Here is a 144,179-nt window from a genome sequence, read left to right as displayed (position 1 = left end):
TCGGAAATGTCGTAGCGAGGAAGAAGGAAGGATAAATCGCAGAAACAGAGAGAGAGAAAGAGAGAAAGATAGAGAGAGAAAAAGACACACGTTGACTGTCCGAGCAAGCTCGAACGAACGAAGGAGCGAACCAACGAACGAACCAACGAACGAACCAACGAACGAACGAACGAACGAACTCTTGGACGAGGGAACGAAAAGGAAGGATCGCTTATTCGAAACGAAGAGAGAACGATTGGCCGAAGCTCGTGTACGAGCGCGACGGTGAATGCCCAAAACTCAGGTGGTGTCAATGAACTCGGCCATGTGAGGAGGAGGAGGAGGAGGAGGAGGCCCCGACGAGAGGCCTCCTTGAGTATATACCAACAAGCGGCTCTATCGGGGTCTTCTCTTTCCCATGGTACCGAAACTAATTTTCGTGAAACTTTACGATGAAACTTTTGCCGAGCGAAATTCGATAACGATTGTCTAACATATTGCAAACAACAAACTAATCTCTATCCTACAACATATACTATACTATACTGTACTATTCTAAAGGTCTAAACTTTTTAGAGATTCCCTAATTGCCTTTTATCTTTCACTTCCCTTTACGTCCTCGAACTCTTCCGAGAAATGTCAAGACCCTGTCTGTCTGTCTGCCTATCTCTCTCTCTCTCTCTCTCTCTCTCTCTCTCTCTTTTTAGCTGTTTCTCTTTAACTTCACTCGACGACCGTGACTGTGCTAACAAATCTCGGTTACGCGAATAGAAACGGAAATATTCTTTACTCGTATTAAACTTGAATCTATTTCTTTTATTTTATTTTATTTTATTTTTTTGTTAAAGAGATAAAAATAATTAATATCATTTATCAACTTATTTTTTATATAAATTTAATAATTATCTATTGCAAATTACTATAAACTCTTTATTTTTTTTTATGATGAAACAATTAATTTGTTATAAGAAGAAGGGATGGAAGAAAGGGTCGAGAACAAGGGTGATGACAAAAAGGTGCTACACCAGAGAACATCATATTCGGGGGAGGATGATATGAAAGGACAGGTGAGGGGTTCGTAGGGGGGTTTTATAGTGGGCTACCTGACGAGGATATACTTGAAGGTGAATGTTCTAGACTGACTTCCAAAGGCACCTGCTCGTTACAGCGACAGGAAAACAGCCGGTGAATAAGAAAACGTGATTCTATGCGAAATTATGAGGATAGGCGCCTACTGGATTCTCTTCTTCTCGTTTACCCTGTCTACGAAATTATGGAATAGAAAAAGAAAATGATGATGATGATGATGAAGAAAAAGAACAAGAAAAAGAAGAAGAAGAAAATCAGTGAGGTGTCGCGGGAGTGACGTAAACGTCAAAGAAATCGTAGAAGATTTTCTCCACTTCTCAACTCTTTACAAGCTTCGATATTCTTCATGAGGGGAGCATCAACTCCTTCCTCCTTTTCAAACGTCGGTCATGCGCGGGTCAGCGAATCTTCCAAGAGGATTTTGCTTTCTCTCTTACTCTTACGTTTGCCGTGCGAGGAACATCGACACGACCACGGTTATACCGAAGAAGGTAGAGGTTTTGAATCGAACAGAAGGAGTAGTAGAAGAAGAAGGAGGAAGAAGAAGAAGAAAGAGAATGAGGAGGAGGAGGAGGAGGAGGAGGGGGAGAGGATTAAAGAAGAAGAGGTGGAAGAGGTTCGAACGCCGAAAGAGAAGTTCGAACAGTTTCGTGTACACCGATTGGACGAGAGTTACGCGTACGAGGACACAGCACGTTTTCCACCGACGCACGCGACTAACACGAATCAAAGCGCGCCAAATTGGACGAACTATACTTCTTGATAAAGTCACACTACTGTGTTTTACCATAGATGAATACTATAGAATCGCATAGAAATAAAAAGAGAGAGAAAGAGAGAGAGAGAAAGAAGAGATTTATGTTTCATTATATTACTAACGATCAAAGTGCACGTGAACGTTATATATATATATATATATATATATATATATATATATATATATATATATATATACTCGACAGAGATGCAGATTAACGAGCCGATAAATAGATCAACTAAGCAAGATAGTCTTGGTCTACGTTTCATATTATAGTAGTGCGTTATTTTTCAAATTAGATAAGCCGAGGAATGACATAATAAAGATGAACATAACAACTTAGATATGACGATTAATAAAAAGAACGGGGTAGTAGTCTCTTAATGATCTTAATGTTAAAACGAGTGATTCTACTAGCTCTCCTGTATAAATGTTAAAGGATAAAAGAAGATGATGAAGATGAAGAATAAAGTTCGCGATCTCGACAAAAAAGAAAAGAAAAAAAAAAAGGACGAGTTTTAATAAAGAAATTCTTGCAGATCTTACGACTAAATTCTTCCACGTTATTCGTGATGAAAAACAATTTGAAATGTTTCTTTTTCTGATTTTTTAATAAGCTGAACTTGGTGAATAATGTTGGCAAAGAGAGTGTCATTTTAAACTGATGATATTTAAATGATTACGTTTATTATTCTTACCTTAGATCGGGACAACGATGATCCTCCTCCGGTCCGCTTCATTGACGGGTCCGGTCGAATAACTTGCTGCAATGTCTTCCCTTTCGAATGTTTATGCTCCATACCCATCTTCTCAGATTAGACGATGAAGTCTCTTCTCTTCCTCTAACCTCATCCATGATCGTTATCGATCGAGGATGATGTTGTTGTTGTTGTTGTTGTCGTTGTCGTTGACGTTGTCGTCGTCGTCGATGATTTCTCGTATTGCGATCCATCTGATGACTCGGGGGTTAGGGGGGAGGAGAGAAAATAAAAAAATTTTTAATACTGTCCGGTAGGATCGAGACCTGTACTGGCTGCCATGTCGCGACCTTGAGTTATCCTCTTCTTTTTCTTATTCTTATTCTTCTTCGCAATGCTTCCGGATTTCTTGATTCTCTCCCTCTCTCTTTCTTTCTCTGTTTCTCTCCTCGACCTACCTCTCGATTTTCTTCAGTACTGACCGGTGGGATCGAGTCCAGCCATGATTGCTTCGTTGTTTTTTTTTTCCTTTTCTGATCTATCCCAAGTTGAATCCACACGAAAGGATTTTGATCTTCTCGTTATCTTCTGAGTCAGCGATAAGGGACTTAACACTGTGTTTCAATACAGTCCGGTTGGATCCAATCCTCCTGCCATGTTGTCAAACAAAATTTATCACCAAAAATCGCTTGAATCGTTTTTTACTTTTCTTTTTATTATTTTCTTTACTCGTTAGCTTTGATTTATATCTTCTCAGTAAAGACCGGTAGGATCCAATTGAAAAGCCATATTAATCCTTGACGAGTTTGTGTGCCGATCGATTGAACGAGCACTTTTGTTTTTTTGGTTTTTTTTTTATTTATGATGGTGCTTCCTTATTTTTTTTTCTTTTTCTATCTTCTTTTTTTTCAACGGAATAAAACTTTCGCCGAAAAATCACTGTGATGAAATTAATCGTATCGACGAACGAACAACTGTATTTAAAAAAAAAAAAAAAGATTGTTCGAGTACCAACGTGTCCCACGATCGACGATATTATATCCGTTTTGAGAAACAACCGAAAAAAAAAACCAGAATTAACTAATTGAAGAATATAAAGAAAATTTTCAATTAGTAATAATAACAATAATATTAATAATAATAACAATCTATTAGTTATAAATATCGCGTTATATATTACTATATTTCGTATCGGAATAGTTGATAAATGATATTAGAGATTTGGGGGGAAAACAAAATTGAAGTGAACGGATGGTGTGTGCGTGACCGTGCCCCAGAGAGCTCTGACAGCTCGACGGCGAGTGGCCTCGCTTAAGTCTCGGCTGGCCCCCACCTGCTTGTCCGGGGCCACAGCCGATTGGTCGACGTTGTCGGCTACACCGGCAATCGGCACACCGTCCCCGAGCTTTCGGAAAATTTCCCCCTTTTACGATCCTCTATGGTCGAAATCCATTTGGTCGGGTACCATCGTGTCCTCTTCTTCTTCGTCCCCCGTCTGGTTGGTGGTAGTGTTGATGGTGTTGGTAGTGGGGGTGAGGGAAGGGGTAGAGGGAGGAAGGAATGGACGAACGTTTTCTGTTGTTGTCGTAGTCGTGGTCGGTTTTCACGTCGACCCAAAGTTAAAATACCCCACCACCACCCCCTTCCTCACACTCACACATACAGGACAGTGTGTGACTCTTTCTTAAGGATCGAGGCGGACTCACGTGGGGAAGAAAGCAGGATTCGCCGTTCTCGGATAAAAGAAATAAGGAGGGAGTGTGTGACACACCGAGTAAAGGAGAAGGAGGCGTCAACGAAACGATCCAGAAGAATATTTGGCCCTCCGATTGGTTGTTCGGATTACCATCCGGGATTGTATTGCTCTTACCGTGTACTAATTGGGGATAGGGAATGTCAAAAAAAAAAAACAAAAAATGAAAAAATTGCCTTCGACTCTCGACCCAGAGTTCGACTCATCTTCTTTTGCTTGTCTCATCTTCTCCTCTCTCCCAGCACCCCTCCCCCCAACCCACCCACCCGTCTTCCCTTTTTTCCTCTTTTTCTTCTTCTTCTTTTTCTTCATCTTCATTCCTATCTTCTTGTATTATTTGTTCTTCTCGCTTCACCATCCTTCGATGCTACTTCATGAGGATCTTTTTAACAACCGGAACGCGTGTAACTGTGCCACGCTTCCCGTGGACACGTATCCGAGACTCTCCGGGCTTTTCCGCGCGCACGCGCACGCGCGCGCTCGAACGCGAATGCAAGTTTACCTTTAAAAGAAAGAAAGAAACAGAGAACTTCGTTGATTTACGAACGCTGAATTCGCAAGACCTCACATTCATTCGAATGAGTTTAACTCTTTTATGCTTTCAGAAGTTCGCGATCTCTTCGTAGGGCAAAGCTAAAGCTTCCAAGGATTGAAATATTCACGTATGCTGCCGACTCTCGCATGAACGTGAGCGGTTTATCTGAGGATTTTATTCGTCAACGTTTTTCTTTTCTTTTAACTCAATATATTTTTCCACGTATACAAATAATTCTCGTTAAATAAAACCGATGATAAATTAGTAGGATGATTGGGAACTATGATTTTTCCAAAATTCTTCTTCTAATTTTCGATTTTTCACTTTCTTCTATCAAAAGTAGATATAGTTACACTTTTGTTTTTTTTTGTTCTTTCTCTTACGTAACTTAAGAATATTTATTATCTTACTTTTAATAAGACGATAATTAAAATCGTATTAAATTTAACGCATCCTAGTGTGACTAACGAAGTTCGGGAACTCGAGTATATATATATATATATATATATATATATGATGGTGTCTCGCGTTGAAATTTTTTTCGAGCAAGGTAACGAAGGGAATGGTTTTTTTTTCTTTTTTTTTTTTAAATTGTTATTCCATATAGTTCACGTGCTTTCGGATCGTTATCGCTTTCGAAAGTTACCAAAGAATGAAGAAAGAATTTCGCATAATTAGTGGATCGTCGATATGTTTTCTTAATTCTTAATCATTAACCAACAAATTTTTTCACTTTTATCAATCTATGATGTATATATATATATATATTGTAAATTAATTTACGATCGATAACTTGTGTAGGATATTGCAAAAATATATATGACGAAATTGTTACAAAATTAATTTCAATTAAAAAAAATTGTATTTATTTATTGTATTGTATTATATCGAAATTTACGAACATATTGTTAAGAATTGTACTTTAATAAAAAAAAAAAAATCCATAAAACTGTGCTTTCTCTTTTTTTTTATTATTTTATTATTTCTTTCTTTCTTGCTTTCTTACTTTTTAACTTTCTTCTTATTTTTTACACCCTTGAATAGAATTTTTTTAGCCAAAAAAAAAAAAAAAGTAAAAGTTTACGACCCATTCTTTAAAATAGTTTAGAAATTTTACAAGCGTTAATTATTATTTAAGTAACATCATACGTTCCAAAGAAGACCCTTAGCTTTTGTAAAATAAGAAAAAGTTCAAAGAGAGAGAAATAAATAAAAAAAAAAAAAAAAAAATAAAATTGCATTAGTTACAGATGAAGTCTCATAATTCACGCACTTCTGTTCGAATGCCATCGATCGACGCCATTGTTATCAAATCTCTTCATATTTTTTTTCTTTTTAGAAAAGTTCAAACATTTCTACCTGAGAGAGTATCATAAAACAAGTCGAAAGAATAACTTTTGACAGATTTACTTTTAATTCCTCTGTGACACGTTTGTTCGGTTCCTTTTTTTTTTATTCCTCTCTCTCTCTCTCTCTCTGCCATATTTTTTGTATGTGTTGAAATTTTGAAATAAATTTAACATTAGCCGGCGAATCGTTTGAAATCGTTTGAAAATAAAAAAAAAAAAAAATAAAATAAAAAGATTCCTAATAGAAATGCATTGAAAATATAAAATAAAAAAACACACACACACACACATTCTACATCGATGTTAACTTTAAAATAATTTCTAGTTAAATTTGTGTGTATGTTTGTGTTTGTGTTTAAATTACTAAAAATAAAATAATTCTAATCATTAATATTTAAAAATCTTAAATAAAAAAAATAATATAAATAAATAATATAATATATAACTATATATATATCTTATTATATTATTTCGTATTATTAATGCATATTAACATATTATAAAATAAATTAAGAAACAAAATGTTAATTATCCTATAACAAAATCTATAATTAAATGTAATAATAGAGATAGAAAAAATTGATCGATCGATCGATCGATCATTAGGGTATCAAATTCTGTCATCGTATGTGAAAAACGAAATATAAAAGTATGATGATGGGGTGGGGGAACTGTAGGGGGGGGGGTACAACTACGACTATCGATGATACCTCGGTTGTAAGTTGGTTCGATCTAGGCTTTATGGTTTCTATATAAATAAAGCAATCAGTATATATATATATATATATCTTTCTCTGTTGTTTCTCTCTTTTCATTGGTCGAGTAGAGATGTAGTCTTGTGAGCAACGTGCAGTTTGTAGATTGTCGCCCGTCGTTGCTCGCGGCTACGACTTCGTGTTACTGGGATAAAAGGTGAACGACTCGTTGCTACTTCCATGGCTGGTTGTCCCACCATCCTCCCAGCATCCCGCAACTTCATTTGGAGGGGTTAGAATCCTTCTGTTAAACCAAAGTATCAATCTCTGTTTCTGTTATTGATTCATGAACCATCTTCAGTGTATTCTTACCTCATTAATTTTTAGATTTAATTTTATTCGGGATTTAGGTCAAAGATCTCGTTTCTTATTGTTTCAACTTTGAAACTTTGTTTGTTTGTTTGCTAAATGTTTTCAAATAAATGTTAGGTATTTATGTACATTTTACGAGGAAGTGAAGAAACTTTTAATTTAATTTATAATCATTATTTCTTTCGTTGGAAGGGGATTATATTTTGTTAGGTTTAAAGAAATATTTTTTAAATGATGGATCGAACTATGTTCCAGTTAAGAAGATTCAAATGCTATTGAATAAAGAATCATGTAATGGATGATTTAAATTCAACAATTTATATCTTATGCTAAATAGTCTATTGAAATTTTGTATCGTTTGATTATATTAAAATTTTATAGCACGTGTTATCTTTTAATGGTAAATGATATTTTGGTTTAATGACAAAAAGTTGATATATAATTAATAGAACATTTCATTATATAAACATAGTTATCTGAGAATTGTAAGAATTTGTATACATTAAAAAAAAAAAAAAAGAAAAAAAATAATTAAACTTTAAAACGTCAAATAAAAATAAATGACTTTGTTTTGTTCAATGAATAATGTCGAAAAATTTCTATAAGAAAAAATATAAACACGTGTTCAATCAAAATCAAATTTATTCGATTAGTATAAAATATTATCGACTTTAATTTGCATTATCAATATGTTTGATAAACAATATTACTATAATGTAAGTATTAATATATTATTTTATTTTTAGTATCCATTAATTAATCAAAAAAAAAAAAAAAAAAAAAAGCAAAAAGATATGCTTTTAGTTATATTCAAATATCAGAGAGAGAAAAAAAAAACACAAAAAAGAAAAAAGTGTTTATGATAAAAAATTGAGACGTTCACTTTGTTGTTACGTGTATAAGTAAATAAATACCAACATACCGATGTTTCGATTCAGATAGATCTTTTTTTCTCTCTCTCTCTCTTTAAGCTGTGCGTCTACTATGTTGCAATGTACAAGGTGGATTGTGCAAGATCTGAAGAACCTCTGCCTACTTTATACCTACCTATCTAAAGTTTGCGCAACGGGCAGGCTTCGAAACTAACCTTCCGATGTGTATCTTTCTTTACGAGATGTTTCTAGTCAATACAAATACAACTTAAGAGTTCGAGATCACAAAAAAAAAAAAAAAAAGAAAAGAAAGAGAGACAAAACAAAACAAAAAACAGAATTCTTCTTCAGATTTTACCCAATCTATCCTAACGATTTTGAACTTTTCATTTAAGGAGGAAAAGTGGGGGATAAGCCTACACCTACCCTTACAGATATTTGTATTCAACCTTTTTGCATTCTAACCCAGCTCAGATTTAATTTCAAAACTAGGGTTCTCATTTTAAACACACACACACACAGACAAAAAAAAAAGAAAAACAAATCCTTCTTCGTGTTACTCGAATCGTGTCGTTGTCGATTCCGGAAGTTTGGAACTATACTCCGGAAGGCTTTTAAAAAGTACTCGAATAGACCATTTAACAAGTAATACGTTCCGGGTACACGACGATACTTGTCTAATTACCCGTCACTTCCTATGACACTGACTTCTTCTACGTTTAATCTGACCTATACATACGTACACACACGTATCATGTATAAGCACGCACACGAATACGCTTTTTCTTTCTCTCTATCTATTTCTTTTTTTTTCTTTTAAATCTTTCAGATCTATGAAAAGTCATCTTAGAACGACGGGAAACGTGTTAACGAGGAAATAGAAAAAAGAAAAAGAAAAAAAAGGAAAAAAGTCTTTCTCGATACTCAACAAGGACACCGTAATAAGGATGATAGAATAAGTCGAGGACGGTCAGGAGAACGCAACCCTGACGCAACACTAATACTATTACACATAACAATGTATTTTAATAGAAACTGATGAACCTTCGATATGATTGATCAACTAGGATATCGAAGATTATTCTTATTAGATAGATAAAGGTCCTCCTGCCTAGATTCATTTCAAAGACAAGAAAATTATTGTATCGTCGGAATGATTAACTTTTGTTGATATAATAGTCTCGTGTTGCTCTACTAAGGGGAACGTGGGGATGGTGGGGGGCTTGGGAAAAAGTGAAAGACACCTATGAGGAGTATGTGAATGAAGGGAGAGGGAAAATAAAAGAAAAAAATAATTAAATAAAATAGAAAAAAAATAGAAAAAGAGAAGAAGATGAAGAAGGTGGAGGAGGAGGAGGAGGAGGAGTGGGAATAGGGTGAAGGGGAGGGGGAAAGATAAAAGGAGAAGCAACGAGGAAGAGGAAAGGCGATTGCCTCCGGAGAGGGTGAACGACGTGGTGGAAAGGTGTGAAGGTGAGGGAGGACAAGAGGAAACAAGAAGGAAGACAGCTAACTTGAGAAACAGAGAGAGAGAGAGAGAGAGAGAGAGAGAGAGAGAGAGAGGATACTTCTCGAGAGTTGTCGAGGCGATTGAGCCAATGTGCGTAGCAAACTTTTGCGTCCTCTCTCTGCATCATTCTCTCACTCTCCCTGACCTAACCACACTCCTCCGCGAGGTGACTCGTGCCACGATGACTTCGTTACCCAAGATCACAGTTCGTGACGATCGATGACGTGTTATTCTAATAGAATTAATTATTATTTTATATTAGCGAAAAATTCATTAACAATTGATATTTTTATTGATGTATATATGTGTTAGAATCATTCTTGAAAGGTTTGCTGTATATTTTATTTTAGGTTTATTAAAGTTTTATGTTTATTAATTTATTTGATTCATCTATATATATATATATAATATTTCAATTTTCCTAATATAAAATTATAATATGTGCCCATAATTGTAAGAGTGTTCTGCATAAAAAAAAGAATTATAAAAAACTAAGTTTATGAGTTATTTTACACCCACGTGAAATTTTACATTATTATATATATATATATATATATATATATATATATATATATATATATATATATATATATATATATATAATAATATTAGTTAAAATATTAATTTGAAATAAAATTAATTCAATTTAATCTTTATATGATATATTATCCAAAAATAATCAAATGTATTATAATTTGATTTTAAATATCACGAAACAAAATAGAAAAAAAGATAAATAACTTATTAGACAACTTTCATAATTATATGCAAATATATTATTATCGTGAAAAAAAAGAAAGATGATTAGAAGTTTAAAAAGTTAATAAAATCTCGAAATAAATTATCTTTGAAGTAAGTAAACTATAGTATAAGAGAGTTTCAAGTTTATCATTCGATTCGCTTCGCTTCGTTCCCGTCGCCGGTTTGTTGAAACTCCCGCGAGCGGTCTCGCGGCCGTTCTCGGCACGACGCAATGTGCACAGCCAGCCTCTAGGTCGGCCGTTCACCCTATCCTGATGAGAGAGAAAGAAAGAGAAAGAAAGAAAGAAAAAGAGGGAAAGAGAAAGAGAAAGAGAAAGAGAAAGAGAAAGAGAGAGAGAGAGAGAGAGGGAGGGAGAAAGATCCGCACCCGACGCTTCTCAAACTCGATCGAATTTCGCTTATTTACATCGAACGTTTACACGAGCGTGCGAGAAAACCACCGGATTGGACCGGACCGGATCAGACCGGACCGTACGAGAGGGATATGCGTTTAATAAAAGTAATTTTTTTTGCCGAAAAATCGAATCTGTCGAAAGATCGTCGTAAACTTTTAACTTTTTTATCCAATACGATCGGTAAAACAAAAACAAAACCAAAAAAATACATTTCTCTGATTTTATCAAAATTTACGAACTCTCAATTCGACGATAAAAGAAAAAAAAATTAAACATACCAAAAAAATATATTCAATAAAAAGAACAAAAAATGTATATACATATATATATGTGTGTGTAGGGAGTCGGACAAGTCGTTGATATTTCTACTGTGAAATTCGGGTGAATGGAGGGGTGGGAGAGAAAGAGAGATATTTCATCGTGTTACCTTTATAAGTAGCAGCAACAGTTCTCTCCTCATGGATAAATAATAAATAATTCTATCGATTTAACTTGAGCCTATCCACGGCTCGGAAGTCAAACAGGTTTAGATATTCATCTCCCTGTACCGATCGATCTCGATCTCTTCTTTATCCTTTTTTTCCTCTCTCCCTCTCTCTCTCTCTCTCTCTCTCTCTCTCTTTATCTTATTACACATTTTCTTTTGTTTCTTTTTCTTTCATTCGTTTCTTCTCTTTTCCAATCGTCACTAACGATGGCGAATAATGAAGATATCCAATGCTAAGGTCTAACATAATTGCGAGAATATGGTTGAGAATGAATACATCATAAGCGTCTTGGATAATTGAAAAATGTTGTAGCAAGAATCAGAAAAAGAGAGAGATAGAGATAGATAGATAGAAAAAGACGAAAAATATGATGACGTCTAAGCATAACGAAGAAACTTTAAATAATCCTGAATCATTCACGTTGGGCGGTAACACTTCCATCCAAGTGAAGAAGACTATAGGTAAAACTAGAGGTGCTAGAGTTTAACGTGTTAGAAAGAAGAGGGGCATCTATCTACCTACCTACCTACCTACTACCACTACTATGTTACTACTGGCTTTCACGACGACTCACTTACACCATTTCGCAATCTATCTTTCTGCATGAAATTTGTTTTCATTGCTATGCTAATATCGCTAACATTTCTCCTACGTGTACAAACATTTTAACGAGTTTAGTCGAATATATTTACTAGTGACGTAAATAGAGTATGCGTGTGAGTATGTGTGTCTTCCCATTTTTTTTTTAAGTATAATAAAAAACCTTTTTCACTCGTTCATGTTTCCTATTGTTTGTTTTTATTGTTGTAATTGTCATCAAGGAACGTATTGATTTTTCATACCGAGAAAAAATTGTTCAATTGGAAATAAAAAATAATTTGATAAAATACCTTGACCTTGAGAGAATGATGAGATAAGGTAAATTAAAAAGTATTACAAAATTACAAAGTAGCATCAAAACTTAGGTGGCTCGATTACGGTCACGATCGTCGAGTTCTCGCTGGTCGATCTCTCGAAAGGAGAAGTAAGAAAAAAAAAAGAAAAAAGAAAAGAAAAGAAAAAGAAGAAGAAGAGGTCGATCGTGCTCCTAAGCTCTCCGTCTCTTTTACTCTATCCTCCCACCCCCTCTCCCTCACCATCTTCTTCTTCCTCGTCTTCTCATTCTTCTCGCAAATCGATTTGGTTGGATCAGTGACCCCCATGTCTAGGGCCCGTGTCTCGTGCCACCACAACTACTATGGAAGCTCAAATAATCCCTAAGAGTGTAACACACTCAAATTTGTTCATAATTCATTGGTAATATTATTTAAAAAAAAAAAAATAGAAAATAGATAAAAAGAAAAATAATAGGATAATGAGAAATAAAATGAAATGAAACTGAATGCAAAAGATATATTGATAAACAAGTACAAAAAGAAGATGAAATTAACCAAATTTGAAGTTGATCTGGTGTCAGTAGTCAGAACAGCAAAACTGTTGTTGGCGAATAAGTGACGATAAGTAGGTAGATGGGTAGGTAGGTAGGCAGAATAGATAGGTTGCTTGGTTGCTTGCTCGTTAGGCTAGGTGCGTTGACCCGCCCAGCATGTTCAGCGAGAAATAGAGAGAGAAAGAAAGAAAGAAAGAAAGAAAGAAAAAGAGAGAAAGATGCTAGGATAAACCAAGAACACAACGAAGCGAGACAGAATAAGAGAACGGGAAGATATCTGACTCTTAAACAAAGTCAGATAGAAATAGAGAATGAAAGAGAATAGAAGATAGTAGTAATAGTCAACTTTGAATTCGCAATCTTTACATCTGTCAATTGTGATCGTTAAATTGGCCCAATGGTAATGCTGAAAAAAATATCTAGAATGTAGAACATTGAATCTCATTATTGTTAATCAATTTTGTAAGTTTCATTGATCTTGATCGAGTTTGTAAAGTTTAACAAATCGTTCTCGTGTTATCAGGTCATCGTGTCAGTACCACAGTGTGTGTCCCCGTTGATGTTTTTATTCACTCATTTTGTTAATTGCTTTTTTTTTTTGGTTTTTTTTCTTTTAAGAGAAACTGTACAAGGTATTATACCGTTGTCAATAAAAAGAGATTAACTTTCTAAGTTGTAGTTGAAATCTAAACGAGAAAGTTGTTGGGTCGGTCTTCCGTTCTTATTTTTTTTTTCTTTTCTTTTTACTCTTCTTTCATTTATTTCGTCTATTTCAATCATAAAATTTCGAAGGTTTAATAAAATCAAGTCCATCTCAGATTGAGTTTATCTTTACAAATTATTTATGTTTTTAAAATATCAATAGCCATTTTTATCTTCGATAAAAATTAACTCGAAAGTGAACTATAATGAGAATAAAAATCATTTCTGAAGAAAATGAAAATGTCGTGGTTATACCACACATACAAACACACACACACACACACACAATGATTTAGTTTTCACGATTAAACTTTGATTTGAATTATTTGTGTCATTTTAATTCGCATAAGTAAAAGTTTATTAATCATTTAGAAAATGTAAAAGAGAAATTTATTTATCGCGAATGTTAAGAAAAACTGTTGAATATATCCGGTGAGGGAAGAAGTAGGGGAAAGGAATGAAACATTTGACGCCATTAAATGATCTCTAGCACGTTTCCTAGCTTACTTTCCCCAGCTAAGAATAGTAAGAACACACTCGAAAAAATAAACAAAACAAAAATGAAAAAAAATAGAAAGATGAAAAGAGAGAAATGAAGAGAGGGAGGCCAACTTCCACGTCGGGGAAAGTGAAATCAGTCGTAGTGCGCTCGCGCTCACCTTGTTCTTTGCTCACTTGCATCTTTTACCTGTCGCGTGAATAAAAAAAAAAAGAAAGTACAAAAAAACAGAACAATCATCGAATGTTGCCATTAATAATGGCAACAGTCCAGCAAACGTCGATTCTTCTTATTCGTGCAAACTAATCGTGTAAATCAAGAATTCGATGAGAAAGTACACGAGTTGTCGTAAATTTTAATTAATAAAACTCTTTCATACTAAGCATGCGTGTTTAACAATTAAGTTAAAATTAATATCTTTATCTTTAAAAAATAAAATTAGGGTTAAAAGTTTGAGTAAATTATCGTTGTTTCACGTATTCCAATTCTTAAACAAATTAGTAATGAATATTGTTGTATCGATAAAAATGAAAATAATCATTGAAATTAAGATGAAATGTATGTTCATAGGAGAACAATAAAATTGAAATAAAATATTAACTTTGATCAATATTTGTATTGTCATGTAACAAGATAAAAATAAAAGAATAATAAAAAGAAAAATAGGAAATTTCTATGTTAATCGTAAAAAAAAAAAAAAAAAGAAAAGGAAGTTAAGAATAAAAGGAAAGATAGAAGGACACCGCCAGCCGGTCTAGCGAAACTGGTACAGTGTCAAGGTGTTTGCAGGCAGGGCACTAACGTTTACGACTTACCAGAGGTAAAGCACGAAACGTCAGAGAATCTCGTTGGTGAACGTACAGAACACACTCGCTTGGCAGCAAATCCCTTCTCCTTCTTCTCAACGAAAGTTCACCTTAAACTCCCCTTTCCCTCACCCACCCATCTCCCCACCAGTTTAACTTTTCGTTCGGCCACAGAGTAAAGACATGGAAGTCAACAACTTCCTTGGCGACTTTCACGAGGCTTTCTTTCGCGACCGACTTTGTTGAAAGGAGAAGAGATTCCTTCTTTTTAGATAACAAGCTCGACATTTACGGACTCTAAACCACGATATCTCGACATCCGGGGTGAAAGGCAATAAGAACATCGAAAGAAGAAGATATTTTCCATGGAAACTAATGGAACTTAACTATACGGAATGTTTGATTAATTATTGGGTAAAGAAGATAATATCTTTTTACAATTAGATATTTATTTCAACGAATTAACTCGAATATCTTATCTTTTTATCAATTGCCTGTTATTAAAGTGCATTTTCTATATATAATTATATTGTAAATGAAATTACATTTAGACAAAACTTTGGTCATCATATGAACTGTATACGATATGTTAACAATTATAATTTTTTTCACATTACAATATTTATTGAAGAGTTATAATAAAGAAACTAATACAAAAATATTTCTATCGTCGTTTCAGTTTCCTAACGTGTTCGCAATATTGTGTGTGAGATGGTACTTGTACTACATTTACAACAGATGAATCTAACGATCGTAACCGATAAGTAGGTGTTAGTTCGTGACGACAAAACAACGACATAATCGATAACGATAATGACGCGATGTAAATCGGGAAATAAGAGGTACAGGTGAGGTATATTGGTAAGAAAAGAAGCTATACATATATATTGGTAAAGTTGCGTTGGCTCCCGCAACCGAACGAAATGAAATTCAGTCGAGTGTTTCGACAGGCCGGGTGTCGTTAACCTCCCGCATGTGTGTGCGTGTGCGTATGTGTGTGTGTGTGTGTGTGGCTTCGTTCGTTTAAGAGTGGCAAAACAATTGTCCGTTCTAGGACTAGCCTTATTGAAGAAGAACGCCCACTCCCATAGGACTATTTCAATTCCGTTCCGGCATCCCGTAGGTTGCAAATTGGGCGTTGGCCTCCGCGCCTTTCCTCTCGAGAGAAACATGAAGACGTTTGGAATGTCACGCGGAGCCCTTCTTCTTCATTCAGGAGAAGGGAGAGTAGGGGAGAGGAAACACCTAAGCTTTTAAACTTCATATTATTTTCCTTCTATTTTCCTCATTGTCTCACCTGTAAATTCTAATTATCAATGATGAACATTTGGGCAAACCAGGAAAGAATTCTAGAAGTGAACAAGTGTTTCAAAACTAATCTTGCAGTCATCACCATACGTTAGAAAACGTGTTACCAAAGAATGTCAACTTCATCGTTATTCGATACGAGGAAATGAAAGCTATCGATCGTTAGATACATATATCAGTCATCATAGAAAATACGAAAGCATACATATATATATATAAAGAATATTCCACGTATGTCTAGACAAGTGAATCCGAGAGTGGGTTGAAAATCTAGAAATAGATTATAAACAACATATGCAATATAATCTGTTTAAATTCAAAAGTTAATCTAAATTGCTAGAGTTGCAAACTAAAAAAAAAAAAAGAAAAATAGGATTACGTACAATCCCATTATTCTAAGCTTGAAGAAAAACAAGAGATGATCCTTTGAAAAAGAAAAAAAAAAGATTTAATTCTATAAATATCTGAGACATGGTGTGTCGTTAGAAGATTATTTGCATCTAATGGTAAAAGATCGCACGTTAAATCGCGGACATTGACCGAACATTTGATTGGTTCGATCGATTGCGTAGCACGTTGGTAACGTCGAATATCGTCGAAAGCTTTACTTTTCTTTCTTCTTTACACGTAGTGGCCGCTTATTCGAAGCAACTTTTGCTGGTGGGACCACTGTGAGAAAGAGAGGAGCTTCGGGGGGAGGGGTAGGAGGACGAGGAGGAGGAGGTTGGTAAGCGAAGGAACGAATCGACTCGCGGACGTGCGCGTGCACGTACTCTACAAATTCGAAGAGATCCACGTGGATGGCCCAACGAGTGTTCCCAAAAGAGTGTTGCAATCTTGCATCGTCTTCTTATCCTCCCCCCTCTACCTCCCTCTCCCTTTTGGAACCCACCTCGAAATCATCATCTCAGATTCTTTTTCAAAACATCCGATACAAACAAACTCACACATACACATACACAATCGAACCTTTCATTTCTTTTGTATGTTCCATCATTATCCCATGGGATAAAGAATCTCGTTAACCTAGTTTCCTAAATTACACTAGCTAAGTTTAACTATGGAAAACTGAATGACTCAACATTAGCGATACAACATAAATTCCTTTGTAACATTGTCGATATATTCATCTTATAATATTTATTCCAAGCACATCGTTAAATACACGTGAATGTTCTGTCTCTATGTATGTGTGTGTGTATGTGTGTATATGTCTGTGTGTGTGTGTGTTTAGTTAAAAGCAGGCTAGTGTTACGATGTATTTTGTATTATATATTGATTATTTCAAATGGTTACGAGATTGTTTTGTAAAGTTCATTCATACTAAAATTTAACGATGCATATATAGTTATTTAAATATGTAGGTATATAGATCACGTTTTGAAAAAAAAAAAAAGAAAAAGAAAAAAAACGTTAATTCTTGGAAAATTTTGATCTTAAAACGAAACCCCACACACAAGGATGATATCGTCGATGAAGCATGCGAAGGATCTCCGGTTTGTACGATAGGATGTATCTTGGGAGTGCAACTAGGTTTACAGCCGGATGCTTCGAGGTCGCAAGGAGGGTATGGATGAGAAGGAGGAGGATAAGGAGGAGGGGGAGGAGTAGCCGGATTTCTTTTTTCGTGCTCGAACGGCTCTCGCACGCGGCCGCGGCTAACTGTATTTTGACTTTGTGGCCTGAATTGCGGTAACACGGTAACTGGCTCCTCAGCGCGACACCCCAGAAGTAACGGGCCATATCTCGAAGGCACGGTTCAACCGTTTACGCATGTAAGTACCTACGTAAAAGGCGCTCTCTCACGATCACGAAGGAGCAACAGCAGCACCAGCAGCAACAGCAACAGCAATAGCAATAGGAAAAGCAGTAAGAGCAATAACAACACCACTGCTGAGAAGAGAATTCGCACGTGCGAAAGGTAACTCGAATGGTGAACGAGTGTAAGAGAGAAACATACGTATAGGTAAAAGGGAGAGGAGAAGAGGATGAATAAAACAAAGAAAAATAATAAAAGTTGAAAGAGGAGAAAAAGAAGAAACAAAAGGGATGAACTCGATTCGTCGGATGTTCCTTTCTCTCCCACCCTTTTTCACCTTGAAAGAAGAGAGCATCCGATGGGTTCATCGTTTTGTTGCGTCGCGACGTAAGCGCGCGACTTAGGGTACAGTTAGGTTAAGGTATAAGGTGCCGAGACCGTCTACCAAGCAGCGGATCGTCTGTAGGTCGGACGAACGGACAGACGGACGGACGGACGGACGGACGGACGAACGGACGGGGGCGCCGTACCGCGCTTATATCCTTCGCGTTCAATCCAGGAATCTTCTTGTCGCGGCTATCCCAGGACCTTGGGCCTTAACCCACTCTTGCCTCTTCGAAAGGGACTAAGCGCCGGCCGGCCTTACGGCCTACCGGCCAGTTGCCCGGCTGCCCGTAACCCGCTACCCGCACAACAACCCGCTATTCAACTGCACACTCGTACAACTCCTTGTTACATGGCTATTCCCCCTTCCCCACACCCTCGTTTTCTACCGTTCTTCATCCTTTTTCCTTTCTCTTACGCTACTTTATTCTCTTAAACGTTTAACATTATTATTATTAGAAAAATAAGATCGTTACTATTTTATTTTTTTGCACGATTAATCATTTGAGAATTAAATCGAGATCTTTGTAGTTTTAATTATTTACAAATTATAATTATTTTGTTTAAATAAAAATGATAAAAATACGAATATGTGTCTCAACGATGTAACGAAATTTACTTGAAGAATTTTTTTCTCTCTCTCTCTCTCTCTCTCTCGAAGGAATATAATAGAGAAGGACTTACCGAGGATAAGAAAAGATTCGTCATGTTAAAAAAGAACAAAAAAAAAAAAAGAGAAAAAAAATATATATATATGTATAATATATGATGTAAACCACAAAAGATTACGATCGCGTTGTCCTGAAGTTCCTTTCACTCGGAGACACGCTTCCTTTCTCGAGGAGGCGTAGACGATTTTTCGGGGCGCGTGCCGGATATACGAGAGACACGTGCCACGAGGAACGGTGGCACGCGACGAGCTGCTGCTGCTACTGCTGCTGCTGTCCCGACCTTCGAGAAAAAGATGCATCAGGTAGGTTGTGTTCTTCCTTCAGTGGCAAATCGAGGGAAACGTTAGATCATACTTAACGTTCGATTGCGTATACGATCCAAAGAATGAATAAGAAGAGGATAAAAAAAAAGAAGGAGAAGAAAAATTGGAAGAAAAAAGATGGAAGGGGGGTAAGGTGGGTTGAAAGAAGAGAGGAAGGGAAAACGTCTCTTCTTTCCCGCTTTCATCTTTCTTTCTTTCTTTTTTTCTTTTCTTTTCCCCTTCCACCACAACCCCCCACTGCACTCACTCTTTTTATTTTTTTCATCACTTTCATCTCATCCTTTCACCCCTTTCTATTTGAAGAAGTACGTCTTCCTGCTGCCATCGAACGAAGAAAGCGCAGCTGCTGCTGCTGCTGCTGTTGTTGCTGCTGCTGTTGCTTGCTGTCTCTCCGTGTAATTCGTTGCGTCTTTCTCGAAAACCCTTTTTCGAGTTTTCGTTCTTTCCAATCTGTCGACTGGGATAATACGAGTAAGAAAATGTGCGTACATGAGAAAGAAAAAGAGAGAAAGAGATAGGGTTCTTCTTCCGGGTTTCTCGTATCAAACATTGCATCTAGCCTCGAACTGGTTTTCTGGTTAAAAAAAAAAGATGCTATGGGAGGAAGGGGGGTTGAGATTGAGAAGGAAAGAAAGAGAGAGAGAGAGAGAGAGGAATATATGCGAGAAGGATGACCGATTATTCATCGAGATACTTTAAAAGATTTTCCTTTTGTCGACCATATGGCATCTTCGACCACCGGTTGGTTACTTCGGTTTCCTTGGCAATGCATTTCGCGATCGTTACTTTCTTCTTACTAAACTGTTCTGTTTCTTTTTTTTCTACGATCAGCACGAAGATCTATTTCTTCCGGTGAAAAAAAGAAAGTAAAAAAAAAAAAAATGGTCGAATTTGATCTAAAAGATCGGTTAGACGCAACGAAAGAGACCCGGAAGTCTGACCGTGACTTGCGTCCCACGCGAGAACACCGTATCGTTCAGTCTACCCGTCGTCGTTCCTCTCTCCTGGTTCTCGTCGACGCCTTGGTGAGGAAAAAGAGGAAGAAGAAAAGGAAGAAGAAGAAGAAGAAGAAGAAGAAGAAGAAGAAGCAGAAGAGAAACGCGATCGGCAGCTGGAAGTCAACAAGAATGTTCATTTCCCATTTTTTATCCAATGAAACCCACGTTTCTACTTTCATCTGTCAAAAAAAAAAAAAAGAAAAGAATACAAAAAAAATCAGATAAAATATTAATACGTATGTTTACTTTTATCAATTCATCCATATCAATATTCTAATGGAAAAATAAGCATGTGACATACATAGAATAAAAATAAAAAAACAAACACAATATGAGTCTGATTTATGGTATCGGTAGCCAAAAGAAAAAAAACACCTTTTAGGAAGATGCATGCAGATGTTCAAAAAAGGGAATCCTTCGATAGGGGGTCTACACACAAAACGATAAATGTATTTTTAATTGGCAATTAGATCCGTAGTAAATGTCCACGCGCGTGAACGGACATCAGCTGTTGACCGATACAATTCTCCTTGAGAGATGTCTCTTTAGAGAAACTAGAAACTCTTGGTTACTTTTGCATACTACTCGAGCGTGTAGGTAACCTATGGTCAATGGGGAACAGGGGGGCAGGAGGGGGCAGGGGGAAATTGTAAAAGGTTAGCCGGTGTCGAACTAAAAATACCGGTTTAAAAGCAACGAGATGGTCACCTTGTGATGCCTTTATTATAATCCATGCATTCTATTATAATCCTTCTGGACATAGGTTTTTCCGATTGATAGGCGTCGTGTTGAACATTTTACGATCAATTGTGAATTGACCACGCGAAGTGGTTTGAAAAAGGACAACAACAACGGGAAAAGATTTGAATAGTAATATAGAAAAAAGGTGGGCGCGAGCCAACAAACCCTCTTGACACAAAAATCGGACAGTTGAAGGATGAATCGTAGTGACCGAGGAACATTTTTCATCCCCTTAATTCGACGTACACAATTCGTACTTTATACTATTCATACGAAAAAGCGTATTTCTTCGTTCGAACATATATCGTCCATCGTCCAGAGTAACGCGTTTCGTCGATACGCGTTTTTACTCAACGTGAAAAATATGCAGCTGCACTCACCCCCTCCCACCCCCGGAAAAATGATATCGGATCTGTTCTCTCTCTCTCTCTTTCTTTCTCTCTCTCTCTCTCTCTCTCTCTCTTTTCGTACGTACATATAATACGTACGTACCAAGAATCTGTTATACGTATGCGTCTCTATGTATCCTAACAACTTCGAAGAGGAAGAAGAAATATCGTCGGACGAACAATGGGAGCGTGCGTTGCTTAGGTGGTGATAACAGAATCTTTCTACTTCGTATCGCCTTGTTGTTGAATCGCCCTAAGGGACACACCTCCGCGCGCATGTCGTTTCGAGCAAGACCTTCCGGAACGACGTTGTTCATCGGTTAAGGAACGTTCGAGCTATGCATGGTGAAAAAGATAGAGACAGAGAGAGAGAACGAGAGAGAGAGAAACGAACAAAGATAGGAGTAAAAAAAAAAAAAGAAAGAAAGAATAAGAAATCAACAAAGAAAGGTTCCTCTTTTTATCTTTTTCTTTCTATTTTATACGGATAGAAAACGATATACCTACATGGATGAGTAAAAGGTGGGAAAAAGAGAAGTAAATAGAATAGAAATTGTTGTTTCGCTTCGTTTTACATCTATTTCACTCCTTTCTCTTATTTTCTTTATTCTCTCTTTCTATCTGTCTTCTTTCTCTTTATCGGTTACAAACACACACACACACACATACATAAATGTACATACATACACTCGCTACTTTCTTTCTTTCTTTCTTTCTTTCTTTCTTCAGGCACAGCGTGGCTGACTCGCGTTGACTGCCGATGATGTTTCGAGAACAGTTATGTGGGAGTCTGGGTCACGAGGCGGGGCTTCTATGGGGACACCGTCTACTGTCCCATAGAACCACAGTTCCATTGGCCAAGAAACGTTCTCGAGGCACGGCCGGAATAATTATGTAACCCGCGCACCGCCAACATCCCGACGCATTCGTGATCGCGCGAATAGTGGACAACGTGGTGAAGGTGAGAAAGCAACGTGGGTAAAAGAAAGAGAGAAAGAGAGAAAGAGAGAGAGAGAGAGAGATAGTAGAAGAAGAAAGAAAGAGGAAAAGGATAGTAACGTGTTCGAGACTCTTTAAATTTTAAAACAAATTATCTGCCCTTTTTTTATTTCCTTCTTATTTTTTTTCAGGGAAATCTTCGAGTTATCATTTCGTTCCTATCAACTACGAATTAATTTTATTTATTTTTTTTTTATTCATAACAAACTTTAAATATTTAAGCTAAAGGATACTGATAAAATTTAATCGATAATCATAATATGTATGTAATAAAATAATTCAATAAATCATTTCATTTATGTTAAGAACATCGATTGTCAATCATTGAACCAAAGGTGCTTACGTTGTATCATACGAATTTTATAGACACCTTAAGCAAATATCGATTACAGGATTTCATCATGGGGAGATTGTTGCATCGGATATCCATTTGAATAATTAACGAATTCATTTTTATAATTAAAAAAAAAAAATATCTGCAAATACTTACATACTTTACTGTTGATTAGTATGATTTCAATGATGCGGATGCATTTCCAATAGTTTTCCTGATACCATAAAAAAATGGGATGATGGTAATCGTCTTTCTAAATTAATACAAAAAAAAATTAAAAATAGTAATTTTTAAAGGTGGCCATACATGTAACATACTATTTACTACAAGTGGTAAAAAGTTGGAATAGAATCTAATTTCATCATTGTAATTAAAGGTAAATTAATATATCTTTTTTAGGCGTGCAATAGTTTCCTTCTAGTGAATAATTTGTTTTAATTATATCTTCATCGTATTTCGTATTAAATTCAACTTTCATCAAACACACACATTCATACACATATATACAACAGGAAACAACGATTTACAACATGCATATATACACACATGTATGTATGTGTATATAATTTGTGTATTATACATTGTATATTATAATAATGCAATGATATGTTTTATTTTTTCAAATTTTCAAGCATTAAGAGAATACATCACGAATATACGTACCTAATCTTCTAATTGAGTTTAATGTTTTATCTTCTTTTCATATCCGTTGAGGTAAAACTGTCTCTATTTATTTACAACTTAAAGAAGAGTGAAAGAAAGAGTGTGTGTGCGAGAGAGAGAAAGCGAGGAATAATGAATAAGAATATAAGAACATTCAACCGTAGGTACGACCTATACGTAACTATGTATGTGTATGTGTAGTAACAGAGTATATCCGAAGTCGGAAACAAAACAAAGGCTGCCGAACGTTCGACACTCTTAAGGATAAATACTAACGTATGTCAATCATCTTCCGTCTTTCGACACGTCAACATCGGCAAAATTTAATACACGTTAAATTATTCAATAATTTTATTACTAACGTTATAATAATCAATTTAATATCATAGGAAGATTTTTATTATTAATTATAGTATAAAAATTGATAGACTTGTTAGATTATACTACATTGAGTTTATTGTAATAGGTATTATTTTATTTAAACAACTTTAAAGATTATTATATTAACAATTTTTAGTAATATTATATACTTTTTTTATGAAATTTTATGCAAGTAGTTACACTTATGCAATTGATATTGATTGTGTTTGTATATTATAATATAAAGCAAGTTTTTTATTATTAATTATAGTATAAAAATTGATAGACTTGTTAGATTATAATACATCGAGTTTATTGTTTTATTTAAACAATTTTAAAGATCACGTTATATACTATTTTATGGAATTTTATGCAAGTAGTGTGACATTTATGCAATTGAAATTGATTCAGTTTTTATATTATAATATAAAACAAGCACTATCAAAGAAATACTTGCATACTTTGATACATTTAATAAATATTTAATAACTTTTACATTTTCATTAAGTCAATTCTCATATATTATTATATGATCTTTTTATATTTAACATTGATTATTTATGATAATATATCTTTTTATGTTTTCATTTTATAAGAACACTAATCACATATGCATTTTTCCAATCGTTTTTTGACGTGTAGTGCGGTCAGTAAACACGTCCCGGTTCCGGTCGCGTTCGTGTTCGCGATAAAAAAACTTTTCTATGGTTTTTTCATCTACTCTCATCGTCATCCTAAGGGTAGGAGACCCATCTGGCATTCATCACTGAAGATTAAAAGTAAATAGAATTATTTTATTAAATCTTTTTTGATGATAATTTCAATGATTTTTTATTACGATCATGATATTAATTGTTCTTTTCCTTTTTCTGTTTCAGAATATCATTGCAATCGTGCGTGTAGGCAATGAAGTGATCGTGTGTTTGCATCGTTTAACAAAATCGTTAATTAGAGTCAGTGTTTTTTCGCCGTGTGTATAAATTTCGATTTTTTCGGGCTAAGAAACTCCGAAAGTTTCTTATATTCGGTTTAAACGTATGCTCATCGTCATCTTAAGGGTAGGATACCCATCGTGCATTCATCTTTGAAGATAAAAGGTAAATTAATCTTTATATTAAACATTGTTTTAATTATTAATTATAATTTTGAAATGATAACAATGATTTTAATCATTTTGTATTTTTCTCTTGTTTCAGTGATAGTATTTGATATTACTGCGTTCGAAGCAGTTGTAAAATTAGAGTCAATGTTTGTACGAATTATTAAAAAATAAAATATAATCGCGAATTAGAGTCAGTGTCGCGATCGTGATATAAACAAGTTTTTCATTTTCGTTTTGAACCGTCTACGCATCGTCATCTTAAGGGTAGGAGACCCATCGTGCATTTATCGATACAGATTTAAAGTGAGTATATTTTTGTATTAAATAATTCCTTAAAAATTATAATAATTTTCTGTAATAGTAATGATATTAATAGTATTGTTTTTTATTTCTGTTTCAGATTGCAATCGTGCGCGAAGCAATGTACGGGAGTGTTTATGGTGTTATCATCAAACTGCGTGCAAAGCAGTTTTTGAATTAGTTGTAGAATCAGTGATCGGACGAGTAATAAATTAAAATCAAACGCGAATTAGAGTCAGTGTTGTTCGTCGTATAATAAAATTTCGGTTTCGCGATAAGAAACTCATCTATAGTTTCTTATTTTCGTTTATACCGCGTTTTTAGATTCACGCGAGGTGCATCACCATGGTGCCATTGAGCTGCATTCTATTGAAATGCATTGTAAGTATACATTATTTAAAATATTTTATTTGATTTTATTTGAAATGATTTTTGATTATATTATTGATAACTTATCGTTACGTTTTATTTTATATTACAGATAAGACAATGGATTTTCTTTCTTATCAAAGATGTGGAATGAATTCTTCGATGGATCTTTGATGGATCTTCGGCGGATCGGCAGACTGCAATACTTGCTTCGAAGTAGGAGTGTTTTGGAGCCATCGCAGAACTTCTAATGCTAACTGTTCATATTTCGTGTATGTGTCATTTTCATTTTAAAATGTCACATGTATGGAATATAACAGTCGGTAACGAGTGAGTAGAAAAATTGAAAATCCCTCCGGTGCTCAATCATGCCAAGGATGAAAGATCCTAATTGTCACGAGCTACTGGTTATAATGATTTAAATTAATTATTGACGAACACATGAATAATTCCATTTGTTTGGAATTACTCATAAAAACTGTATATTCTATTATAAATTCTATTAATGGAGGATAGGTTTTCTTGTCTCATGGGTTAAATTAAATTAATTACATTTTTTTTTTAACACTTCTACTTTTTTTACATTTTGTGGTATTAATTTATTCGCGAATAAATCTTTCCCATTTCTTTCCCATCACTTAAATAATGCTCTCCCCTTTAAAACCTTTCACTTTTCGTGTTACTTGAAAATTTTCGCTACCCTATCAAGAAACATTTCACTTTAAAATGATTAAATAATAACAATGCATTGTATGCACTCGTATTATATCGTTGCAATTAAAGATAAATCAATTAATATTTTACCTATGATTTCTAAAAAAAAAAAAAAGAAAAATGTTTAAACAATTACAATATTGTATGAACTTATTGTACAACGTTTACGATGAGATATTTGAATCATTTTATTTAATCATTTTATTCTTGAATGTATTATCAACATTTAAAAAAAAAGAAAGAAATGAAGATTAGTTTAGATAGAAATTGTGTCGTTCGCATAATGAATAGAAATGAAGTAGAATTCGTTTAGTTTGTTCTCGGTAGCATAAGAACGGCAATGTTCCACCGGTGAGATTATGATTAATCGCGTTCGCGCGTACCGCGGCGAGTATTATACGCTTGTCTTACGTCATACCGGGAAATTGATTCCATCTCTTCATGGCGAAAGAGTTCAGGGAACTGTGGAAGGTTCTTCCGTGGCGCATCTCGGATTCGCTCGAGCATTCTCGTTTCTTTGATATATATATAGACATGTATATATGTATGCACCTACGTACCGTGATGCGACGTAATGTTCACGTGAGAAAGGTATACGTTCATGTGTTGGTTGATTCCTATTGAGCTCGTCAGGTGTACACCAGAAAATTTCCATTAATTTGCTCTTATTCTAACATATTATTTATTATTTTTATTTACTATTCGACTATATTTAAATACTCGTACATTTCTTGCAATTGTTTATTTAACACTTGTATTATATCTAACACGTCATTTAATTAATGTATTTCTACGTAATGATAAAATGTATCGATAAAACAATTTAAAAACTAATAATTTTGAGTAGGTTTGATGACGAAGCAAAAAAAAAATATGTTATGTTTTGATATTTGTCGAAAGAAAAAGCCTATTGCCCTGGTAACAGATAAAAAGAATTCTCTTCTTCTTCTTCTTCTTCTTCTCTTTCGTTCGAAACAAATTTGCAAGTCAAATAATTAGCGAAAAACCGGGTGGTACGGTTTAGCAAGGTGAAAGAAAGAGAAAAAGATGAGTTAGTGTATGTATATGTAGATAAACTCGTAACTTTGGGACTGTGACGAAAATGAAGTCGTATCCTTTAGGTTTAAAGTAAAAGATTGGACTGGACTGGACTGGACGACAACGACGACGACGACGACGACGACGACGACGACGACGACGACGACGACGACGACGACGACGAACGATACACGCCGGTTCTTTCGGTGACTTTTCGACCTAAATTCTTTAACGACCAGTACCGTTGACGTCATAGAGTCCTTGACCGTAACCGCCAATCACCTATACTTGGCTACCTTCCTGGAATTATCGGTGACCCCGCACGGAATTCGATTCAACTCGCACCTTTCTCTTGCTCATGCTAGCGAACTAACCCAACGTTTCTCTACGATTCTATTTTATGTATCTGTCTATGCATGCATGCGTGTGCATATGTGTGTTGCACTTAAACATATATATATATATATATATATATATATGCATGTTGAATTTTCTTCGAGACCGCGCCTTACGCTTTCCCGTTCTTTTCGATTTCTATTCGTTTAGTTTGTCATAGAAAGTCAAATGAACTAACTTGCATCAACCAAGACGAAGAATCTATGAGAATTCACGGTTACGTTCTCATGACAAGAGAGTTATTTGTGGTCATTGAATTTTTCTCGATCGAGTATTATTTAATAGAAATAACAAGGATGGGAAACGCGAAGGAGGTAGGTTCATCTTTAATGACGTCGTTAACCCCGAATGTTTTATTACCCAACGAGACTGGCGCATTCCGCGCGTTTCGCTACTTCGAAAGGAAAATACTCGACTCGGTTCGGTTCTGATCGGTTTGGTTCGGTTTAGCGAGGTAAGCTTCATCCGCTTTAAATTTTATTCCATCCTTCTAATAGACATTTTGCTTAACATTATCCATCGTCTTCCTAAAATCGTTAAATCGTCTAATCGAAGTATTAGAATTGAGTTTAAATGTTTTTCATCTATTCCAACTTGTTTTAGAATTGGCATTATAAGGATAGATAAAATAAGTGTTATTATTGATTTCTAAGTAGAAAATATTGTGAAACTTGAAGAATTTGCAATATTGAAAGATTCTCACGAAAGGAAACTTACGACCTACGTATAATGATTATGGCATATGTCTTAACCATGGCTCCGGATATTTACTTTTTAAACTCGCATATAGTCACCGAACGATCACCAAAAGAATCTACCAAAACCGGTTCCGATTGTATAGCTATTTTGGGAGCTTCGTAAACTCGTAAAAGTCTTTTGCCAAGAACGAACAGACTCACACGGTAGCAATTCTTGCATGGAGTAAGCCAATCGTAGAGAAGAACAACCCCTATTTAAGTTTACCCTTCGACCAAACTAAAATCCAGAATCTCAGTGTTTCAATCACTTCAACATCTTCAACTCGAATAATATAGCATTCAATTAGGTTATACAAGATTTTTGATTATGCATTTCATATATTTATAGAATAAATTTACAAATTTATTAAAAAGTTAATACACATATCTATATATATATTTTTTTTTTTCTCGTAAATATGAAGCATACACCAAATACTATGAAAATGCATGGGGAACATAGTTAAAGCCACGATAGCGTAACACGAGACACGGGGGTAATCGAATACGTGCTCGCGCGTGTACAAAGAGACCTATGAGGGATAAGAGAAGGATGAGGGAGGGAGGGAGGGATGGGGAGGGGGGAAGGGAAGAAGAGCGAGTGCAAAAAAAAAGAGAAACACAGCGGTCCCGGGGTAGCTCGTATGGACCCGTAACCAACGTATGATGCAACGATCGGTGAAAAGTATACCGGGCAATCTCTCGATCGGACGGGATTGGACGGCACACATCCGCGAGATATACTTCGAAATGGGACCTTTCTGGTAAAAAAAAAAAAAAAAAAAAAAAAGTGCACGGAGGGGTCAGCCATACAGGATGCTGCGTCAATTCACGTTTTTTATGTCATTTTTTATTTGCACTCTACCCATCACCAATATACTACTTTTTCTCTTTTTTTTTTTTTTTCTATTTCATTCCCTTCGTCTATCTGTTTTTTTTTGTTTTTTTTTTTCTTTTTCTTCTCTCTCTCTCTCTCTCTCTCTCTCTTTAAGTCTGCCAACAGAAAATGCATAACGGTATACGATTATACATCGTAGCAAAGAACTACAAGAGTGCCGAGCAAAGAAACGACAAGCCCAGGGCTCGGTGAACGTGCACGGCATCGACCAACGAAATTCACTCGGGCCTGACATCAACGTCCGTTTTCGAAAACTCCCGCCGCCCTCTTTATATCTCTTTCTCTTTTTATTCATTTTTTTTCGTTCCACCTATAACAACGCACACTTTTCTCTCTTTTTATCTTTTTTTTTCTTTCTTTTTTTTTTTCTCTATTACTAAGATTATTTGTACACAGCTGTAAGTCCACTGTACCATTCTGTTTAGATTATTTGCTAAAATTTCATTAGATAATCCGTGATTTATCATTTAATCATGTTTCATTTTTTCAATTTTTATTCCCAACGAAGATTTAATTTTTCTTTTTTTTTTTTCCTTTTTTTTCATGTTACCTGTTTAAAGCTACGATAAATTATATGAATTTGTGCTTATCTTTCATTCGCATTTTGTTATTCATATCGAAAAGAAACCCAATTTTTTTTTGTTCTTTACCAAAGAACGAAATAAATAAAGAAATAAATAAATAAAGAAAGAAAGATAAAGAGAGGAGCTTTAGTTTGAAATTCACAATTTGTACACCGTGCGAGTATAGTGCGCCCGTGCGCGCGCGCTTTCGGTCCGACAAGCGAATGGAAAAAGAGGAAACGATTGAGACGAAGAAGAAGAAGAAGAAGAAAAGTAGTAGGTGGAGTATAGAAAGAGATGAAGCGAGGATTGGGAGGGAGAGAGGGTGGTTCGTGTCGATGCGCACGAAGTGAACGTGAGGCGAAAGCCGAGAGACGCGCGCGGTCCTTTTCCTTGCATCTCATTAGGACACTCTCCTGAGAGGCAGGACCTCTCTTTCGCTTATCACGATGGATGGATTTTACGATCGGGAAGTTGAAATGGGGTGGGGTGGGACCCGGGGCTTCCTGTTCGCGGCTACCTAATTGGACGACTTGCTTCCTGGTACGATTAACTCACACCCTCTCTCTCTCTCACTCTCTTTCTCCCTCTATCTTTCTTTCTTACTCTCTCTTTCTCTACATTGATCCAATAAATTTTGTATCATCAATAAAAAAGTTCTCGGGTCTTTTTTTGTTTGATCTATCTCATTTTATTGTACATTCAACGTCAATATTATATTCTTTATTATTTTTTATCATAGACTCAGAATTCTTTGTTTTTTTTTTGTTTTTTTTTTTATATTTATTGGTTAATAATAATTTTAATTGATTAAATGTTCATGTCTCGTGATACCCGGAAATCAATATTGATTATGCCAATAATGAATACAAATCTTCAAATAAATCATTTTTTTTTTTTGGTTTAACATTCATTTGGTTACATAACTGAATATTGATTAATCTATAGGGGTTTTTCTTTTTTTTCCTTTTTTTTTTTTTTTGGTTAATCTTGTTTCATAGCATACGCATTGTCTTCTCTCTCTCTTTCTTTCTTTCTTTCTTTCTCTTTCTTTCTTTCACTCGACCTCGTCTCTTTTCTCTTCGCCGACCTTCCTTTCCACGGCTTCCCTCTTCTCTTCTTCACTACTCACCTCTCTTCTCCTCTCCTCTCCTCTCCGCGCACGTCGCAGCACGGAAGTTTAACGCCGGCGTGTTGTAGCTTGTGTTAGCCGCGCATCCGTGAAAGTGAAACGGAGAAAATCAGGTTTCGAAGACAAGCGTTCGACGAAGCCTCCCTCCTGGAGAGAACGTATGTGTGTATGTATGTGTGTGTGTGTACGAGACGGCGAGAATCGCGCCGCGATCCTCCTCCTCCTCCCACTGCCCCTTCCAACCCCTTCTTACCACTACTCTTCCACCTACTCCACCTTTTCATGCACATCTTTCTCTACCACTTCCTCGTCCTTCACTTTACGGTCTTCCAAACTTTCGTGACTTTCTACTTCCGGTCGAAACTAAACTAATTCGATAGGTGCAACTTCATTTTCTTATTTTTATTTTTTTATAATTACATTCGTTCGAGTAATTAGTCACGAGTAATGTGATAATGTAATTGATAACAAAATATATATATAGATATATGTGTTCACAATTAGGTATGAAAGTGGTCTAAATTATTTGAACACTTAAGAATTACATTTGAATTCTATGTATAATAATATTAAAATAACAAACATTATCTAATGGTTTTTTAACATTGAATTAATTTAGTTTAAAATAATGTAGTGTGAGTATTTGAAAACTTAAGAATTATATGAGCGGTTCAGTGCACACATCGATTAAAACTGCACTTTTTGAAATATCTTAAATTTAAGTGTCAAAGCACTTGGTATAGTCATAACTTTTAATATTTATAATAACTTTCTTGAATAATAAAGATGAACACCATTAAACGGCAAAATTTTGTTGACCATTGAATAACAAGTAATTTATTTCAGTAAATTATTTCATCGCATTTTTCAACTTTTTGGTTTTTATAGAGTTAATCAATGTGTGCACTGAACGGCTCATCATATATGAACAATAAATGAATTCTATATAAATATTGAAATAACAAACATTATCTTGACAATATTGTTAAAATTATATATAATTAATTTAATGTCAAATAATGTGGCGTGAAATAATTGATAAACTTATTTTTCTTTTTTTTTTTTTTTGTAAATTTTCACTTTTAGACCACATTCACTTATTATGGTCACATTGTACGTATTTGCAAAAATGGACAGGTCACGTTGAACTCACCGATGATATCACCACGTGATAAAATGGACAAAATTATATTGAACAAGATATAGTTCTCTTCTTTTTTTATCTTACCAACGTCACAAGTAAAAATAAAAGTTTAAAAGTATATCGTAGGTAAAAAAGAAAAGAAAAAAATAATTTCATGGTTCTCTTCCATCGTTCAAGCCCACGCACGCGTCTCTTACCTCATAACCGTTTCAAACGAATAAACTTAAGTCTATAAAAGTATTGTGAAAGGGAGGAGAATGGGGAAGAATTATTATTATTATTAATATTATTATTATTATTATTCATAAATTAGGAAGATTTATTTGATCGTTCAAATTTTTCCCTAGTTAAGAATATCGGCAAAATTCGAAGGTGTACGATACACGAAAGAAGAACAAAAAAAATCCTTAAGTGACAATGCGTGAAATGTAATTGATTATCAAGGACACGCCATCAATTTTTATATATGTTTCGAGTATAAGAAAGAATGAGACAGATGCGTGATCAATTTTTATCGAACGATTAATCTCGATAAGTCAGTCATTCATAAGCATCACCGATTATGCGAGATGAGAACTCGAATTCGCATCAGCTGATTTTGTTTCGTACAACAACGTTGATCATGGCCTTCTTCCTCCGTCCCTTTCTGTTCACAGTTCTCAGTTCTTTACCATCTATATATATATATATACTCCTAGTTAGTCCATCTTATTTTTTTTCCTCATTATCATTTATCTGTCCGTTAAACTATGGACCATTCATCTATTTTTTTTATAATATACATTATGTGTGCAATTTATTTTCTTTGCAAGACTTTAATCTTAAATCATTATTTTTTTTATTTTATTGTAAGTCTATGTCATCTTTTTTCTTTTCTTTTTTTTTTTTGTTTTTTTTTTTCTTTTCACTTTTTGATCCCCGACCATATATTTCATATGATTATATTTTCTTCGATCGTTCCAATGATTCTTTTTAGCAATATATACATTTTAATTTATAAATACCAATATATCATGGATAACATTTAGAAAAGACTCTTAAATCCTGACACGTAAAAATAAAAAACCAAATTGTTTAATATTTTTGGTCTATAGAATATTTTAAATATCAGTCAAGTAACTTATTTATAAATCATCAGTTAGTTTATACGAATAATCTAATAATATTCTTGGTTAGACATTTATAAAAAGAGAGAACATAAATGATTGGCGAATATAGTGAGAAAACGTCTTTGTGTGGTAAATGATAATAATCGACGTCGAGTAATCAGGACAGACGAGAATATAGTGATACGATAGCACGCAAAACTAGTTTCCTATATATATATATATATATATATATATATATATATATATATATATATATATATATATATATACACACATGATCGTAGCTTTGACTAGAACCGAGAGAACACGGAAAAGAAAGAAAGAGAAAAAAAGAAATACAGAAAAGGGTTACATAAAGATAAACAGTTTATTCCATAGATGAGATTGCAATAAATAAAAAAAAAACAACAACAAAAAAATGGGAGGATGTTTATTTCTTTTTTGAGAATATCTGTCGTATTGTAAGAATGAGAATAAAGCTATTGTCAATGAGAGAAACGATTAGAGTAATTTCATTCTTCCCTTTTTCTTTTTCTCTTTCTCTCTCTCTCTCTCTCTCTCTGTACCTTTCCGTGTGCAGCGCTCGGGCGTGCGCGCGCGCGCGAGCGAGCGAGCAGTTGCTTCCGTAAACAGAGCCCAATTTGCAATAAGATTTACCGCTCTCGCACGCGTGCGTCTCTCTCGATGCATTCGAAGAACTTGTATATCTCAGTGTGTATGTCGATTCCACGGATGCTGTGTATAGCCGTTTTGTGTTCGTAATAGGTATATCTCTTTCTCTCCCAGTCTTTTCCCACATAGGCCGTTCCTGGGATGATGGGGGTGGGGTGGGGTACCACAGTCGTCCTTCTTTCGGCGAAGAATCGTGCGAATCGACGATCTGCTGGCGGTGTCTTGTTGGTAGTAAAGGGACAACAGAGTCCACCAGGGAGAGGAAGCCGAGGTAAAAACAGAGAAAAGAAAAAGAACGGTGGGCGGGAGAGGAGGGATAAGAGGAGGAGGAGGAGGAGGAGGAGGAGGAGGAGGAGGAGGAGGAGGAGGAGGAGGAGGAGGAGGAGGAGGAGGAGGAAGGAGCAGGGTGAGGGATGAGGGATGAGGGAGGAGGGAGGAGGGAGGAGGGGGGGTAAGGAGGAGGCAGTTTTGCCGGTGTAAACCGAACGAGGCATAGAGGAAGAATCGGTAGGCGATACTTCGTGGCGGGGGAGGAGAAGAAGAAGAAGAAGAAGAAGAAGAAGAAGAAGAAGGTGAAAGAGAAGGAGGAGGGGGAGGAAGAACGGGAGGGGAAGTTGGTTAGGTATCGCGGATGGCGATGGCGATGGCAGAGTCAATGTCCTAACGCTCGCACTGGGTCACGGCGAGTTGCGGCCAACGACCCAAGCCCCCAGAGCACAGCTCCTCTTTGCACAGAGCAAGCGAGATAGGGACACGGGACAGAAGGAAGGCGGCGGGTAAAGGGAAAGAAAAGGAGTGAGCGAGTGTGAGTGAGTGAGTGAGTGAGTGTAAGTGAGTGAGAGAGTGAACGAACAAGCAAGAGATAGTAAGAGAGAGAGAGAGAGGAGATAAAGAGTGTGTTCTCTGGTTCCTCCTCGTCGCGGTGTATACTGGGTGCTCGATGCGAGAAGCTTCTACTTTGCAGCTTTCTCGGCTAAATCTATAAGAGACGTGTATAATAGTAGAGTATAGTTATTAAACATCATCTCCCTTTTTCCCATCTTATTTTGACGAATAATCGAACTCCTAGCACTCACTCTTCTCCATCCGCCTACATGTCTACGAGTTAGCCCTCTCTACCTCCTTGCCTCCCCCGCGGTACAAGTTGTACCTTCCTATACCTATTCTTCTTTTTATACTGAGAAACTTCTATCTTTCTCTCGAGTTCATCGATTTCCTTCCCCCTTTTCTTCCCTCTTGTTACTACTACTACTACTAGTAGTCGTAGTCATCGTAGTGGACTGACGTTTAAGAGATCGTCCAGAGGAATAATAAAATAGAACATTTTGCTAAGAGTTTAGGTATAATACATCTCTGTATATCGAATGAAAGAAAAAGGAGATCTCGTTGAATGATATTATTTAGGATTGTATTTTAATGTTATAAAATAACGTCGTAGGTTTTCGTGCGTGTTAAAACATCAACTTGGATATCGAGAATTCGCGTATTTCCGTAAACTCACTGAGAAATTTTTCCTCTCTTTTCATCTCTCTCTTTCTTTCTCCCTCTTGTTATGGCGTACGTAGAGGAGATGGAAGAGAGGAGTAGGAAGAGGGGGAGGTATGGTGGAACCGACGTTGCACGTTCGTTGTACCTCCTCTTTCTCTTCTTCTTCTTCTTCTTTCTTCTTCTTTCTTCTTCTTCTTCTTCTTCTTCTTCGTGCCGGCGAGACCCGGAGCGAGACTAATAGATTGCATTCTCTATCTCCACATTCTCCGTCTCTCGAGTAAATGCATCTATCCGTCTATCTATTTATCTACCTATCTATTTATCTATCTATCCCTTTCTTCTCTTATCCCCTACTCCCCCTTTCCCCATCCCATCCAATCCCATCCCATCCCCCTTTCTCCACCACCGCCACCTCCTCCTCCTCTTTCTTCTTTCTTCTTTCTTCTTCTTCTTCTTCTTCTGTCTCCTCTCAGCCTTTTCCTCCTTGCGTCTTCCTTTATCGCACGGATGCTTCTTCTTCTTCTTCTTAAAGTCTTTTCTTCCTTTAAGCTTTTAAAAAGAATCGACGAACCGATGGAAACACGAGATACCATATATACACCTAACCAACGTGATCTTTCGGAAACTGGAGAAAAATCGATGTCGAGACGCCTAGTCAGAGGAGGTCTTTTATCCTATTTGCAAGTGAGGTTACATAGCAAAAGGATAGATACATCGAGTTTGTGAATTATTTTTTTGATTCATTCTTTTACTATCGATAAAATCATTTTTGTCCTTTCTCTCTCTCTCTCTCTCTCTCTCTCTCTCTCTCTCTTCTCTTTTTTAAAGATCATATCAATCATTTTTCAATAAAGTATTCATCGTAGAAAATTCATGTGTATTGTTCAAGACAATACTTTGTGCAAAGTTCAGATTTAGTGTGTTGAACTTGAGGTAGGTTTATGATTTGAATTAACCGAGTATAATCTATTATATAATGTATAAGAAAAAAAAAAGATGTCAACAGGTAGTAGTAGTAGTAGTAGTATTTTAAGAGCTAGTTAAAGGGATATTAGACGAAACGTGATTACCTGTTTACGCGAAATTGACTGAACAGAGTCGACGTGTTAACGCCTTCTAGTGAGTAACTTACTACGTGACGAAGCAGAGATCGTTAAACGTTAAAGCCTTCGCACGCCCTTCACAATAATGTGTAACAGATCGACGTATTAGCTACGGGGATCAATTAACCAATTGGTTTCGATTTCTTAACTACTCGTTCTTATTGAGAATTAACTTTTCGTCAGGTTTAAGATAATCATTCGTAGAAATATTTTATCGTCATATAGTTATTTTCATTAATTTTCATTCATTTAACCAGGTTTCAGTTGCTTTTATGAATAGAATATAAAAAAAAAAATAGATGATTTTTAGGTCACAGGATATTTACAATTAATTTAAAAGATACTAGGAAGTATCTCATGTATGATAATTTTTTATTAACAGATACGACATTGATCTAAAAATTGATACTTTGATAAGAATTTGTGATTTTTCTTTATCGTTCATAAATGAAATAATAAAAAATACTTTTTAAATATCTTATATAATTATTATTATTATAAAAATATTTCATACCTTACAAATGAATGAAGTATATGAATAAAACAATGGGGATAATCTTTGAGCTCATATCGAAGAACTTATACGAGTCGAAGTTGTTGAGTACGTGTCGATCGTCGCGTTCCATTTTCGGCAAGTCGCGTGACACCGCTGATCGATTCTTCGTAAAGCCTTCCGTTAAGGTATGGAAGCAAAGAATAAGAATAAGAATAAGAATAATAAGAATAAGAATAAGAATAAAAAAAAAGAAAAAGATAAAAAGGAAAGGTAGAGGAAGAAAGGAGGTTGCGTAGTCGAGGTACCAAATCATCTTCGTTTCTCTCTCGTTCTGGGTTACCTTTCGATTAGCAGACGACGACTGAATACCTTTAACCACTGGGTAGGGATAGGAAGGGAAGGGACAGGAAGGGAAGAGAAGGGAGCAAAAGAAAGCGCTAGCCGAGGGTTACTAAGTCGAAAATGTATTCGTAAAGCGGGATCTTCTCGCGTGTCCCGTTATAACGTTGTCCAAGTATAGTTTGGCGCGAATGACCGAAGCCCATTTTCTTTTTTTTTTCTTTTTCTTTTTTTTTTTTTTTTTCTTTTCGTCTGCCCTCATTCCTTCGTCTTTCTTATAGATTATCCCGCTATACGTGTACCTTTGTCCTTAGCCTTCTACCACCAGTTCTTTTCGTCTCAATATTTCTCTAGCTCCCTTCTATCCTAACGGATGTTCTCGTTTACACTGTCACCCATTGTGTTTTACCACTGTTTTTCCACGCGTTTCCTATATTTTCTTACCTATTACTATTTTTTCTACTTCTTTTTTTTTTTTTTTTTTTATTGACAACACTATATCATTACATCAACGGGATTGGAAAACGATATGTTGTACATATTGGAGTTTCCAACTAACTGTCAGCTGCTTGATAAAACAAAATGATCGTATATTTATCTTGTGTGTTCCAATTTTCGAGAAAGACAGAGATGAAAAAAAAAATAATAGATAAATGAACGCGAAACATTTACAAAAGTTATGTTTGATCTTTTCAATGGAAACTACGAGTACAAAGAATGGGAAATGAAAGATTTCTAAAGCGTGGAAAACTATTTCCCAGAGTATTTCCGGCAACAGGAAGGTATGAATGTGTGTGTGTGTGTGTGTGTGTGTTGACCTTAGTATTATATAGAAGCACGTTAGAGAATTAGTTCAGTAACAGGCACCAGGAGGTCTCGTCTCTCGTAAAGGTGTATAGGTGCGAAGATTACAAAAAGTGGGAGGACGTTGTGGTTGGGGGTAGGAGGTGGTGCAAGGGGGGTGGGTGAGAGAAAATAAAGAGACAAAGAAAGAGTAGTAGGAATATATGAGGTGGGGACAGTAGGAGGTGGGAAAGATGTTTTGAAATAGAAGTAGAACTAGGAAGAAGGAAAGAACTACTACTAGGAACAACATGGAACGGCACCTTCAAGCATGCAGGCAGGCACGAAATCTTGGATGCACCGTCGGTATACTCTTTCTCTTTTCCTCTCTCTCTCTCTCTCGGCTTGTACTTTCACTTCCCTTCCTCCTCCTCCTCCTCCTCCTCCTCCTCCTCCTTCTCCTCCCATCATCCTCTTCCATCCCTCTTTCTCTTCTCTCTCTCTCTCTCTCTCTTTCATAGAACTACTTTTCCTTTCAAGCCCTTGACTGAGGTACCCGACCATGCCCATCTTGAATTTAAAGATACACCTTTGAAGACATATATATATATATACATATATACATATATATATATGTATAAACAGTATAGTAAAGAATGAGATTGAGAAAGAGGAAAGAGAAAGGTTTAACTCGGTAGGATACAAAATACATTTATATGTTAGTTCGTCATCGTCATAGTCATCGTCATCGTCGTCATCATCATCATCATCATCATCATCATCATCCTCCTTTTCTGAAGGGCCGTCTTTACTTACTATACGTAGACTGCCCACGTCGTCGCGTGGGATAAATAGTTTGCTCGTCCATCCGTACCTATATTGCTCCCTCGATCAGTGAACGGAAGAGCGAGAGAAAGAGATATACACCATGGAGTTGTAGTTGGTGGTGGTAGTTGGGTGATAAGGGAAGGGGGAGGGATAGAAGGAGGATAGTGCTCGTCGTGACCTCCGCCTTGAGAGAGGAGCTCCGTGAACAGGACGGAAGAGGGAAAAGGAGAGTAGAAAGAGAGATCAGACACACGGTAGGGTGTAAGACGGAAGGGAGGTAAAGAACAGAGAGAGAGAGAGAGAGAGAGAAAGAGAAAGAGAAAAAGAGAAAGAGTTAGATAGAGAAAGAGAGAGAGAGAGAGAGAAAGATGAAGAGAAGGTGTTTCGCGCGTGTGGCAACGCTTTCGTGCGAAAGAAGAAGCCGAAGAGAAGAACCGTGGGTTAGGGGAAACGGGAGGTGTGGAGTGGAGAAAGAGGTGAGGGTGAGGAGGAGGTGGAGGGAGGAGGGTAGGCAACGATAGCGAGGTTGCGATAGCAGTAAGAGGAAGAGGGAGGGAGGGAGGAAGTCTTGACTCGAACGGCGAGTGACGCGAACGAGAAGGAGCCAGGCCAGGAAAGGGTTCGAGAGGGAACGAAAGCGAGCTGCTGCTGCTGCTGCTGCTGCTGGGGGGGAGGGTTTGGGGTAGGGGTTGGGACGAAGAGAAGGGAGGGTAGGGAGGGAGAGGTAGTCCAGTCGAGATGATGCAGTTGTGCGTTTGCAAGGAAGGCGGAAGGAGGAACCGCGGAGGGAACCGGTCCCGGTCACTGGGCCACCAGCCGGCCGTCGAACCCGCCACACTGCCCCCTGCCACCACCTCCTCCTCCTCCACCCTTCTCTACACAACCTCCTCCTCCTCCTCCTCTTTCGTCTTCTTCATCTTCGTCTTCTTCTTCTTCTTCTTCTTCTTCTTCTTCTTCTTCTTCATTCTCTTTCTCATCGTCATCCTCATCCTTCTCGCGAACGCTTCCCACCGTGTGCCAACCTTCCTCTCGCCACTTCTTCTCCCCCTCCCCCTTCCTCCCACCCTTCCTTCTTCTCAACCTTCTCAACAACTCTCTACCTTGAAGTTCTTTAAACAATGTCAACTAGCGTGTACCCAACCGATACTATGCTGCTACTACCCATCGTAGTAGAGATGCTCGACAGTGTTCCTCCTCCCGCGATCAATACAAACCAGGTCTTCTCCTCTTTTGGAAATTGGTCCTTCGAGAACTAAAGGGTCTAGAGAAAATATTTGTTTTTAGATAGATAGATAGATAGATAGATAGATAGATAGATAGATAGATAGATAGATAGATAGATAGATAGATAATATATATATAATGTCGGTTAATATAAGTTATATTTTGGATATTAATGAAAGTGTTTTTGGAAAATGTACGTATTATTATTTAATATCGGTTTTGTTTTGAGATTAATAATAAAATTGTAAGTTGTATGATAAACTGAAGGAATGATCGAAGAATTATACAGTTTTTGAAACATTTTTATAAGATTGCAAATTATTTACGTACGGATACTCATCACCACCATTGTGTACTCGTTCTGTCGAACGTTTCATTGCAAAAGATTATTCACATGCTCAATTTACTTGCTTGCTTGCTTGTCGTTTAATCAACACGGTAGTCAGTCGTTGCTCGTGCAAAGAGAGAATGCTGAGGTTTGTTTTGGATCGGGGCTTTCGATCGTGAGAGAACGCGCACGCTGGCTGGATGGCTGGATGGTTCACCGCAAACGGAAGCGGACCTCTCTTACACCGTAATCTCCTCAAGATACGCCAAACATTTTCTCTTAATTAAGAAAGGACGTGCCTGTAATTAAGTTTCCTTTCCATGATGCTTTACACGCTTATGATTTGCACCACCTTTTTTTTTCTTTTGAATTTTTTTTTCAACTCTAACCAAATTGACGAATGAAAATTGAATAAAAATCGAATTGTTTTTCTTTGTTTTAATTATTTTTTTTTTTTCATCTTTCTCAATTAGACTTTTTTTTCTTTTAAATTAATTTGATGTTTTACGTATGAGAAAAAAATTATTACAGGAGATTAAGGTAATTATTTAATGTACGAGATTGTGTTTGGTATTTTGTTATTTATAAATATTAATATTTATGTTTTTTTTTGTTTTTTTTTTTTTTTGATGAAACATTATTATAAATATTTTTGTTATAATAAGATTTAGGATCAATATGTGATTTTAATAATTTTAATAAGCGCGGGAAATGAGAATCTACGTTATCGACATAAGAGAAAAACAAACCTGTTACGATACTAAAAAAATACAATTATTAATATGCTGATAATACAGTATACCAAGGGGACAAATTTGAAAAGGTTACTTATAAAAGGTACAATATCGACAGAACAGTATATTTATTAAACACACAAATGATAGAGAACTATTTTATTAGCAGTCGATACAACTCTGTCGATAAGAATTCTTATAAGACAAAAATTCTACAAATGGAATGATGTTGAAACATTTAAAAATGTTTTTTCCAACTATGATATTTATCGGTTTATGATATTTATATTTAAATATTATTAGTTTTAATCGAATCTATCATTTTATCAAATCAAAACTTGTTCATTTATCAAATATATATAGTGTTCAGATCAAACATTTGCAGTATAAACATTTTTCACAAATTTTATTTCTCGTAAAAGGATATTAATTAAAATTATTTATTAAAAAATACTGTGTGGATTATTTTTTTTTCTTTTATTTAATATGAAAGTATAATAATATAAAGTATAATAATCTACTTTTTTTTTATAAATTATCAATATTATCTCGATATAAAATTCATCTTTTAATCCATGGATCATTGATTTAATTAAATACAAAATTAAGTAGATTAAATGCTACAAACTGTATACCATAAAACAATTTATAAAAATTATAAAAACATAAGAGATGGTGTATAAGAGATGAATGTACTCAAAAAAAGTTGTCCAAAAATATTTGATATATAGAAAAAAAAAAAATATATATATATATAGCAAATAAAGAAGCCTAAGCACAAGTGTTCAGACCATTTCTTTGAACGTTCGGTGTGCACATAGGTTCAACGACAGTTACCGGTTCAGGGCATGGAGAATATGGTTGGCAGGGTTGACAAGGTTGGGAGGGTTGGCAGGGTGGTGGTGGGCAAGGTTGATAACAAGGATCAGGTGGACACGTACCACAAGGTGGAGTAATGCAGGGTACAGGAGCAGGTTCACAGGGTATAGTGCATGATTGGTATGGTGGTATGCATATAGGTTTGCAATCAACTTCGCATACGTATTGCATTTCTAAAGGTGGATCGTTTCGTACGGTGAGACATTTTCCTTGAATCAGGTAACAATAGGACAATGCCAATACAGGATTTCCGCTGTATGATAGGTGGTGGGGATACGGCAAATGACCTCTTATGTCGATATGTGTGTACTTTAAAGGCGAACAACTGCAGGCTCCGTGCTGTAATCGATATTGAAAAGAAAAATAGATAAAGAGAAACTAAATGCAGTCTTTAAAAATTGTTTGATAAAAAGCAAAAGCTTTCAAATGTGTCATTAATGCCTGCACCAAAACCGATTATTATCATTTTAAACAAACAAACAAAAATGCCCCATTAATGTAAAGATCAGTTTAAAAGCAATACGTTGAGCACCGAAACCTAAAATAAAGCGGGCTTTAAGATTCTGGAAAAGAAAAACACAATATTGAGGAATAGGAATAGTTCGGAAAGATAAGTAATCCTTGATAGGTCCTGAAAATACAATAGTAATCCTGTTATCAGTTTTTGTCATCTTTCTCGTCGTTCCATGATTGCATAATTTTGTCCAGAAGAAAGTATTTAGCCAGTGCCAAAATTGGTGAGCCAACTGGTTGAAATGGAAGATCACCTGCACTACCAGCTATATCCAAATGGCAGTATTTAAGTGGATTTTTGGATTCAACACCGTTCTAAAAATAATATATGGACCGTGTTCGGTCATAGATATAAGTATGATGACAGATATATATATATATATAGAAAAATCATTTTTGATTATGATTAAGATTAGTTGAATACCTTGTCCAAGCCAGAAGCCATAATTAGAAAGGCCGAAGGTCCTTGATGACCTCTCTCGGTTCTAGCACTCGATCTGTTTATCGCTTGCAACACGTCATCCCCTTCCATGCGTCCTTCGTGAAAACGGAAATCCTCTCTGCGTATTCTGGATATCTCAAATGGGTCGCCCATTGTTTCACCTGAAGCTTGAAGCTTCTCAGCGTTACTGACCAATCTGGCAACAGCGTTGTCCAAAGCAATCTTTATTATAATAGAAAAAAAATCGTGTTACATTATCACAAATAATAATTTATCTAATGAACAGTGCACAGTAAAAGACAAAAAAAAAATATATTTACAGAATATCCACTACCAGCCGATAAATGAGCATGACCGGTTAATGTAGCCACTGTAAAGATATGAGGATTCACTGAACAAAGTGCCATTTCTTTGATATGATAAAGCGCATCTGCCATAATCATTCGTCCTTCGGCGTCCGTGTTACCAACTCGTACTCTAGCACCAGATTTCGCAGTTATAACTTCATCAGAAACGTATGAATTTTCACCAACGCTGTTTCTGACCATGCACAGGGCGACTACCACCTTTACCGTTGGTGGTTGTAAAAGATTTACCACCTGACGAATATTATTATCTTTGCATGAAATTTTTCATCGATAAACTTTTAGTAACAATTATATTATTATAATAATAACTTTTTTAAATTTTTTAAATATTATTAAAATATTGCAAACCTGCATAAATCCTGCACATGCAGCAGCACCGCATTTGTCTCTCGACATTCCGTTCATGTTACCTTGACATTTAATGTCTGCCCCACCAGTATCGTAAGTGACACCTTTGCCAACGAGCATTACAGTTTCTAGGACACATGCTGGATTCGGTGGTTCGTAAGTTAGGAAGATGATCCTACCAGCGTGACGTGGTATTACCGAAGCTGCCCGATTAACGCACGCGAAAAGTGGATACTCTTGTAGCAAGGTATCCTGATCGGATATCACCTGCATTGTCACGTTCGAACCACAAAACAATTCGGCCACGTATTCCTCAACCCTTGGCGGTGCCATTCTCTCTGGATCAGCTCCACCTATTTGTAAAATTCATCAATTTATTTGATTATTCACGTACCAACAATATTATCCCCAATATTCTTCTTCTTTTTGTTTTTTCTTTTACTTTTCCAAACGATCGAACAAATCAAATTTTTGTTATCAATGTTTCTTCCCTCCTTCCCCACACCCCACACCTTCGAACATATGAATGAACGAGAGTAAGAAAACAAAAGGGAGGAAAATTACACTCGAACAAAATTGTTCGTTCGGTTTTTTTTGCTCGGCATCGGTTAAATCTTCCGATTGGATGCGCACTTTCGTTCGAATGAATTTTTTTCTCTCTTTCTCGTTACCTTTTGTATACTTCGTTCTCGTGCGAAAGGGCAAATATTTTTTTTTTTAGATTAGACGTCGAATCATATACGATTCTGAAATATACCAAACGTATTTTACACGTTTGTATTTTATTTTCTACTTTTCTTTTCTCTTTTTTTTTGTCACAACGTACGCAAATAAAAGAGAGAGAGAAAAAAGTTACTAGACGTTTAGAAAATTTTCATTTAATTTTGTATCGATCAACATGTATATTTATTTGTAACAAATTTAAAATCATTCGTAGATCGATTAATCTATCGATCGTTAGTGCAAAGGTTTAGATAAAAACATTGAAAAAAAAAAAAAGAAACGTTTACATTTAGGTATTATTTTCATCTTTAAGTGAAAAGATAAAAACCATTAGATTTGTTATTTTTATTCTTGACTCTGTCAGAGAGGGTTTGATTTAAATTCTGCTTTTTGAAATCCCGCGAGATAAAGTTAAGGTTTACTTTACGAAATTGCATTATTTTTTCCTCTCACACGCTCTTATCAAATAACAGAAAAAAATACAATAAGAAAGGTTAACGTTAACCTATCCGAAAAGGAAAGAAAGAAAGAAAAAAAAAAACCACTTGCAATCTCAATCCTTCTTACTATAGACAATTTTTTTCAACGTAGATTCGATTGGAAAAAAAAAAAAAACAAACAAAAACAAAAAAACTCAATTAAGTGGCTAAATCTATGATCATTTTTTTACGAAGGATAACTTAGAATATTTTTGTCAAAGCTTATATACTCTATCTATCGAAGTTTTTACATATAGTAGTAGTTCGAGAATGAAACAAAATGAAATGTATATTTCATTTGAAAGAAAATGGAATCTCTCAATACACAAAAAACAAAAAAAAGAAAAAAGAATAAGATGATTGATTTCATAACGAAACACACAACATCGAACACTTCGTATGAATAATAAAAAGAATAAGAAAAACAAAAAAAAAAACACAACTAAAAGTAGTATAAGAAAAAGAAAACTCGATCGTACGAAAGAAAATTGTCTTCTAGTAATCGAAAAAAAGGGATGAATCTTTTCCTGTCTTTCGTATATCTGTTGAAATTTCTACTACGAAAAAAGGGAATCAAAAAAGACATCTATATATGTATATATATATATACATCTTCTATTTCTTAAAGAAAAAATAGAAAAGTTAGTTGGGGGAAATTCGTAAGAAAGAAGAAGTCCATCTGACGAAAGAAGGGATTTAGTAGTTGATGCATTTGCTCTTGGCTATGTGATCGGATGAACTTTGTTTCACCCACCGATGGTAAAAGAAAAAGGTTAAGTAGAAAGAGAAAGAAAGAAAGAAAGAAAGAAATAGAGGACTTACCGATATCCCTTGCGACGAATCTGCCACTTTCCAAGGCTGAGGCTAGCTTCACTATACCCTGGAGCTTTTTACTGCAAATCGGACTCCATACTGCCAGTTGACAGGCCTTGTAGCAACGTTCGGGACATATCTCTCTCACCTCGAGGGGCTGCAAAATGTAGGTGTTACTCGTAGTAAAAGAACACAAAGAAATAAGAAAAAGTGATTGAGTGAGAAAGAGAAAAAAGCAAAGAGAGAGAGAGAGAGGGAGAGAGAGAAAAAAAGAAGAGTTTTAAATGGCGTTCCGATTACGCGCAGTTGGGATTCCAAAAGCGTCTTCCGGTATTTGGAAAACGATGCATCCTATTCGTCCTCGTTTAGAACTAGAGTGGGGGGAGGATAAGGGAGTGAAGAGGTGGTTGGAAGGAAAGGAGAAGAGAGAGATAGTGGCCTAGGGATAAAAAAAAAGGCTACGAACCCGACGAGGGTTGCATCGTTCCTGGCTAGGAGGGTTCGGGTATTTCGCTAATTAGGTCGCCTAGTCGGCCGCCAGGCTTCTGGAATGCAAGTTATTCGCTCGTAGCTTCTCCTACGAGACCTTCTCATACCTCTTTCTCTTTTTCCTAACCCTTTTTTACCTCTTCCCCTTCTTTATCTTTTAACTTTCTTTTGTTTGATCATTCATTTTCATTTTCATTTTCATTTTCATTGGTTTGTTTCTTAATTTGTTATTTTAAGGCTCGCGTTTGTAAAAAGTATTTTCTTTTAAATGATATTATATTAAGTATGGATTTATCTGTTTTTTTTTGTTTTATTATTTTTATAGCATAAAATGATATTAGAATAATTTAAATTCGTACCTTGAATGTGTGTCAAGATGGTTTTGTTTTAAATTGATTTTTTTTTTTTTTTTTTTGATGGAATTTTTATAAATTCGAAATAAACACAGAAGGAAAGTATATTTTATCAATTTTGTAACCTATATTTTTTGTTTAATTTAATATTTATTAAAATGTGCCTAGTGTGGGAACATTTTTGACATTTAAATAATATTGAGAATTTTGTTTTTATAAATACTCCTTTTAAAAAAATACACTTTTTATATAATGTGAAATGTAAACGGGAAAGAATTTGATTCCTTGTATAATATAAACCATTGACAAAAAAATGTATGAATGTGTGTGTGTGTGTGCGTGTATAATATTACGTAGATTATTAAATTTCTAAAAGCCATAATAACTTGATAAAATATCATTGAAAAATTATACCATTCAGAGAACTCGTCCGATCCAATATTATATATATTTTATTATTTTTTTATATTTTTTATTAAATTTAAAATATCAATTACAACGTTTAACAAAAAAAAAATTGTTATTATATTTCATAATATTTTATTTTTTTATATTACTACCCCATTGATAAACGTTCTAAAAGGTTTAATATTTTTCAAGTTTAATTCGATAAAGCACAAGAAGGTTGGTATTATATATATATATATATGTATTTTTTTTTTGCAAACATAGGAGAAGATATGCCATGTAATTTGTCTACTTGTACCTAATCTGTCCGATATACGAGGCAAAAGCTTTGCAAAGTGGTGGTGGTGGTGGTGGGTGGTGGTAGTGTTGATGGTGGTGCTTGCCCAACTCAGTTGGAGGCAAAAAGTTGGGCACATTTTTTTCAACGCGTAAGCACCACCCATTAGTAAAAAAGGTAACATCCTACGGGGCTCGGGGATGGGAAAGAATAATGAGTTCTTAAAAAGTAATCTAAAACGTTGGGAATAAATAATTTGACAGTTTATAACAATGTTTAATAACGTCCCTGTAATTGTGAGAATCTTTTTGAAAAAAAAAAAAAGGAAAAAGAAAGAATCTCAAAGTTTCTCATACCGTACGTAATATCGTACAATTAATCATATTAATTAAATTTATTTATGTGACCAAAAATTACAAATCTCAATTTATTCAGTTGGAAAACTTTTATAGAACGTTTTGTTGGTTGTGCTGTACTAATTGTAACATAGTTTTGATATATATATATATATTTTTTTTATAAGGGTTTTCTCTTTCCTTATATGTTTCGAGTTTTGGTAAAGTGGAAGTAATACAACGTTTAAAAAAATAAAAATAATAATAAAAGAGAGAGATGGAGGGGTGAGTAAGAGCTTGTTGAAAGTTTAGCTTAACCACTCTCGAGGCTTTTAACAGTGCAGTGAAATTTTTCGAAAGTTTGTTAGCTCGTGCGCACTCGTGAATAGTGGCTCATGAAAATATGCGTGCGACCACCCCATCCCTCTTACCCCCCCCCTCTCTCTCTCTCTCTCTCTCTACCTCTCACGTTATCCGTGACTAATATTTGCATTTAGTTAAGTTTTAAACGTGACCGTGCATTTAAACATTCTCGACATTCGTATCCATTCATTTGAGATTTAATTGAAAAATATCGAATGGGAGGTGAAAGAAAACATCCCGACGTCCAAGATAAACAAAAAAAAAAAAAAAAACTACGAACATTACTCGATGAGAATAATAGTTACTTTTCTTTTTTTTTTTTTTTCTTATTTTCATCGAAATAATTCAATTTGAAAGATCGAAAGGGATCTTTCAACACTCAGTCGTTGAAAAGCGAAGTATAAATGGTTTGAACGGAAAATAGTTGTTCTGCTATGAGAGAGAAGATGCATCTTTGCTCATCGGTTAATGTCACGTGTGCGATATGCCTTTGAATCTACGAGTTTACAAGGATAAATGTCGAGAATGAAATAAGAGAGAGAGAGAGAGAGAGAGAGAGAGAGAGAGAGAGAGAGAGAGAGAGAGAAAGAGTGAGAAGAATGTAACTCAGATCGGACAGAGTTCTCACTGAATTCGGTTTACTAAGCGATAGCAATTCCTTCGAGATATACTATTACTGGCTTTTCCATTGTACGAACGCAGCTGCATAGATGGTTGCATTGATGGGTTGCATCGACGACTTGGACGTTTGAAAATGATTTTCCTTCCTTTTGTGAATCGGTAAACACCCGTACACAAGTAGTAGTAGTGTAGGTATCATTTCTCATGAAAATGTATATTTTCAAATGTATTTTCACAAGAGTGTACTTGTTCAACATTTTTCTTTTCTTTTTTTTTTTTGTTTTTTCTTATTGTATTTGACAAAATTTTCGACGTATTTTTTTTTTATATTATTATTATTTTTTATCCTTACTCGTAGATTTATTTTGTATACACTTGTTTTTTTGTTTTTTTTTTTTTAAGTTCTTATTAATCCTTTGAATGGTGAATAACTTATATAATTATTTTATATTATTTTATTATTAGTACGTCAGTTTTTATTTTTGATTGGTATTGTGTGTGTGTGTGTTAAACTATTATTCTAATTAATAAATTATATATTTAAACTAGGGGTGTCACGCCACGCGTTACTGTGGCTCACAATCAGTCCGATACACACGTCTTTCGCAATAAAATAATATTGCGAATTATAAATTGAGATATAAACTATTCTATCTTTCAAGTTGGACGAAACTGTATACAGTGTGCAAAATTTGATTAAAATCGGTTTACTAGTTTAGGAGTCCATTGTGGACAAACAACGTGACACGTAATTTATATATATTAAGATAAGATAAGAAGATAATTGAAGTACTTTTTTTGTTTTTAATTTTCATGTGACAAAGATTAAAAAAGCAATGATCAATATTCCAATCAAAATAATATTATTTTACATTTATAATAATAATAATAATTATTATTATTATTATATATAGTTAAATAGCAGTCAAAGGGATAAATCGATTGTAGAAAGATAATAAAAAAAAATGTTATTAATAAATTTTTAATTATTAGATTACTTACCACGTAAAGTCCTTCCAAAGCACCAAGCAATGTTACCAACTCGACATTTTCAAAACGTACGTCAGGTAGTAGTACTAGCAATGGACATTTCACCCCAGCTTTTAATGCTCTGATGAACAAAATCAATTTAATTAGATTTTCTTGGTTCCTCTTTTCTTTTTTTTTTTTTCTTTTTTTTTTAAATATGTTACTCTTTATTACATCTTACTTAAAATAACAAATCCTATTAAAAGTACAAAAATAAATATATCTATCTATCTTTCATGTATAATGAAAATTTTAATAATGATTATTATTATTATTATTATACTTGGTAAAAGGTACTGCTTAACTGCAACGTGATTAAATTACAAAAACGAATATTAAAACGTGAATTTTCGTGAAATATATTAAACATATATATATTTTTTATAATATAATTTATATACTATTAAAAAATAATTCTTTTTCCCTTTTTTCTTTATCTTTGAATACAAATATAAAATAGAATAGAAATTCAATTAGAAACTATCGAGAAGTATAATTAAATATCTTAAAAATACGATATTGAGTGAAAGTAAACTCAGAAAAAAAATAAAAACAAAAATTTGATTTCGATATTAAACATTTAAGACAAGATAAAAAATACGTCTTTACTGTCATTGAAATTAAAAAGGGGTGGGTGTAGAGGTAGGAAGGGGGTAGTAGTAAAAACGATATCGATTGACATTACTGACGAGTTTCCTCGATTTCTTCAAAATCACCCTTTTCCCTTCGATTTTCCCTCTCTACCTCTTTTCACATAAGTGCCAGGAATTTCATTTTTCAAGCAAATTTTTCGCGATAATCGAAACAACGGGATTGTACGGAATTTTGTTCGCACACTTACAAATACACTTGAATTTTAAATTCGTGGCAATGTATTTAACACTTTATTGTTAATGCAGTAACATTTTCTATACATAACTCGATAAGTTTTACAATTTTTCAGCGAAAGTTTCGTAAAATATTTTCAAAAAATCTTTCAGAAACCTTTTCAGGCATCATTCTAAAATATTTTGAAAAAAATTCATAAAAGATTTGTACAAAAATATTTTACTGATAGAGTAATCTTTTGCAAGTATCTGAACGCGAACATTTACACCTTGTAGAAAGATTTTTTCGAAACCTTATTGAAAGGTTTAATGCATTTAAAAAGTTTTTAGAAAGTTGTTATATTATGTGGGATATTAAAACTGCGATCACTACGATAACATAATCAATTTGTTAATAAAAAAAAAAAAAACCGGATTCTTTTTGTTTTCTCAATTCTATTTCATTTTTTCCGTTTTATATCAGACAACGAAGAGAATTAGCAAATTTTACGACAATCTAAAAACCAGATACTCGTCTGGTTTTTATTTTATTTTATTTTTTTTTTTTCTGTAACTTGGTCGATACGTCAGCCAAGTTGTTCTCTCTCTCTCTCTCTCTCTCTCTCTCTCTCTTTCACGTAGCCTCGGATTTAATTATCTTCGTTTTCGTGGTAGAAAGAACAACCATTTTTCCCCAACCCCCTTGAGTTTTCAATTTCCGCGTTACGCTTGGACACGTTTGGACAAGAGGTGAAAACCTGTCGAAATTTTAACTGCTAATCTGTAAATATTAAAGGAAAAGAGTGACAGAAAAAGTATGTGTGTGTGTGTGTATGTATGAGAGAGAGAGAGAGAGAGTGAGAAAGGAAAGTAAAGAAAGATAGGAAAAAGAAATTCGTTGAATTTTCGTAACGATAGTTAGGAACAATATACAGCAATGTTTTATCGGCTGGTTAAACAATTTTTAAATGGTTTTCACGTTAACGAATAATGTCTTGCTCGTGTTTTTTAAGGAAAATACAAAAAAAGAAAAAATATAAAAGAAACCCTTACTGTTTTTTTTTTTTTTTTAATTACTTCAGCCACCCTTTTTTACTCTAAAGTTACAAGAAATTCTTTTGAAATGATAGACGAATTCTCCTGTATTTCTTTTTTTTTTTTTTTTTTTTTTTTTTCTTTTAATAAGCTTTCTCATATGAGTGCAATTTTAATTGCATAACTGGAGGCAACAGATTAATTGTGAGACTTACAAATTTCGTCCTTTTTCTTCACTTCCAAAAAAAATACAAATAATACAAGAATAAAAATGGGTTTTTAATTTAATATCAGGGAGTGTTTTTTCTTTCTTTCTAATTTTTTTTTTTGTAGCTTTTTTGACGATCAAGCGTGTAAGACAGTATGAATTTCAATTGAAATACTTTTAACGTACGTGTAAATAATTTATACGGGGGCTATGGTGATAATGAGTGGGAGTTGAGTAAGAGGTTTTAAACAAATCAAAAGCAAAAATAGAGACTTTTCATCGTTGACACTAAACACCGTTTAGTGGTTATACCCCACCCCCACCACCACCACCACCACGTTGGGTTAAATGGTTAACGCTTTTAAAGTGATCTCGGTGTACCAGGAATTAATGGGGAATTTAGCTCGCGTTGTAAACCGCACACGTGTGAAACAGAAATAGTTATCACGTTTGTACATACGTAAATCTGTACATATGGGGGGGGGGGGAAGAAAAAAATGTGTCGCTTTTCGAGGTGTTTTTTTTTTTTTTATCAACGGTTAAAACCCCTTGAAGGACACACTGACGAAGTATACACTCTTGTGTGTTTGTATATATTATTGACTGCACGTTTAATATAATGACAAAATTATTTTTTTTAGCATGTATAAAATAAATCTCAATTTTAATATTGTAAATGTATAAATGCAAACGTGAGAGAATTTTTAAAAATACTATCGAAAATTTATTATTCACGTTAATCCGTCTTTTATCGCAGAAATTTCGTTTTTTTTTTATTTTTTTTTTTTTTTTTTTTTTATAATACGACGAATAAATATACATAAAATTTACATAAAACAAAAAACAAAAAATGTATGAGTTCTTGAATGGTATACGAATTTTTTGGGGTTTTTTTTTAGGTAATATATAATTTATACTTTCATAGATATTTCTTTGTTATCAACAAGTAAATACCAAAACATGTGGAGTAATTTTATGATCTATATTTAATTATTATTATTATTATACAATACATTAAAGAGATACGCGCAACCAACATACTAACCCACATACAATCTTCAAATTTACGCATCACAAACTTGAATTATCATCCTAAATAGTTTTCCTCGCTCGTTTTGCCATAATTAAAAGCTTTTTTTTTACTGTTTACCGCATTTTCGTACTATTCATTATCTTTTCACTACTAAAGTTTGAAAACTCGATCTTTTTTCTGTTTTTTTTTTTTTTTTTTTTTTTTTAATAGCATACATAAATAAATTTAACTAATTGCACTCTAAATTCACGCGTGTGTGTACGTGAGTTATCAAAACAAAAAAAATATTGTAAAGACTAACTAAAAGATAATCAAATCAATTCTTTTTTTACAAGGATGTAGCATTTTAAAAGATCCAATGTTTTCAATATGTGTAGAGTAAAATATTAAATAATAATAATAACAATTTTATAGCTGATAAATTAATAACCAAAATTAATATACAAAGGATCCATTTTATAATTGGCAAATTAATAATCACAATTAAAATAAAAAGTCTATTTTTAATAATACCGATTAACCTTTGCTTACCACCCTTCCTCGGGTAACACGCTTACCACATCCGGGTCCTTTGGACCCGGGCAAGAAAAAATCGTTATAAAAAAGAAACTATTGCATAGATTTACTCAAACATTTATTTTGAGATTTCTTTAATACTTACTTAAAAAGACTATATAAGTTTTATAGTTTTAAATTAAATGTAAATATGTTGAAAAAATTATCAAAGTTGAACAATTGAGAAAAATGATTCAAGTTACAAAAAAGGTCTGGATCCTTTGGACCAAGTGTGGTAAGCAAAGGTTAATAAACATTGACACTTATTACATGCGTATTTACATTAAATACGAATTAATATTATTATCACTATTATTATTACAATATATATATATATATATAGAAGAAATTTTGTTTAAAAAAAAAAAAACATTTACCTTACGATACCCTTGGTTGCAGCCTCAGCAAAACTTCGTACATCATGATAATCCATGTTGAGTGGACCCGTTGGACTATAAATGAGCCTTTTCGCAGGTAAATTGATCGGTAGGACAGCACCGATTACGCCAAGGGCGGAATCGATTTGTGCTGCACTATATAGAACCGTTTTGAACGGTTCTGGTTCATCGAAGCCAGGTGCATTACCTGACACTAAGATTATGCCATCGTAATCGCAGCTACAAATGTTCGATTCAATCTTCAGTTGACAGGGCATCCATCTGAAACAGATTGTCATCTTATCTCAACTGTCGAAAGTAAATACACCTACACATATACACATACATATACATATACATGACGATATTATTCATGTGAATGTTATTCATCGTGAAAATTAAAATGAAATTAATTGTAATATAATATATTTTAACATGCCAATTAACTGTTGAATTCAATTTTGCAATGCACATCGAATGCATTCAATTGAATTATTCATTCGTAGATGAAAATATTTTTCTTTTCTTTTTTTTGTTTATTTGTTTGTTTATTTGTTTGTTTGTTTGAATAAATACGTAAAAATAATTCTTACAAATCGTGTTACGCGTCAAAAAGTTGCGTGACGATTTTCCACGTAAATATATATTTTTTTTAATTCCGTGACCATGTATATTTTTGGTAGATTCAATTTTCAGACAAAAATCGTATACAACACACACACACAAACACACAACGTGAACCTTTTCGAGCAGATTGCATACGAACGTTATTCTAGAAATTGTATAAAAAATTATCTTCCCTTTTTATTTTTATTTTTTAGAAGCTGCTATATATATATATATATTTTTTTTTTTAGACAGTACCACAAGAGAGAGAGAGAGAGAGAGAGAGAGAGAGAGAGTAGCGTATCCAATTTCAATTAAAAAGCTCGGAGAAATGAGGGTGTGTGTGTGGAGGGAGGGGGTGACGAAAGAGATCATTTTCACTCGAAATCAAATTACATATTTATAAGATCGTAGAAGAGAAAGAAAGAAAAAATACAGAAAAAATTGAAAAGTGTGGAAATATTTTTTCAAAATCGACCTTTTTTTTTTTTTTGCAAATTTCGAAGCTTATCAAAGTGTGACACGATTGATAGGACGAGAATATAACGAAAATGGTTGACGTTGATAATAATTGAATTTATTATTCATTTGATCTCTCTCTCTCTCTCTCTCTCACACACACACACACACACACACACACACACACTTTTACATCCGAAGTGTTCCATTTGGAATGATGACACGAAATGATAACTATACTAACGTTGACCGATTATCGAAACGTTTTCTGCTCACAAAATAACGACGGCCTCCCTTTCTATATATGTGTGTGCATATGGGTGTGTGTTTGCGTAGGTGAAACAGAATGATCATCTCTCTCTCTCTCTCTCTCTCTCTCTCTCTCTTTAACCATACGTTCCTTTATTTGACTGTTCGATTTTGCAATTTCTCGTTTGCGGATGAGAAACGAATGTCATGATTCGAACTCTAGCAATGAGTTATTGTCGAGTTTTGTACCCCCTTTCCCCTCCCCCCTGCCCCCCCTTCCTCCTCCCCCCTATAACAAACCCTTCTACACCCCCGCAAAACTCGCTATATTTAATATTCGGTACGTAAATACTGAGTTATGTTAGCTTAAACGCATTGCAGAAACGCATTGTGCATTCGTGTGTGTATGTTCGTTACCACCTCATGAAACTTTGGTGGTAGAACGAACTGAACAAAAAAAAAAAAAAAAAAGAAAATACCATGGAAAAAGACAACAACGGAAAAAAAGAAAAAAAGAAAATATAAAGAAATAAAAAAAAAATGCTTCTACTATTTATTCGCATTGAAATATTTACAAATCGGAATTTTGTGTGACGAAAACGAGTGTGTTATATTTGCGTAGAATGAAATCAAATATCGAGAAACGTTGTATTATTACGAACAAAATAGAAAATTGATGGAGATTGGGAGGTTGGAAATAAGAAGGGAGAAAATATGTCATTGATTTGAAAAAAAAAATGAAAAAATTCCAAGTAATTTTCTTTCTTCGAATATCTAATAAACGTGAGTGATTTGATAAATGTCAATGTTAGAAAAAAATTAATTATTTATGAAATAATAATAATAATAATAATAATAATTCGCGTTATTTATGCTGTTAGAATATTTTTAGAGGTTTTTTTTACGTTGTCGAGTTTCGAGAATTATGTTTTAAAATTTTGTGTTTTTTTTTTTTTTTTTAAATAAAATTACATAAGAGGAAAATTTTTACATGTATAACCGACAACTGGTTATCATCAGTTGTTTTTTTCCAAAAAAATTAATTATTATCTTTTATTTTTGGCATTTATGATTCTCTACTTTGCATTTACGTAGATAAAACCATGGTTGACGAAAGAAGAATATTTTTCAAATGCAACATGGTTGCATTACAAAGGTATTTTTTTATTTATTTTTTTTTTTTTTTTTTTTTTTTTGACAAATGAGCCGTTCAGTGCACACATCGATTAACTCCATAAAACAAAATGTTGAGAAATGCGATGAAATAAATGTATATTGTTCTTTAAATTTCTATCAATGGCCAACACAAAGTTTTGCCATTTAACGGTGTTAATCTTTATTATTCAGAAAAGTTATGATAAATATAAAAAGTTATGACTATACCAAGTGCTTTGACACTGAAATTTAAGATTTGTCAAAAAGTGGAATTAATCGATGTGTGCACTGAACGACTCAAATTATTACTTGATAAAAAAGTTTTTAAAATAAATCGTAGATATTTCTTTAAACATTTGTTTCGTTTTAATTTTGATTATATTAGGTCGTACAAAAATAAAGATATTTCTTTTTTTTTTTCTATCTACTTTTATTCTACTAAAAAAGAAACGAAACAGATAAAGAGACAGAGAGAGAGAGAGAGAGAGAGAGAGAGAGAAGTGAGACATAAAAATTATATGTGAACACGAAATCATTTTCTATGGATTTACTACTAGCAATTTCTTTTATCTTATCTCACATATACATAGTTATTATCTAAAATTTATCTTCTCATTCTTTTACATTCCGTCTGCATTTCTTCTTCGAATGATTTTCTCAACCAATTTAAAATGTTTTTTCCTAAAAAAAAAAACAAGATAAAAAAAAATTTGCTTCTTCTTTGTTCCTTCAATCGAGTCATTTGCAAGAAAATCCTTTTTTTTTCTCGCCTAATCCTATTTTAACAGATTATATTATTTATTTCTTTAAATCTTTCTTCGTAAATTTACTTCACGAAAAGAAATCAAGAAAAAATAAGAATATAAGAAAGAAAAGAAAAGAAAAGAAATGGAAACGAAATATACGGCAAAACCCGATAAGAATATTAAATGAGAAGAAGTAGTAGTAGTAGTAGTAGAAGTAACAAAACCTGAAAACATAAAATAATCTATAAATCATACCACGATGTAACATAAATTTAGAACTAAAAAAAAAAAAAAAGAAAGAAAAAAAAAACAAAACGAAACGAAAACATAAAAAAATAAACTTATGAGGAAGGTGTAACCATATGTCGTTGATAAAAATCGAAAAAAAGCTTTGGTATATTACGTATTTACATATACATACATACATACATACATACACATAGGTTAATTACTGTCGACTATCAAACTTTTCTATCAATTTTATACGCCTCGTAAAACATATTTTATGCGACACGAAATAGTATCAACAACAACAACAACAAAAATCGATATCATTTAACTAAACCATCTAATTTTTGCAAATACATTTTTTTTCTGTTCTTCTTCTTCTTCTTTTTTTTTTTATTACGACATTGAAAGTGAAAAGTGTTTTATGATCGTTTTAAATCTTTCTTTACTTTCTCTCTCTCTCTCTCTCTCTCATTCTATTTTTATTTTAAACATAAACTTGTTTTAAACGAACCGCGTGACTTGTTTCTTTCTGTTTTAACCAAAAAAAAAAAAAAAGTAGAAAAAAAAACTATACATAAAAAGAATAAAATATAACTAGTGGTAGTACAGTAACATGGTCATCGACCTTACTTAGTAAAATCCTAATCGATAATACCTTCGTGTATCGAGATTGGTATAAAAGGGTTCGTTAAAATGTTTAACGAGAGACAAGTAAAAAGAGTTTTCTTCTTCTTCTTCTTCTTCTTTTTTCTTTTATAAATAGAATAGAATTAGAAGAGTTATAGGTGAAACTCACGATTCCTAGTTGTATTTAGTAGGAAGTTACTAAATGGGAGGTTGAGTGGGAGGTAGGTACTAATCGATGATGAAAGTTAATTATTAACTATGTTTCCCCAGAGGCTATATGCTAGAAGATGCTCAATGTACAATGCATTTGCATTTATATTAACAATATGCACAGAAACGTTAAGGGGGAGGGGGAGGGGGAAGGTGAGGGGGAAGGGGAAAGCGGGGGGGGGGTAAATTTAAGCACGGTTTTATAGATATTACTATTATAACCAATGTAAATTTTCAATCGATAAGAAATTGACTATGTTTTATTTTATAAAAGCTGTGATAGTGTCTAAATGTTATCTCTAATCCCTTTATCTAATATTAGATTAAAATATTATATTATAGTATTATATATATATATATATATATTTAAAACGTGTTTGAAGATATGTTAAAACAGAAAAGCACTCCTCGAAGTATCTTCTTGGATACTTCACTATAGTAAATAAATGTATATGTGTTTATGCATGTGTGTTTATATGAGAGAGAGAGAGAGAGAGAGATAGAGAGAAAAAAAAGAGAGAGTCAGGTATTGAGTTTGTAAAGTGGAACGTGACTACAATGTGTCTATCTCACTTTAACGATGCCAACTTTTCTAACTGATAAGATTTTAAAGAGGACAGCATACACAAAATATTATTTTAGTCTGATGTTAATGTATTTTTTCTCTCTTTTTGTCTTGTTATAAGTGTTAAGAAAAAATGTCGAAGATACTTTTAAAGAATTTGATTTAAGAAGAAGTATTTAATATAATAGAACAAATGTAAACTAGTCGCACACCGAAACAAAAAGGTCTACTGCTACCCTTTTCATCGTGCTTATATATATATATTTAACCCACCAATGGGTTTAATTACTTATGTCAATTCTTCTCGAAATTTTTAGATTATTTTAAATACATTTAAAACAAGGACCTCTCTCTCTCTCTCTCTCTATCTCTGATTTCCGTTTTGAGAATATTCGGAAGATTTTCGGTTAGCTTATCAAATAATAACAACAGAATAGATCGTTATACATATACTTATTATGAAGGTTATATATCTCATTTGGAATGATTTAATTATGAAATGTTCTTTTTAATCGTAGTTTTTTTTTTTTGTTAATAACATTATAGATGTATATTTATTTTAAATCTAAAATTGTGTAATATTTTTTTAAAATGTTCGAAGTTTTTTTTTTTTTCAAATGGTTTGAAATTGTTTGTTACAAACGACGTTTGGTTTTTGAATTGATATGATTACTATTATTTTATCTAATATTGTTATATATATATATTTGTTTTCTCATCGTGTAAGTAAAAGAAAAGAATGAAATAATTTATTTTATACAGTGTAATATAATATTTGTGGTAGATTTGAATCAATTAATAATGATGAACAAATAGATTGAAAATTATGTTTGGAAGATGAGATAGGTGTAAGAGAGTGTAAGAGGTTTCAAATATTTCTGTCTAATGTAAAATGAAAATATCAATTTTTCGGTACATTCGGTATCGCGTACCAAAGGGTATATTGTGAATAATGTAATACGTACTATATACATTTCAGTGATCATATACTCTCACATAGATTTTAATTATGCATTCACCTGCAACGCTTTATTTTCCACGATGGAGAGAAATAGAAAAAGAGAAAGAGAAAGAGAAATAGAAAGAGAAAAAGAGAAAGAGAAAAAAGAGAAAGAGAAAAAAGAGAAAGAGAATGGTAAAGGAAAAATCTAAAAAAAAAAAAAGGAAAATGTCCAGTGATAAAAATAAGATTATTGCTAAATTATACTGTCCATAATTAATGCTAAGTTAAATTATAACGTCGTGACGATGAATAATAAGAAACGGTGGTAGAATGAATTATTAAAGAAAAAAATGTTGCTACTAGAATACTAATTTTTGAATAATATTACAATAATATATTTCTGAAAATCCATCAAAATGAATTTAATATTTACTTGAGTGTAATATTTTATCGAAATTTATTCAATTATAATTTAAGAAAATTATTGTACAAAAATATAAAGATCGATTAATTCATTGAATATTTCGATCATTTCAAAAAAAAAAAACAAACAAACAAACAAACAAAATCATCGAATTAAATTGAAATAAATTTTAAACAAATTTAATTAATACAGATATTATATAAAAATAATTAAATTAAGGAGTGCGAAAGAGATGAAAGTATTCTCGCAAATGCTAACAACGAAATCGAAGTAAATCTTCACGAGAATGAATAATGAAACGAATGAACATATAATTCTAGGAATATTAAACGATTGTCTCGCAGCAATGCGATACCATTATTACTTATCATGAGTCGTGTTTATTGCTTTAAAAAATTATATCAGTATCAAACGATGATAACACAAAAATGTAAAATATACGTGACTTATTGCAAATGTTCATAATCGATTATTTTCTAAAGATACAAGAACAAACATTTCTATCATAAAAAAAAAATATTCTTTATTTAAATTCTATATTTAAACAAAAAAAGAAATCAAACCAAAGACATCTATTCTAATAGAAATTAAATAAACCAAAAATTGTATAAGTTAATTATTATTGGTATGGTAAGATAGAAAGGTGTAGAAAAGGTTTGGTTTATAACTAAAAAGGAATGTGTCTTGACAGCTGCTTGGGTAGGGACGTATAAACGTTTGTGAAAAATAAAAACTAAGAAGGGAAGGAGAAAAAGGGACAAAAAAAACGAACTGGACTCTGAAGGGAGAGCATCGAACCGGTGCGCAAGTCTTCGGAGTATGCACACAACGTTCTTCTCTCTTTTGCGCATGCACGTAAAAGTAATAATAATAGTAGTAGTAGTAGTAGTATGAGAGAGGTGTCTCGATTGAGACTAGTTTAATACGATCCAAACAAGAAGTAGTAGAGAGATACACACAACGTATATTAATAGGAAAAAAAAAAAAAGAAGAAAATACGTGAAAGAAAACTCACCTTGATTCTACTGCCATGATGAGATATAAACTTGTTTTTCACAACGAAATAATAGAATTCGTTGAATCGTGTTTGATTTAAAATCAATCTTCGGTACGTATCGATAATATTGAAGACTTATTAGGAACTTAATCACGATTAGTAGTAGTAGTAGTTATTCGTCCAATTGTGACACCTGTCTGAATAAGAAAAAAAAAAACGGGGAAAAATAAAGGCTGAATATAATCAACAAATGAGAAACGAGGAGAGGGGGAACGAATCGATAAGAAAGAAAAATTGATAGATAATAACTTCAAGACTAATTGCAAATTAGTTATTTTGTCTTTTTTTTTTTTTTTTTGGTCGACTCGAAATTCCGATAGAGGGAGTTCGTTTGGATGGAATGGTGGGGTTTTATTATCAAGTGAGATAAGTTATATACTTGAATAACTTTTAGACTGTGGAGAATAAAGAAAGAAATAAGTGACGTTTAACGTTGTTTAATTTGAAACACAATTTAGAAATAAAAGGAAAAACTAATAATAATCTGAAACACGATGTGAACGTGTTAACGTAACACAGCACAGTACAGCACAGATTAACTTTTAACAATAACTAAAACCGTAACTTATTCACAATGCATTTCACGAATTACACAGCAGCAACTAAACTTCTTTCTGACGCTCTACCACCGCTGCTGCTACTGCCATTGCCACTGTGGTACTACTACTACTACTACTACTACTACTACTACTGTAACATCAACAGAGATGGCTACGATGGGACTTTATCGTCATCTTCGTCTTCCTTCGTCGGCTTTACAGATTCCACGCGTTCTCTCATAGTTTCCTTCCATTTCTTCAAGATTATAGCTTTCAACTTTACCACCTGAAGTAATCCCGAATATTTTTGAAGTGAAAACTTCTTAAAAATGGGGAGGGGGGTGATTTGAAAAAATGAAACATGCCGATGAAACGGCCACGATACTAAGTAAGAAGAGAAAAAGAAACAAACATGTAGGATTGAGCCTTGTATTGATACATACAGTAACAATAAATCCTAAATTATCTTAGTCTTGATGCTGTGCATTTGTCTCATTCTCTCGAAACTTTGTTTTTTGAAGGTTTCACTTCTAACACGTGTGATCTGCACACATGATATTTTTTTATATTTCAAATTAGAACGAGAATCAAATATTAATTAATTTATTATGAGTCTGAAATTAATTATTTTTATTTATTGTTGTTTTCAGTTTGAACAAAATTTATGTACATTTAATTTAGTTTCTTATTCTTTTGTTATTTATAATCGGCTATGTTCAGACATTATCGTTCTATCTTTCTTTTTCGGGAGTAATTTTTTCTTTTTTTTTTTTTTCTTTTTCAATTGATTTATTTGCTATTGGCAAAATGAGAAAATGAGAAAATGAGAAAATGAAGGGAAAATGGTGAAACCCTCTGGGGGTTGTGGGGTGAGGGAGAGGAGAGGAGAGGAGAAGGGGGGGTCTTTGTTTCGGTACTCGGTTTCAGAGTCAAAAACAGAAGGTTTTAATCTGCCTTTGTCGACCCAATCGATAATCAACCGCGTCATACTACATATATACCATAGTATAACAGTGCTACCAACGTGTTGCTCAAAATTACGGTTTGGGATATTGCGAAGCTTTTGTTATATTATTTGTATTGCTTTGAAATGAGAAGAATATTTTCTGACAACAAAGGTGAAACATCCAATTTGATTATGCGTACGTTATTTATATATAATAAATAATTTAATAATAAATTAAATTTATATATTTATTTATATCCGTTATTATATCCGTTGAGCAAATTTATCCGATCGCGAGTTACTTTATCGACTGAGTTAGACTTGAAGTTATCAACAAACAGCATGATATTTGTTTGATGGTATTCGTCAATTTAGGGTCGAAGGAAATAAATGGTTTCTTTTCGAGAAAAATATTAACCATACCGGTAAATATGTGATATTTTATAGAATAACTTTATGTCATGGTAATTAATTATATTAATTAAATATTATGGGTTATACGTAAAACGAAGCTTAATGGGATTATATATCAAATTTATTATTATTGGTTAGGTTTGACATTTTCTTTTTTTTTTTCCTTTTTTTATATACTTTTTTTCTTTTCAATTTATTTTCAAGATTTATGTTTATATATGTATATATACATAGGAGGAAAATAATGACTTATTCAAAAAGTAATCTACGTTTATACATAATCGTCTTAAAAATTCACTCTCAATCGTTATTAATAAATTTTCTATAGAATTTGTTTTGTTTCTTTTTTTTTTTTTTTTAATTACTAAATAATTATTTACGTACATTTGTTTAATTTATGAAGTACATATATATATATATATATATTGTATTAAGTAAAAATATGCTCATTGGCAACGTACAAGTCATAGAAACATTTATGGCATTGTGAAATTCGTATTATCATTCATTCTTCGATCGTAACTTATGCTAAAATATACATATTTATATATTTACAAAAAAGAAAGGAAAAAAAAAAACCAAAAAATGCATACAATGATATTTGTGCATAAATCTAGCATGCATACACAATATTCATTTTGTTCATGACTAATATTCAATTGATAAACTTAATCTAATACGTATTATTAATTAAGCTTGTGATCTCATACACTATACTGTTTTTTTTCTTTTATTTAAAAAAAAGAAAATATATTGAAACACATCAAACATGATCAAGTATGAATGATAGGAAAATAGAGAAAAATAGCAAAAAAAAAAAAAAAAAATAAAAAGAACAAAACAAAATCTAAACTCGAAATATTCGTTAGATTAATTAAATGAGTATATTTCTTGTCTAGACGTAATCGTAATCATCTTAAATCCTTTCCGAACGTTTTAGTTTTTTGGAGAATTCGCGTGTTTATTCGTGATTAAAAAAAACAAAAAAAATAAAACAAAATTAAGAGTAAGTAGAAAATAAGTAGAAGAAGAAGAAGAGGGAAGGGAAAAAAAAACAAAAAGTAAATGAAAACAACATAAGTGTGTAAATATCACCGATCTCATTGACCGGATCGTCAGTCTGATACCGAAGTTAGAACGTTTATGATGAATTATTATTAAATCGAGACTCGAAATTCGTTCGTTATCGGTGTTTAAGAATAAGTAGTGATATTTTATATGAAAAAAAAAAAAAAAAAACGTTCCCGACAAATATCCGATCGATATTGTAGAAGTTTTAACTTTTTTTTTTTTTGAACAACCGTGTCCTAACGTAGTTTTATGGCACGTGTGTATATATATATATATATCTATATATGTATTGGATCTATTAACAAGTATTCATCTCACCGAGTTAGAATAATTCGATCGAAGTATTTTTTTAGTTTGTTTTTTATATCCTTCAAAATAAATCAATTTGATTTCATCACAGCCTGGCAGTATCCTCGTACGAAGCACAATATCATGAAACACTATTTGTATTAATCGTAATTTTTATAAAATAGACTAGTCGTTTTAAAAAAAGGAAAGGTAAACAATTTTTCATAATCTCGTACCCTTAGACATTTCATTAGTAACTTCCAACGTAGCACCTTTCAAAGAGTTTAATTTTTGAATGTAACCATTGTCGAAGTGATGTTTACCGTTATTGTCTAAGGTACCTTGAAGCATATTGGTGGTCTTTTCATTTCCATTAGAAATCGAGGTTATTGAGGATGATGTAGTTGCGTTCGTTGGATTGTTACCATTGTCGAGACGCGTGCTACTTGCGTAAAGTCTTTTTTTCCTGGGAATAGTGTTGACAATTTGTAGGCTAACGGATGTAACAAGTATAACTCGTAAGCATCTTCCTTGGCATTAGCCGTGAATAAACTGACTATTATTCCAACTATAACCGTCGATAAACTGCCGATCAGGGCGTAATACATATAAGTAATAGCGTAGATGAATGTTAATGTATTGTCGGAGGTTTCTTCTTTTAAAATACTCGACGTTGTATTATCCCAATCGTTGACAATGGTTGAAACATTTGACACGGAATATAACACGTTGCCAGGTTTCGTGATCCACGGTGAAAAAGTATCGTTTTTACATCCATCAGTTGACAAAGGTAACACATCGTCTTTCGTTTGAACAGTTAAATGTCCAAAGGTCAACCATAGTGTCATAACATGACTGAATATCATTCCAGCTGATGCACCTTTCCAATTGGCACACGGTACTAACATTGCTAATATAAAAACTCCTAAAAGTGGTCCGGATGTTGCGGATGTCATTAACATTGAAGATTCTATAACACCGGATAACATAGCTACGACGAAACTTAAACCGATTATTAACAAACCGTAGAACACGGATAATATCTTGATCGTTCGTAATTGCATGGTATCCTTGAGATTACTCAATGCCGGAATTTGACTTAGAAAGTCCTCGAACGTCACTGTTGCCAGAGAATTTAGGTTGGATACGGCTAATGTTAGTGCACTGTTGAACAAAGTAGCCATTACCAGACCTAATAAACCTGGCATGTTGAGGAATTTGTCTTGAACGAAGAACGGTACTATCTCGTCGAATTTCGAGATGTAACCCATGCTCAGAGGATCGCAATCGGCGTAGTTGGCGAAGATCACCATTCCCACTACCCAAGATAATGAGAATAGAACGGCAATGGTTGGTACGTTTGCCATCATAGTTCTGAAAAAGTCAAATAAAACAACATAGTTAAATTCAAAGTTTACGAATGTACAAATATTTCGGGTCAATTATTTTTGCTTAGAATGATAAGGGTTACACAAAAGAGAGAATCTCGAGGTAGAAGAAGATAAAAGTAAAGAACTAAATTTTCAAGTCAGTAAAAGAGAAGGAATTAGGTAGTTGGGATTATATTCGATTTTACTTCCTTAGGATTATCTTACTTCTCTGGTAAGCTTGATTGGGGAGCCAAGTTTCGCGTATTTATTCTTTCCAAACAAATAATTCCAAGTAAGAAGGAAGATTTATACCGCAGTAGTAGTTCGGATTTTCATGGGTAAGAAAACGTATGTCGGCCGGATGTTGAATTGATATTATTGACCTTATTGGACGTCGAGTATCTCTCATACTAAAACTTTTGGCTTTCTGCCCATTTACCTCGACGAAAAGGCTTCATTGATTATGTCGTAAGAGAAAACGATTTTCCTCAAATACGAAAAATACGATCTTTACTCAGTTACAAACGATAAATTTTACTGATTTTATTCTTTTTGATTTTGGTTTTTTAATTTTATGTGTTAAATCTGATTTTTTGATTAAATATCAATTTTGTTTTTGTTTTCTTACTATCAGTAATAATTATTATTTACCATTTAAAATTAGACTCTATTATAAACATTGTACTGCAAGCTAAATAAATTACTTAACGTACACATTACTTATTATTATTATTATTATTAACTGGCATTAAGAACTCGAATGTTCATTGCCGCAAATACCAAAACTCGCTATTGTTCCCGTCCCTCAGCGCGATCCTTCCATTTTCGGTCTTCGTATCCTATTTCTTTCAGGTCCCTTCTAATATTATCCCCCCATCTACGTATCGGTCTACCTAATGGTCCTTTTCCGTTTGGTATATCGACCAATATTTTGTGCGCCATTCGATCCTCCCTCATGCGCGCCACGTGACACCAGCCTATCTTAATCGGCGTGATTTTACGACGTTGATAATGTCCGGTTTGTTGTACAATCGATGTACTTCAACGTTATGGAATTTTTTCTCCATTCGCCCGTTTCCTCATCGCGTTTTGCATCGAACATTTTACGAAGAACTTTGTTTTCGAAAACCCTACATTTATTTTCGTCCCGTAACGTAAACGACAACGATTCATTATCATAAATGACTACCTGCAGGATGATTGTCACACGTTACTTATGTAAATTATATTTATAATTATTATTCTGTTATCTAATATGTCGTTGAATTAGTACAAAAAATAATTGGAAAAATTATTTCTTTTTAAATTTGTCGAATACGATAACGATTATTAGATCAATTTAATATTTTTTGTTGTTGTTGTTGAAAAACAGATAGATGAATTGAAAATAATAATTTCTGTTTTTTTTTTTTCATCATTTTAAACCAATACCGAAATTGCATCGTTACGATTTAGTATAGATTTCGAAAATAATATTTTGAAAAAACTCCTAGGCTACGTTATGGTTTTCTATTTTTTTTGTTTTTTTTTTTTTTTACTTTCGTTAGCGAGTTACTTTTTTCTTTGCAAAAAAACAAAAAATTTGTCACATTTTCCAGTAATTTTTAATAGAGACAAACATAGCGTGCGCCTGTTGGTGGTCGGTGTGGTTTACACATTTATTATTAAAAATACAAATTGAATCCCAAGTTACATGTTACTTTTCTTTCAAACAATCATGTGCACATACACACATGCACATTCATTCTTTCTTCGTGTCTATCTCTCTTTTTTTTTTTTTTTTTTTATTTTATTATCGTTTATATTATTTAAACTAGGGTTATCATAGTCTCGTCGTAGTTGTGTCGTCGTTGTTATCTTTTGGTGTTGCCGTGTTATACACGACGAAGTAGAATCGAGGACGAGTTAGGAAACTTTTGCGTCCGTCGAGAATGAAATTATTTTCATTCTCAAGGGAGTGAAGAGAAATAGTACCTAACAACGAGAAGAAGCCGCTTGGCTTGGCTTGGCGGATGTGTTTCGTTATAACGAAAGATAATTTACGAATTATTTCGACGCCCCCGTGTGCAAAAGTACAACGTTTCTCTTAGAATTTAAATATTTCCCCGTTTTATCTTTTTCCTTTTTCTTTTTTTTTTTTTTTTTAAGAATACCGTCATTCCTCAAAGTGTTCCTGGTAAAAGTATATTTATAAAATAACATCGTTTTTATTCGTGCATTTTCTATTTATTTTTTTTGCTTTTCATTGCACTTTTAAACGAGCATATTGTCTTGTTAAGTACGTGGGAAAAAAGAGTATACAGTAAAGAAATTTATCACGAAATTTTTTCCTCTAACGATAGCAACTGAAACTAATAATAATGTTTAAAAAAAATAACGTATTATTATTATTATTATTATTATTATGTTTTCTTATTCCTTTTGTCATTTTATTATCAACGATAAGACCACGTGTTTTTATGATAACAATATCCTTCGTTGTAATATTATTTTAGATTAACATAAAGTATCATATAACTGTTTAAACAAGACATTTTCTTTTTATAAAATAGGATTAGAAACATTTTGGTTAAAACTATAAGGATAGATCGTTGAAAAAAAAAAATGTAAATAAAAAAGAATAATTATGAGATAGGTAGGTAGAGTAGAGGTAGGTGGGACGCGGTACAAAGGGGGATTTTGTTTTAACTAAACTCTTCCTCGTTGTCACGTGATTCGAATGTTCGCGAGCGTAATTAACGAGCATGTGAACACGTCCACATCGGATCTAATTACTTCCCTTCCAGATGTTCTTGTCGAGCAAACAGTAGGAAGTCTTCGTAAGCATTCATTTGTGTCGACTGAGAGATTTCAAAATGAATATTACTGATAAATACTGTTAAAAAACATTTTACGTTTTTTAAGTGCATACCATTAAATATGCAATTTATAATATTTATAATAATTGGAATCCTATTTTGTCGTGTGTTATTTATTTGACGTGTATCGTAAATGTATGACGTGATATACATTTAAAAAAAAATTATTAACATTGTTTTGAAGTGCAAACGATAAAAAAAAGTGACTTGTTTCTTTTTTTTTTTTTTTTTTTCAACCATGATCAACAATATTCAAGGCCAAGGAGAAATGACAATTTAGTCAGTCGTTTATTGTTATCGTTGTCGTAATTTTCTAAATGAATGACACGAGATAATAAACGCGTATCGAGAATACTCACACTAGTACGAAATTATTATTAAAAAAAAACTATCGATTATTATTTTACTTCTGTTTTTTTTTTTTATTTATTTATTTCATCAATCGTAAATTCCCCGTTTTAATTTGGTGATTTAACTTCTTACCGGATATTACTTACGGAAGCATAAGATTGTCATAAACAATAGTCAATTATACGGTTATTATTATAATAATTAATACTTCACATTTTTTCTCTAGAATGAACATATACGATTTGAAGTTTTGCAATTTATACACGTTAATATATTCATTTTGAAATTTATCGATACGCGAGTTCATTAAATTACGAGTATTATTGTTGCATGATGATAACATAGTTATACTATTTTTAATATTTTTTTTTCCCCCATTAAATTTGTTTTCAACATTTCTCATATGACGGTGGAAGGAGGAGGGGTCTACGGATTACGAAATAGTAATATTTGTTTAGGATAGTTTGAATAGAAATAATAATAAAAATAATATTCTTACTTTACAACTTCGTTCTTGCTTTTCATACTGCAATATCTTTGAACAAAATTTTGCTGACATCCGAGAATAGATAGACTCATGAACAGCTGACCAAGCACTGCTGATACAGTTGTCACGCGTATCGTTGGGTCCATGTCGAAGCTAATAGAAATAATAATAATAATAATAAAAAAAGTCTATATATATATAGTATAAGGTAAAGATGAATTATGACAAAATGATCTATTAACAAGTTAATATTAGAATACTTACTTGTAAAACTCCCAACGACCACGATCTACGGTAACATTGACGACTTCTTTAACACCACCCGCGTCAATTGTACCTTGAACTATTAAAACTATCGATATACCGATCATCATTAATCCTTGAATAACGTCCGACAATATGGCAGCTTTTAAACCTCCCTACACGCACAAAAATAACAAAAATATCGTTAACAACAAGTTTAAAAAAAAAAAAAAAAAAACAGAATTATTACTATATAAACGTACCATTAGCGTGAAAATAACCGATATCGTGACTATACCGATTATGCTTGCCCAATATGGTAAACCAATGACTGCTTTTAACGCTACACATGGCGTAAAAACTGTCACAGATAAATTTAACAAACTTCTTATGACGTAAGAAAAACTTGCAATGTATCTGACCAGTTTAGATTTGAACCTAAAATTATATGAAACAAATTTATAATTAATAATAATGTATTATTTTTTTGCTTATCATTAATAATTATTAAATAAAATGATGAAATTACCTCATGTCCAAGTATTGATAAACCGATGTAATACCAAGATCATAATAAACCGGTACGAAAATAAAGCAAACGATTGGATATGCTAGAAGCATACCGTACAACGTTTCCCACATAGCATTCCCTTTGTAATATAATTCAGAAGGATAACCTAAGAAACTTCTGACACCTAATGTTCCTCTGGCAATGGATAACATCATAGCCCCCATGGACACGTGTCCAGTTGCGAAGACATATTCAGCCTTTGTCTCTTTGGTTTTTCGTCGAAATTTTCCCCACAATGGTAGTACAAAGGATATCACGATGAATGCAATAAAGACAAGATAATCTACTATCATCGAAGAAGCTTCTATGGTCATCTTGAAACGTCAGAGTTTTACTTTTGATTCAGGAATACAATCCACCCAACCAACCAGCTTGCTAGAGTAGGTTAGCTAAATGATTTTTAACTATCCGGATCGAGAATAGTACTTGAAGTTTTGAAGATCTAGTCCTCGAGTAAGAAAGTAATAGTAGTAGTAGTAGTAGTAGTAGCTCAGAAGAGTCAGCTTAGTGTAAAGTCTGTGTGTGAGTCTCTTTGAAGACTACTCGTCAGATGGCCCGTGTACGAAAGAAGTCACGTTACTTTGTCCCTATTTTCTTCTTTTCTTTTTGTCCTTTTTCTTCTTCTTCTTCTTCTTCTTCTTTTTCTTCTTCAACTTCTTGTTTCTAGAAAAGAAACCGTATACCAAATTTCTATCAGTTTTCTATTAGATATCATATATCTTTGACAAAAATGTGCTAATGTTTCGTAATGAAGATCTACTTTACTGCGTTTATATTAATTTGCATGCACATATATATATGTGTTTATGTTACGCGTAGGAGGGTATCGAGTATTGTGGTTTATGCAATTTGCCGAAATGATTTGCGTGACTCGATTTGATCGATGCGATACGATCAGAACTACGATACGTACTGACTACTACCTACCTACTATTCTATTGAGGTAAAGCACACACACTTCACGTTATTATGCTAACGACCTAGACGAAGCGCGATAGAGTATGATTATTAACGGTGTGGAAAGGGTAGGGAGACGAGAAAATAAAAAAAAAAAAATAAAATAAACAGAAAGAAAACAAAAAGAATGTAAAAAAGTGGTGGAGGTGTGTAAGAGGGGGGAAGGGAGGGGGAGGGAGGGGAGGAAGAGAAGAGTGTGTGCCAAAGTAGGAGGAATGTGGATAAGGCCGATTGGTCGTAAAAGGGGGTGGGAGCGTGTGCGGTTACCATCTGGAACAAAATTGTATCCATCCAATGCCCTCTACAACCATCCCCCCACCTTTTTTCTTTCCCCTTCTTTTATTCCTAGTTCTCTCTCTCTCTCTCTCTTTCTTTCTTTTTCTATCATTTTCTTATCTGTTTCTGCATCGTTTATCAGACCCAATGTTGATATATATATGTATTAATCGTAGAAGCTTGTTCACATATATACATACATATGAGACTCATGTAAGAGAGAGAGAGAGAGAGAGAGAGAGAGGGAGAATTAATCGTAACGATTGACCCGTTCACGATCCCGGCAAGTTGTCAGCGCGTGCAAACAAGCATCTACATAATTATTATTAAATGGATTCGTCATGTGATTCAACGTTAACTCATGTGACTCTGAGCTGTTTGACGAGATAATGATATAAAGAGAAAAGAAGAGAGATGGTAAAAAATGTGAAATCAAAATCATTGTCACGCGACTATGGGTTGTGTCAACAGTGGTGGTTCCTCATATCATTTAGAGATTTTGTTCGTTGGCGTTTTAAACGAATTGAAATTTATGATTAACCCTGTGCCAACTCATTTTTTAATGATCACTTTTATTTGTTTTTTTCTTTTTCTCGCGAAATCTTTTAAAAAGGAAGAATGACTCATAGATAATTAATTTCGTGAACTATAATAATAATAATAATAGTAATGACTTTTTTTGAAAGTGAGAAAAGAAAAAGAAATTTATATTTTGTTTTTTCTTTTCGTTGATTTCTCAATTCGTCGTGTATTTAATCTTTATGACTTTTGTCGGTGGTTAGAAGAAATTCTTGAAAATTTTCCATTACGACACGAGAAAGTTTTATTTCCTTGACACAAAACAGTAACGTTATACACTCGATTCGATTCGATTTGATTTGATTTGATTTGATTTCGATTTTTAATTTCACTTAGACGATTTCAAACTAATGCTGATGATGATATATTTTTATTTCACACGTTAGAATTGATATTGAACAAATTTGAGAGCCCACTTCTCCTTCTCTTTGTGATATAATATACTATCACCGTATGTGACATCAAGGTAATTTGGCACGAACTGTGCAAGATTTAAGGATGGTAGGAACCATTACGTACGTCGGGACAAATCCAATTACAATATATCGTACACGTTTACGTACGATAGTAAAATCGTCGTTATCTATCGATAGAAACGATTAATAGATATTCCAATCGATTTAATTAACGCATTAAGACCGTACAAACGTTTGCATAACACTTTTCTTAATTTAGTTATTTTTCTTAATTTCATTCTCTCTCTCTCTCTCTCTCTTTCTCTTTCAAATAAGATAGATAGAATATATATATATATATATGTATAACCAAACGATGACGAAATTTATGTTGAAATACCATGACGTTGGTTTGTTTCATTTCTATTATCCGTACTTTTCATACTTTCTCGCGGATCGTTAGTTGAAATTTTTGTTCTTTCTTTTTCTTTTTCTTTTTTTTTTTTGACCCAATTAAAATCTGTCCGAAAGGGGTGCCTTCGTTTATACAAAAAGAAAAAATAATAAAACAAAGTAAATAATTGTTAGTCGGAGTAGTTTCATGATGAAGAAAATCGAAGAAAGTAAAAAAAAAAAAGAAAACCTTTCTCATTTTTAAATCGAACAAATCATAATGTAGATATTTGATAGAAGAAAGTTAGATAAGTGAGGGGGAGGGGAGAAAGAAGGGGGGAAAAAAGGTATCAGGATTAATTTCTAATTGGCGTGTTAGTATTCAAGTTACGTAGGATATTTTTTCCACAGATAAAAGAAAAAAAGGATATATTTTTCTTTTGATAATGAAATTTTTAATTGGGGGAAAGAGAAAAAATTAGAATATAAAATGAAAAAAAAAAAAACAAGGAAAAAATTGAGATCGCGTAAGAGTCGTAAATGTAATCGTAAAAAATTCGTAAGTAATCGAATGATTTGTCAAAAAGATCAAAAATTGCTCGACCCTTTTTCTATTTATCTAATAGGACGAATCCAATAGTTATTTTTGTCTAGCACGTTTTTTGGTATCACGTTGAAAATCACTTCGGTGAATTTAAACGCAACGTTTTTAAATAAAGAACGAAATAGAGAAAACTCACTAGAGAAAGAGCGAGAGAAAGCGAGAGAGAATGCAACTGGATGCATTTTTCCGTCCTTTTCTACACGTTTTATTTATTTATTTTTTTTTTTTATATTTTTTTTGTTTGTTTGTTTGTTGGTTCGTTTTTTTTTCTTCGTCTATCCTTTTTTTTTTTTTCATCCACTTTTCCGGCAACGGACATCGCGCGATGACGCAACACGACCTACATTTAATAATAGAAGCCGATTCAAAAAAGTAGCGTTATCTCTCTTTCGGGTGTTTTTGCAAAGTGCAGAAGTATGCGAGAGAGAGAGAGAGAATAGGTGCGACGGAGGGAGGGAGGGAGGGAGGTAGGTACGATCCAAAGAGAGAAAGAGAGAGAGAGAGAGAGAGAGAAAGAGAAAGAGACAGAGAGAATGTTCGTCGAGGAGGAGATGTGCAGCAGTGGGTGCTTACTATTCATGAACTTTCTTTTTATCAACGGTGTACCCATGTACGGTGTACTAGAAGAGAGAGAGAGAGAGAGAGAGAGAGAGGGTTGTTGCTTTACTACCATCACTGTACCTTCTATTTTTTTTTTTGTATTTTTTTATTTTTCTTTCTTTCTTTCTTTCTTTTTTTTTTCCTTTTATTTTCTTTTTCTTTTTTTGTTTATTTTTTTGCGTTACGAAAAAAAAGGGGGGTAACAGTATTGAGCTCTTCTTGGGTTCTCTCGTGTTATTTAAAAAAGAATTATTTTTCCTCACCCCCCCCCCCTTGTATTTTTTTTCCTTCACATTTCTCCCTCTAACGTATAATGCAGAAAAGAGAATATATATATATATATATATATATATATATATATATATATATAGTATACTTTGGGTTGACTTCATCCTATTTAGAGGTAAATCAAATTTTTTTTACTTCCATAGAGAGAAGATATTTTTCAACGTAATACTTTGATTATAGAGTTTCAAAAAAAAAAATGAAAAATAGAAGAAAAAAAAAATATATATATATATATATATTAAATAAAATTTCATATTTTGCGTATGATGGGTGTATCGTTTGTTTTAACAATGTTTTGTATTATTATTATTATTATTATTATTGCATATTTACGTACATCGTTTAAATATTTCTTTTTCAAACATACTTCTCTCTTTATCACTTTATCTCTTCAAAGTTACGATTAATTTATTTACTATGAATATTAATGTGACTGTTCACGCATGGCCCACGCCAATTTGGTTATCATTCTGTTCCTCACATGTCTCTCTTATTAAATTGACAAAAAAGAAATAAAAAAAGAAAGTAGAAAAAAAAAGACAAACAAACAAACGTGTGTCGAGTGTATCAATTTTCCGAATGAATTCCAACATTTGTTATTTTTATTTTATTTATCTATTAATTAAATCGAGAGAACGACGCGTGAACTGTTATTTTTGAGTTTGACAAACGCGTTAAATCAAATTAACGAATCATACACGTCACTTTGTATCCCTTAAATTTGTTTTGTTTTTCCATAACGAAAGAATATATATTGGAATTTTTTACAAATTTCAAAAACAAATTTTCATATTTACAAGCACGAGAAGAAAAAGGAACGTATGATAAACCTGACTTGTTATAACACAAATCTACACACACACACACACACACACATATATACACAGATATGATACACGTATTTGTGAGTGCACATTTGTAGATGGGTATGTACTTCTCGTCCTTGTAAGAAGGAAGGACTTCTAAAAATGCGAGAACAGTGCGACAAAACGGTGCCACAAATTCATGAACCTTTTCTCTCCTATGCCCCATCTCACTCCCCCTTCTCGCTCTTTCTCTTTTTCTCTTCTACGTGTCGTGTCTTGGCTCCGTTCCATTTCTCACTTTATTTTGTTTTCTCTTTTTTTTTCTTTTTTTTTTTTTTTTCTTAACGAATCCAATTTTCCCTTATCCTTTGTTCCACACCCTTCTTTCACTCCGGTCACATCAGCCCAACCGTCTTCTTTCGATACACCATCCTTTTTTTTTTCGTTTACAGGAGGAAGGAGGGGGAGGGGGAGGAGAGGGCGGGCGGAGGGAGAAAATAAACGTGAACTAGTGAACATTTTTACAATACGGTGTATACGAGCGGTGTATCTTTGCGACCAATGAGAAAGAGAGAGAGAGAGAGAGAGAGAGAGAGAATGAGGTACTTTTCCCTTTGTGCCATTAACAAGAACGAAAACTCATTGTTTCTCACTTGCGCCTTTTTTTTATCATCCCATTTTTCCCACCACCCTTTAACACACCCTCCTCCTCCTTCTCCTCCTCCTCATTTAAGCCACCACCACCACCACCACCCTTTACCCTCTTTTTTGTTTGTTTCTTTCTGCCTTGTTCGGTTTCGTTTCTTTACGTTTTTCACCCTTTCTTTCTTTCTTTCTTTCTTTCTCATGTATTCCATATGTCATCGTTACCATTCTCACGATGATTCTTTTATTATATAAACGATTTTCTTTCAACATGATTGCACTTTTTATTCAACAATAATAAAGAAAGACAGACAAACAGAAGGTGTGTGTGAGAAAGAGAGAGAGAGAGAGAGAGAGAGAAGGAAAGTAAAGCATAGTAAACAAACAAAGCATGCAGAAAGTACGTAGGTATAAGTATATATCGAAAAATATATGAAGATATGAAAATGTTTAGTCGAGTGTGTTAAATATGATTAAATGTTTCGTGAAAAGAATTTTTGACGAAAAGTTCAAAAGTATTTTCAACGTCGTTTAATCAAAACGAAAAACCTTAAATGATATATTTTTATAATATATAAATATTTCTATATCGAATAATAAGATATATAATATTTGTTACATTATTTGTGAATAAAATAAGTTAAATGATATTATTTGAATGGTTCAAATATTGAATACAATATTAAATATATTAAATGAATAAATAATAATAAATAGTAATAATAATAAAAAGTAATAATATATTAAACAAATATTCTTTTCTTGTTGTAATTTATTTATTTTTTATTATTCTGTTCACCATCTTCGATAATGTTTCATCGAATTGTTAATTTATGTATCAAAGGGTGTCGTATATAAATAAAAATAACAAAATAAAATAATTATCATCGAGATAAAACACATTCGCTGTTAGTTGTAATTTAAAAAAAAAAAGAAAAAAAAAGAAAATCACGTTTTCCTACAATTTTTTTTTGTTTTTTGTTTTTTTTTTTTAATTTCTTGTCAGTTTGTAAAGTTTAAAGTCAGAACAACGATACGGACTTGTTGTATATGTGTAAAAAAAAAAAAATATGAAAAATGTGTTGTTATCTTGTAAATATGTCTAATGAGTTCGTGCTCGTGATGGTTTTTAAATGTTATATCGTAAAGATTATTTGAAAAAAATGGCGATTAAAATTAACCGGAAGTAATATATTTTTGTCACATACATCTATTATTATTTTTTTTTTTTTTATTATTTTGTTATTCTTCAAACTTTATTTTTATTTAATGACGATAATAGGAAATCACCTAATTCTCCCATGTTTCCGTTTTCCTTTAATTTTTTCTTTTTTTATACTTTTTTTATTTATTTTTTATGTATTTTTTTTTTTCATATATAAAAATAATAAGTAATTTTGTAGAAGAAGTTGTTGATAAAAAGAATGAAACACACAAGAAAAAAAAAAAAAACACAACGATTTTTCTGTTTTATATGAAACACAGGATTGGTGTTTCTTTCGTAATACATATTTACTGCATTAGTTGAAACAATTACGTATAGTTAATACCATTTGGAATATATATATATATATATTCAATTTCAAGGCCATATAACATGGTATTTACGCGTGTACGAATAAGAATTTGCAAATATGTGCCATACGAATGTCAAATTATTTTATCATCTGTAATTAAAAAAACCACGTTAAATGTAACATTAATTTAATTATGATCTCTTTTTTTTATTTCGTTTATATTGAAAGATAATAATTAACGTTATTGATAATTACAAATTCGATGACATAAGAAATAATAATAATAATAATAATAATAAAAAAAAAAAGATAAGATTCTCTTCATCATTTGTTTAATACAAAATATATATTATATATTATAATAATATTTGTACAATATATAGTAAACATAGGAATTTTTTTTCAACAATTTTTTTTAAAGGACTCCAATCAGCTGGCCTAACGCCATAAACAAACACACACATACACATACATACAATTATAATTCTCGTGACATTTGCGTCATCAATTTCAAATGAAAGAAAGAGAAAGAGAGAGAGAGAGAGAGAGAGAGAGAGAGAGAGAGAGAGTATTAAATACCCTTTCTTAAAGTAACGTTAACATTCCGTGCTCACCGTGCTCAAATAATAAATTGTCTGCCAATGTCAGATTACGGTGATTAAATTTCTTAAACTTTTCCATTCGTATTATATTAATATTAGTTTAAAATTTGTGACCTTGAATATGATTAAAGTAGGAGAATATGATTAAAATATTTCAGCTGATGTGAGAGGAAGACTTACTAGTAGTAGTAGTAGTAGTCTCGTCAGCTACGATACTTTGACTTCGTCAAGACCCTCAACAACAATGACAACAATTAAGAAGACAATGTCGAGACGACGAGGATCATCGAAGAATACACACACACACACACATACACACACACAGACACATAAGTTTTCAGTCTTCAGTCCACGTGCTTTCTGACACATTAGTTGACTAAGAGAGTAAGAGTAAGTGACAAATACAAAGACAAAGACAAAGACTAAGAGATAGAGATAGAGAGAGAAAGAGAGAGAGAGAGAGAGAGAGATAGATAGATATATAGAACGTGGGAGTCACTGAACAAATATTTGATGGTTTGCAAGCTTAATCGACCATTTGTTATCGTTGTCTATTTTACCTGGCGTCAGAGGTACACGTCTTTCAAACATTTGTTTCACGAACGTACTAGTAGTAGTATAATGATAGTAGTAGTTCGTAGAGACGATCGTGATCCATGATAATCATCAGGCTTTCTTGGAACATATTTATTATGCGTATCATATGTTTAAAGAAGTATCAAACATTATGACATTACGTCTGTGGTAGACTGTTTCCTCAGAAAAAAGAGAAAAGAAAAAAAAAGAAAAAGTGTATTCATTGCGTTTTAATAAGAAATATACATATTTATTTAAACGTACGATAAAGGTGAAGGAGGAGGAGGCGGTGGTGGAGGAGGACAGGGGGTGGGACGGGAAGACGCGTGATTAGTTGATCAAACGAATAGAATAATTTAATTGAAATTTAATAATGTCATTTGCGTGTATATTATAGTTGTTTGTATTATTTTCTTTGTCCTTTTTTTTTTTAGTTGGTTAAAATTTATTTCGAAGTAGTAGCATTAATAATGGTAATTATTGACAATTACTTTCATCGTATAGGTGAAATTAATATGATTAAATTATACATATATATTATATAACATTATATGTTAATAAAAATTATAATATATATATATATATATATATATATATATATATATATTTTAAAATATTATAATATATTAATATATTTTTTATTATATTAAAAAAATTATGAAATATATTAATATGATTATATAAACCGTTAATATGGTTTCAAGAAATGCTGATTGATAATTATTATAGATCGGATCTTTCGTTAGAAAACATTTTGAAATTCCTTTTTCGTCATTTTTGCAATTTATGTTTTGACGTAAAACGAGATAAGAGAATGAGAAAGAGAAAGAGAAGAAAAAATAAAGAAAGAAATAAATTAAATCAAAAGGATACACGAAGATGATAATTATAAGATGATAGGAACAAATGTTTGTAATGATTCTTTGAACATTTTTTACTGACGCACGCTGTTTATAATGAATTTCGTAGAAGAATTATACTGATCGTAGAATCCTATTACATTGTAAATTGTAATTCAAGTTTAATCTTTTTTAATAGCTTATCATTTCACGGATATATTTAATTTATAAATAATTCGTTTTAGGATAAATTCGATGTATGCATGTACGAATATGCACGGTTACTCTATCTATATCTCTTTCTTTTTCTATTATTAAATTTTATTCGGACGTAAACGATACTACCGTTGCACGGATGCGTTCCTATTTTTTTTTTTCATTTTCTTTTTTTTTTTTTTTTTTTTTTTTTTTAACTCTTTTACTCTACTCTCTTTGGTTTTCTCCACGGTACTGAATTTAATATCACCTGTGTGCTTGTGGTATGTGTGTTTGTGTGTGTTGGTGTGTTTGAGAAACACGTTGGGTAAATCAGTTAGCGTAGAAACTGAAAACCATAATAAATATAACGGTTTTGCAATGGAAAAGAGCGGTAAACAAGAGGGGTAAGATTGAATAGGAAAAAATGAGTACTGTTGGCAAGGATAGTAAGTGGTATTGGTGTTGGTGTTGTTGCATTGCTTGGACATACGAATATTAACCCCCATGAATTCTTTTAACCATGTTTTTAGCGAAACTCTCGTCGTCGTCGTCGTCGTCGTCGTTGACGACAGATCGATATAAAAGTTTGTTTATTTATTTTTTATTTTTTATTTTGTGTTTTTCTATAAATTGCAAACAAGGCACCCGAGATTTGATTGTTATTATTTATTTATTTATTTATTTATTTATTTTTCTTTGTTTCTCCCACGACACGAAATAATGTTACCGTATAAAGTAAGAGAATTTTATTTTTGTTTTGTTTTTGTTGTATGTTTATTCATCTACGTAGAAACGTTTAAAAAGAGAAAGAAAATACTAGGGATGGTCACTTTGCTATTTTTTCCATATTATTAACTTTAAGTATAAAATTGATGTCATTTTTTTTTTTTTTTTTTTTTGAAATAATCGTATTTCGTTTTTTATATTTTATTTTTAAACTTAAACTAAAAAAATTAATACAAATATTTATGCATATTGCATCGAGAATGCATCTAACTGTGAAAATAAAATAACGAATTAAAATAATTGATAATTCATCGAATATAAATAAAAAAAAAAAAAAAAAAAAAAAAACAAACAAAGAATTTTTTCTATTACTTCAACATAATTATTTATTAATAATCGGTTGAAATATTGATTGTTTAATTTTACGACGATACTTTTAGATATAATTTAATCGATGGACAATTATAAAAATCAAAAAGAGAAAAACAAACTTATTAATTTTTCATTTCGTATTATCGAGAATGAAAATAAAATTGATTGAAATTAATTGTTAATTGATTATTATGTTTTTTTTTTTTCAAATAATCAGAATGACAGAAAATTAGTTATCTACCCCATGTTTTTCGCAAGAGTGTGTGTGTGTGTGTGTGTATGTTCTTTTTCTTCTTTCGTTTGATTTAAATGCATGAATTACGATTGTTACATGTAATAAATAATTGACGATCCGTGATGTGATATAATCTTTATAATTAAAGGATAGAATACAAATAAGTGTACATATATATATATATATATATATATATATACCGAACATAATTGATAATGCATGGGAAGGGGAACATTTGTAATTATTTAAACGACTAATCGTCATGTTTCTTACTAAAAATTTCTTTTGCCTTGTATCATCATGTTTTATCATGTTTTATGTTAACCGATATAATTTTTTTTTTCTTATTATTATTCTTATTAAGAGAATAGAATAATCTGAATCGTAATACTGTGACATTTTTCTGACGTAGTTCAAACAAATCCTGTCGTCCTTGCGGATTAGCATATTTTAATTTTAATTTTTTTTTTTCTTTTTGATTCTTATTGCTTCGATATTAAAATAATCAAAAGATAACTTACAACTTTGTTTTTTACGCGTACAATTTTTCGAAACAATATTTATTATTGATTTAACTTAGCGAAAGATAAACATCGTTAAGTTGTCACTCGTTGATGAACTGTCACAAAGATTTGTTAAAATAATTGTAAATCGTTAATGTCTTGGTTACTGCTGTAGGCTGATAATTATGTTGATTGACCTTTTTTTTTTTTTTTATCTTTTCTTGTCATTAAAACATACATTCTAGTTTGTAACATCGTCCTTCACTTTCTCAAACCATCCATGAAACATCTTTCGTTATTTCTTCCTTACTTTGATCTTTTGTAATGTCAACAAATCATTTCTATTTTAACCCCCATGTCCCCTGACATTTCTATGGAAAGTACAAAGGTTCTTTGATTTTTTTTTTTTAAATTAAACCGATGTTCGTTTTTTTTCTCTCTCAAAATTATTAATTTATTAACCAAAAAACTAACCAACCGAGATACAATGAAATTTGATTGAAAATATTCTGATTGGTGGTGGTTGTGGTGGTGATGGGTGGGTGGGTGGTGGGGGGGGGAGTATTATGCCAAAGATCATCGTTGCGTTACGAGAATGGGAAATCGAATTTCCTTTTATCGGTTTCCACCCCACCCCCCACCCTTTCCCCATCTATCACAAAGAAAATCCTTATTTCCTTTAATATTTGTGATATCCTATCCTAGCCTGAAGGCTGGTGATGGTGGGAGGGGGGAGGGTGAAGGGAAAGGTGGGGTTGGGAGGAAGGTGGTAAAGAGAAATTACTTTGTTCGATAAATTTGGGAGAAAATGAAACGTGTTGCAATGGGGAAATCTCGTTTATTGGGCCGCGTGTACGTTTACACAACGTTTGCGGAGAGAAAAGAGGAGGAGAGAGGGTGAAAAAGAGAGGGTGGTTGGGTGGAGGAGAAGGGATGCGGTTTGGAATGTTCGAAATTGCTTTTTGACTGAACATTGAAACGTACTAACGTATAATATATTATTCATATTATGTAATAGTTCGATTTAATTTAAGCAGATCTAATGTTTATTAGATTCGTCATCATTTTGTTAGATTATTTGATATTACGGTAAATTAGAATTTTTCTAATATTTTAAATAGTAAATTTATTCATTTAGAAATGTATGTATCATGAAATATTAAGATGAATGATATGACATACAGTCAAATAATTGATGCAAAACAACGATGTGCACATTTAGGCTAAATTGAAACGGGCCTATTATTTTGTTCGATAATTTTTTATTATTTATTGATTTTAAAATAAATTATAGAATTTTTCTAATATTATAAATAGTACGTTTGATCATTTAGAAACATGTGTATCATGAAATATTAAATATTGTCTGAATATTATTCTTAAGATGAATGATATGACATACAGTAAAATAATTGATGGAACAGAACGATGTGCATTTAGAATAAATTGAAACGGGCCAATGAAGAATTTTGACTATATTGTTCTCGAGTGTGTTTCAATTATTATTGAAATTTATTGATCAAAACTACCACCCCTCTCCCACCCCCTCCCCCCCGAAATATTTCGATAATCAGGTCCCGGTGAAACCATCATTATCGGGTAGTCCAATTAACGATTAGATTTTGTTCTTTTTTTGTTTAATCCTTGATAAAAGCATCTTTAAATAGAAAATATTTTAAATAATTAATGAATGATGAAAATCTGTTGAAACGATTAAAGATAATAATCCGTTTAAAATGTTCGTTATTCATTGTCGTTGATTATCCGGATGCCTCGAATAATTTCTGATTAATTCCGACTTGTCTTTTTTTTTGTTCCTTTTACACGAATTATTATTAATATTATTATTATATATTATTATTATATTTTTATTGTTTCAAATTAAAGCGAGGGGAAAAAAAATTAAAATCGTATAATTAAAATTAATAAGAAGAAAAAAAATAATTGACAAATAATTTAATTATTATATTCGGTTTTTTTTTCTTTCTTTCTTTTTTTTTTTTTTATTGTTTTTAATTTGTTTCTATTTCTATCTAATCGCATTCTTTGAAATTAATTACCAGGATATAATAATATCATTAGTAGTGGTTATTTGCTTACGTAAAAAAAAAAAAAAAAGAAAAAAAAACACATAGATGCTAGGTGTGACTCACCTGTTAGAAAGAGAGAGAGAGAGAGAGAGAGAGACAGAGAGAGATCGTTCGGTCCAAAAGGAAGTCGTTAGATGAAATAAAGAGAATAATAAAAAAAAAAAAGAAAAAGAATTAAAAAAAACGTTAATACTATTTTGCCGTTTTATATCTTTCAAATTGAAATCAAGTTTCTTCAGAAACAAAGATATTATCGCGATCAGAGTTACAAGTTGATAACGATCAATAATAATAATAATAATACAAAATCAAATATAATGATTTTATTTGAAAATCAATGAGTATTATTTAATTCATTACGAAACCGCTTGTAGACGAAACGATCACCAACCTTTCGATGATAACAACTAACTGTCGTGATAACGTTGAAGCTTCAGACGTTTATAACTACTGCTGACGAGGGAACTCCTCAACATTTATATACATATATATATATATATATATATATTTTTTTTTTTTATTATTATTATTATTATGAACTTTTTTTATATACAAAACTTCGGTTAAGTCCAATGAAAACAAAGTGGGGGAATTAAAATTGACAATATTTTTACGTGGGTACACTCAGTGGTAGCACGCAGTAGTATTTTTCAAATTTCGTCTTTCGTAATACACAAATTCGTCGAGTTTTTATTTTTTTTTTTGGAGAATAGGGATAATTTATTGAAAAAAAAAAAAATATATATATATATATGTCGATGTGAAAATGTAAAAGATTATAAGAGAATATATATATTAAGAAGAACGTACGCATGACAATTTTGTTATTATATATTAATTAAATTCGAATAGTCACATTAAATTGCAAATTTAGAAAATAAAAATTAAGAAAACAAATGTTCTTCGACATATTGATTTTGATCATTTATTTTTTCTAATTTATCATTATGATCAAATAAATATATAAAGTCTTGTTTAATAATGGTCCAGTTTCGTTGTTGCAACTAAACAATGCAGTTGCAACGTATGCACGATTTTCAAATAAAACTTTTACTTTTTAAGACAGGTCAAAAATAATAAAAAAAAAAAAAAAAAGAAAAAGAAAATTAAAAGAAAAAATCGTTTAATAACGATCAAGATTATTATATATTTAAATATGAATAAAAACAAAAAAAAAAAAATAAATAAAATAAATTTCAATGATGCATCGAGATAAAGAAAAATTACGAAATAGTAGTCACGTTTATGTAGTATCGTCATGACAATTATTATACGTTTATTAATTTATGATCATTACGTTACATACGATTCAGATCTTACTCATTTTTTTCTTCTTCTTAACAATTGTTTAATCTTTGAAAAAAAAAAAAAAAGAAAAAAGAAAAATAAGAAAGTTAAAAAAAGGAAAATGTATTATGGAAAATTTGGAATATTTCAAATTAAACAAGCATGTCGTATAGGTTTCCCTAGTTGTGCTAATATTGAAATATATAATGTCTTACGTATTTGTTAAGTTAATCTAATGCATATTTAATGAAAATTATCCATTTGTCAAGAGACACGTGATAAATGGTCGTTTAATTCAACAACGAAGGATAGATGCGTATATGATAAATTTTAACGAAAAAGTTAAGTAGTTGAGTTTCATTGGATCGCTAATTAAATAACAGAGATTCGTAATTTCGTAGCAAACAATCTCACTAACGAGATAGTACAAAGATTTTGTTTATTCGTTAAAAGACAAAAAACAAAAGAAAAAAAAAGAAAAAAAAAACTGGCTACGCTAAAGTTTACACGCTGACGTAGTTGTAACGTGCAAGTATTTATTTACATACTCTTCGTACGTTCGTTCGTTCCCGCATGTAAGCTTTGCATTAAGCGTTAATGGCTTTTATACAAATCTTGATGAATTAAATACTTTGCAAAACACTTTTACATCTGCAAATGTTACACTTGATCCGACCATGACACGTGGTCGAATTATTTTCCTTTCTTTGCTTTTTCTATTTTTTTTTTTTTTTTTTTTTTTTTCACGAAATTAATACAACCAGAATTTTTATATTTTTAATCATAAAATATATATATATATATATATATATATATATTTATTATTTATTAAATTATATTATTAACAAAATATATTTAATTAAAATATATTATAAAATATATAAGATTTATATATTTAAAATATCGTATATTTTAATATATTATTTAATATTAAAATATTATATTTTAACATATATGATATAAATTACGATTGTGATTTATTATAAAAATAAAATTATATCTAATTGTTTTTATATATATATATATATATATATATATATATATATATATATTCGTATGACTACTCTGTAAGAGGAAAAAAAGAAAACAACTATTTCTATTGAAATCAAAATTTGCTAAATGATTCATATTTTTCGTATTAATATTTTGGAAGAAGATCTTAACACTGTGATAAAATAAATATATCAATATGATTTGACGTAAATCGTTAGTCAAAAAAGATAATCGATTTTTTCGAAAAGAATATTATCAATCGACCTCTGTCATCATTTTAATCTTCATGTTGAAAAAAACGATTTTTCTTTATTTAAAAAGAATACGTTTCTCATTATGAGTAAGACTACAAGATAAGTATTACGTCAAGAACATGATTATGTTTAGAGACATGTTTATCTTTGGATTTATCAATATTGTACTTACAAGTTTATCGTGAAATAAACAGAAAGCAATATCGCAAACGAATCGAAGTAACCGCAGAGTACGTGAAATTTACGTAGTATTCCTTAAAGATAAATTTGTCATTGTGTAAACTAATACAGTGAGAATACAATCGGAAGGTTTTGTTTAGTTTCTAATTTGAATTTCTATCATTAGTAGAAATTTAGAAAATTCATTGTAAATGAAATTGTTTCCATTTGAATTTCCTTAATAAATTATCGAGAAAATTTTCAACAATTTAAACAATTTAAGCAAGATTGTAAGTCTACCAACACTTTTAACTCTTATTTAACAAATTATTTAATAATAAAAATTAATTACTTACATAATTGATAAATAACTCGTCGAAAAAAATCTTTAATGATTCGTTCACAAAATCGACTTCAGTAACGCATGGTAGGGTTGTCTTGACAGTTTTGAATGTTCCAACCTTGTGGGTGAATTTACTTGTGAGCAAAATTTAAGTTAAAACTAAATAATCGATTGACTAGCACAGCAAGAGAGAGTGTCCCATCAGAAGGACGAGAACAGAAGATAAGAGAAGAGTGAAGAGGGATGAGAACGATATCCTCTGAGTTTATATAGGCCAAAAGGATCGTCTATGGAGGGGATGATTTTTGGCCCTTATCCCCACTTTTTCACTTAAACTAGTCCAAGTTTTCCCATGTATCATCTTTTCGAAGAATTTCTTGCACACATACATAAGTATATGTCTAACACATGCAAATCTTTAAATCTGTGTCTAATATAAATTGTTATTTTATTTTATATTGTATTATATATAAATTAATATACTAAAAATAATAAATTAATAAATAATAAATAATAAAAATAATAAATTAATATATTAAAAATATATTAATAATTAATATATATTTCATTAATAAATATATTTGTACGTACAATTTTCCATATGTTCATTCTTCGTCTATTATGTATTCGGAGTAATTTTTAATTAATTAAAAATAAACTAAAATCCATGATTTTTTTTTTTATTCAATTTTAAGATTATAATTCTACATTTCAAATAATTTTTTTGTTTTAATACACCAAGATTTTATTAAACCTACGAAATTTTCCATGCATTACATTTTGATCTGACCAGGGTCAACTTTATCGTAAAACTTAGGGTTAGGACATCCACCTTCGGCCTTACTGTCCATGACACATACTATTTACATAGTTACATCTGTGATAAAACTATTTTTCAAAGATCTTGAATAGGATCCTTAGTTTGAAACTTATCGATGTTTTTCTATTCCTTTTTTAATCGTCTTTTATGGCCCAGACCATAGGCGTAGGTTCATCCTCTTGGTAATAAATTTTAAAGTAAGGATTTTATTTCAGTTGGATATGTTCCTTCGCCTATGGTTCCTAGAAAAATTTTGGGATTTTTCCATGGTATTTTTTGGGAGGAAACATGACTATTCTTTGTGGGTGGTCTAGTGGAAGTTTAGTTTTTCGAATTCCACTATCTTTCTTGGTCATTGTGTATGTAAGGTAAGGGATAGTGAAGACTCTCGGAACTTTGAAGGTTTTGGGCCTATGAAGGTTTTCCTTCTGATGAAACAAAAAAAAAAAAGGGATAGTGAAGACCCTATGGTGTGTTCCTTGAATTTACAATAAGAAAGGTTAACTAATGATTTATCATTTCCATATTTATTTTGTGAGTGATGTTTCTGTTGATAATTTCTTTCAATATTGAGAATATTAATTATTAATAATAATAATAATAATAATAATAATAATAAGTGAGTGTAATTGGTTAGTTTTTTTATTTATACTTCTGTGCAATTATTTCTACCTGTTTTTATATATATATATTAATTATATAAATAAATATATAAAATAAATAAATAAAACGGTTTCTGTGTGTGCGTAAAAATATGGTAAAAAAATATTGCGGTAGGAAGATTGAATAAAAATTAAATTTATATAAAAAATAAATTTAATAAAAATTTTGACGATCATATTTAATAAAAATTAAACTCAAAGTACAATTATTACAAGCACTCCGAGTGTTTTTGTTATAAATATAAAAAAATTATTATATATATATATATATAATAATTTGTTTTTGTTTTATTTATAAATATTATTTTACCATTCGATTAAAACGAGAACATATTTGTAATTTTTTGCTCTCTCCCATTAATTGGTAATAAAAGGGTATAAATATAAATTATTATATTGTATTTAATGAATATTTAAGAAGATAGTTTTAAAAATGTGTATTTAGTGTTATTCATTTAAGAGTAAGTCGATAATATACTATCGTTAGCACTATTTTAGCGAAAGGAAAATTTTTCCCCTCCTTCTTTTTTTTTTTTTTTTTTCCTTATCACCTAAGCCCCAATGTAATGTGAAAAATATTGAAAGCTCTGCATCTTCGTAAGAAGTAGTAGAGTACCTCGTGTGTGTATCTGTATGTGTGTGTGTGTGTGGGTGCTTCTTTTTCAGACATTTTTCTGCATTACGTTTTATTTACGAAATAAACAGCACGAATTGATCAAAATGAAAGATGATATGCTCCACCTTGTTACGTTGTAAAAAAAAAAAAAAAAAAAAAAGGAAGAAGAATAAATGAAATAAGAAAAAATAATAATATAATTTTATATATTTTTATATTTCAAGAAAAAAAAAAAAAACAACATTCGAATAATGTTTGAATAATTTTATAGGATATTTTACTTTCTCATTGAATAAAAAAAATAAAAACAGAAGAGAAATCGTTGAGATATTTGATAAAAATAAAAATCATATTGATTGTCAATGAAATTCGATGAAATTTTTTTAATTCAATACAAGTTTTATGATATTATGAAAAAAAATAAAAGACTCCTGTAGATACGTTCCATGGAGGAATGGGAGTAGTTAGAATAAAATTTATAGGATTGAACAAACATAGTATTTTAAAAATGGATAATATCTTCCAACTCATTTGCGTGACGTAATTTCTGGCAAGAATCTTCCTTTTTATATCCGTATATCAGAAAATTCTACTAAATCCTATACGCTTCTTTCCGGAACTCTTCGATTAATATGCAAATTTTCATTCGTTTTTGCATCATCATTCGAATTATTCCGTTCATTTATTGCGGTACATTTTTTAATTCTTTTTTATTTTTTATTTTTTATTTTTTTTTTTTTTATATAAATATATACAATTTCAAATAAGATGAAATTAATTCGAAGAATAAATCAAATATCGAAATTTTTAATGCATGCGAATTACTTATGTGGTTTTTTCTTTTTCTTTTTTTATTTATAATTGAAATTGTCTTATAAATAAGTTTACATAAATTTAAATGAACAAATAGGATGAAAACAAACACATTACATTGTTAATTTGTTCGTCACGAAAATAGAGATAGAATATTAATGAATATGACTATGAATGTAACTATGACAAAGGATATCAGGTGTCATGAAAGTTTTTCTAAGTCATGTTTCATTTTAGTCATTGTACGTAATAATTTAAGATGTTCAATAATAGTCTTTGGCTTGTGAGCTCAGTTATTTTCCTATTCTCTTTCTTTCTCTCTCTCTCTCTCTCTCTCTATTTTTCTCTTTCTAAAGTTCATTATTCAGGTGTTCACCTATTAAAGTAACGGTATCGAATTTCTTCTTTCCTACCTTTTCATCTTTCTCTCATTTATCTTTACACGTTTCACTTCTTGAGAAACTTCTTGACGTTAGGTTTTAATGCAGCAGTGAAAGTAATAGAAAGTTTTGATCTAACTAAGTATAGAGTCAATTGCCAGATTAAATTTCGATATAATCCTGCTTTTGAGTTAGAACAGAATAACGTAAGACGAGTTTTAATAAGTATTAAAATAATCATTTGAATTATTCGGATTGTGTTATTGGTAAATTATTCTTCAACGAGTAAACCTAGAATCCAATGTCTTTTTTTATTTCATACCATTTTTTGGTTGTAATGTTTTTTTTTCTTTTACCATTACCTTTCTTTCAATGTTACATACGAGACATTAAATTTTAATTCTTGTTTTTTTTTTTTTTTTTTTTTTAAACCAGAAAAAACTAACTACATTTTGTTCTCTCTATTATTATTATTATTATTATACATTTTTGTTTTCTTTCTTTATTTCTTTCAGTCGATGAATTTTGTATCGTATCGTATTTTGCGTGTTAGGTAGGCACTGATTTCGATTTCCGATAAAACGAAAGAGAAAACACGACTACTACTACTACTACTACTACTACTACTGTTATTCGATAAAGATACGATTGCTATCTTTTCTAGTAGAGAGAAAAGCATATTTTTTTTACGTCTCCACCATGACGTATTGAATTGATATTTTTGTTGACTATCTGCCTGTTAAAAAATACACAGTAATTCTCTTATTTTAAAATATCTCTTTCTTCGTGTATCAACGGATGTAACGATTTTTCTTTACTTTGACGTACATAAGAGAGAAAAATAATAACGATATAAATAAAATCATGTAATATTCATTACAACTACTAAAAACATACATTCAATCAAAGTATTATTATTAGAATAATTTCATGTAGGTAAATATCTTCTTTTTTTTCTCTCTCCTTGTTGTTATCAAATTTCACTGTACAATCCTAATTGGCTGCATAAACATACGAGCATAATATAAATATAATGCATGTAAAAAACTGTATAATTACATTTACTTCGTAATTTCGAATGAGACATTAATTTTAGCGAAGTTTAAACGTGTCGTAACACAAAACATATGTTCGATTTATTCTTAGATCTATGAGTGGTAAACACGTGGTGAACAAAGTTGATGCATCATCGATGCTACTTCATCAATCCCCTCTTTCCCTCCTATCACTCAACTATGCACTACTGCGTTAAACTATAATATATACAGGGTGTTCAGGTTGGTTTTTTTGACCAATCTTCAATAAAACAATTTTACTCAGTACACTGTATCATGTATAACATATAAATATTGAATGTGATTATTTTTAAACACCCTATATATAACCATATACACTCTAATATCATTTCGGTTTCGGAAAGGACATATAAACAATGTGTAATATAAGTACATGCATATTGAAGGTAACGTGCCAGTCTCAAGGTGAATCTCGAAGAGGACGGTGCTCCGAACATATACACAGTGGCATTTAAACATCAATACATATTTCTATCGATTAATTAACAATTATTTTAATACTTTAACTGTATTCTACTTATATTACAATAATTTTTATACACAATTTATATACAGGGTGTTCAGAAAAAACCATTCAATATATATTATGTTACTACAAAATTTGTTATGTTTACAGAAGTCTTACCACGTGTCCATCTTCCATTTCTACACACATTTGGCATCTTTTTATCTTTTTTTTTACAGAGTCGAGAACTCGTTCGATAATTGCACATTTTTTTAATTGACATTTTTTTAATGCTATTTTGTAACTGTGTAATATCTACGAAAGCCGATTATTCATAATTGGTATCTTATTTAGCATATAAATATTGAATAGTTTTTTCTGAACACTGTGTATATATATACGTATCTTAGAAAACTCATACTCTTTGTCATTTCGTTTGAAATAATCTTGAAAGAAGGATTGATAGTATAAAATCATCGGATGATATTACATTACCTTGTTTACTTCGTAGAAGTAAAGTAACGTTAACACTTTTCTTTTTTTCTTTCATATTATTTATGCGTCATATTATTACACGTTAATATAATATATTTCCATTTCGTATTTACCATATTATTCGAGACACATATTCGATCGATCGATCGATCGATCGATCATTCTTCTTAATAAATCACGAATAGAAGAAGAGGGAGATGGGAGTGTAGAGAAGTTACGTGGTTTATCATGGAAGTTTAATATTTGTCATGGAAAATTTCGTAATACGACTAGTAAAGCCTGTCCATTATTATCCTTTTAATCGAATCGATGTATCGTTGTAGTAACAAAACAAAAAAAAAAGGAACAAAAAAAAAGAGAAAAATAACTGGAATTACGCGTCGAATCGCTACCAAACCCCTCGAATATATTCAATAATCTCACATGAGAGAGAGAGAGAGAGAGAGAGAGAGAGAGAGAGAGAGAAAGAGAGAAAATATCGCGTATGCCGTTTGGCAGAGAGTTATTCGTTATAAATAAAATCGAACCTACCTACCTACCTACCTATCAACCTACCTACCTACCTACCTAACTACCTACCTACCTATCTTCGAAATGTGTGCTCGTGACGATTGATTGATAACATAATCCTCTTGCGAATATCGAAGAGCGAACGAATTTCCGAACTAATATCCGAATATAGCGTACATACGACCGAGAGAGCACTGACTGATCATTTCGATAGGTGTATATGAAATACCAATGAAAATCGTCCACGTTTGAAAAGGTAAAAATAATTTTTAACGTTGTTTCGATTTATATTCTTATATGTATATATATATGTATATAAATTGTTTATTTTTTATTTTATTATTTATAAATTATTATATATATATATTTGACAAATATATTATAAATCTAATCAATATCTACAGATTTCTATTTATATTATTTATTATATAATATAATTAAATTTATATTATTTATATCATATATATATATATGTGTGTGTGTGAAGAAATACATTATATTATATTATTTATTTTATATTTTATATTATTATTTTACATTATTTTATATCATTAAATTATTTATATATAAGATTAGCTCATAAAAATAATATTTAATCTTTTGGTAGAATAGTAATTAACAAAATTGCAAATTATATCGTTCGTGATTATCTCCTTTTAATTATATATAAATAAATAATATTAATTAACAGTGACGATAAAACAGATTCTTAATGATAAATGAAAAAAGAAAAATAAATCAATAACCTAAGGTAAGAGGAAATAAAACTAGAATTGAAAAATAAGATAAAGGATAACGTTTACTTTAGAATGAAAGTTATAAAGAAAAAGATTGAAGTAACTGTTCAAAAAAAAAAAAAAAAAAAAGAAATAAAGGGTTTTCCTTTTATTTTTATTTGTCGATCAAATAACGTACGCTCTAGGCTTGGTTGAGGAAAGGTAGAATAGGTAGGATAGGTAGGTAGGTACCTACCTATACATAGGACAAAATAGACGTCGACGATGGTTAGGTCAAACTGTTGGTTTAAAGCAATTCGCAAGTGCGACCTTTAACCTCCCAACGGCTCACGGCCAGCAGGGAGATTAATTAAAAAGTTTCAAGAGAAAGAGAGAGAGAGAGAGAGAGAGAGAGAAAGAGAGGTGAAGAGAAAGTTTAGTAGAAAGAGAAAAACAAAGAAAGACAGAAAGAAAGAGATAAAAAAAGAATCAGTCACGTTTGATCGAAGAAAAGAAAAAAAAGGGTCTCAAACAAATTTTTATTTCAATCAACTCAGTGTTGTACCTATCCAATCCCTAAACTTAGGACTACGTATTTTTGGGTTTACAATGTATCTTATCTAAAATATCTTTTCTATCCTTTTGGATTCTTCATCATAAAAAGAAAAAAAAAATAAAGAACATAAGAAACATCCTTTTCTTAAAACGAATTTTGTTGAAGGTTTGTGTGTCTCCATAAGTGTTGTGTCTGTTTCGTTTGTGTGTTATCTGGCATACATTATCGAGAAATTATATTATAGTACCTTGAGAGAAGAGAAATTTGAATCGAGGATCGGTTCCTTCAGAGACTTGGTCGCCACCTTTGCTGTTAGCTAGCTTTCTACCTTACTAGCTACTATGCTTACTTAACGAACGAACGAACGAACAAACGAAGGAAGGAAGGAAGGAAGGAAGGAAAATGGGAGAGTGAGAATAAGAGAGAGAGAGAGAGAGAAAGAGAACCAGAACGGATCTTATAATTCCATAGTAACCGTGCAAACGAGCGAAATTGCGTACGTAGAACGTTAAGAGAAAGAGAAAGAGAGTGAGAGAAAGAGAGTGAGAGAGAGAGAAAGCTTTTGGCTTTACAATGCAAATCCTCTTCGAACGTTTCTGACAGAAACGTAGATGGCGAAAATACTATGATGTTACTATATCTATGAGAAAGATACGGGTAAAAGGAGTTTATAATACTAGGATATAAACTCTTGTAAGAATACATATACATATAATACTATACCGCGTGTGTATAGTATATCGCATAGAGTAGTATGTTGTATATACTATAATACGTGACTAAAACTATGTGTAATCGTTTTAACACTATCGTTTTCAAAATAATAACAAATTTCTTGTCAATGACAAGAAGAATATTAAAAAATAAAAATAAAAGTGTATTAAAAAAGATATTATATAATTGTATATATATATATATTATATTATATTATAAATATTATTATAATAATATAAATATAATATATAATATAAATATATAAAGAGATTATATAAAAGATTTTGAAAAAAAAAAAAAAACAAACCGTAAATTTGTTTTTACTTTAACACGTTAAAAGCCACGCGAATTTTTACGGATATCTTCGTCAGGCCACACGTGTTGAAACGAAAGGTTGATCGTCAGTCACTGATGCCTGACACGTCCTAAACGTGAAGTTCAATGTCAGTCACTGATGACTGACACGTCACTCAACGTGTTAAAACACACAATAAGCTTATACAACATATCGTATATAAAATATATATAAAAAAGAAGAATAAAAGAATAAATGTGATACGTTTTATTTCTAGTCGAATGATTCTGAAACATTTTAACGAAGACAGAAATAAAGGAAGAAAAGAAAATGGTTATACTCTCGAATGGTAAAAAACTTTATGATACGTTTCGTGTCCGACAGATTATCTGACTTATCCGAGGTTGCACATTAGAGACGTTTTTGATAACGCCAGATGCTCTCGCATATGCTATCGCTTTTTCTATACTTGCTCCCCTTCTTAACTCCTACCAACCTCACCTTTCCCCCCCTTCCCCCCTTCCCCCCTTCCCCCCAACCAACCAACGAACGGCCAAACTTTTCACGGAAGTCAGAGTCTAGTATAGTTCAGAAGAAACTTTCTATACTGGCTATAACGATACGATGTTTCATCGTTTTTTATCTCACTTTTTTTTGCTTCTTCTTCTTCTTATTCTTCATTTTCTTTCTCTCTCTCTCTCTCTCTCTCTGATAATCTCTCTTTTCCTCTCAGGAGTAAAAAGAAAATGAACGGAGAGTGAGAGAGCAAGAAAAGTTGACTACTCTGTGTGTATCGAGTATATTTATTAAAAAAAAAAAAAAAAAAAAAATAATAATAATAATAACACATCGTTTAACGTCTTATTAAATTTTTTTATTCTCTCAATTATTTCTACGATGCACTCACATCTTTTCTATACCATTACGTTTATTTGTAAATCTTTTAATTGTTATATTATCTATCGTAAAAAGGTTTAATCCTCGATGCTATTCTTATTTAAGCAAATATTGTTATTAATGGTTAAACTTGTGTGTGGGTGTGCGTGTGTGTATATATAATTTGAGAAATATAATTAGTATGCAGATTTAAAAACAAAAAAAAAAAAAGAACAAAAAACATACACATAGGAAGAATAAACACGTAAACCTTAGCTTGCGAAAAACATCGGCTAGGTGTATTAAACAAAAATAAAAAAGAAGAGAAAAAACTATGTAAACAATAAATTGACTGTTTAAGCAAAACTCGAATGAATTTTAACACATACAGAAATAAACTGATACTTCGTTATAGAAACATACACACATACGTTCATCCAAACCACTCTCATCTTTCTTCTCTTGAAAAATCTGTTTTTTTTTGCTGACGTTTTACAATATCGGATTATAATCAAATTAACATACTGGTACCACGTATTTTTTATATTCATATATATATATATACATATATATATATATATAAAATAGTTAATATTGAAGGTAAAATCGATTAATTTATGATAAAAATGTTGTTGTTTCGTAATTAAAACATTTCATGTATAAAAATCCCCGTCTGTTTTCTTCTTCATCTTTAGGGGATTCTTCGTAATGGTAAAAAGGTAAAATGAATCATCATAGCGAGTCATATAAATCATCGGTGTTTCTAATGCTAATAGCTGATATCGAGTCACATCCTCGATTCGTATAAACTGATCGGAACGATATTAGCAATTACAATGAGATCTCGGGTTGACCGTAAATGCTTTAGTGTGGTATCACGTTCATGCTATCCAGTTGTATTATATTAAATACGAAACCTTTTTTTATCAAAATTTCATTCCGTTTAAATATATATATATATAAATATTATAATTTTATATACGATATTATATATATATATATTTACTATATTATACTATTATATATATTGCCAATATATTTCTTTTATTCTTTATTTTTTATTTTGGAGATATTTATGCACTTTGATATTTAATATTTTTCACATTATAATAATAATAATAATAATTATTATTATTATTATGTTTCTATATATATATATATATATAGGTAAAAAATTTACAAAATTGGAGTTTGGTTTCTGAATAAATATATTTATTCTGTGAATAAAATGATAGAATTATAATATTACGAATCGTAACTTGAGTCAAACCGCAATAATAATAATAATAATAATAATAATAATAATAATAATAATAATAATAAAAACAATTCCAAGATATTATCTACTATTATAAATTACGATGAATTCTCGATGTTACAGAAATAATAGGAATAAAAGTGATAGATAAAAAGGTATTGGATAAAAATAAAAGAATAGGATAGAAAAAAACAAGAGAGAAAGAAAAGACAAATAACCGGATTTATTAACGTTGGTCGAATACACAACGTGTTCTTTCTCTCTCACTCTCTCTATCTCTCTTTCTTTCTTTGTCATTCATTAACTTGACCGACAGACACTATGTTAAAATGGTAAAAATAGAAATTTGGCACCGTTAACTTTTACGACGATTCGTTGGACGGAAAGAATTTGGCGTGGTTTCGTTTAACTTCGTCGATATTATAACCGAATCGAAGGTTAATTAATTCTTTAAAAAAAAAAAAAACAAAGAAACAAATCCTTTTTTTGTTTATCACCACGAATAAAATATTATTATAGAATATAATTATCGATCGATGGAGAAATTTGAATAAATTGAAATTAAACGACGGTTTATCCTTTTTTGGTGTTATTTTTTTTCTTTTTTGTAATAAAAATAAAGGAATACAATGTTGAGATAAGAGTCACGTGTTAAAAGTTAAAAGAAGACGACAAATGGAGAAAGGTATTTTTTCTTTTTTTTTGGTCTTTTTAAAACACACAAGAAATTGAACGAAATTTCGACAGGGTGTTTTAATTCGATCGTCACAATGGAAACTTTGAAAAAGTTGTTGCTTTTTTATTTGCCAAACTTTTCCTTCCTTCCTTCCTTCCTTCCTTTCTTCCTTTCTTTCGGGACTTATTAAAGTCACGTAAGAATAATAAGTTTGCCGAACTACTCGAATAAAAAAATAGTTAACAAGAACTCTATATCGTTTATTATTAATTAATTAAATTCGAATTAACGAGTATGACATTGTTTTTTAATTTTTTTTTTTAAATATCAATTTAATTCGTTCAATTGAAATAAAATGATGTATAAATACACAAGTATGGATTCAATTGGAAAGATAAAAGAAGAGGGGGAAGAAGGGAAGGGAAAACTTAGAAACAGGGGAAAAGTGGTGGGAGTAAGAGTGGGGGAAAATGTGCTGAGAAAAATAATAGTATATATATATATATACCAGAGATTATGTTTACGTGATGAAAATGTACGAGTAGTAGTAGTAGTAGTAGTAATAGGTTTATTCTAATTTTACCTTCTCTTTCGTAGTAATATTCTTCGTGCTATATGAAACATAACATTTCTCTTCTATCTCGTAATAATCGATTCACTTGATCATTTGCACCGGCATTTTAGATTTAACAGATTTAATCGTATTTTAGTATTATAAAGAAAAATAGAAAAATAAAATACAAACGATCACTTGATATATATATTTGTATGCGTGTAAGTATGATTGATATGATTTAAAATCGTATTAATATTAAAACAAAAATAAAGACAGTCGTCACTGGGTATATACGTGTATGAGTGAATTATAATCGGTCAAGTTATTCGAATCGAATTGATAAATCGATCGTGCTCGTTCAATTGATATAAAACGAAACGTTCACTGAATAAGTAAGTTTATTCGTATTACGATTATAGTACTTATTACTGTTTTGTTTCTAAGTCAGTATTAAAAACCGTGCGACATGGTCAGTCGACGTCGTGGTACTGAAAGACTCAGCTCAGCCCGGTAGAGGCCAGTCTGTTAAAAAATCACACCAAGTTCGTTGCATCATTTCGAGTAACGTGTATATATGCATATACAATACACACACACACATATATATATACACAAACGTATACTGACTAACCCATATACGATCACGTGTTGACCGTTACCAATCGTAAACTGTTCGTTCTTAGTAAAATCAACACTTTGTTTGACGTGTTTTTTTATTTTCTTTTTTTTTTTTTGATTTGTTAGTTCGTTCCTTTGGACGAGTTTATTTTTTAATTATTTTTTTCATCAACGATTTATTTAAAATACAAAATTTTGTTGATCCACGAATTCGATGAGCAGGAAAAATGTTTTTTTAACGATTTGATGTTAAAGCTGTTACGTTAACTCTTTGTTCGAAGAAATACTACCGGTCTTGATGGTAGTCGTGTTGCCATTTCTATAAATATCTTTACTAGAGATTCGACTGAAGTTAAAGTTGGCGGAATTATTCGAATCGTTTTAAATAAATTAAATACCTTTAAAAGAAAGAACAACAGAAGAAAAAAAAAGCAACAAGCAATAAGAACGAGACAATATATGTATTTTTTTACAAAAAGAATAGAAATTATTTTTGTTATTTCTAAAAAAAAAAAAAAAAAAAAAATAAATTATTTCATCACAAAAATTTTGTTCAAACAAATTATTAAAATTGAAACACCATGAATTTTTTATAATTATCGTATTTGAAATTTCGTAAAACAAAAATTTTACGTTAAATGAAAAAACAATAAGAACGTATTTATTTATTATATCAAAAATAATAATAATAATATTTATAAATGTTGTTTTAAATCTCGATTGAGTTAGACGAGTATTAGAGAAACTTAATTGACGACAAGTATCGAAAGTCAAGAGAATGACGAAATACGATCCAACATTCTCTTTCCTTTTCCGTGTCGATGCCATTGACTAACGAGTTTCTCGGCTGAACTTGATGCAAGGTTGTGTGAAACCCTTAATAGTTTCACCCAGGGCGTTAAAGTAATCGGTCAAGATCATGTAGCTTCTTGCGTTAACGAAACTGCTCGCGTAGATGAAACGACCTTCGTTCTGTGTGAGTTCATGCACTAGCTAGGACATTTATTATACTTCAACTGTGTTTAAGATCTTTGTGCAACGACCGAATAGTATTACCCAACTATACTTCGATGAAATTAAGCTAGACCAATTATCTATATAGTTACTTCGATAATTTAGGGTTAAACAAATGTTCGTTTATTTTTCATCAATATTTTTAATGTGAATTTTATAAAAAAAAAAAACAACAATTTATTTTGCAGTATAATAAACACATATAATATTTTGATAGTGTTCTGCTTTTGATATGTGTTACTATTTAAAAAAAATATTTCTTTTATCTATATATATATATAATTTTTTATATAATAGTATTGGTATCTACTGAAACAGTTACATATATCCGTTTACACTTATCTTTGTAAGAACTCACGTCAATGTATCACGTCAGCAAAAATTGCTGATAATTCTCAGTTGATAATTAATTATATACATTTCTCTATTAATAAAAAAAGAAATATATACATATATTTAAACAAAGGAATTAAAACTAAGTCGTTAATTACTTTGAAAATTGTTTTACGGATTTCACGAGAATTGTAGTAATATTTAATATTATTATATTAAAACAATTAAAAAAAACAAGTACTCAAAAATTATTAATATACGTTTATAATTTTTCATTATAGATAAAATCCAGTTCGCTCTTTGCAAACTGATCGTTAATGTATATTATGAAAAACATCGTATAATAATCATGCTTATTAATATATTTTTCATTTTAAATAATTTATCGTTGAGTGCTTTGCTAAAGTGTTTGAAATAACCATTACTTAGTAACACTTTAATAATGAATATTAAAAATGTACAATTTGCATTTTCGACAACGATAATTAATCGTAGAAAAAATGTATGAACAATTAAAAGAAAATAAAAAAGATAATCCATTAATTTCTAACATCGAAATAATTACAATACACTTTGAATAATAATTTTCTTTTTTTTTTTCTATTATGGGATTGTGTAAGATAAAACAATCAACGAAAAATCATTTCCATGGAAAAAGAAAAACAAACTCCAGTTCTCACAATTTACGTTGAAACACGCATTGTTCTTTATGAATGATTAAGAAAGTAATAATAATAATAATAATAGATTATCCTGTGTGTGTGTGTGTGTGTCAAAATTATGTTAACGCGTGAATGCTGATCTACCTGACCCAATTATTATTATTATTATTCTTTATATATCATTTTTTAATTCACAAAAATATGATAACGTCCTCTTTAATTACTTGAATACTTCAACAAAAAAAAAAATAAAATAAATAAAGAAAAAAAGATTAGCAGAAGGTAAATAAATCTTAAAAGAGACTGGGTCAACGAGATAGAAAGAGAGAGAGAGAGAGAGAGAGAAAAACATTGATGAATTTTGCGCATGCTTCCTATGAATTATGCTTTCACTGATTCGCAAATCAAATCTCATGAGAGTGGATTTTTGATTCGTTTGCCTATGATAAAAGTAAATATTGAAATGATCTGCGTATGTGAAATAAAAAGGATAAGAGTATAAGGATAAAAAAGGATATTAAAGAAAGAAAGAAAGAAAGAAAGAAAAGAAACTGTAAAGCAATGTTATGGGGTTTATACTGAAAGCAACAATCTTTTTCTTTTTAACCAAAGTCATGTTTGCGTTCTAATAGAGATTGATATGAATTAGTAGCCACCTGACGAATGAAAAACCTGCTAGGTTACTATCTTTCGTTTCGTTTTATTATTACGCACACACAGACACATATATAAACGTATATTATATCTGTGTTTGTGTGTGGTGCACGCTTTAATTCATTATTCTCTTCAGTTGTCTCAGAACATATGTGTGTGTGTGGGTTTTTATATCGTTTCTCCTTTAATCCAAATCTAACCAATTGCTTCTTTTCTTCAATCTTATTTCTTATCTCAACGTCTGTGTGTGTGTGTGTTTTATTTATTTTTTTGTTTTAGAAACGTCGAGAGAATAAATAAACAAAAGAATTTGTAATAAAAATGAAGGAAATATTTTTAGAGTCGTGTCAAAAATAATTAGTTTTTAATAATTAGGTTACATTTGGTTACAATTTGTTGAAGTTTCTATTTTGAGTTCTAATCACCATGTTAAAGACACTTACTACGTGAGATGCCTGTCAAGTTTAACGAACTAAAAGACGTCTTTCTCTCTCTCTCTCTCTCTCTCTCTCTCTCTTGTCTCTCTATCTCATGTATTCGTAATACGATAATTATAGAAATTAACATAATTGAAGTGAATTATGAATTAGAATAGTATCTATTATTATTATTATTATTATTTTGTATTAGTCATAATATGTTAGCTTTTTGTTTTCTTTTTCAGCAAATTATTTTTATATGAATATCATTATTGTTCTTTTGAAATTTGTATTAAAATCATTTTTTTTTGTATTATTTTTATTATTTCAATTAAATCCAATGAATTTTGCGAATAATACAATTTTATTTACTGTCAATTACGTGTTAATTTGTTATTTTAATTGATTTCTATGGTTCAACGATTATTAATTAATTTTCAAAAGTATAATAAATTCTTAGTTTCTTTTGATTTTTTTTTTTTTTATTCATTTTCATTTAATATTAAACTTTAATATGCGTATAACAGTTTTATTTATAAATCATAATTTATCATGCTCCTTGTCTCATAGCAATTCGTTTGGTTTTGAAAGTTTGTTCAATTCATGCATCTACGATGCATCTACGATGTAGAAGAGTTTCTCGTTTATTATTAACAATTTGACAATTAGTTAATTTTAAAATTAAACTTTTACTAATTGGTCTTCGCTCTTACGGAAAGCACCTGAGTTCTCTGTGTAAAAACGAAAACGAACTAAACGAAATGGCAGTGATAAACATAAATTAGTACACTAATTGCTGAAAATGTTCAGCTTAAAGTGATTAATTAATGTTCTAACGCTGTCAACTAATAGCTTTCTCTCTTTCTCTCTCACTCTCTCTCTCTCTCTCTCTCTCTCTCACTCTTACTCTCTCTATCTTTATTTCTCTACTTCTGTAAAATAAAATATTAAAAATGTCATCATTTTAAATTATTTCAAAATAATTATATCTTATCTCAAAAGAGTGATATATATATATAAAAATTAAAGTAATGTTTTTCATTTTTTTTTTTTTCAAAAAGAAACTTTAAAAAATTGTATCACGTATTTTTTATTAGCTAAAATTGAATTATTCGTGTCAATAATTTTTCAACATCCGTAACGAATACAATTCAAAATATAAGATTAATTACTTGTATTTATTATCGATAAAAATATTTCATTTATTATTTATACCAATTAATACAAGTATTGTCAATATTTTAAATATATTGCTTCGATACAACTGTTACTATTATAAATAATGACCATTCATGTAAATTATTTATTACATATTATCATTAATATTGAAAAAAAAGACAAACAAAATTATAATTATTCGTGCATCAATCAAAATGCAAATGAATTATTTAACAAAATATTGATCAAATAAAAAAATAATGTATTAGATGTTTCGAAAAGTCGTTTCGTTTTTTTTTTTCTATTTTTGTAAAAATGAAGATAATAATTTTTGCTTCAAGATTAAACCTAAACCTTTCAAGTGGTCATAAATAATTGAATTTGATAAAATTAACCTTGCATCGATCTCATGTGTTACTATTTGTCGGTTTGCATCAACTAATGCCATTATTGCGTTAGCAAAAAACGAAACGACTTTTCGAAACACCTAATATTATACAATATTGTTTCTTTTTTTGTTTTTTATAACGAAAAAAAATGTTAAATGGAAAATCTTTCTATATGAATGACCTGATGAGGACAAGAGTGTCATGAATGCAATGGGTGACAGGTGAATGCAAGATGAGGATGATGCGTGGCATCATTTCGAGAACGACAAAATGGCAATCAACGTTGAAGTGTCACAGTTTTGTAATGTCAAATAATGAAGAGAATTCAAACAAATAGTTAGCGTATAAAAATTTGTTAACAAATTATTTTCAATATTTATATATTTCATTCATTAACATAAATTCAATTGATTTAAATTAAATTCAATTCAATTTGATTAAATTTATAATAATTATATTAAATTCAATGAATACTAATCGTTTCTTAAAGAATATATCAACATTTAGTATAATTTTTTGTATTATATAATAAAATAACAGATTCCCTCTAGTCATCCAGTGAATTGCACGTAATTCCCTTGTATTGTTATTACGACAAAAAGGAAGGAAGGAAGAAGAAAAAAATGATGTCACAGGATTACGTCAGAGGTAACCAAGGTATAGATTACGAAATGACGTATAACTACGTCGTCTCCGGCAATCAGTTTTAAAGATTTTCAAATGACGTAGGAATTACGTAGCAAACACAGTCGGTAAGAAGAATTTCATATGACGTTTAATTATGTCGTAGTTTATTCGAATGTGTTCTCACAGATGGATTATTTACCTTTACGTATTATTAATATGTAAAATAGTTTCGAATTAAAAACAAATCCGTCTCCTTTTTTTTTTTCTTTTTTGCATTGAATTTATACAAATTCATATACGTGGTTGTAATTTGAAAATTAAATAAACAAAAATCGTTGTTATCTCATTCACATATAAATGTGAAATTTATTTATATATAAATAACAAATGGTTAAATGTTTGTTTGTTAAAAATATGAAAAGAAAATATTCAATGAAATTAATCGAAATATTTTTCAAATAATCATTTGGGATAAAATAATGAAATTTATTGAAATTAATATTGTTTACTTTAAAATGAATAAATTTGTTCTTTTTAACTGACAAAAGTTGCAACGGTATATGCATCTGGATGGGTCAAGAACCTTTAATCGTTTCGCATATCATGTCGTTTTTTTTATTATGCAATATTGTTATATAACTGTTATATACAAAGAGAGAGAGAGAGAGAGACTAATCTCCTAACACATAAATAATACGCAAGTGTACAGAAATAAAAAGACTGATAACCGTAACGGCTCATACTCGAGACTAAAATTAACGCTAATTATTTTAATCACAAGTATGGTTTTGCCGGGTTAACGTTGCATTCGTTAATAAAAATAATACAAATTTTAATAGTTCAAAAGTTTATGCAAACATTTTCAATGATAATAATTCCGAAATGTTTTGATTAAAATGACTGATTAAATATAAAATTTCAATCGTTTAATTGTTCACATAATGAATAAGTGAACATGATTTAATTTTTTTTTTTATTTGAAATATAAATTAACAACACCATATCACATTTCGTATAAAACAAAGAGAAAAAAGAAAAAGAAATGAAAAGATGCGTAGAAAAATTGTTGGAAATAAAACATTTTTATTAAGATCGATTGGTAAGACAAGTAAATTAGACAAAAGTAGAAGTTCTCCTAATTGGAAGTTAGATAGCTTTTGGATAGTAAGGAAGATTGGACGATGAAGCGGATACGTAAGTTTCCTTCTGGTTAGGTTTGGATTAAGATCACTTGGTTCGAAACAACCATCTACTACTATCGCAATTCGCGGTTTCACGTTACGTTTAGATTCGTAGCCGATTTCCAAGAAATTGGAATCCTAGGTGGTGGTGCAGGTGAAGGAAGTGGGTAGTCTATTAGTTAGTTTCTATTTCAAGTAAAAGAAATAAAAAAAAAAAAAAAAAAAAAAAGAAATTGAAATAGAAATAAAAAAGAGAGAGAGAGAAAGAGAGAGAGAATAATGAATGTTATTGATAAAAAGTTCTGACCAATTTCTAATTGAGAATTTAGAAGTATAACCATGAAACACTGTTTAATTTCGTAAAATATTTCACAAATTTTTTTTACTTTGACACGTAATCTTATTATAAAATATTTCTCATTTTATTTTTTTTTTTTTTTTTTTTGTATATTTTCAACATACATAGTCAGAGTTTTCAAGTAGAAAAATATATTTTTGATATAATTTCGAAAAGGTGAACAAGTTTATACGAGTTGTTCGTGCAAGATGGTGTGCAAACGAGACATGTTCAAGTTATTTATTTTTTTGTCTAACTTTTGTAAAGTTTCCTGTTAAATTATTTTCTTTACGATCAAAGTAAAAAGTGAATATCGAAAGTGAACCTTTCGCGATAGAATATAAACGGCAAAGTAGAGTTGTTGTTAGATATAATATGTAGTTATGGAAGATAAGGGAAATGAATTTGATACTAGACGAGAATGTGTTGTATTTTTTCTTTTTTCTTGAATAAAAAGTTAACGTTCTCATTCTCATTCTCATTCTCTCTCTCTCTCTCTCTTATTTTTTTTCTTGTGTTTGTATTTTTCGCCATGCTTATTCTCTTTTCACGAGAAGCACTTCTTTGTTCTCTCGAGAATTTACAAAACTCGCTCACTTTTGTGCACGCACCATAAAGCAAAACTCTTTTTCTATGCTTACGCGTATACGTAAAAAAAAAAAATTAAAAAAAATTAAAAAAACAAAATAATAATAAAATAGAAATTAACATGACCATTTTGTTGAACAAAAGGTTTTGAATTTACGACAAACAATATTTCTCAATATTGTTTCTTACAATTAGATATAGCATTTTATTTAGTTTATATATATATCAAGGATTGATGAAATATGTTGAAATAAAAGTTTCCTTATTTTTTTTGATTAAAATTATATTCTCACTTTTCCCAACCCATATTTATATATAATAATAATAATAAAACATTTATGAAGCATCGCTGATCATTCTGCATACAACATTTCACTTTTTTACTCTGTGTTAAATCGGTTTTAAGGGGACCTTCTACTCTGAGCACCTAAAAAAAAGGCTATTTTCGCGAATTTTTTCCAAGAAAACTATAAAAGATATCGATCTAAAAGTTGTTGGGTTTGTTAAATTGAGTCTTAAACTATATAAATAAATTTTTATTTTTTCATTTTAATTAATTTTTTATTGCAAAAACAGTAGTATAAAAAAACACCTTAAAACTTTAGTGCTTTGGTAGCTCTATCAGAACTTGAGAATGGCTTACCGGCATTTATTATCGGCCCAGTACCGGCATTTATTATCGGCCCAGTACCGGCATTTATTATCGGCCCAGTACCGGCATTTATTATCGGCCCAGTACCGGCATTTATTATCGGCCCAGTACCGGCATTTATTATCGGCCCAGTACCGGCATTTATTATCGGCCCAGTACCGGCATTTATTATCGGCCCAGTACCGGCATTTATTATCGGCCCAGTACCGGCATTTATTATCGGCCCAGTACCGGCATTTATTATCGGCCCAGTACCGGCATTTATTATCGGCCCAGTACCGGCATTTATTATCGGCCCAGTACCGGCATTTATTATCGGCCCAGTACCGGCATTTATTATCGGCCCAGTACCGGCATTTATTATCGGCCCAGTACCGGCATTTATTATCGGCCCAGTACCGGCATTTATTATCGGCCCAGTACCGGCATTTATTATCGGCCCAGTACCGGCATTTATTATCGGCCCAGTACCGGCATTTATTATCGGCTCAGTACCGGCATTTATTATCGGCCCAGTACCGGCATTTATTATCGGCCCATTACCGGCATTTATTATCGGCTCAGTACCGGCATTTATTATCGGCTCAGTACCGGCATTTATTATCGGCCCAGTACCGGCATTTATTATCGGCCCAGTACCGGCATTTATTATCGGCCCAGTACCGGCATTTATTATCGGCCCAGTACCGGCATTTATTATCGGCCCATTAATGGTAGTTATCATTGGCCGATTAATGGGCCCAGCAATGGGCCACGTATTATTCAAATTATTATCCCATTAACATCATCATAATTTAATAATCTATATATCATCATCTTCAGACAGTTATATATTTCTCTATGTCTGATCCCCCGAAAAATATACCTGACAATCCGAAGGATTATACAGATTACAATAAAAAAAACTGCTTGAATAAACAATGAAAGAGAAAGGGTTTGAACAAGATAAGAGTCGTCCTTGCGCGCCGAACGCTCAGGAAAGCGGTCCGAGGTAGTTACGTTTAGGCACCAAAAATGTAGTTAGAGACATCGGATCTTTTTGAAATTTTAACACAATATTTCTACATATATATACATTCAAATAATGTAAAAAAAAAAAAAATTTTTTTAAATTGCAGAGTAGAAGGTCCCCTTAAGTTAAATATGCATGAAGAAATAATACAATTTTTATTCTATCGTAGATTTTCAAATGGACATTGTGAAAAACAGAGAGTAATAAGTTTTTTAAACATACACACATAAGTGTCGTGAACTATGATAAAGTTTAGTTTCTTTTCTTTTTCATACATCCTTTTTTATTATCGAACAGAGAGAAACAAATTCGTTGAAACAAAGAAGATTAGAATAGACCATTTTTTTCTACACATTTTTTTTTTTTCATTTTCCAAACGTTACTCGAACAAAACTAATCTAATGTAAGAATTAGCTTATAAAAACTGAACTTCGTTTCACCGTGGTGTTTTACCTACACATATTATTTACTTGTATTTATTTATTATTTTATCATTTTGGTCATACTAGTATACGTGTAGGTTGAAATATCTAGCAAAAACGTATAAACGAAATTCTATTATAAAGATAAATCTCATGACGTCCATTCATCACGTTCTCTCTCTCTCTCTCTCTCTCTCTCTCTCTTTCAGTATTTCTATATCTCTTTTCGAGCTTCATTCGTTTCACGATGAATATCATGTATAATTGAGTTTGCAAAATATAATATTAAATAATACTAATAAACGTACGAGAAAATATGCAATTTCATTTGATGCAAGTACGTATTTATGAAAAATCTTGACAAAAGAACAAGAACAAAAAATAAGAATAATTAATGAAAATATTTCACAAACAATTATACATTTTAATTTTTATTTTCAATATTGTCATTGGTATAATATAAAGAAACGAGAGAAGTTAAGAACGAATAGTGATCAAATTGTTTATTAACTATACTTACGTATTATATACATATACTTATTTCTTTACACACATAATTATAGACTTCCTCTCTCTCTCTCTTTTCTCTTTCTCACTTCGCGTGACGAGTAAACACAGTTTAAAATAAACTTGATATTGAAACCACTAAATTCGCTAATATTAACCTATTCGCAGTAGGTATCACGATCATAACTATTTATATACGTTTGCTTTATACGATTAACATATTATTATTGTTACACAACACAACAAGAACATCATGTTGAATGTAACACCGATACTTCTCTCTATTATCTACAATATAAACAAAATAATACACCCTTATATCTATGTATGTGTATACATAAATGTATACATCGAACACGTTATTATTATTATTAATATTAAATATTATTTCATGTCACGGCCCACTCAAATGTACGAATGAACGAACGAACGAACGAACGAACGAACGAATGTACGAACGAACAAACAAACAAACGTTTGGTCCAACATTTATTTCAACTAAATCGTTGAACGTAAAGGCTGTCACTGGCTACCATCGTTAATGGTATTGCGAGCTTTAGTATAGTATTTCTGTAATTTAGCAAGAGACCCGAAGTGCGGTTAAATAATCATGAATAATTGAAATAGCTCTTTTCATTGGGTAGCCGCGAGCGTGTCCCTGCCGTTTCAAAATTTCCACCATTGACTAGGGTCAATTTTATGTTTTATTTACCAAACCCCTTCTCTCCTTTTCTCCCTTGACATCCTCCAACTGCCCATTGCCTTACCTGTTCCACCTTTACAATGCTTACTTCTTCTATGTCTGAAATATTATTATGAATGAGAATATATAGAAAAAAGAATAATACAAATGTGAGATTTAATTAACTTGAGCTTATATTAATCATCATCATTTCTAATATCTATCTTGTTTATAATGTTTAATTATATATATATAGAGTTAATAAAAATATATGATGTATACAAGATAATATGCATATATGGAATGATGGAAACACAACAGTTATACTAAATGTTACAAAATGAAATACATATCTCTTAACGTTTCTCATTTAAAGCAGACCTTTATGCATATTACCAGAAAGGCAAGTATACATTTACTGTTATCATTTACAGTTATCTCTCTCTCTCTCTCTCTCTCTCTCTCTCTCTCTGTGTGTGTGTAATTTTCTGTTGCATCTAATGTCCATAGCTAAGCGTGTGCATGCACGTCATCTGGCCAGTACTTCTGGGGTACCCTTAAGGTACCTCAATACCTAGCTTGTCTTGTTTGTGACGTCAGCATTTCAAGCAACAATTCATCTTATAATTCACATAACAGTTGTTCTCATATATACGTATGTATGTATGTATTGAAGAAAAGTCTATTTCAATGTTGGAAAAATGAAACAAATTTGTCTTCAGCTTTTTCTTGTTTTATTTTTCTTAAAGAAGATAAAAAGAGAGAGAAAGAGAGAGAAATCATGGTGTTTCAGCAACATCGTAGAATATTACGCGGTCGCATCTGGACTTTAGCATAACGCGGATGCGGAAGGGTGTATAATAATGCCAGTAGCAAAGCCTACTCCTCCTACCATCCCTTCCAACCCATCTCTCCTCATCCTCTCTGAATCTTTCGCCCTCGATGCCACCAACAGCTTCCGCGACGAAAACTGGTGTAGATTCTCTATGTACAACAACAATTCCTCTCTTGTTCTATACGGGGTGTATCGAATAAATTTCTATTATTATCTGTTTTATATTTTACTACATATATATATATCTTACGATAAATGATAAAATATATTTTTATTGGATATTGAAATAATTTGTTTTTTGTTTGTTTTGTTTTTAGAAACAACAAGAAGATATCAAGCGAAATAATTCTAATACAAAATTCGTAAATATTTATTTAAAATAATATTCTTTGAAAATGTTTAATCTTAATTTGATATTCTTCGTATTTTTCATTTTTTTTTTTTTTTTTTTCTATTAAACCAGGATTACTTTTGTCAAATTAAATTCACTTTGCATGAAACTTTTTATAGGAGTACCGAGAGATACCCACTCCTCCCACAGTTTCAAATGAAAATGTAAAAATATTATAATTACGTTTAGAAATTTACAAATCTGAATTTGTATCAACCCCTTTACTACCTTCTACTATATTTATTTTGCTTTATATCGTCCTTTTATTTCATTTTTTTTTATTTTTTTATTTTTTTTTATTTTCATCTTTTAGGATAGGATACTTAAAAATTCAGAATTAACAAAAGAAATTTAAAATTAATATGAAATATTAATATCCATTTGTGGAAACGTTGAGTTTTAAAGTGCAGATATGAAGTACGCATTTCCATACATTATCATACCATTATGTATACATAAATATCTACATTTATAGTATTATATTATTATTCATCAGTCGACGAGTAAAGTTCAAATGTTTGACGGGCTTTACGAAACAAACGCGTACGTGGAAGCTGTAGTTTGCTTTACGTAAATGACACTTGGGTTCGTTGCTGTTACTGTGTTTGTATGTATGTACGTAAGTAAGTGAGTGTGTAAAATACATTTATACATGTATATATGTGAACATATATGCAAACGATCGTAAGCGTTAATGAAAGTTGACTGATTGGATGAGCGAATAAGCGCTAATTATGTTCCTTGTTGCGTACGGAACTTAGGTGTTATTGGATAAATAAATTAAATCGGGGGGAGGGGGGTGGCGGCGGCGGGGGGGGGAGGAAGGAGGAGGGTGTAGAAGTTGGAAGGGGTGAGTGAAGGAGGAGGTAAGTTTAAGTTTGTAAGTTCTGTTAACGAGAAAATGTTCTTCCTTTTATATTTCATTTATTTTCTAATTTCCTTTGTGCATAATTAATAAATATCTTATTACTTAAGACTCTTGTTCCAAGGGGTGCGGGGTTTTTCGTCGATTTTCTTCTAAGGAGAAGGAATTGTTAGCGTCGTTCGTGCGTTTACAAGATCGTCTCTCCTCGTGGATACCTTGAAACTTCGGTAAAGCACGTACAGGTAAATACCGTTTGTTTTGTAGTTTGGTGTTAGCTACTGCAAGAAGAACCCCCATCTCTTAAGAACCTCCGGGAGTAAACTCAAACATCTACTTGTTTTATGAGCTCGAAGAAATCGAACCATATATATATATATATGTGTGTGTGTGCGTGTGAGGAAAGTAAAAGAAACAATGAAAACATATATTTCTATCTAAACTTTATTTTCATTCTTCGGTAATTAAATTACACCTTGAAAATGTGAAAAAAGAATTAAAAAAAAAAAAATAAAAATAAAATACAATTTTTATCTTTACCAATAAGATAAAAATTACTTAAGATACTTAATTATATACTAAACGAATATTAATAATATTTGATTACAGATGTAAATACGAAATATTCGTACTCGTTAGAAAATTAAACATCAAATGATTTATTTTACGTTAATTAACAAACGTCTCACATAAATATTGTATGTAAGATTTAAACAGAAGATGTAGAATTTATTCGACCAAGTTAATCCTCGTATCTGTTCATAGAGAAGATAATTCTCAGAACGTTCTCGGAGTTTAGTTTGGATAATCTAACGAATCAATTCTCTTTATGAGAAAATCAACGTATTGGAGAAAGGCAAGTTACTTACTAGAACACCCGGTACACCCGTTTTCCAGCAAATGTATCGAGTAGGTTCTGTTACGGACATAATTTACAACCCTACGAATTCTACCGACTCATGGGACGTTGTATACACTACCTGAATTTTCCTTTCCCTTTTTTTTTCATTCGATCATTTTATTAAAGCTTGTTAAATAACATACACATTGTTTTTGAGAACAAATTTTTATTCGTAATTAACATTCTGATCTTTCCATAAAAGAATAAGAAAAAAAAAAATTAATAATAATAAAATAAAAATTGTAATGACTAATATCAAAGAAAAATAAAATCACTGTTTAAACATTCCATTGGTTTAAATGTAAACGAATAACGAAATGTGACATATGCACATGTGCGAGAATTCAAATGGAAAAATTGATATGCCTTATTGCTCGCGCATTATCTCATTCTTTCTCTTTTTATATTTCTTGCAAAAATTTCATGTCAAACGTAATGATTAACACGTAACACGCATACAAAAATTAATAATATTTGCACGATAAATTTCCCATTAAAAGATAAGAACACCGCTTATCTGTGGGTTTCGTTTCCTTTTTTTTTTTATTTTTTTTTTATAATTTTTTTTAATGTTTGCGATTAAAGAAACGGAAATTTTTCAAATTGATAAATGTAGGTATATAAGAAAGAATATTTAATTAATATTTGTATTCGTTCGATTTCGATCAAATTGTTGTTATAATAAATCAATTGAAATGTAATACAAATTTCGTACGAATTCGATACTGAAAAAAAAATGATGAAAAAAAAAAGAAAATTATATTTAAAAAACGTAGTAATAATAATTAATCTTGCGGATAGTCCAATTTTTCACAATATTTTTCACATCCCTTTTTATTTACTTCCAACCGATGCATCGATAAAAAGAAATCGAACTTAAGAATCCGCATTCGTATAGAAAATTGGTGCCCATTCGGTAGACAGATAATGTTCTTAGCGGCAGATATTTATTCGCTTGTGACATCGATAACGTTATCAATAAACAAATATAATAGTAATCATTATTTCCATATTATTTGATTAATACGTTGATATATGTACATGAAAGATCATCTTAAAAATCCGTCTGACAAATAAATTATTAATATTGATTTAAACACGAGTATTAATTACATAATGATTAAACTTTCTTAAACATTGTAAACGTATACATTACTTAATATATCTAATAATCAAATTACAAATTCAATAATGTAATAATACAATTCTTCCTAAGTTACGTTAAGTTAAATACACGCATTGTATTATACAATAATATCAACAATAATTGCATAAATATAATTTCCTAAGGATAAATCGTTATGTTAATAGTTTAAACATTAACAAATTCGTACGTATATATTTTTCTTTTATTAATATTTCTATAGTAAATTTTACAAAAACAATCGATTCATTATGCAGTTTCAAGGTTAAATTACAACACTTTTGGTAGCATTTATTGTACTTACTGCTATAACATTTTAGCATCTTTCAATAAATATATATATACATATAGAAAAATAAAATGATTAGATTAGAGATGAAAAGTAGATTTGTCGATTAAAATAATCCGTTAATTTGAAACATCAAACCCAGCCCCCTCCCCCCCCAACAAAGATTATGGTGGTTTAACAATATGACTGGTCGATAATAAGTACTGGCATTAAAGCGATGAAAATGAAATTACTAGTAGTAGTAACAGAGGGGTTCATACCCTCGTGAGAATAGTAATTTGCGTGATGGTGGGATAGTGAGAGGGAGAGAGAGTGAAAGAGAAAGAGAGAGAGAGAGAGAGAGAGAGGATACGGACACGCATAGAGATGTTGCCGACACAAACCGTGTAACCGATGTAGCACGATTTATGATGCTGGGTGGAACAAGGTTATGCAGGCCTTGCATGGTATCCATCATTAGTTAGATTCTATCCGTCTATGAAAGGACGTAGTATCGCATGAATTTAAGCAATTCACGTTGGATACGCATTGATACGCGCTAAGGGCTCGGCACGCTAACGTCGAGATTTCATTGGCGTTAGCATTCGAAACTCGTGTGTTCCTATCTATCGATCTTTTCAAATCTATCCTCAGATTTTAAGCCGCAAATCTTCATTTTCTTTTTTTTTCTAAACTTAAGTGTCTATATATATATATATCTTCAATTATTATTTAAAATATATTATTGTTTTATATTAAGGAACATATTTTTTTTTTTTGTAGGTTGTTCATTGTATTATTTAAAATTGATTAAAAGCTTTTAGATGTGAAATGGATTTTATTTAGAATATATTCAATTCATAGTGACATATAGTCATAAGTAATTTGAAAATGTTTCTTTTTTATTTTGTCTAATCATTCATGTAACGCATGTATGATCGATCATCTAAACGAAATTTGAATGTATTTAAATATTATACAAAAACAAAAGAAGAAAATTGGAAGAATATTTTCCATATTGTATTATAGATATCGCAATTTGTTTATAACGTTGCATATTATTTATGTTAAGAAAAGTTCGAAATAAAAAGGTAAAATATTATTTGTCTATTTTTTTCATTATATTTTTTTTTTTACTTTTTTCTTTCTTTAACGAACTATTATTATAATCATGGCATTTTCTTAATAAATTGACACCCTTTATTTTCTTACCTTTTATTTTCCTATATTTTAATACTTTTGTCTTTCTAATTACGTTGCCTTTAGTTCTATACGATGAAGGTGTAATAAGAAGATGATACTGTTAGATCTTTTCCAAACTAGATATTCTTGAATTTCGGTTGACTGTCTCGCGTAAAATTCAATTTAAGTTCTATAAATTGTATTTAAGGTTTTATAATTAATACCAGTTGAAAAGTAGCTTTTTAATTAATTTTCACTCATCGCTAAAACTTCGACGCTTCTCTCTCTCTCTCTCTCTCTCTCTGTCTCTCTCTCTCTCTCTGTCTGTCTTCGTACATTTGTTCTCAAAACCGAAGAATTATAAACTATGCGAACGAGTAACATTTTACTTTATGAATGATGATAATCGGTTGATTATTATAATAATACACCCTTTATATTTCTTCATTTAGAAATTTTCATCGAATAATACGTGGAATAAAAACGTCGATTTATATTAAACAAAATTAATAATCATAATAATATATATATATATATATTCGTGAAATAGTTCACTATGTCTCGAGAATCGAAAAACATAAACATAAATATCGATAAAACATTACTCTACTTGTATTTAATTGATTCATCAAATAGCGTATGAATTTACATTAATTTTAATAATTCAATCGAAATCCTAAAAGCATTAAGAACACGATGACAATTCTCATTCATTCAAGTGATATTCTTTTTCAATATTAATTTGCGATTTGGTTTAAACGAAGTATAATAATAACATGAATAGTATTTAAAATATTAATGATATCTTAAATTGTATTAACTATGATATTACGAGTACAGTACACGATTTTTCAATTAAAATCATTCTCATGAAATCAATCTCTACAATTGAAAGAAAATATATTGAAATAGTAATGAAATCTTCTTAAAGATTTTGCCAAAGAGTATCTGACTAAATTATTCAACGTTATATCTCATAATTAATGAAACGATCAACGTAGATTTAAATTATTATTATTATTATTATTATTATTATTAAAAACTGTTCTTTCGAAATATTTCATAATGACGACGACGAGAGTAATAATATTTAATATCACGTTCCCCGAGATATTCTGAGTCACGAATGATCGATCTACTCTAATAATTACAAAATCAAATAACGTTATAACAGTACGATATTGAATCGTTGATTTTATTTAGGGGGAGGTTGAAGAGGAGGAGGGGGGGGGAGAGGGGAGGGGAGGGTTGGGTGATCATCCATGGTTCTTCTTTGTCGTCATCATTAAAATAATCGTTATTGTTATTGCTATTACTGCCATCTCTAACCGAACGAAAACAATTAAATTAGAAACGTATCCATTTATTAATGATTCTCATTAAATTTATACGACGAAAATAGTGTGAGGGGAGAAAGAGATAGGAAAAGAGAGAGAGAGAAAGAGAGAGAGGGAAAGATAGCATTAGCAAGTTATCTCGATCGAGAATTAGCCAAATTTAATCTCGCACCGACCTGATCGAATTTCCATTAATTTCAAAATCTCATGGCTTACGATGATGATGTTGGAGTGGGTGGGTGTCGGGGGGTCAGGAGGGGGAGTCTAGGGGTTCTACAAATTTAGATATTTTTTTTTTTCGATTTTTTTCTTCTTTATATATATATATATATATATATATGCACAAAATCGAAGTCGTGCAACGTCTTATCCGTCATTCAGTTGGACAGGCAATTCCTTCGTCGTATGTCGCACCACCCGTATGTAAAGATTGTTCACGACCATCAGTCGAATCCACACACTCACCCATAGAACCAACTCATCCAACCAAGCCCCATCCGCCTTCAGTCGAAAGGAAAATCCGATGAGGTTGGAACGATGGATCGTTGCTTCTTCTTTTTTTTTCTTTTTCTTGCCTTTACACTACTTCCCTCACCCTCCCTCAGCCCCATTGACGCTTTCATCCCGGATACCAGTCGAGTAAGAAACCATCGGCAAATTCTGTCATTGAAAAATCGTTAGGAGAGTAGTGGAAAGGGGGTGTTTTTCGTTACGTCTCGGATTCGTATTTCTAAACGTAACAATTTTTAAATCGTTCTCTCTCTCTCTCTTTCTCTCTCTTTTTTTTATTTTTTTTTTCATCTTTGTTTTTTTTCATCGTAAATTCCATTTTCTCAAAGACTCGACAATGCCTAAAGTAAACGGTTCATTCAGTTTTTTTTTTCTTTTGGATTTTCAAGAAGAAACCCCTTTTACAGATGCACCTGCACCTAAACGTACAGACACACGCACACACACACACATGTATATATAGGAATATAGGGATTATCTCGTATTTACAGTTCCATCCATGAGTTCATGCTCTCGTCTACGCTACCCTCGAGCGTTTATACGGTAGCAGCGTTTATTATTGTTTTCCGTCGTATTTATCTAAGCATACGGTGATCGAAACAAGCGAGTAGAATGAGAATGTCTATAGTCAACTAGAATAAGTTCCATGGAATGTCAGTTCCATATATGTATGTATATATATGCATGTGTGTGTGTGTGTGTGTGTGCATGCGTCACATAAATGCGTCATCGTTTATCGTTCACATCTGCGTATAATAAAATTTTATCGAGACATTTATCGTTTTCTACTGTGCTAGCATTAAATTTCACAGGAGAGAAAAAGGGTGTAGAAGTGGTGATATTAGGTAAGAAGGGGGTGGAGGGAAATCGAAAAATCTCGAAGAAATCGATCACGACTATTTCATAGAAATGAAATAGTATGATACATGTGTGAGAAAGTTTTCGTTTTATCGATATGTACAAATACATATACGCTGTTGCATTTTACCTTCATACATTTTACGCATTTACGTTTTCAATAAACTACGTACTATGATGGTAAATCGTAAAAATCTACTACGTTATTTTATAAAACGTCGAAATAAGATTGATCTTTCCATTCATAAAAATCTTTTCTAAAAGTATTTTTTTTCTTATTATTCTAGTTTTTATAAAATGGATAAATACCTTTACTACGTTAAATCATTCATCTTTCTTTAAATGTTCTTTTAGTTTGACTTTGTACATTCGATGCTATATAAATACGTTGAATTTATTTCTAATTGAATAAAGAAATAATAACGATACTACGAATAGGAGAATAATTACGTAAAAAACGAATAATAATAAAAGAAGAAGGGAATTAAGAAAGAGAGAGAGAGAGAGAGAGAGAGAGAGAGAGAGAGAGTGCAAAGAAAATTTGTTGGAAAATTTAAAAGATTAGAAGAAAACGCGTATGTGATAAATGTACCCATACCCCCTTAGCTGAATATTTCCCTACCCTTTCACTGATAATACCCCCACCTCTTGAATTATTCTTTACCCACCCCTTTCACTGACCAATTCTCTTCACTGACCCATATAATTCCTATAGATGTATATATGTTTGTCTCTTTCTCTTTTTAGTACCTTAACCGTTTCATCGTTTCGTTACCGTTACATGCATTTTCGTTCATTTTTTTTCAAATCAGCCCCATTCTAAAGAAGTTTTCACTTCAACAAGAGAAAGGGTATCAACCTGAATTCGATTCAAATCCTTACGTTTAGTCGTACATGCGTATTCCGTATCATCATACACGTTGACTATTCTTGTTTTACCGAGTTCGATCCTTTCTATCTAGCATCCATGACGTCACACAGTTCTCCTTACCCCCTATCAACTCCCCCCACTATCGTCATTAGTTCCTTTCCTCTTGTTCGTTGAAAATAGAAAGAATCGTGAGTCTGGTAGCAGTAGCAGAAGCAGCAGCAGCAGCAGCTAGAAGTAGCAGGGATAGAGGTCGATACACCCCTCTCCACGTAGCATTTTCCTCGACGAAGAGGACAACGAAGAGAATGAAGAGGAAGACGAGGAAGGGGTTGGTTGTGGGAGATGGTCGGAGGGGGATAGTTAGAAGGACTGCGAGAGAAAGAGAGAGAGAGAGAGAGAGAGAGATCCTGCGCGCGGCCACTGCGCTCACTAATACATAGAAACGATTGCAAGGCAAACGCAACACGCACACGCAAGCGCCGTATGCTATGACGTCACAAGGGCGGGGTCCTCTTTGGTGGTAGCTTTGGACTTCGACGACGACTACGATCGTAGTGGTGGTGGTGGTAGTGGTGATGGTGAGAAGGGGTGTGCAACACGTGGAAAGAGGTCGCGTTGCGTTGGTAGTACTCTCTCTCTCTCCTCGCAAGGTTTCCCCCTAGCTGGCAAAACTATCTTTTTCTTCTTGCCTTACACACATATAGCTATATATATATATACGTCACTACGCACTCTTCTGTACCACTAATATTATCACATTCATACGAAATGGAACTCTATATATTATACACATATTTTCTTTTAACTACTACATCGTACGGAAATTTATTTCTATTGGTCCGTAGAGTGACGTAATTCTAACCTATATATATATATAGATATCTATAATTTATAAGTTTTAATCTATATGTGTCACGTAAAATATAGAACATACATTATAAAAGAATATAATTCTATTTTTCTATTATTATCTTTTTTCTTGTTTCTTTTCTTTACTTTTACGAGACTTTATTTATTTATTTCTTGTTTTCTTCCTTCTTTTCTTCCATCACGAAGGTGGAAAAAACAACCATTGTAACATTATTTCTATCTATATCTCTTATACCGTTTGTAACTATAAAAAGTAGGTCAGACGACGAGCCGACCCTTCTTTCCTTCCTACCTTCCTTCCTTCTTACATGCCCTTCAGTACCACTAACTTTCTGTATTCACTACTTTTCGGAAAAAACCTCACTACTTTTCGGAAAAACCTCACTACTTTTCGGAAAAAACCTCACTACTTTTAGAGTGAGACCGAGAATAGGAAAAACTATATAGCTATATTTCGTCTCATTCTCTCGCTGGCTTAATCCTATATGTTTGTCTCTTTTTCTTTCATTATTTAGTATAGCAGCCGTTTCATAGCTCCGTTTCATAGCTCCGTTTCCTGACCGACCGCGTTTATTTACTTTTCAGATCACTCCTGTTCTAAAGAAGTTTTCACTTCAAAAAACTCGTAACCATAATACCATCTGAGAGTATGTAACTGAATATTTACTACAAAACACGTGGCAACTCTCTCCCGATCTATCGATCGATCGATCGATTTAAGCTCATTGCGTTACGCGTGTATCCCCAAATTGTGTTGAATTCGATTTTGCTCGAGTAGAGAAGAGCCCCAGCCTCCTCTTTCTCTTTTCTGCCCTTTCCCACCCCTTTCCGAACGTTGTACCCGAGGTTTACGAGCACGGGATGGGGTAGGGGCGGGAAACAATGTGGGACAACTTGTTTCCTGGAATAATTGGTTTGATGTGCGAGAATGATGTGATTATAAAATGAAGAAAACAATTTATTCGAAAGTATATAGTATAATATATATAATTTGTCAAGTGACTAAGGGTTAAATTTCTCTCTCTCTCTCTCTCTCTCCCCATTGTTTGCAATTTCATTTTACCGAATACCCCTCTCTCTCCTTCTCCCACCTTGGAATATTTATAATCTTTAAATCCTAGTAACGTGTATATGGTAAAGAAATTCTACAGAATAGTATTAGTAGTAGTAGTAGTAGTAGTAGTAGTAGTAGTAGTAGTAGTAGTAGTAGTAGTAGTAGTAGTAGTAGTAATAGTAGTAGTAGTAGTAGATGATAGTACGATATTTGGTCCAGTGAGATAGAAACAATGGCGACTGTACAATGGTAAATGGTGTCTATTAACTCCGTCTACTCAGTACGTATTCATGCTGCAACGAGAATCTAGGTATATATATATGTGTATGTGTGTATAATATACACACTCTACTTAGAAATGTATACGTTGTATTCATTTATTATGAATAAGAGATACTCGTGGAAAAAGATCTTTTTTATTTAAATTCTTTTCGAAATGAATAATAGTCAGCAGTTTGTGAAGGAAAAGTGGAAGAATATGGGTCGTCGATCTAACGGAATGGTTGAGAAATGATCGAATAGGATACAAGGGAGAGGTCTCCTTCGTACTGTGATCGATATTTCGGTCCTTCCAATTATCGGTTTCCCAATAATCGGTCCTCAACTTAATGAATGCCTCGTACGATCAACGTATTAACAGACGAAAGAGGAAGTTGGGGAGAGGGGAGAGGAAAGGTTCAGGATCGAGGAGAAGCCACCATTCGATCGTGTTGGTTAGAACAAAGCTTTCAGATAGATACCGATATCCGATCTCCTTCGAGGTATAACACCCACCCACCTACCTATCTCTGTCTGTCCCTCTCTTCTATATATATATATATATATATATATATATATATATATATATATATATATATATACATGTATATTACGTATGTATTTTCGTGTCAGAGAAGGAAATGTTCATCGTCATTCACGTTCCACTTTCATCCTTCTCATCGATTTACGAATTGTGGAAATGGGGTGGAAATGGAGGGGGCTGGTGGTGATGGTGAGACACGAGAAAGTAACCAGAAGGTGGTAGATCGTCATTGCAATTACCGAGTAGAACTTTAATTCTTGAAGTTAAAGAGGATCAAAGGATTTATTATTATACAGTTAGTTTACGAGCGTTAGAAATACCGTTCGTCCTTTATTCATAATCAGCTTTCACTATTTATACTCATGAAAGTATTGTAATTATCATCTTATTGGTTATTATTAAAGATTAATATTCATAGATCGATAGAATATAATCGAGTAGTTTAAGAGTATGAAATTTAATTGTTATTACAATATCAATGTCATTTTATCGATATATAAAATAATCGAATAGGAATTGTTTGACAAATGTTTATTGAAAAATGTTATATTCAAAATAACACATAAAGATAAGGAAAAATATATATATCTTTTCTTTTACAGATCCTATGAAAAAGTTAGCGATCATGGAAGATGAAATAACGCATAAGTCGACGAGAGAAAAGAGTACTATTTTAGATTTTTCTATCTTATTTATCACGATCGTTGAGATAACCAACGTGGCGTTGAACAATTTAATCAAAAATTGCCGAGTCTTTTATCTACTTTGCCAACACGTTTTTTGGCATTTTTCCCTTTTTCAAGCTTCATATATTTCAACCCTATTGCTTTTGAACGCCGAAAGATCTCCCCCTTTTAGTCAGCCACCAACCACCCACCTTACCCCATTCCATCTCTTTCCTTCTTCTACTACTTTCCATGCGCTTTTTCTCCTTGCGTGCGATTTATGGTGGCGAGAAATAAGAAGAAGAAGAAAGAAAGAAGAAAAATAAAAAGCTCCAGCTAAAAAGACTTTTCTTCGGAAAAACTTAGTGGAAACGATGCATGCGACGTGTATATGCAAGGGGAAAACGGGAACAAAAGAACAACGGCACGACAGGTTGACAGGGGTAGAAAAGCCAGGACACCACGTAGGTTACTTGTGCATACAGGATATACACGTACACACTTACATACATATATTCATACCTATGTAATACATAAAGAGAGAAAGAGACAGAGAGAGAGAGAGAGAGAGAGAGAGAGAGAGAGAGGGAGTAGTACGCACTTTTATAAGGAGATTTGTGCGAGTACGCGAAACTTTTACGGCCGCGTACCGCGAAGGGGTTTTTTTCTCTTTTTTTTTTTTTTTTTTACTTTTTTCTTTATACTTTAATACATTTTTTTTCATAATTCATTGCACTCGTTTTAACTCGACTTTTCCCTCGTTTGTTTCTCGAATAGAAAACTAACCTTCCCCTTCTCCTTTACCCACCTATTACACGTACTCTCTTTATTTTCAAACATTTACGACGAACCTAAACCTGTTTCGTTTGATTTACGTTCATGGATAAAAACAGTCCGGGGGAAAAATAAAAAAAAAAAAAAAAAAAAACTATAAAAAAAAGTAACAATAAAGAAAAGAAGAAATCATGGAAAAAGTTTCGATTTAGATCTGTTCATACATCGAACTCTGACAAAGAAGGTCGACGTATTAAAAAAGAAGTGACCTATGAAAAGGTATAATCGGAAATGTCCGAAACAGAGAGAACGAAAAATTCCACGTTTGTACTCGAGTAATCAAAAAAGGTGGGGGATAAGGGTGCGATGGGATAGCAACGGTGGAATTGTATGAAGTGGAAGGGAGAAGGAAGAACTGAAGTTGTAAATAAAAGAAAAGTAAGAGCCACTTTTCTTCTGGTTGCTCAGAGAAATAGACGCGAGTTTTATATCGGTATCTCGACTTTACTTTACTTCACTTTACTTTACTCATTCTCACTTTTATAGCCCTTAACCAAGTATTTTGTGGCCCTAGATGTTTTAAACGGGTTGTTGCTGTTGTTGCTGGAGAATCTTAAACGAACCGGTAAAGTTATCGGTATTGTTAATGTACCTTTAATTTTTCTATAAGATCTATAAGAAAAACAAATCAAAAAAGCAACATTAATATTTAAAAATAACAAAATATTAGATCTGTAATTCAAATTTTGTAAGATTCTATTTTTTTACACCAACCATCTCCTCCTTTACACCTCAACTCAAAGAAAATCGTAGAAAATCCTTGGATTACGTGACAATTATTAAATGATACGATGATTGTCAGAAGATCGATCGTGAAATTTGTCAAAAACCCTTTAATATGTTAATAGTTAAATAATGTTTATGCTTATCTAATAATTCGCCTAGTTTTTTAATTGATAATAGAATCTCGTATCGTATCTCTCAAGTGTTCATCATCGGAAGATCAGATTTATTATCTTTTCTTTTTCTTTTTTTTTTTTATTCATTTTATAATCATTAAAAAAGTTTACCCAAGAGAGAAAAGTTTAAGAATATTATATCCCGTGACCTATATTGAATTCGACACATTGCCTTGGTGTTATAATCCGATCGATATTTAACACTGTGCTGTGCGATGCGATTTGGTAATTTAAAATCGTTTAAAAAATATTCGACTTGTTTTCGTTTCATTTGAAAATAAAAAAAAAAAGATTGGATTCGAAAGTGGTTTGTAAAAAAAAAAAAAAAAATCTTTTTTCGAGAATATATCTCGATCGGAAAATAAACCGAGTAAACATCGATTTTAAAGTGTTGATTTCATTTCAAGATTTTCAAGTCAGATCGTTTGATTATTGTTAATGTTTCAACGAGTATGCTTTTTTTTTTCCCCCCAAGAGAGATGAAAAAGAGAGAAAGAGAGAATGAGAGAGAGAATTAACGATATCGCATAGCAAGCGTACGATCGAGCATGGAAAATTTTCAACGTTCATTAAAATCAAAGCGGTAAAGAGACACACATGCGTTTCGAATAATTTATATTCGCTCGAATTTCGTATACCATTCCTCCAACCCCCTTTTTCAACTGTTCAATGGCCGTATAAAATATTTTTTTTTAAAGAGTATCAGCTAGATAAAACGTATATGTACATGTATATGAATATTTTATATTATAATAGGTTGCATGATATATAATTTAGATATATATATATATATATACACTGATAAAAACGTGTTACATAACTAATGCGTAAAGATAAACAATTTTGTTTTACATATAATAAAAATAATTATTGCTATTAGAACAAATATTACGATTAAATAACATTTGTGATATGGGTTAGATTAAAATCATATAAATACGAAAAATATATTCTATTATTTTCAATCGTTTAATTTTTAACCATTTATTTTTGTTTCATTTTAAAAATGCGTCGAAAGTTGCTTGGAAAATTGGAATACAAATTGATCACAATCGAGACACCCACCGATTTAAATCATTTAATTTAATTCCCTTTAATTGCCGATTGATTCAACATCTTCGAATCAAATTTTACTAACATAAGATATAAAATGAAATATATTTATATTAACACATATCTCAATAACACCTATGTCTAATACAAAATACTCGTCACGCTTAATATACACATTATTCTAGTCTATTAACCCTTTCGTTATTACGGATCACTATAGTGGCTCTCCATAAAATACCGCGTATTTTACATACGACGAACATATGTAGTTATAGCACGTCAAATATCCTACTCTGGACGTGTAATTTTAGTGTTTCGTTTCTTTTGATTAAAAATCGTTAATATTAACAACAAAATTACTTGAAAATAAAGTGCAATTTCGGGCGGAAAATACGCCCGTAGCGAGAAGGTTAATACAATATTACTGTTAACATGATCAAATATATATAAATAATCGTACATTACAATTATATATACATTTTCTTATTATACATAGAAAATAATGTTAATGCAACTGGTTTTCTTAATAATATCTTACTATTTATCTATCTATCTATCTATCTATCTATCTATCTCTCTTTATCAAACATTTCTAAGGAGAATAGTAAAGTCGATTAATTTGTAAGCCCTAATGGTTATCTCACTCATGATCGGCCATGAACGATGTCGTAGTTGTAACAGAATTCGAATACGTTTGAAACAGATCTAACGAATGTGTGTGTGTGTGTGTGTGTGTCCGTGTGTATGAGAGAGATAGATAGATAGAGAAAGTGGGGATTCGCAAAGGACATTGGAGATTGTGTGTGAGAGGTAAAGGGTTGAGTAAAAGGGGGGGGGTTTGGTAGGGTAGGGAGGATGTTCCCGTATCTTGTCGTAAGGACAGAACCGAAAGGAAGGAGTTTGTAACTAGTTTCTACGTCAGACCATAGTGCATGTCCTCCAGGACGAGGAACAATGCCGATACACGTACACATACATCTTCTACCACCAATACATGTCTTCTATCTCTGTCTCGTGAAGAGAGAGAGAGAGAGAGAGGCCTGCATGTTCGGACCGCGGAGTTTACGACGATATCCTCAAGTTAACCGAAGTAAAGTTTTACAACAATGGGAAAAGGGACAAGGAGTATCTTTTGGATGACGAGGGAGAGAAGAGAGGATAGGAAATACTATATGGTGAAAGTGGTGTTTGAAAGAAAGTAGTAGTAGTAGTAGTAGTAAAGGAAAGGATAAGTGATAAGTTAAGTATCGACTATTTGATGCTAGCAAATGTTGTTGTGTTGTTGACACGATGATTAATTTTTTAGTTTTTTTTTTTTAGTTTTTGTTACACGGTTATAGTTGTACTTCGAAAAAAATTATAAGAAGAGGATGGATATATGTATAAGATAATTTTGGATGAAGGATTTAACATTTAACATATGAAAGATAAAAGTGTATTTTAAATCGTTAACGTAGACATTTGATAATATTTTTGAAAATCAAATTTAAAAATAAAGATATGAAAATATTCTAATTAAAAAAAAAAAAAATACACAAAATAATAGGCGCAAATTTTAATAATATAATTATGAATTACAAATGATACGAGAAATGATTTTAAATATTAATTTTATTGAAGATGTTATTTTTGTTTAAAAAATTGTCAGATGATAATTTATGAAAAACAGATGGAAGAAAAAACTCTTTCGATCTGTCGAAAGGAAAGAAATATGAAAGATTTAAAATAAAAGTAGAAGAAGAAGAAGAAGAAGAAGAAGAAGAAGAAGAAGAAGAAGAAAAGGTAGTCATGTATATATAACTCGTTTCGAAAAGTGAAACTTCCTCGAGCAGAATCAACGATTCGGATTCTCTAGATAACTTTGAACGATCTTATTCTCGTGCATCGTGCCGACAACGAACTCGTCTATTTCCGAACTCTGTTCGGGGATATCTTCGCTAAGGAAAATGACGCCTGGTAAGTAGAACATTCGTGAGAGAGTTAGGTTTGAGGGTGAAATGCTAAGAGTTTCTTGATAAGTAAAAAGTTTTGGTGACTTTCGACTTTTCTCCCGTCATTTCTTTTTTTCCCCCTCTTTCTATTTTACTCTTTTTATTCTCATTTTTTTCTCGAATAAGAAAAGAAAAAAATAAATTATACACGTTAAGTTACTTTGATAGACATTTAATAAACGAAACGGCAAATAAGCAAACAAATAAACAAACTAACAAGTATACAACAGGTGGACAGACAGGTAGACGACACACAAATTGAGTTAACTTCGAAACGACTAACAAAACGTGATATTTAGTATTGGAAAAGTGGCGAAATGTTTTACGAATCAGTTTACATGATAATGTTGAAAAAAAAAAAAAAAAAAGAAAAAAACATTAATAACTCGTACAAAATTGCAAATAATAAATAATAAAGGACGATGTTAAGATTCGCGTAATAAATATATGAAAAAGAAAAAAAAAAGACAATTTCAAATTGGATTACATAAATTCGAAATAATTTGAGATGCAATAGTAGTGTTCGGTGCAGCGTGAAAATTGAAAAATTTCCTTTTTGTTCAACTTTAAGATGATTCAAAATTTTTATCATTTCACTGAGATATGTAAAACGTAATGATGTTGGTAGTGATGGTCGAATAAGAATTAAGAGTTTCAGTAAGAAAAAGCGGATATAATGTTTTACGAAATGAGATTCTTTTTAGATATGTTGAAATTGCAAGTATGAAATAATACAAAGAGGGAATGCCAGAGATGACATACTTTTTTATTGCTCACTTTGAGAGTAAGCTAAAAATTGCTATGTCTTATGTAAGAAAACACAATGGTAGCGGTTGATGGTGGTGGTGATAGTGGTGATGGTGGTAGTGGTAATGATGGAGGTTTAGTGTTGGAAGGGAATGTCTTTCAGTCCCATCGGATTCCATTATTTCATTCTGATGTTCTCGAGCGGGTCGGTGCAACCTGACGAATGAAATACCAGACCGAGAAAAATGAATAATGGCGTTTCCAACAAGATAAGAAGCCAGTCGAAGTGGATAATTCGTTTTTCGCGCCGTTTCTTCCCTTTTTCCTATTCTTTTTACTTTTCGCAATAATATCGTTTTGAGCGATAACAACAATTAATTTGATTAATACTCTTATTACTCATTTGGATTAATCAAGAAACGAATAAATGAAGAATAGTCGTCTCACGAAAATCGAACGAATGAACGAGTGAATAAATTAGAGTGATATAAGTGAACAAGAAGAGATGAAGCTTTCTCTTTCGATTTTCTACTTGAAATTTCGATGTTCATTGGAAGAGGCTTTGTACGAGAAGGTTTCATCGCTAATACAATACAAATAGTATAACTAATTCGACGAATAAAGCAGGATTCGGTTTCTCAACGACTATTAGTAGTAGCGTAAGTTTCTCATTTTAATCCTTACTCATTTGTGTTAAGAGATGAGCGTAACAAAACTTTCCTATCATCATCATCATCATCATCATCATCATCATCATCGTTGTTACCTCTATCCGCTTTATTAGTTCTGACATAGTGTATTATTATCTCAAAATATATTACTATCGTTGAAATAAGAGTAGGGGGATAGAAGAGTATAATTATATTAAATAGTTACGAACAAATAACAAAATTAAAAAATAATTAATGTCTCACGAAGAATCAATTCTTTTTATATCTTCAATATAAATATTTTCCCATGACCATAAACTATGCTTCGAGTGTGCTTGCTCGTAACAGAAAAAATACTTAGGTTAAAGAAAAAAAAAAAAAAGAAAAATATACGGATATCATGATGAGTAATAACGTAACCGTATAAGCATGCGTATCATCAAAACGATTGGTTCGTGATATAACGGCTCGCAAGTATCACGATGAATCTTCCTTTCCTCTATCTAATAGCCGTACAAGATTTATGTGGGAATCTTCGCGATATGGTTACCGGCAATAAAGATAACCGAGTGAAGCGAAGTAACAACCATGGTGTGTTACCAGATGTCGGATGTTCCACGCTATTATTACAATGAGAAATTGGTACTGACCTACTCCATGATACATTATATATTTTTCATATGACGTCAATTATTAAAAGTAGAGTTATGCTATTACATTGATAAGTAGTAGTATATATATATATATACTAGGTCAAGTAATTATGAATTTAAATTTGTAAATGAACAATGATATATTGATAACGATTCGTATGTAACTTTTATCCATGAAACTGTCGAGTAAATTCATAATGCAATTCGTATAAATTAAAATGATAATACTTAATTGAACAAATATCGTTTTAATTTAAACTATTTCAATCAAGTTATGAATCGTGTTTGTTTGGGTTAAAAAAAGCTTTAAAGATCGCATGAATAATTTTATAAGCATATGAAAAGACGACAAGAACCCATCATCCATCCATCCATCACAATAGATTAGTCTTTCCTATCGTAGAACGTTGATGATCAAATAATAATAAGTTTCGGATTATTGAAAGGGATCCTTGAAACTATATATACCTATAATTATTAAAGTGGTTTAAGTTGGTCAAAATTAAAAACACAACGCAACATTATTTTAAAACTAAATTAATTTAATATAATTCTCACGATATTGTACAAAAGTTAATCGTTTAGATTGCATTAGTTATTTCAATATTATATAAAATTCACTTAGACCACTTTCATAGTTATGGACACAAATAAAAATAAAAATAAATTATTATTCTTTATCACGACGTACGAATGTGTCCGAACTGTTGATAAAAACCAAAGTATAAGAAAATAGAGAAGAATGTTAAAAAAAAAAAAAAAGATTAGAAACTAGAGAAGGGAAAAGATAGAAGAGTGGGGGTTTGGGGTGGGGGGTGTTAGACGTTGGGACGCTTGCGCGTGAGGAAAGGACGATTCCGTCAGACGGCGCCTCGACGCTAGAAGCGTCGGACGGACGACGGATCGTTCGCTCGTTCGAAGAGAGACACCAGTCAGCCTCCCACAGAGTGCCAGCTGGTTTTCCTCTTCTTCGTCTCCTCCTCTCCAACCTCACCTCCCTTTTTCCTCAACCTAAACCAACCAACCAACCAACCACCCTCAACCACCCACCTAACCACCTTCCTATCTATTCCCCTCCCCTTTTTCACTCTGTGTCGTTCATTTTACTCTCTCTCTCTCACACACACACACGCACACACACAGTTGCTCCCCTCTTCCCTTTCGAACCCTTTCCGAACCTCCCTTCGCTTGCGAAAGGAACGAGAGGGCGCACATTTACGTACGTACGATCACACGCGCGCACAACTCCCACCATTACTACTATCACATCAACACTAACACTACCACTACCACCAACTCTTGCTGCTACTACCCCTTTTCGATATCCTTGCTACGTAGTATGAGAGAGAGAGAGAGAGAGAGAGAGAGAGAGAGAGAGAGAGAGAGAGAGAAAGCAACCAACCAACCAACCCCCAAACGAGACGCGAGAGGGAGTTCGAGTTCCTAGCTCCAGTTCCTCACGGTTGCAGTGCGTTCCCAAACACCCGTGAGACAACCTCGAACTGTCCCCCTACGTAAGAAACGTAACTAAACACACGCACGCACTCAATCACTCAATTCTCACTCATTCACACATTTCCCTTATTTAGTTTACTTTTAATTCGTTCACGAATTTTGAACGTTCACGTTACGTGCAGCAAGTGCAAAATAGTTCAGAGGAAAGTCTCAATTTTTTTTTTCTTCTTCTTCTTCTTCATTTTTACGTCGTGTTCTCGTCTTTGATTTCTTTCTTTTAAATTTTCAGGATGGTTAATATTTCATTTGATTGGATAATTTTATGTATGCTATGATTAAAAATTGAGATATTTAATCTATCATTTTTAATTAATCAATTATTTTTATTTATACGTGTGTGTGTGTGTGTGTGTGCCTCTCTCTCTCTTTCTCTCTCTCTTTCTTTTATGTTACTTTTTAAACCTATTTCGATTCCTATCATTTCTATCAAATCGAAACTCGTGCGTTTCTTCTTCAGTGTTCCCGAGTTAAGAAGCAACGATTCGTTCTGATTGTACAGAAAACACATAACACTGTTTACGTGGATAATTTGCCTGGTTAGAAGCAAAGAGAGAATACAAATTGTTCGTAAAATATAAAAAAAAAAAAAAAAAGAAAAAAAAACCCCTATCGGAGTATAGAAAAAGAAAATTTATAATTAAACGAGAGTTGAGATCAAGTTTAGTTTAGAAGTGCGAGTAAATTGCGTTACTTGACATTAACGTATCCACCCACGCACGTAAGCACGCACGTACGCACGCACGTACGCACGCACGCACGCGTTTGTCAGCATTGAAAAAAAAAAAAAAAGAAGTGACGTTACTTTGAAAGACAAGAAAATAAATTGAGATGGGGTAAGAGAGAAAGAAAGACATAAGAAAAGAATAGTGGAACAATAAACTGTGAATTTGGAGTAAATTTTCTTATGGTTGAAAGATCGTAGAAAACGAGGATTCGTTCGGTCATCGGTGTGGTATTGGTGGTAGTAGTAGTTGTGGTGGTGGTGGTGGTGGTGGTGGTAGTGGTTGGTGGTGGTTCTAGTGGTTTCGATCATCGAAGAAAAAAAGAAAAAGAAATAAAATCAAAAGAGGAATAAAAAGAGGAGGAAGATTGATAAGAAGAAAGAAAGCAAAAGAGAAAATAATAAAACGTAAGGAAAGATTGTTGACTGAAGATAAGTTAAAAAAAGTCATGCAACTTAAAAAGAAAGTGGTACGAAACGATGCAATTGGATGGAAGAAGAGGTAGCATAAAAAAAGAAGAAGAAGAAGAAGAAGAGGAATATCATCGTCATTGTGATCGAAAATTACTATATCGTTGAGAAGATTTTCTTCGATACGTGGGATCGACGAACTCGCTGTTGTGATTCTTCCTACCGGTGTTGTTGGTGTTGGTGTGGAAGTGGTAATGGTGTAGGTGTTGCTTGTGAAAAACTTTTATTAAAAGGGATTGTAAAAGTACAATACGTGAGATTAGAGAGACGTAAAAAAAAAAAAAACAATTAAGAAGATCTGTAAAATTCGATTTTCGAAATCTTCATTGCTAATCATCTGGTACACGTATAGTAGCTATATTCATAAACGTAATATAATACACACGTGCACTAAAAAAAAAAAAAAAAAAAAAAAAAAAAAACCAACACGTAGAGTATAGAGAAAAGAAAAAGCAAGACGTTAGAAAAGAGAGAGAAAGAAAAAAAACAAGAAAAATAAAAATAAAAAAATAAAAATAGGGGGAACGTTGCTCGTTACGAGGTAATGACTTCGTAACCACCGTGTAAATAGGTGTACATAGATAGATAAAAAGGAAAAAAAGAAAAAGAAAAAGAGAGGAAAAGGGTTCGACGAGATCCCACGCGATCGGTTGAGTTTGTTTATCGTAAAAGAGAGAGAGAGAGAGAGAGAGAGAGAGAAAGAGAGAATCACGTTGTAAAAGATATTATTACATTGTCGCGTGACCGCGTGTACGAAAGAAAGAAAGAAAGAGAGAGAGAGAGAGAGAGAGAGAGAGAGAGAGAGAGAGAATAAGAGTGGGTGTATAGAAGAAGAGAGAAAAGAAATCAAACAACTCTCTTCTCATTTCTATTTTTTTTTTCAATAAAACACTTGAAACAATCATTCAAATAGTAACTTGTCTAAAAAAAAAAAATAAATAAACTCTCTCTCTCTCTTCACATATTTCCATTTTTCTATAACCCGTTTCCAATTAAAATCAATTTTTCCTTATATTCGATAGTCGTTAAATAATGATGATGATGATGATGATGATGATCTATATTTAATAAATAAGAACACCACTAATTAAATTAGTCATTTATTCAATGTGTACGTTTGTATTTAGATGAATATTACGCGTACGAGATTTAATACGTAAAAAGCGTAAAAACGAATATATATATTACGACGACGAATGTTGTTCTGCCGCCCGTCGAATTTCGACACCCTTCCCCCCTTCCTTCTCAAAGCCCTTTTATTCAAAAGATCGATCCGATCGCGGCTATTTAACGTGAAAATTATTCGACTTTTTCGCGTTGAAAATCTTATTGTGTGTGCATTTTTAATAAATAGCGCCCTTTAACGTTTGTGTGTGTGTGTGCGCGCATTCGCGCGCGACCAATATTAACATATATGTATACATATATATATATATACATATAGTGTACTTTTTCGGCGGTTTATAATCCTAAAACCCGCACAATCATTTTTGTTCTTTTTATTAAAAATTTCTTCTTAATCTTTCTTTTTACTTTTTTATATTATACATACATTTATATATACATACATATATGTATATGTATATATATATATATATAAATCTACGAAACGTTTATCTTCCAAATACGATTCGGAAAGCAGGTCGGAGCAGTACGGGTATCCAACGCTTAGGCTTTTAGTCCCGTTGCGATAATTAATTATTAACTCGCGGACGTCGTTAGTGCGAAATCAGCGTGTACGGGGGTTAATTTCGAAGGTCGGGACCTTTTAAACACGAAGGGACTAAGTACTTTTACGAGAGGAGAGAGATAGAAGGAACTTATAGGGTTCCGATAAGCAATCAAGCTTTCTTAAATTAACGAAGTATATTCTCTTTCTCTCTCTCTCTCTCTCTCTCTCCATTTCTCACACGAACACATAATCAAACAAACACACATACTTTCTCTCACTCACTCTCTTTCTCTCTCTCTCTCTCTCTCTCGAATTCACTATTACCGTTCGTGTTTAAGACTCGTATACGAGATTAATTTAAAGGAAAAGTTAGAAAAAAGGGGGACCAATTTTCATCGCAAATTTTAATCTCTTTCTCTTTCTCTCTCTCTCTCTCTCTCTCTAACTCTCTTTTTCTCTCTCTTTCTATTTCTACAATGCGTTTAAACGCAAGAAAAGTTTAATCTTTCGCTTTTTCGATTAATCAATCCAAACCCCGAGCTGTTCGTAAATCTTTTTTTGATTTTTTCTAATTCTACTTTTTCTCACTTTCTATCTCTATCTCTCTCTCTATATCTTTTCTTCTATATCCTATATATATATATATGTATATATAAATACATTTGTTTTTTTTTTGGTTGCTCATTCGTTCGTATTTAACACACTATCGTCGTGAGCCCAGTGAATTCAGGAGAGTCACGACGACTCACGCAAAGCAATAAATCAAGGGCCAATCTACGATTAAGACAACGACGAAGGAGGATGACGTAGAAAAACGAAGGGACACAAAAAAATAGGAAGAAAAAAAAACAAAGAAGAAGAAGGAATATATATATGTAGTAAGAAAAAAGGGAAGAGAAAAAACGAGGACATCTCGACGCCTTCTTCATCGAAGGCAATGGTTCGCGTCACCTAGCGTCACGTACCAGCCCCAGATATTAGCTTCAGAAAGAATGATCTACGTAATTTTTATGTAGACGAAACGATTCATAAGGTTTTATTAAATAAAAAAAAAAAGTTTATTATATATATATGTATATATACAAAAAGAGAGAGAAAGATAGTTTGAAGAGAAAGAAGATAAAACAGGATCCACTCTCGCTCTCTCTCTCTCTCATTTGTTACATAATAAATAATACTTACTCAGTGCATTCAGTTGACTTGAGAAAAATAAGTGTCGAGTAAAAAAGGGTGGAATTGATAAGGAGGAGAGGTGTGGGAGTGAGAAAAAGAAAAAAAAAAGTTGGATAGTTTTTTTTTTTTTTGATAAAAGAATGACATAATGCCGAAGCGGGCATGACGGCGCTGGCCTCGAGATGCGACGAGACCACCACACTCTTGTTGTTGTTGTTATTAGAACTGGCACCGAGTGCAAGGTGTCATCCAAGTTCCCCGATAGGGGCGACATCGGAAGAAACTTCCACGAGCGGCGATGGTACATCCTCGTCGACTTCTTCATCGTCAACTTCTTCATCGTCATCTTCTTCGTCATCCTCGTCCTCGTCTTCATCGTCAACATCTTCTTCTTCTTCTTCTTCTTCATCTTCAACATCTTCATCGTCTTCTTCCTCTTCTTCTTCTTCTTCATCGTCAAGAATTACGATTGCGAGTACATCATCGTCTTACGACGAAATTTTAACGTTATCAACGAGATAGCATTCGCAGAAGACGGCGTGGGTGAAAGAAGTTATGATCCCGCCAGTCTTCGGCAACATTATGTCTAACGAGGACGCCGTTAGCTCGGCAACGGCGTCAACGAGGAGCATATTCGAGGAGAACATGACGTGGTATAGTTCTACAACGGTTCCCGGGACAACAACTTCATCATTTTCTACGATAAACGTGGATAACGTGGAAGAAGAGGATAGAACGGAAATTAATTTAACAAGTCTTACCGATTTTGCCGTCGGTTGGACCAGCGATTGGAACAACGACACCACAGAAACTACTATTGAAGATAATAATAATAATAGTAGTAGTAGTAATAGTAGTAGAAGGAGGATTGGCGGAAAAATCGTGTCATCGGAAGAGAACGGTACTTTGAACGATCCGATTGAGAGGATCGGCGAACAGCCGAGAGGAGGAGGAGAAGGAGGAGGTGGAGGTGGAGGAGGAGGTGGAAGAGAAAATCCCCTCGGCTGTGGCTGCGACATAGAAGATTCTTCATTCATTTCAAGTATCTCAAATAGAAGTACGTTTGAGATCTTCACAGGTGGTTCCAGCCTTGGCGTCGATCTTCTATTTGGTATAACCTCAGACACGATGGAAGAAGACTTTGCCGATTCATACTCGAACGATTCCATATTTAACGGGAGTATGCAATATCCATTTAATAATAATAATAATAATAATGATAGCAACAACGAGACATTGATCGTTTACGGTGATAGTATGTATCCATCCGGATATACATTGCCGCATATCATTTTGGCATCTATCATTGCCACATTACTGATGATAATCATCGTAGTTGGTAATATGTTAGTGATAATAGCTATTGCTACGGAAAAGGCATTGAAAAATATTCAAAACTGGTTTATAGCCAGTTTAGCTGTTGCCGACTTTTTCTTGGGTCTCATTATAATGCCATTTTCATTAGCTAACGAGATTATGGGTTATTGGATTTTTGGGTATTGGTGGTGCGACATTTATTCAGCGATGGATGTACTACTTTGTACTGCTAGCATCATGAACCTATGCCTGATAAGTCTTGATAGGTTCTGGAGCATTACACAAGCTGTTGATTATCTGAAGAAAAGAACACCGGCCAGGGCGGCACTTATGATTGCCCTCGTCTGGCTATTATCCGCCCTTGTTTGTATACCCCCGTTGCTCGGTTGGAAAAGGCCATCCCCGGAGGAGGATTATCCAAAATGCAAGGTGAGTGTACATTTTTTTTATATCCAAGTAAAAGGATTAAAAGTTTATCTTCCTTTTTTATCATCAATTTTTACGCTTATCGCGTTTCTTATTATTCGATTCTAATGTAAATCAAATTGCACGATTATTTATTTTGTTTGTTCCAAATTCGAATAGCGAAATTAATAATCGTATGTATGTATATTTAACGAGGAAAGAAAAAGAAAAAAACAAGAAACAAATAATAAATAATTACGTAGGAAAATAATTCGAGATTTTATCGTATCGAATTTGTCGAATTACTGGCGCATAAATGGTGAAGTAAAAAGATTTCTATCGTAAAAAGAACCTTCTTCGAAAACGGGGTTTCAAGAATATTACTCGTTGATTGTTTAGTTTTGTTCGTCATGTTGGAAAACTATTTCAATATAGGACTACACGAGTCAGATTGATTTGTTAAAAGTACCATAAGTAAGTTCGTATAGTAACGTTGATAAAAAAAATGTGTATTCTTTTTTTTAATTGAATCGATCGAATTCACGTAGGTATAACGTCAACCATAATATATTAAACCATAAACTGACGTGACCGTTCATTCCTCTTTCACTTTGATATCACATTGAAATCTTGCACCTGGAAATGCATTAGCAACGTTATCTTAATCATGCAATTTTCGTATGGAAAAGTATTGCTCGATTAATTGCATTGATTATCGTTAAAATCTTATAATATAATTTCGATCGATATTTCTACATTATAAATTCATATTTGAAAAAGAAAAATAAAAAAGAAGAAGAAGAAGAAGAAGAGGAAGAGAAAAAAAATAGAAAAACAATAACGTACCTTTATCCAATATTAATATCTTTGGAAACGATGGTATGTGTGTATGTATGTCTGTGTGTATATGATTATTAAAAATATTGGAAAGTATAAATCTAGTCAACTATTTTATTAATCAAGCAATCTCATCGCGTTAACATTATCAAATTAATTAAATATAAGTCGATGCATGCGATTATTCATATTTTATTTCATAGAAACACTCACGTTAAATTTCACACCTGCGAATATTCTCATCACGATAGAAGTAACCTTAACGATTTTGTTCGATATAAAAAAATGGGGAACCACGAATCGATATATTATTATTATCGGATCTTATAAAGTAATTGATTAACTTTAGAGAAAAATAAAAAGAAAAAGAAAAAAGGACGAACGTCACTAACTTTTATATGACGATGATGTTTATCATCGAATTAATAGAAAAAGGTAAAAATAAGCCCCCCCCCCCTCCTCCCAAAAAAAATAAAAAAGTTATTTTCGTAAGTATGGAAAATAGTGTAGTTGAAAAACATGTTTTCTACGAGGTTGTTGATACTTGTCTGGAAAAAAAAGTTTCTTTACGTGTTATGAACTATATCACCACGAATAGGTATCACAAAACGTAATCATGCAAGGTAAAAAAAAAAAAATACATTTATGTATAATATATATATATATATATATATATATATATATTTTACTATCGTAAAATATTCTCATTTCATGACTAATTCGTCAGCGTGACTGATATAAACCACGTTTGAAAGAGGTCTTTAAACTCTCGATAATGTTCAGACCAGATCGTAAAACGTTTTGCAAAGTTCTCTCATTCTATTTCTCTCTCTCTCTCTCTCTCTCTCTCTTTCTCTCGGTGACTTTCGTGACTCCTTTTACGAGCACCTTTACCACGGTCCTTTTTAATGCGATTAAATTCACAAGCTCCCGCAAGATGTTCTTACTACCAAAAGAGAGAGAGACAGAGAGAGAGAGAGAGAGAGAGAGAGAGAGAGAGAAAGAGAGAGATTGATCTTTTTAGTTTGAAAAGCCACGGGGTTTTATAGAGAAAAATATATAGATGAAATTTGTATTCGTTTAATTTATCCTTTTATATATATACATATAAATTTCTCTTATAACTTTGAAAACACGCACACTCACATACATCTGAGTTTTTCAAATAAATCGAATATATTTCTGTTAAAGTAATAGAGAGAAAGAGAGAGAGAGAGAGAGAGAGAGAGAGAGAGAGAGAAAGATGAGCAGAGTTAATCGAGTTTGCAACGAAACTTTCTACTACCCCGCTAGTAGAAGTTATCGTTGAAAGCATCTAATAAACGCGATTTTATATAATATAAATGGAATATCTCTTTCTCTCTCACACTAATGGTTAAATCTTCAAAAGAAGTATTACGACAAAAGTTAACATCAACTAGAGAGTCCTACCACCCTTTCCCCTTCCTTTCTGTCCCCTCCTATCAATAAATTTCCTTTTTTATTTTTTATATTTTGTTTAGATCCCTTGAAGAGGTTTTATCATCAACTGTAATTTTTTGTATTCTCATTTTAATTTTTACTTGGTCAGTTTCTTCTACTTTTTATAAATCGTGAAGAACGGGATTGATTCGAGAAGTTTTTGGTTTTTTTTTTTTATTTATTTATTTGTGTATTTTCGTAAAGTAATCATTGCTTTTCGAAACGATGGGTGGATGAGTGGGTGGGTGGTTTGGATGGGGGTCGGCGACGAAATCTTTTAATAGGATTAAACTATAATACGATTGGTTCGTTGGTTCGTTAATTCCCAAAGGATGGAAGACTCACGAAGAACTTTGATCGTTCGTTTTGTTACAAAAGCCGATGACAAATTTTTTTTTTCTCGCAACAACGAAAAATGGTTTTTATAAACCGTGATATTTATTTTGTCACCCTTTTTTTTGGTCACCAATCTTTTATTGTAAATAAGATGTATAAGTTTAAAATTAATTTTTGTTCTTATTTAATATTTTTCATAAAACGCAGATAAATGATCGATGTTCGTTTGAAAATTTTATAATATAATATATTATTTAAAAATTATATTCAATAATTATATTATTAATGTATTAATAAATTAAATAAATATATGAATATATAATATAATAGTATTGAATTATAAATTAATATATTAATAATATATTTTATATATTTATAAATAATATTATTAAGTATATTTGAACATATTTACATTAGAATTGTATAATGTATTTATTTCTACATTTTTCTTTAATTTTGACTTAGGACCACTTTTATAATTATGGGCACATGTGTGTACGATTTTTAGAAAAACACTCATTGCATACACGAATCAATTTTTCTTTTATCTTTCGTTTAACTATCTTCAATACCATATCCAACTTATCTATCAATCAGATGCATTCTCGTAACTATAAAAATAAACAAAAAAAAAAGAAAATGAAGAATTTTTTTTAGGATCACATTTTTATCGAGATCTCATTTAAAACGAGAAACGATACGTAACCAGAGAAAAACGTAGTCAACCTTGACGAAAAGAATTTCGTCTTTCTATCTATCTCTCTCTCTCTCTTTCTATCTAGCAGTCTGTGATTTTAGGAAAACGAATTAATGGTGTGCGACGAGAAAAAGTCGAGTATCGTCGTCGTACCACTACTATCATCAATTTTGGTCTTTGGTTTCGGGAAAAGCCGAGTTTTCTGATACAACCGCGCTATGCTACTACAATTTCTCTTTCTCTCTCTCTCTCTCTCTCTCTCTCACTCTCTTTCTCTCTCTCTTCTAGTTTGACAAACGTTTCTCAGGATCTTATTGGATTTCTGCGAATGAGGGTGGGCTATCAATCTCCTCTTCGAAAAAGGAAACTCAACGAAAAAAAGACTAATCAACGAACGAGAAAATACGATTGTTACTTTATTATCCACCCCCCCCCCCTACCTCCTCCCCCCAAACCCCCTTTCATTTATTCCTTTTTTAGTTCGATTTGTTTCTTCGTCAAGTATAAAAAAAAGAAAAAAAAAAAGACAACGAGTTAAACTTTCTTAAGAACCATTTAATTAAAGGAGGAACCCCAACGTGAGTTTTTTTTTAATTTTTTTTTTTCCTACGAAAAACGAAGAACCCTAAAAACTTTGATGTTCATTAAATCTCGTATTTCTCACTCGAGCTCAACCCTCCAATCTTCCACTACCATCACCAACACTACTCCTTTAGCTCGTAATCAAGATTTTACTTAAGTAAGAAGTAAAATGTATTTTTCTTTCTTTCTTTTCTTTTTCCTTTCATATTATTTCATTCTTTTTTTTTTTTTCTTCAATTCGTTTTTAATGAATTATACATCAGAAAGTGAGAGAGAGAGAGAGAGAGAGAGAGAGAGAGAGAGAGAGAGAGAGAGAGGCAGAGAAGATAGGAAACGGCCAACTGTTGCTGCCTCGAAAATGTTCGAAAGAGCCTCATATCCTTTATTTCAATCCTATTTTCGATAGCTTACATCTGTTGCTTACACTTACAACTAATGTTCTGAGGAAAATTCTAATTTGTTGTTTTGTATATAAATAATAAATTCTAATAGTTATAGAGTATAAGGGATCATTTGATTCATATGCAAAATATTGCAAGATATTTAATATAATATTTAATATAATAAAATATATTATATAATATATAATATATATTTATATATTATATATAGATATAACATTAATAATTATATAATTTACAATTTTTTTTCTATATATCTTTATTTATATTTTTTATTAAATATATTTACAATACAATATATATTTACAATATTAATATTAAAATAATATTAATAATTATGTATAATATTATATATAATAAAAAATATTTAACGTAATAATTGCAAAATATTTAATATAATATATGTAATATAATATAGGATAAAAAAAATGTTCTCGTATTGCATTTTTTATTTAAAAAAAAATATAATATTTCTCATGTATTATTTTCAATCGAATAGAATATAAAATTAATTGGAAAATGGTTAAAATATTGTAATGAGATTAAAACAACATTTTGTTTCTCATTAAAATATTGCTATTACTACGAAAGAGTATTTTTATCGTACAGATCATTTTTCTCTTTCTTTTTTGTTTTTTTTTTTTTTCTTTGATTTTAACTTTGACTTGGATCTCGAATTCTTATATATCCAGTATATTTTCTTTTCCTTTTTTTTTTTTTTTTTTCATTTTCTCAGAGTTTTACCTTGAATTTCCATTTAACATAGGAAATGTAATTCGATATCGACTATTGATATTTAATCGACTACTAAGGTAGTTCAACGTTACTTACCGATTTCTATTACCGGGTTATATGGAAAATCCGAATATACTCGATTTAAATATTAGAAGAAACTAACTACTCGTGATACCTTTTAAGCAAAACGATGAAGAATCTTGAGAGCAAAGTAAGAGAAATGAATAAGGTGGTAACTAGGAAGAGATAACTTTCAAATCGATGAGTATAATTATGTCGAAAAGGGACGAGGATTTTAATCGAAATATTTCACGATGGTAATTCTAAGATATCATTCGAATAGATGAAAATGTAAAAAAGATAAGAAAATGGATGGAAAAAGGGGATGAGGGTGGAATGGGCTGATTGGTGGTGGTGAATTAATAAAATGACAATTCTTTAATGTCAATTATTATTCTACACATTCCAAAGTGTTTTAAATCGATTTGCTAGGATTTCACATTTATCTTTTCAATTAACCCTTAGAGTTCTATGAACGCATATATGCGTTTGGTAATATTAATATAAAATATATAATGTAATGTTTATATTAATTAACTAACTTTCATTATCAAATATATTATTATAGAATATAGTTAATAATAAATTATTTCGTTCCTGCAAAACATTTTTTAATTAAAAGTATTCACCACTCAAAGGGTTAATTGTCTTTTATTCTGTTTTTTTTTTTTTTTATAACTAAAAGTATAATATAAGGAAGGTGGAAGAGGGTAGGAAGGGGAGGATGAGGAAAAGGAAGAGATTTAATTTACTTGATATCTGGTATCGCTAAAATGATCTATACTACCCTCTTTGGTTGTTTATAACTGACTGCCAAGTAATTAATCATTGCGGTAGACCAAAATACTCGCACGTTTATAATTCGTTTTGTTCGTATTGCTCTAATTTGACTACAAATCGTTAACAACATCGTTCATGGAACTAGGGGAAAATTTGAACTAGAATTTAGAACAACTAGTAATAGATTTACGATAAATTTGATATATATATATACTAGGGGTGCCTCACCAAGCGTTGCTGTGGCTCACAATCAGTCCGATACACACGTCTTTAAGTCAACGAATTACCTTAGACCGATTATAAATTGAGATATAAACTATTCTATCTTTCAAGTTGGATGAAACTGCACACAGTGTAGAAAATTTTATTAAAATCGGTTCAGTAGTTTAGGAGTACATTGCGCACAAACAACGTGACACGTCATTTATATATATATATTAAGATATATATTTTTGTTATTTTATTAATAGACATATTTGCAAAGATTTTGTTAAAATGAAAAACGTAGTTGTATTAATTGTATTTTATTAAAAAAAAAAAAAGAAACATCGTGTTCTATTAAAAAAAAAAAAAATAATAAATCATTTAAATAATACATCAATTGAAATAAAACAAACTTAAATATTATTTGAATAAATTGTGAAATATTAAATATAAGATTTTGTAGTATTTAATGATAACGCTTGAATAATTCCTTATCGTTAAATCAAACGGATATAATTAACGATTGATTTTACTCGTTTACCATTTTACGAACAATTTGTTAACGGAGATTACTTTACCTTAGTCTTGCTCGTAAAGATCAAGTTGGGTAATCCATTAAATCCCGTTCTACTACACTACTACTTCGTCGTCTACTTCAGAGTTATCCAATCTTCCGTAGAAAATATTTATATCTTATAAATATGTTTCCTATCTCTCATGATTTTTGACAGATATATTATACATATATATATATATATATATATATATATATATATATATATATATATATAATATATTTAAGTATCTTCAAGACGTAGACAAAGCAATGTGTTTCAGAATCGTTTAACGTCAAAGATAAATCTCATTCATGAGTGGGGAGTGAATGAAGAAGATCAAAAATTGATGCTCGTTTAACAACGCAAAATAAAACAAGTAAATGATCAAATAAATTTGATCAAAGTATGTAACAATTTAAATAATTTCATAGTGGAATTATTGTATCGAATAAAATACAGTGAAATAATAGTAGAAAATGTAAACGGTTTAAGAAAAAGTAACCGATATCATTCTGGTAGTCGATGAGAATGATGAAAAAGAAGATATAAAAAGAAGAAAAGAATAACAAAAAAATCTAAAGAAGAAGAAGAAAGAAGAAGAAAATTATTCGTCTTAACGAGAAACTGACTTTTCTAACTGAAATGTCAGTTGATTTTTCCTCCTCGGTTGATTTTTTTAAACCACTTCTCATTAAGGATTCTATTGTTATATCCGTTCTTCCGTCGAAATCTCGAAAAAGTAGAAGAAGACAAAAAAAAAAAAGAAACCAAAGAGAAAAAGAAGAAGAAAGAAGAACAAAGTATAGGCAGGTGATAGCACGGGTTACAAAATGAAACTTTTATTCGATGTAGGAAAGGAAGTAGTTAGTATTGGATGACCAATCGGTGAGTAGTGGGTGTTTAAAGGTGTGAGTGGTGTATAGTGAAAAAAAGAAAAGAGAAAAAGAGTAAGAGAGAGAGAGAGAGAGAGAGAAAGAAAGACGAGACTATCGGATAGGAGTTACCGAGAAAGAGTAATTGCAATGACGATCCGATCGCAGTGAAAGACTGCATCGTAAAATTTTAATCGAGCCACTTTATTCACAAGACCCACCACCATGTTGGTCCTACGTTCGTAATCCTTACAATTTAGATAAGAGCAAAAGAAACTCTTTAAAAAATAAAATACGAAAAAAATACAGATAAAATATTCCCTCCCCCCCCCAAAAAAAAATTGGAAGAAACAAATGAATAAAATAAAACACAACGAATCTTTTGATATAGTTCGTAAGTGATGACATTTAAGTATTGCAAAAAATTGTACATGCAGATCGTTAAATGTGCTTGTTGGATTTGTTCTATTTCTTTATTTCTTTTTCTTATTTTTTTTTTTTTTTTTTCTATATTCCGTCTTGTCTTTTTAACGGGGTCGTCGTCGTCTTCAGGGTTGCGCTCGAATTCATTTAGCAAAATTTCTTTGTTTTTGTACAGAACAAACGAAAATAACGATCCCCTTTTTTTGTCTTATGTAGAAACAACCGATCCTCTTAGAATCTTCTTCTTCTTCTTTTATTATTATTATTATTATTATTATTATTATTATTATTATTATTATTATTTGTTGTATTTTAAATATTCAGAAGTAGAAGAAATAGAAGAAGAAGAAGAAGAAGAAGAAGAAGAAGAAGGTAGATGAGATAAATTTACATTCGTCTTATTCTCGAATTTTATGAAGACTATAAAAACCTAAGGAGAAATGTCCTATTTTTATTTAAATTATTTAATAATTTAAATTATTATATTTAAAATAATATAATAAATAAAATCACGAGATAAAGAGTGAAAAAATATGCAGCATATGCATATGGTGCAGGACTGATAATTGATAGGGCAGTCAGAAATTGGTTTGTTAAATTCCGTTGTGAAGATACGACCTTAAAAGACGAACCGAGTGCAGGACGTC

At 31.9% G+C, this 144,179-nt stretch overlaps 3 protein-coding genes and 1 long non-coding RNA gene across 5 annotated transcripts in view; 2 read left to right on the top strand and 2 right to left on the bottom strand.

The window, feature by feature from the left end:
• Window positions 1–41,567: 41,567 nt before the first annotated feature.
• Window positions 41,568–61,682, bottom strand: LOC107064767 (Dipeptidase B). Of its 2 annotated transcripts, none has more exons than XM_089177896.1 (9): window positions 61,222–61,682; window positions 60,801–60,979; window positions 53,571–53,852; window positions 49,530–49,638; window positions 45,691–45,838; window positions 43,667–44,019; window positions 43,271–43,549; window positions 42,933–43,172; window positions 41,568–42,334 (listed from the first exon to the last, which is right to left on the bottom strand). In XM_089177896.1, the coding sequence occupies exons 2-9, from the start codon at window positions 60,815–60,817 to the stop codon at window positions 41,888–41,890; spliced, it is 1,875 nt and encodes a 624-aa protein (XP_089034022.1). In that variant the 5' UTR covers window positions 60,818–60,979; window positions 61,222–61,682; the 3' UTR covers window positions 41,568–41,887. The 2 variants fall into 2 exon arrangements, with proteins under 2 accessions (XP_089034022.1, XP_089034021.1); XM_089177895.1 differs by lacking the exon at window positions 41,568–42,334 and adding an exon at window positions 42,527–42,823 and having other exon boundaries at window positions 61,222–61,677.
• Window positions 61,114–98,754, bottom strand: LOC107064765 (sodium-coupled monocarboxylate transporter 2). Its single transcript, XM_015317792.2, is given in 7 exon segments — window positions 61,114–64,561; window positions 64,564–65,474; window positions 69,179–69,319; window positions 69,431–69,585; window positions 69,673–69,847; window positions 69,939–70,643; window positions 97,709–98,754. Coding segments are annotated over 6 exon segments (1,977 nt in total). The 5' UTR covers window positions 70,295–70,643; window positions 97,709–98,754; the 3' UTR covers window positions 61,114–64,322.
• On the top strand, window positions 62,414–123,601 carry LOC149030782 (uncharacterized). The gene is made up of 2 exons (XR_016178391.1): window positions 62,414–62,523; window positions 121,424–123,601. It is a non-coding gene; the product is annotated as an uncharacterized LOC149030782 (long non-coding RNA).
• A 10,819-nt stretch (window positions 123,602–134,420) lies between these two features.
• Octalpha2R (alpha2-adrenergic-like octopamine receptor) overlaps window positions 134,421–144,179 on the top strand; it is an 89,615-nt gene continuing 79,856 nt past the window's right edge. The window contains 1 exon segment of the mRNA XM_015317791.2: window positions 134,421–135,611. Coding sequence (XP_015173277.2) covers window positions 134,421–135,611 — 1,191 coding nt within the window.

This window comes from Polistes dominula, unplaced genomic scaffold (assembly GCF_049000335.1).
Source record: "Polistes dominula isolate Pdom_NZ unplaced genomic scaffold, Pdom_raw_medaka contig_24, whole genome shotgun sequence".
In the NCBI taxonomy this organism is placed as follows: Eukaryota; Metazoa; Arthropoda; class Insecta; order Hymenoptera; family Vespidae; genus Polistes; species Polistes dominula.
The sequence above is the reverse complement of the archived record's forward strand: the minus strand, read 5'-3'. Positions and strand labels throughout refer to the sequence as shown.

Excerpts from the sequence above, each read along its gene's own strand:
- LOC107064767 (XM_089177896.1), bottom strand. Across the intron at positions 49,639-53,570 it reads GCAACCAAGGGTATCGTAAG|AGCATTAAAAGCTGGGGTGA; the intron begins GTAAATGTTTTT and ends TTTGTTCATCAG. Across the intron at positions 43,173-43,270 it reads CGGCTGGTAGTGGATATTCT|ATTGCTTTGGACAACGCTGT; the intron begins GTAAATATATTT and ends ATTATAATAAAG.